Raw genomic sequence first — 144,179 nt, forward strand, 5'->3', positions numbered from 1 at the left:
GAGAAAGATATGTTTCTAGAGTTGTATGTTCCTAAAAATTTAGCCTCAGAATATATAAAGCAAATATTTCTAGTTCTATACATAAAAAAAGACAAATAGAAGTGCTTTACACTTGAGAAAATTTTTGAAATTGAGATATGGTTCATATACTAGAATATCTACCCTTTTAAAATTTACAGCTCAGTAGTTTTTAGTGTAGTATGTAGTAAGTTCATAGTGTAGTGTGTTGTGAAACCATCATCTAAATCCAGAATATTTCATCATTCTGAACATGTACCCATTGTTACTCCCCTGCCCTCATCCCCAGCTCCTAGCAACACTAATCTACTTTCTATCTCTATGTGCTCACCTATTCTGAACATTTCACGTACATGGAATCATATAATATGTGGCCCTCTGTGACTGGCTTCTTTCATTTGGCATAAGGCTTATAAAAATCATTCATGTCATAGCATGTGTCAGTACTTCATTCCTTAGGGATTAATTAAATTTTTGTTATATGGATACCACATTTGTTTATCCATTCATCAGTGGGTGAATATTTGAGTTATTTCCACTTATTTGGCTATTGTAATACTGCTATGAACATGCACACACAAATTTGTGTGTGAACATATCTTTTCAGTTCTCTTGGGTATACCCTTAGGGGTGGAATTGCTGGAACACATGGTAACTCTATGTTTAATTTTTTAAGGGAACACCAAACTGTTTTCCTAAGTGGCTACACCACTTTACATTCCCACCAACAATGTATGAGGGTTCTAATTTGTCCACATCCTCACTAACACTTGTTTTAATCTCTTTTTTTTCTCTTATTACTATAGCCATACTAGTAGGTGCAAAATGGGATCTCATTAAGGCTTTGATTTTCAGCTCCTTAAAAATGTATCCTCTTAAATGCTGAATGTAACAATGTAGCAAAGGAGTAATGCAATTGTACTTTAGGAAAACAAAAAGAATCTGAAATTTCTTGGGCATCTCATCTTTCGTTCCCACAGGACACCAGTATTCTTCAGCAAGTGTCATGGTAGGGTAACTCTGTCATAAGGTAATCAACATGTTACTTCTTCAGCAGGTTCATGCAATAAAAAAATCATTCACTGTTTGTATGCCCTCCTATGTTGCTATTATTGTCTATAAAGTATGGTAATAAGGCTTTCTTTTGCTAAAGCTTAAAAAATATTTAAAAAACATGTATTAGCTGCTATTCAAGCTTTCTGAACATCTTGCATAAAGAGACAAGAGTTTCAAAATATCTTGTATGTCATGGAATTTGTTTCTGGTTGAAAAATGCTCACTTTAGAACATCTGAGAGAGGAATTAAGATGGTGGAGCAGCATGGAGACTCTGAGCTTGCCTTGTCCCTGAAATGCAGCTAGATCAGCACCAAATCATTTTGAACATGTAGGAAATTGATCTGAGGATTAACACAACAATCTGCATAACCTGAACCACAGAGCTCGACAGGTACATGGTGTGGAGAGATGAACTGGGGGAGATAAAAAACATGCAGGATAGGCAGCTGTTTTTGCAGAGAGACAAGAGAGAAAGAGAAAGGAGGAGAGTGCACCACATAGGGATCATTCAAGAAAAGCACTCCCCCGAAAGTAGCTAGAGAAAAAGAGAGGAAGTGAAAACACTGGCAGGGGGCTGAACAACAAATCTGTTCCCCAAAACCACTGACAGGAAGAAAAGAGGGGGCTTCAATACAACCAAGATCCTATAAACAGTAGAGTGCAGAGTCTGAAGTTTCTGAGCTCAGTGCCTAGTGGTGCTCTGGTAAGGAAGCAGCATGAATCCCCAGAAACAGACAGGTCTGAGGGGTACATGTGTCACATGGGGAGAAGTTCCCCTGCTTGGAGTGCATTTGGTAGAGGCAATATGGCCTCCCCACAGGCAAAAAGTCCCAGGGGACCTCAGAGAGCAGCCATGTTTGCTGGTATCCCAATACCAGCAAAGATGCCAGAGTGTGGTGAAAGCTGGAACCAGCTGTGTTTTGTGAACACAGCAGTTTCTCTGAAACTGCTGCTGTGGGATCACACAAACATTTTCTGTGGCAAGTTGGCACCTGGCCATTGCTCAGCAGGACCCTCCCCCAGAGAGCTAGTGTGGGTCCAAGCTGCAAGAGTCTCTGAAGCATGGGGTTTTAAAACACAGCCCCATCTGAGATAAAACTCTGGAGGGAGGTGCCGGCTGGCAGTCAGCTTGGACACCAATAGGGTAGAAGTGAGGAGTGGATGGAGGTCTGAGACAAAGGAGGGGTGCTTGATCATGGGTCAGGGAGAGCATGAAGTTCCTGTGCCAGAGACTAGGGAGCTGGGTGAAGCCATTTCCACTTCTACTGCACATGTGCATGTGTGCACATGCACACCACACTGAACCACCCTAGTAAGCTAAGCAGTGCCACATACTGGAGAATGGAGCCATTACACGAAGCCCTGCCCAACCCCACCCTCCAAGCGCGTCCCACAGAAGACCAGCACAAGTTACTCCAGCTGCTTAGTGTACATATTATCCAGGGCTTCATAATACCAGTTCTAGGGGAACCTGGATGTAACATTATTTGGGGTTCATTTGGGATTCATTTGGGCTTCATTCTGTTAGCTTCTGTTAGATTCATTCTGTTAGGTTCATTTATTTGTTTGTTTTGCTTCTGTTTTTCACGTAAATTGTGTACTTCTTCCTTCCTTTCTTTTCTTCCTCTTTGGATACAGAAAGAGGAAAATTTATTTTTATTTTACATTTTTTACTTTATTTTTGTTAAAAAAAATTAATTCTATTTTATTATTTTATTTTATTGTATAAATTTTTATAATTTAATTTTTCCTTATCTTTTTTCTTTTCTTTCTCTTTTTTTTTCTCTATTCTAGCAAGCTTCTTTCTTTTAAAAATTATTTTTAATGGTTATTTATTTTTGATAGAGAGTGCAAGCAGGAGAGGGGGCGACAGAGAGGGAGAGAGAGAATCCCAAGCAAGCTCTGCACTGTCAGTGCAGGGCCTGATGCAAGGCTCAAACTCATGAACTGTGAGATCATGACATGAGCTGAAATCAAGAGTCAGACACTTAGACTGGCACCCCTTGCAAGCGTCTTTCAACAAACAGATCAAAGCACACCTAAGATATAGGTTCCTTTATTTCATTTTTTGTTTTGTTTTTAATTTTTAATTTTTAATTTTTTATTTAATTAAGTTTTTTCTTCCTCCACAATGACTAAACAATGGAATTCACCCCAAAAAAGAAAGAACAGGAAGAAATTACAGCCAGGGACTTAATCAACACAGACATAAGCAAGATATTTGAACTAGAATTTAGAACCATGATAATAAGAATACTAGCTGGGGTTGAAAAAAAGCATAGAATCCCTTTCTGTGGAGATAAAAGAAACAAAATCTACTCAGAAAGAAATTAAAAATGCTATAACCAAGATACAATATTGAATGGATACCTCTACAGCAAAAATGGAAGAAGCAGAATCAGCGATATAAAAGATAAAATTATGGAGAATAATGAAGCAGAAAAAAGGATTGAGACAAAGGCAAAGGCATGAGACAAGAATTAGAGAATTCCATGACTTATTAAAATGGAATAACATCCAAATCATAGGAGTCCCAGAAGATGAAGGGAGAGAAAAAGGGCAGAAGGTTTGTGTGAGTGAATTATAGTGGAAAATTTTCCTAATCTGCAGAAGGACACGGACATCAAAATGTAAGAAATACAAAACAACTCCCATTAGATTCAACAAAAACCAACCATAACCAAAGCATATCATAGTCAGATTCACAATATGCACAAACAAGGAAACAATTATGAAAGCAGCAAGGAGAAAAAAGTCCTTAGCCTATATGGGAAGATAGATCAGGTTTGCAGCAGAACTATCTACAGAAACTTGGCAGGACAAAAAAAGGAGTGGCAGGATATATTAATCGTGCTGAATTATAAAAATATGCAGCCAAGAATTCTTTATCCAGCAAGGCTCATTCAAAATAGAAGGACAAAGAGTTTGCCAGACAGGGGCACCTGGATGGCTCAGTTGGTTAAACATCTAAGCATTGGACCTCGGCTCAGCCATGATCTCATGGTTTGTGGGTTTGAGCCTCACATTAGGTTCTGTGCTGACAGGTCAGAGCCTGGAGCCTGTATGAGATTCTCTGCCTCCCTCTCTCTCTCTCTCTGCCTCTCTCCTGCTCATAGTCTGTCTATCTTTCTCAAAAATAAATAATAAACATAAAAAAAGGTTCCCATACAAATAAAACTTAAAGGAGTTCATGACCCCTAAACCAACTCTGCAAGAAATTTTAAGGGGGACTCTTTGAGTGGAGAAATGACAAAACAAAGCAAAAAAAAAAAAAAAAAAAAAAAAAAACCAAAAGCAACAAAGACTAGAAAAGACCAGACAACATCACCAGACACACCAACTCTACAGGCAACACAATGGCACTAAATTCATATCTTTCAGTACTCATTCTAAATGTTTATGGACTAAATGCACCCAAAAGACATAGGATATCAGAATGGATAAGAAAACAAGACCCATCTATATGCTGCTTACAAGAAACTCATTTTAGACCTAAAGATATCTGAAGATTGAAAGTAACAAGATGGAGAACCATCTATCATGCTAATGGTCATCAGAAGAAAGCTGGACTAGCCATACTTATATCAGACAAACTAGAGTTTAAAATAAAGACTGTAACAAGAGATGAAGAAGGGCATTATATTATAATTAAGAGGTCTATCCACCAAGAAGATCTAACAATTGTAAATATTTATGCCCCCAATGTGGAACACACAAATACAAAAATCAATTAATCAGAAACATAAAGAAACTCACTGATAACAATACCATAATAGTAAGAGACTTCAACACCCTACTTACAGTGATGGACAGATCATCTAAGCAGAAAATCAGCAAAGAAACAATGAATGACACACTGGAACAGACAGATATATTCAGAATATTTTATCCTAAAGCATAAGAATACATATTCTTCTCGAGTGCACAGGAGCATTCTCCAGAATAGATCACATACTGGGTCACAAGTCAGACTTCAACAAGTACAAAAAGATTGAGAGTATACCTTGCATATTTTCAGAGCACAATGCAATGACACTCAAAATCAACCACAAGAAAAAATTTGGAAAGACCATGAATACTTGGAGATTAAAGATAATTCTACTAAAGAATAAATGGGTTAACCAAGAAATTGAAGAAGAAATGAAAAAGTACACGGAGGCCAATGAAAATTAAAACATGACAGCCCCAAACCTCTGGGATGCAGCAAAGGTGGTCATAAGAGGGACATATATAGCAATCCAGGCCTTCCTAAAGAAGGAAGAAAGTTCTCAAATATACAATCTAAACTTACACCCAAAAGAGCTGGAAAAAGAATAGCAAATAAAGCCCAAAGCCAGCAGAAGAAGGGAAATAATAAAGATTAGAACAGAAATCAATAATAATAATAATAAAAAGCAGTAGAACAGATCTATGAAACCAGGAGCTGGTTCTTTTAAAGAATTAACAAAATTGATAACCCCCTAGCCATATTGATCAAAAAGCAAAAGGAAAGGACATAAATAAATAAAACCATGAATGAAAGAGGAGAGACCAAAATCAACACCACAGAAATACAAACAATAATAAGAGGATATTATGAGCAATTATATGCCAAAAAATGGGCAATCTGGAAGACATGGACAAATTCCTAACAACATATAAACAAAACTGAAACAGGAAGAAATAGAAAATTTGAACATACCTTAACCAATAAAGAATTGAATCAGTAATCAAAAATCTCTCAAAAAACAAGAGCCCAGGGCTGGATGGCTTTCCAGGGGAATTCTACCAAACATTTAAAGAAGAGTTAACATCTATTCTTTTGAAGCTGTTCCAAAAAAATAGAAATGGAAAGAAAACTTCCAAACTCATTCTACAAGGCCAGCATTACCTTGATTCCAAAACCAGACAAAGACCTCCCTAAAAAGGAGAACTACCGACCAATTTCCCTGATGAACATGGATGAAAAAATTCTCAATAAATACTAGCCAACCATATCCAGCAAAACATTAAAAGAATTATTCACCACGATCCAGTGGGATTTATTCCTGTGATGCAGGGCTGGTTCAATATCCACAAACCAATCAATGTGATACATCACATTAATAAAAGAAAGGATAAGAACCACATGAACTTCTCAATAGATGCAGAAAAAGCATTTGACAAAATACCACATCCTTTCTTGATAAAAACCCTCAAGAAAATAAGAAGAGGAGGATCATACCTCAAGGTCATAAAGGCCATATGTGAAAGACCCAAAGTTAATATCATCCTGAAAACTGAGAAAGCTTTCCCCCTAAGATCAGGAACATGACAAGGATGTACACTCTCACCACTGTTGTTCAACAGAGTGTTGGAAGTCCTAGCTTCAGCAATCAGACAATAAAAAGAAATAAAATGTATTCAAATTGGCAAGGAGAAAGTCAAACTTTCACTCTTCATAGACGACATGATTATATGGAAAACCCAAAAGACTCCACCAAAAAAAAAAAAACCTGCTAGAACCGACAAATTAATTCAGTAAAGTCACAGGTATAAAATCAATGTAAAGAAATTGGTTGTATTTCTATATACCAATAATGAAGCAGCAGAAAGAGAAATCAAGAAATCAATCCCATTTATAATAGAACCAAACCCCATAAAATATCTTACCAAAGAGGTGAAAAATATATACCCTGAAAACTCTAGAAAGATTATGAAAGAAATTGAAGAAGACACCAAACACACACACACAACAACAACAACAACAACACAACAACAACAACAACACAACAACAACAACAACAACAACAACAACAAAAACATTCCATGTTCATGGATTGGAAGAACAAATGTTGTTAAAATGTCAATCCTACCCAAAGCAATCTACAAATTCAATGCAATCACTATCAAAATGACATCAGCATTCTTCACAGAGCTAGAAAAAACAGTCCTAAAACTTGTATGGAACCAGAAAAGACCCTGAAAAGCCAAAACAATCCTGAAAAAGAAAACCAAAGCTGGAGGCACCATGCTTTGAGACTTCAAGCTATATTACAAAGCTTTAATCGTCGACAGTATGATACTGACACATAGGTCAATGGAACAGAATAGAAAACCCAGAAATGGGCCCACAAACATATGGCTAATGAATCTTTGACAAAGCAGGAAAGAATGTCTAATGGAAAAAAGTCTGTTCAGCAGTGTTGGGAAAACTGGATAGTGACATGCAGAAGAATGAATCTGGACCACTTTATTAAACCACACACAAAAACAAACTCAAAATGGATGAAAGACATAAATGTGAGACCATCAAAATCCTAGAAGAGAAAACAGGCAACAACCTCTTTGACCTGGGCTGCAGCAACTTCTTACTTGACATGGGAAACAAAAGCAAAAATGAACTACTGGGACCTCATCAAGATAAAAACTCTCTGCACAGTGAGGGAAACAATCAGAAAAACTAAAATGCAACTGACAGAATGGGAGAAGATATTTACAAGTGACATATAAAATAAAGGGTTAGTATCCAAAATCGATAAAGAACTTATCAAACTCAACACCCAAAAAACAAATAATCCAGTGAAGAAACAGGCAGAAGACATGAATAGACACTTTTCCAAAGAAGACATCCAGATGGCTAACAGACACATGAAAAGATGCTCAACATCACTTATTATCTGGTAAATACAAATTAAAACCACGATGAGATACCACCTCACACCTGTCAGAGTGGCTAAAATGAACAACTCGGGAAACAACAGATGTTGACGAGGATGTGGAGTAGAACCCTTTTGCACTGCTGGTGGGAATGAAAACTGGTGCAGCAACTCTGGAAAACAGTATGGAGGTACCTCAAAAATTTTAAAATAGGACTACCCTACAACCCAGCAATTGTACTACTAGATATTTATCTAAAGAATGCAGGAATGCTGATTCAAAGGGGCACATGCACCCCAATGTTTAAAGCTGCATTATCGACAATAGCCAAAGTATGGGAAGAGCGCAAATGTTCATCAACTAATTAATGGATAACGACGATGTGGTATACACACACACACACACACACACACACACACACACACACACACAAAATGGAATATCTTGGCAATCAGAAAGAATGAAATCTTGCCATCTGCAACAAATGTGGATGGAAGTAGAGGTAATTATTATGCTAAGCAAAATACGTCAGTCAGAGAAAGACAAGTATATGATTTCATTCATTTGTGGCATTTAAGAAACAAAACAGATGAACATAAGGAAAGAGAAGGTAAAATAAGATAAAAAAAATAAAAGAGGGAAGCAAACCATAAGAGACTCTTAAATACTGAGAACAAACTGAGGGGTTGCTGGAGAGGTGTTGGGTGAGGGGAAGGACTGAAAAGGCAAGGGGCATTAAGGAGGACACTTGCTGGGATGAGCCCTGGTGTTATATGTAAGTGAAGAGTCACTAAATTCTATTCCTGAAATCATTGTTACAGTATATGTTAACTAACTTTGATTTAAATTTTTAAAAATAGTAGCTAAAAAAAATCTGAAAAAAGTGCTCACTTTGTAATATGCCAAAATTGCTTTCTAAATATGGATCTGAAGTTCATGAATGAAACCATATGTTTGTAATTTTTAAATCATTTATGGCCTTACCCATGTTTGTCCTTTGCCAATGACAAATACATGACACTCTTATTTCCTAATTTTTCATTTTATAAATATTTCTTAGTTTGCAGTGCTACACTAAGAAATCATGGTAACAAAATAAAGGAGAAGCATAGCTAACTTCATGGTTAGTTTATTATGCTGTCAAGTTTTAACAAAATTTCTATTTGTTTCTATATGTCCAGATATCTGATATACAAAATGTGGGTATTTCATATCACTAACTGGTGCATAGCAAAATATAATTTGTGGAAAATGTTTTCAGTAACATATTTTGTAGAAGGAACTTTGCACCTGGGAATCATAAGTTGGACAGATTTTTAAAAATCTTTTGGCAGCCTACCAGATACAAAAGTGCTGATTCAAAGGGGCACGTGCACCCTAGTGTTTATAGCAGTGCTATCAACGATAGCCAAACTATGGAAAGAGCCCAAATGTCTATCAACTGATGAATGGATTAAGAATATGTGTTATACATAAACAATGGAATACTTCCTGGTGATGAAAAGAATGAAATCTTACCATTTGCAACAATTTGGATGGAACTAGAGAGTATTATGCTAAGCGAAATAAGTAAGAGAAAAACATATCACATGATTTCACTCATATGTGGAATTTGAGAAACTTAAAAGATGATCATAGGGGAAGGGAAGGAAAAAAATGATAAAAACAGAGAGGGAGGCAAACCATAAGAGACTCTTAAATACAGAGAACAAACTGAGGGTTGATGTGGGTGGGGTAAATGGGTGATGAGCATTAAGGAGGGCACTTGTTAGGATAAACACTGGGTGTTATGTGTAAGCGATGAATCACTGGGTTCTACTCTGGAAGCCAAGACTACACTGTATGTATGTTACTTGAGAAAAAAAAAACAAAAACAAAAACAACTAGCACACAAACACACATACAGAGACACATACACAATCCTTTGTCAGTTGAAAACAACTGAAAGTGGCAAGATAGAGCAATTATTTTGAGGAACTTTTTTTTTAACCCCCATTGACTCAAATCCATAAGAAATTGTCTTTTTAAATTATTATTATAAGTCTGTCCTTTTGAAGTTTGGTAGTGAGAACAAAGTGTGCCTCATTTTTATTTAATGCTTTTATCTTTTCTTCACGTGTTGTTCATTCTTTATTCCATCTGGATCAAACATGATTTATCATAGATGTAGCTGCACATCATGTTGTAGCGTTTCCTCCTTATGAAATTTCAAGGTGGCAAGAATTCCCAAAGACAACTTTTTTTCCAAGACTCATGGCTGCAATGAAATTGTTATACAATTAAATTCAGTTTGTAAAAAGTATGTTGTTTAATGCTATGAATGGTAGACATGAAATAATTCTAAAATGATAAAAGTTGTGATATAATAATATTGATATCTCTTAATTATTATTTATATTTCTAAATTTTTATACTGTATAAATATACAATGTCTATCTTTTTTTTTATTTTTAAAGGTCATCTATTTACATACATTTGTTGGCTCAAAAAAGATATCATATTCTTCCTTAGAACTTATAAAACTAATGTACTCTCTTAATATTCTTACTGGCTATCAATGTATTTCTCTATGTTCTTAAGGATTTGTAAGTTCTTAATAACTACTTCTGTACATAAGGGTAATAATTTCCACAATAATCATTAATCACTGTTTTATTTTGCTTTAACTTATCAATAAAATTTTAAGGTTTCACTTCATGTCACATCTCAAATGTATCCCTGCATCTGAAAGTGAATATTCAAATATTAACAACAAATTCAAATGACAAGCCCAGTTCTTATTTCTGACAGTGTTGCACTGTCGGTATTTGAAATTAACCTAGGTGATCATTTTATTGCAGAGAATGCAGTGATGCCTTAAATGATCTTATATGTTCACACCTAAATGATCCTACATGGGGTCACCAGCCCCCATCCGTTTCACCTACTCAAGGGTATTGCTCCAGAGATTTCTCCTAGGCTCTCCTACTTCATGATTTTCACTCCCTTTTGATCATGATCACTATTCACATACAAGCATATGGTAGTTTCTAACTAAAATAGAAATGAAAATAGAACACTAGCTCTGACTCAGAGTCAAGAACCACTGGCTCCATTTATTGATTCCCCTTTAATTCTTAGATTCCTCTTCACCCTTTCTAAACCTATCCAGTCAGCTTCCCCAATCCTACCCCCAACCCACCTAAACTGCTTGTATCCTAGTCACCAAAACCCTCCATGTACTGAATACATTGATTTGATTCATTTTCAGTCTTTCCTTAACTTGACTTATAACATGTAACACAGGTCATCACTGCTTCCTCTTTGGTAATGTCTCTCTGTTGGAGTTCAGGATTCCATCTTTTCTGAGTTTTCTTTCCACCTCACTGACTGCTCCTTCTACTTCAACTTTGCTGTTCCTCCTCTTTTCTCAGGGTCAAGTGTCCCAAGGCTCATCCTTGGTCCTCTTTCTCTGCACTTACTTCTTTGATGATCTCACCCAGGTTCATGCCTTTAAATACCAACTCTCTGCCAATGCCTACATTTATAACCCCATCCTAGACCTCTCGGCTGAACCTCAGCCTATACATTCAACAGCTTACATGATATCTCCACTAGCACATCTCATAGATATCTCAAACTCAGCCAGCCCAAGCTGTGCTTCTGATATTCCCACAGCCCTCTCCATCACGGGTAAGAGCAACTCAAGTTCTTCCAGTTTCTTAGGCCCAACATGTTGAAGTCATTCTTCAATCCCCTTTACTTCTCGCACCCCACAAATGACCCTGGAATCACAACAATTCTCCTGTCTCTGCTTTCATACTATTTCCAGAAATCCAACACTTCCCACCACCTCCATTCGTATCATCCTGAGCCAGCATCATCTCTCACTGGGACTGCTGCCTCCTGGCTGGTCTCCTTTCTTCTGCTCTTGCCCATTGCTGGTGAGTCTCAGCACAGCAGCCAGAGGAGTCTTTTAAAGCATAATTGATGTCATGTCCAAAGCCTGCAATGACTCCCATTTCATTCAGTCAGAACTCTGCTCTGAAAGGCCTTCTGTTGTTAGGCCCCTGTGCTTCTCTGGCCTCACTGCCTGCAGTTCTCCACCCCACCCCCACCCCCCAGCCCCCTCCCCCCACAACTTCACTTCCCACAGGGACCTTGCAGTTCCCAGAACACCCTGTCATGCGCCTGCCTGAAAGCCTTTGCACTGTGGGTTCTTTCTGCTTGCATAGCCCTTCCTCCAGATATCTGCATGCATGGTTAACTATCACCTCTTTCAAGATCATTGTCTCAGTAAGGCCTCTGTGCATGCCCTACCCCACCACGCTCACAATCTCCTTCCTTTATCTACTTTCTTTCTGCTATGAAATGTACTACCTTTGAACAGAATCTATGATTTATTTATTCATTTGTTAATTTTTGGTGTCTTTTGTCCTCAGCTAGAATATAAATTTCAAATGGAAGAATCCTCATCTGTATTGTCCACTGATGTACTGCAAGCATCTAAGTGTTCAGCACATAGTAGTCATTAAACATGTTGTTTACTTCTTAATGGATGAAATGTGGAATTAGGTCTTTGGCTTTTCTGCCTTCCAAAAGGCTGAGGCTGAAAAGTGATATTTTTAGACTACAAAGGCCAAGGATGAAGTTCAGTGCATCCCTTCCCAATGTATACAGGTCTCTTCCAGTCCCACTGACACATCTCTTGAGGTAAGAAGCCTTGACAACTCATCTTAACTTGGATCTGTTTTCTTTTTCTTTTTCCAAGGCCAAAATCACCTTCCTGAGACTTTCTATTTTCTTTTTGTCTATGGTTGAAATTGCCCTCCTCTAGTCCCAGAAATTCCCAGATGTTCTTAATTTCTTTGCTCAAGACTCTTGGTCAATTTGACAGCATAGCTTGTCTTGTCATGTAACCTGAAGCAAAAGAACTGGAGAGGGTGGGTGTCAAGGACTGGTCTGGGGTGTCTGTCTTTAAGGAGGAAAGTGAATTGAGGTTGTTATATCATGTTCCAGGGGCCCAAGTAGCTGCACTATCACAGAAGCCACATTTTGCATCTTGTTCTCATGACCTTAAGAAAGATTTTGTGAAATGTTTTTCTAAAATTCAGATACTCTATATCTAAGGCATTAGCACAAGGTACTCAAAAATAAGATGTGAGTAAATGAATAATTGATCTATATACCTGTTTGTTATGCCTATTATAAATAAAAATAAAACTGCCAAAGAGGTTAGTTTGATACGATTATTTTTCTTGAGAGCCTACACTGTACTGATTCTGATTGTAGCTTTTACTCCCATCATGCTTCTTGGTGTACATTTCTTTCCCACTGACTATGTGGGATAGGTGAATTATCAAGGAAGGAACCATGGTCTCTGAGTCTGTCAGAGCTCTAATAGCTGAGCTGTGGGCTGAGGATATCAACAGGACTTCACTAATTTTTTTTTTTTGTATATTTTCTAAAGCAAAACCCTTGACCCCAGAAAGGTGACCTGTGAAGATTATGATTCCTGAGCGTCAGGGATTTGTTTCCACCTCATGCACCTTGCCAGAACACTTTGTTTTCATCTCTATCAGGCCAGTTCATTTAACTGTAGCTTACATTCCCAGGGATTTGAGTATTTCATTGTCTTCCTTGGGTTAAATTCATTAAACATTTTGAAAAGAGTATTTTGAAGGAGTATCTTGCTAATATTTTAAAACCCAAAAGTCTTGGCTCCTCAGCAAAACACCTCTCAGATTAGTGCTATCTTTGTAACACTCTCCGTGGTATCATTAAATCAAGATAAAGTAAAATTGCTCTTAAAGTGTGAGTAGTTGTGTCTATAGTTCTGTGCTTCCCAGAGGGTTAAGGGGTAATGATTATTTTTAAAGCACTGAGTTATTTATGTTTTCTTCCATAAATAAAAACAAGGGTAATAGAGTTGGGCTAAGAATTTCAGGGGTTTTATAGCTCATTAGTTTTTGCTAATATCTGAAAAAGTATGGAGCTGCTGGTATTGTTTAAGTAACTTTAGAATACCCTTATGTGTAATAGATTGTACTCCTCCCCAGCGATATCACAAGGAGTGAGGGGTGAGTGTTGGGTATGTGCCAGGGATGGGCCTCCAAAGGTAAAAAGGGGGCTAGACTTTAACACTTTCTCCATGTTTCATGGGCTATCTTTTATCACAATTATACCAAAATATTTTCATCATACTCCTAGTATGTATCAAACAATTACATGCCTTTAAAAATGGAGAAAAGGTACTGATTTTGTACAGTGTGCTAAGGGGTAGCTACTTCTCTCTCTAAATGTCTCCAGGAATGCTTCTGGCCCTGCTATCCTCCCCTCTTGTTTGTTTTTGCTTCTTGGTTTTTTGCTACCTGACTAAATATTTTCCCAATGCTACAAAAAGGACTCTTCACACCAAACTCTGCATGTCTTTGTTCTGAAAAGTAAAATCTCATTTTGTTCCTATCAACTTTACAATTTCAAAACTATGTACAAGTGACAGAAGTAGTTTTGAAACATGAAACGGGGTATTTTCTAGAAACTCGGGTGCTCTGAAAAAACATTAGCCTTCCTAGAAAATGTTTCAGATTTTCTTTCAATAAAATCTGAATTCTGTTCTTGGCATGAGTTAGGTGTGTGATTGTTAGAAAGCATAAGTTTGCCCAAATCTTACACAATGTCCTTTGTGATATAATTCTGTACCAGAATAAGAATTTTATTCGTCCTTTTCATGTGAGTATTTTATCTGGACTTTTTAAAGATAAAAAATTGAATGTTCTGGGAGTCAGGACCGGAACAAGACTTGTGGAGACTAAAGGCAAAAGATATTTTGGTGTTCCTTTCTCGGCACCCCACCATCCCCATGCGATGCAAACGTCAACCACACTAAGCCATAAATTATGTCTAAAGAAAATTCTACAACGTTTTGACTTTTCACATATGTCACTACAAATTTTTCTTTCTTCAAAATCTGAATTGCTTTAAGATAGTGCGTTGGCTTTGCAGGTGCCTTTAATCGCTGCTTGCTAATGTAGCGTGGGGGTGGGGGGTGGGGTGTGCTCTACGAGTGTGCAAGGACTGGGCTACACGCGCCGGGTATTTTGCACCGTTTGCATATCACGTGCAGGTAAATATCCGCAGAAACAGCCAATGCCTCTTTGAGACTTGGGGCGTGGCAGACCTCGAGAACCGCCGGGTAGCGCGGGGCTGCAGCCAGTTCTAGGCCCCGTTCCCGCCCACGCTAGCCCGACGGCGCGAGGGGCGGGGCCGAGGGCTTCAGCGAATGAGCGCCTGCGGGCCGGGCGGGCCGCTGTCAGGTAGCCCAGGCGACCGGGGTGCGGCCCCGCCCCCCGCGTCTAGCCTCCCGCGCGCGCGGCTGAGTGCTGGCTGGAATGCTAGCTGCGGTCCCTCCAAGCCGCGCGATGAGCAAGTGGAGCGTCGGGCGAAAGCCCAGCCGCACACTCGGACTCCTGCTGCTGGTGATCTTGAGTTACCTGGTGCTCCGCAGGTGAGAGAGCCCCGCCCGGCACCTGCCTGACTCCAGACATCTCAGCCTTACACACCCGTAGTTCTCGCCTCCCCTCTCACCTGAGGGAGGCGGCACCAAGAGTCTGCATCCCGCGAATTCCGAGCCCCCACGGGGAAGGGCTCTTCAGTCTCTTCTTCTTTGGGTCTGGCGTCCCCCTGCATCACTAGGCACTCTGCTCCTTGCCTCGAGATCCAGGCCCCTGGGTCACACTAGGCGCTACCCGCTCAGTCTCCAGGCGTCTGTGTCCTAGAGCTTCCCCACTCTTTCTCTGTGCTTCTGATGCCCGGGCTCTGCTTTCCTCGTGGATACTCCCAGCTCTCTGGGAAGGACAACAGAACTAGCTTTCAGGTCTCTTTCAAATGTCCCCCATCACTGCTCCGCCCCTAGTCCTCCTTGGGGAACCTGCTTCTGTTTTTCTCCCGGGTCCGTACTTTCCTACCAATCCTGCTAGAAGGCTTGTCTATTCCGCAGAGGCCGGAGCTCCGGGGCTCCCAGCTATGGTAGATCTTGACTTCCCAGAGCAGTCAGCAGAACGCTGTCCCATGGGTCCTCCAAGATCCTCAGCCCTGGATTTATTTGCCCCACTCTAGGATTGATACAGCTTCTCTCTCCATTTGTCAGTCACCAGCTCACTCCTTCCCAGTCCCCTTTTGCAAAGTGTTGTCTGTGGCAAATGGTTGTGTTTAATGATAGAATAACTTACCCACAGCCTGCATGGGTGCCCTAGCCCAGATTTTTTGTTAACTGTATCTATTTATAGTATTCTATAACCCTGACCATGTCTTTCAGGTAGATTGCTGGCACTTTCCATATTCAAAACCTCCAGTGTTGCTGGGAACACAGACCAGCAGTATCAAATGCTTTGGCACTGAAAGTTAATGTTGAAGCTGAGTCCGGGCAGACAACACCACTTAGCTTTTGCTTCTTCTCTATCCCCTTTGTTAGTTTCTCTGAGTTTCCTCCAGGAGATAGGGAAGTTTTTGATGGAAGTGAATATCTGAATGTATTTTGCTGCCACAAGAACACCTTCAGAAACTCTTTCTATTTCCACCTTTTCAAGACTTACATGTCTTCTTTGTTTTACCTGTTCTTGACTTTGGTGTTGGGAAGGATGTCATGATATTGTTTGAGAGAAAGACACGGCACTCTTCTTACTCTGGGGCTCAGAAAATTAAAGAGGCATTTTGTTTCCCCAGTTGTTCCTAAGACTTTTTTTCCATCTTGTCAGTGATCTCTAACCCATTCCTCTTTGAAGACTGGCTCTGGCTCTTGTAGGATGCTCAGCCTTCCTCCTGATGCAAGGCTGATGCAAACCCCAGAAGGATTACTCAAAGCAGAGGCAACAGGAGCCTCTGACATGCAGCAGGGTATCAGGAGCCCACACCACAGAGAGAAAGGCCAGAGGTGTGCAAGTAGCATGTTGTTTGTCTATTGATGCAGGTCAAGGATATGGCAGTCCATGCATGGGACCCAGCCAGGTCATTATGAGGAGCAGCTCTGAGGGGCTTGAGTTGGGCCAGATAGTGCACCCTAATAGTCCACAGGAAAAGGTGTGGGAGGGAGGCTGGGTATTTGTTGATGTCTGGCATGAAAGAAGATGAGGTGTCAGGTAGTTGACTGGCTGTGAAGAAGCCTGAGCTTCTCACAGGTGAGTTAACCATGTCCATACCTGGGTTGGGGTGGCTGCAGCAGGAATCAGTCAGGGGCTTATGGAGGTTCCTGGGAATAGCTGTGACTCAAGCCTGAGGAAATAGTTTGAAATGCTTAGTAAAGTCATTGTTATCCTTGTTATTACTTCTTTTATACTAGGTAAGACAGAGAAGCTCTGACCCAAATTCAGGGCCGTCTCTTAGGGTCCTTCACAATATATGTCTTTTGGGCATCTTTTTGATTGTATCACCATCATGGTAATAGGCTTTCTGATCAATTCGTCCTGTCTTGCATGGGCTGGGCACCAAGGATTATCTCTGGAGGCCAGAGGAAAACACACTTTTTGTTGCTTCCTCTTCTTGCCTTGCTCTAGCTTTGACTGGATCATTAACTGAGTTGGAGGTGGGGACCTTTCCCAGCAGTAGCCGGGAATGTGGATGTGGCCAGTGGAATATAGGTCACAAGGGAATTGGCTACTTAGCTGGCAGCTTTGTGGAGCTGAGCTGTTAGGATCAGCCCTTTTCTTGTACCTCAGAAGGCAGGTAGTGGGTGGGGGAAGGGAAGGGGCTGCTGGGATCCAGCTTTTGTTTTTTCCCATGAACTTTACCTTATGCTGGTTCATAATCAATCATAACTGTTTGATTATATCACATCCAAGAAATAGGAGGACAAAGATGACTTTTGAGGATGACCTCTTTTTTTTTTCCTTAGATTGAACAGTGGTCTCAAATTACCTTTACTGCAGTATAATTGTTAGCAATAAGCTTGCATGTTTAGCTTGCACAGTTTGAAAATTTTATAGATATATATATATATAAAATATATATATATAATTTTATATATCTATATAGTTATATATAAATATATATATAATTTTATATATCTATATAGTTATATATATATAAATATATATATAATTTATGTATATATAGATCAACATATATATATATAAAATTTTCAAAATATGAAAATTCAGAATTTCAAACATGAAAATACCACCACAATTAAGACAGTGAAAATATCCATCAGCCCCAGAGATTTCCTTATGCCCCTTTGCATCTCTCTCTCCTGCCCCTCTCTGCTTCCGCAGCCCCAGGCACACTGATCTGTTGTTTTCTGGCACCATATATTTGTTTGCATTTTCTAGAGTTTTCTAGAAATGCAGTCCTAAAGTATGTACTCTGTTTTTATCTGGTTTCTTTTACTCAGCATATCATTTGGAGATCTTTGGTGCTTATCAATGTGAACCATGTCTGAACCAGCTCCCTCTCCTTCTCTTTCCTACTCCCACTCCATGAATGCAAGAATTCCTGCTTGATATGATCAAGGCATAGTTCTTACTCATGACTTTTTTCCTTAATATAAATGCATCAGTGAGCAATAATCCAATTAACTCTGTATCTCGTATACCTGATATTTTAGCTGGCAAAAGTTAGGAGAGAGGAAAGTGGCCAGGTAGGCACCCTGCATCATGCCTCTGTAAAGGTAAGTTCATCTCTTTGCCCAGCTCTGCCTCATTTAGTGCTCCTTCACTGACATTACCTGGATTCCAGATCCAAAGTTCTTGAAGGAAAGAAGAGGAGAACCTTATCAGTCTTCTCCTTAGAGGAGGTGGATAACTTAGCAACATGACCTGGTCACCTTCTTTCATCCATATTACAGAAAGTGCTGTCTTCCAAGGGTGTGTGGGCAAATTGTGCCTCTCTTCCTGGCCTTCTGTGAGGTCACCGATTTTATGAGCTTTGCCTGTTTTAGGACTTTATCCTGCTTGAGGCCTGAGTCATATTCCCTGGAATGTTTGAACTCTTTGAACACTGTTCCTTTCATCTTCTAGTAGTGAAGTTTTCAGCATGTGGGAAGTGTCTCTTTCAGCAGGTAGTCATTTCTCTGACACAAGTGGGGACACATGGCTACCTGGGCAGTGGCTCAGTCAGAGAGAGGTAGGATGTCTGAGCCGTCCTGTGCTGGGAAGATAGAGTTGGCACTGGGATTCTTACAGTGCTGTACTAGCCAACTGAAGGGACCAGAGTGTCTTGAAGCAAGAACATGGAGATTAAATTTGGGGCAAAAGCTGCACAGCCTGAGCAGCAGAAGTATTGGAAGGTTAGCCAAAGAGTTTTCTGTGCATTCAAGGAATGCACAGGTCAAGGAAGTAGCAAGTGAAATAAAAGTGCTTAATCTTTGATGCGATGACTCAGAGTTCCATTATACTGACTTGAATGCTCTTCTAATGAAGATTCAGGATATGCTGGAGTTTAGGTCAGTATTTTCAGAATATTTAGCACCTGAGAAGGATTCTGGAGGCCAGCCCCCTTTCTCTGGTTCCTCCCCTATAATCTAGCAGAATTCTTTTCATATAGGGATATTTTCTGCTTCTTCCCCATTCAGGTTTATTTCTTGCTTAAATCTATTGCTCTGGATATTAAAGGCCACACATGTTGTGTGAGATTCTCCTGCAATAGAAGGGCAGGGGTATTTTTAGAGGCTAATGGTAATGAAGCAAATAACTCTTGACTGGGTCTACTGGGTAGACCCTCTTAGGTGATGATCCTCACTGATTTCATGCATCCGTGCACAGCAAGACAGTGGCATTGTTCCTTTCAAGAGCATGCTGCTTTTCCTGCAAAGTTTACTTTGTGAGTAGGTAATCTGTAAGGATAAAATATTCAAATAATATAAAGAGGAAAATAAAGCCTCCACTTCTGGTCCTAAGGTACCCCTCTCACCTCTAGCAGAGGTGATTACTAATAATGATTTCTTCAGGGGAATTACATATACGACAAGACAGCTCTATGTATTATTACCCCATTTGTCCATTAGGGACATAATTTATTCAAACAATCTCCTATTGATGAACATCGATTGTCTCCAATATTTTAGCTACTGCAAGCAAAGTTGCAACGTAGGTTAACTACACTGGAATTAAAATAAAATAATATAAAGTAAAAACAAATAAGAAAACCCACAAAGTTACAATGAATATCTGTTGGTATATTTCTGTCTCTAGGATTGCTGACCATATAAGATATTCATTTTAAATATTGATAGACATTTAAAATAAGTAAGTAAAAATAAGTTAAAATAAGTAAGTAAAATAGCACATTCTGTTTCTGTTGGATCATTGTGAGGGAGATTCTGAGCTCTAAAGTCCGAGGGGAAAATTCTGTTTACTTTGTATGTGCACAGGTTCTTTGTGTCTTTAAGAGCTAGTACATTTCTTGTATATCTATGTAGATAAGTCTCATGCAGTGGCGACTGATTAAAAAAAATGTTGAGCATATTTGTATTGCTGCTGTGTCATTAAATCATTTTATTCTGATTCCACAAGTACTCTAAGAGGGGAGTCTTGCTATCAGTAGAGTCCTCTGGGTCATCTAACAGAATTTTCACCCCTCTCTAAGTTGAGATATAATCTTTTTTTCTATTTATGATGCTATCAGTGGGAAATTTTCCCATAATGAAAAATTTCTGTTACATAACATCAGGACACTTTTTATTGTTAATATGTGGTTGATTACTCCTGAACTGTTTTGTTGCTTCACCTTTGGGTCTCAAGGTTTTGGTCTAGTAGGTGCTTATTCAATACAAACTTCCTACAGCATTTGGAAGATGTTGCCCTCCAAACCAACAGCATGTCCCTGGATCATGTAGGTAGACACTTGGCCTGACTTGCTGGAGTCTGCATGCTAGGCCAGTTCCTGGCTCACCAAGAAGCCTTTTCAGAGGGAAAGACAGAGGTACTAAGATTGTAGCAGTGCCATCGACCTGCAGAATGCTGCAAAATGACCTGCAAAATGAGGTTATGCTAGCTTTTGAAATGGAAGGTTCAACCCCTTTGGAAATATTTAATGCTGTTCTAGCAGAGCAGGAGCCTAAAGCTTTGGGCACAGGCCAAGGATCACATCCAGGAAGTTGGATCAGCTACAAGGATAGAGTTCCATTTCCCTGGGATTGAAGTTCTTGGGGTTCCAGGATTGATCCGAGAGCCATTATTCTGGATTAGAGGCATTAAAGGCACTGGCCTGGGTCAAAGAATGGGCAGCTCCTTCCTTAGGCCTTCACGATTCCCCACTGAGGGAGGAGTGTATAGCCTTAAGGCTGGTAAGGCCAAAATATCCCCAAGTGCACAGTTGAGGGGAACAGAATGCCCAAGGAAATAGGGCCTCATGGGAGCCTGTAACCACATTAGGATCTTGAGAGTGACGACTAGAAATTTGTATTTTAAATCCAAGTGAGGAGATTTCTATGCATGATGATGTCTTTTGGGCAGTTTAACATAACTGCCATCTAAATAATGGTTTCTAGCATGAATACTTGGATTAATGAAGATGTGAGTGTTTCCTTGGTCATCATCTTTAATGTGATGCTTTGGACCCAGATTGAACCTCTTCTCAAGGTGGCCCTGATGGGTTCACAGTGCACCTGGAAATTGGATTTGTAAGTTGTCATATCTCAAGTATACATTACATATAGTGCCAAAATAACCAGTCCTTAGGACCAGCGAAGACTTATGTTCTGTGACTTGAAGGACTATTTCTGCAGATTCCTACTTCATCTCCTGAGCTTGTCCATACCCTTGGAGAGCCTAAAATTGTATGGGCATTGCCTGGTCTATGCTGGAGGCCACCATGCTCCAGAAGTTGATGATGCTGTCTCTGTCACATCTGGTCGATGGATACTGGTCTGAATCTGGTCAGACTGTGTGGTATGACAGAAAGCTGAAGGAGATGGCTGTGACCCCAGGTGAAGCTTCCCAGTTCTACAATGGCCCCAGTTACTGACCAATATATTTTCAGGATTTACAGGTGATATAGGGATGCCTTCTGGCATGGAAAGAACCATTTCAGACCTGCTTCAATGAGCATACTTCATTCAAGATCATTCAAGTAAGCGACCGGATCTGGCTCTTCTCCTACCCCACCCTGAAGACTCTTTCTGAGATCTGAGAATCAATTCAGGGACCCATTTCACATGAAAGAAATTGTAAGTTTGCCACCTGCTCATCTGCCTTTTCTAATTCAAGCACATTAACTCAGCACTTTTGACCATGTCTGGTGAAGCCTGGCCTGTGTAGAGCCTGTGCTGTGTCCCTTGTCCTTATGATCCACTACTGTGATAAAATATAAGAAGGATTCATCTCTCTACCCCTCCACACTCCCAGTCTCTGCCTGATGGCAACTCCTCACCTGGGAAACTCAGGCCCCAAGTCCTCTGCCTAATGTTTCTGCTATAACCTGTTGCATCTATGGCTCACACAGCATATATCACCTGCCAAAAGGGATGGAAGTAACCAGAATGTAGAGGTATTGTTACATTGTGTGGGGCCCCGTCAGAAATCTGACATGTGTGCCACTTTCCAGGAACCTCACTGTAGACTGTGAACAGAGTAGGACTCTGATCAGGGCAAACCTGAGGACAGGTCAGGTCAGTGACCAAGGCCTGCTCTTCAGTTTATTCAAGGACTGAAAATTTACTTATCCTACTATGAAGCTAAGATACAAAGGCAAACAAAAATTCCAGGAGAAAGTAAAATACGCTCCAGCTAAAAAGAAGGCAGATGCCCTGTATCAAAAAAAAAAAAAAAAAAAAAAAAAAAGTTTCAACAAGGGACACCTGGTTGGCTCAGTTGGTAGTGCATGGAACTCCTGATCTTGGGGTTTTGAGTTTGAGCCCCGTGTTGGGTGCAGGGATTTCTTTAAAAAAAAAAAAAGAAGCTTTCCACAATCTAAAAAACAAACAGACACACAGAAAAGCTTTCCACAATCTGAAACAAAAACTTTCAACATGAATGAGTTGCTCACTGGGAAAAACAACACAAACAAGGGAACAGGGTTTCCTAAAGGTTTGGTTTGCTCTGTGGTAACAGGCCTAATTTAGAAGGAAAGTGTCTCCCAACCTCATGTAACCAATATAGTTTCCATTGTCCTTATTTTGTTATTACTGAGTTAATTATTCAGGAAGCACTGAGGTTATTATTAACTTATGGTAACAAGTACTAATGATCATTATCAGTATTAATAACCATTTTCACGGTGTTTTCTCGTTTATGAAGCTCTAATATATATCATCTCATTTTTCACAGTGGATTCCTTGGAGAAATACCAAATTTATCATCCTCATTTTCTCAGTGAATTCATCCCTTTTATTAATGTATTAAAAATTCACCTAGTAACCTGCCAGAAAGATTTCAGAAAGGAAACAGTTGAATTCTCTAGAATTTGGAGTTACAAGCTAGCTTTTTTTATTTGCAGTGTTAGTTTCATGCCTCTAAACAAGCACTGAGAGGTAATATTTATTTTAAAAAATCTTGAAAGTGATAGCACATAAAGACACTAGCAAATACAAGCTCTGTCCAGGAAGAGATGGCATATACGTATATCAAAGGACAAAATATAGATTAGTGCTTCTCAAACTTTACTGTGGGGTCTGGTCAAAATGCAGATTCTGATTCAGGTCTCAGGTAAAGCCTGAGTTTCTGCATTTTTATCAAACTCCAGATGAAGTTACCCTGCAGGTGCAGTGCACACCTGGAGATGTAAATCCAGAAGGAGGGGACAGATTAGGGAGACTCTCTTACTAGCAGGAAGTATTTTGGAATGAGGGTCACAGAGAGTGCTTCCAGCACCATCAGCACCTCTGCACCGAGTGGGTGGAGAGAGGGAGGCTCTCGCATCATTTGGGAGACACAGTCCTAAATAAAAGTTGGGGTCAGTGATGTGAGCTTGGTGAGCTGGAGATTGTTCTTTTGAAGTTCTTGCCAGTGGATAAGGATTGCTGCCTGGTGGCATGACTGCTGAATTGTATTTTCACTGTCTTTAAAAGTAATGAGATTTTGTGCGTGCATGTGTGTATTTTTACCACCGGCAAAAATACGTATTATTACCACTGGTCAATGTATCTCTGTGTTTAAGAAGAGAATCTGTCCATCAGTTCTTCCTCACTCTAGCCTGGGGTGAGCCTGAAGGGTGGAGGACCTAAGGGATGCCTAGAAGTGTCCAGTGGGGAGAGTACATAAAGCCTAGTGAGTAGATGAGGCATGAGGGCAGAGTGTGTTCTTTGGAGCAGATATGAGGAAAACAACCTGTCCTGTGCATGCGGTATGAGAAACTTCAGATGCAGTCAGAACACTCAGGAGCTTATAGTCAAAGGGAAGAGCTAAGGGGAAGAGCCAAAGCAAGGAGATGGCTAGGAGGCCCAGACAGTGGCCACAGAGGGCCTGAGGCCTCCTTTTAGTATATAAGGCCTCATCCTTCAGGGCAGGATTCCTGTAAAGGGAAGTTTACTGTAAAGGGCCAGGTAGCAAATGTGTTCAGCTTTGCAGACTACATGGTATCTTTCACGTCAACATCACTATGCCCCAAAGCAGCCACAGACAGTATGTCAACGAATGGGCATGGCAGGGTGCCAATAAAACTATTTATTAACATTGAAATGTGAAGTTAATATAATTTTTTTGTGTTCCCACATCTTGCTCTTTTGATTTTATTTTTCTAACCACTTAAAAATGTGAAAGACATTCATAGCTTGCTGACTACACAAAGACAGAAGTGGCTTTGGCCCACACCTGGGGTTTGCTGACTGCTGGTCAAGGGGCTGGGTTGGTTTGACAGGATCCCACTGGACAGACCTTTTGTTGTAAAATTTTATAAACTGTAATAAGATGACTTGACACAAAATCTTGTGCATAAAACATGGTTAGACAGAAAATTAAATGCTTAAGAATGGAAAGATTGGGATTATTTCCTATTAAGGACATAAAAAAAAACCCACACTGAGGCTATTCTAATATACAAAGCATACAAAAATAAGCATTTCAAATATCCACAAAACTCCTTTATAGCATGTTTCAGAGTATTTAATTTATATCTGACCTTCAAAGGGTCTTTGTGAACAGTTAGGCATTCACCCATTTTACAGAGGAAGAAACTCATGGCCACAGAGCTAGTGTCACTGACCCAAAGTGATGGTCCTACAAGGGTAGGGCCAGGATCATGTCCAGATCCTCCTTGTGCAAATATTGTTCTTGTTTTCACTTTCCCATACAGGTGGTCCTCTGGAAGAACTATATTCTGAAATATCACTTACAAGTCACTTGGAACATGGAACTTTTCTGTTTAGAGAAAGGAAAAAGTGATTAGGTTCCCAGGTTATTCACAAATGACTGTTTCAACTATAATATAGCATAACTTCAGTCCTGCAGTGGCATCATGAATTCTGGGTCCTGGTGGCTGTGAGAAGTAGGAAGGAGGAGATCAACATAATTTTCTTTGCCCATAGTGGCCATTTACAATATTCCCAAGTGGTCAGTGATGTCTGTGTCACCTCTGCCTTCTTGGCCTCCTGTTCTCCCTACTCTGGCCATCAGGGTCCCTGATTTGCCCCATACCCTCCTGTAAAACTTGCCCTAGACCAGTGGCTCAGCCTTGCTCCGATCTGTGGAGGAGCTTTTAAAAACTACCAATACCTGTGCCCCACCTCCAAGGTCATTAACTGGTCAGGAGTGGGGCCTGGGCATTCATTGTTTTAAGTTTCCCAGGTGATTCAGATATGGGACCAGCTTTGAGAGCCACTGTGTCTAAACCCAAACCTCTCTTTTTGTGCTGTAGCTGACTTCAGCAAAGTGCTAGGAAGGCTTCTGCTGAAGTGGTTTCACACTGTTTTGGTCTCATACGTCCTACATCCATTTGGTTGCTAAGCCTGGTAAACTGAACTGGTCAATATATTTGTCCTCCCAGCTCTGATCACAACTGCCCAAGGACAGACTGTTGTTTCTGGTCTAGAGCAATACTTCTCAATCTGTCTGTGGTGAAGAATCATTTTTCCTTCTTTAAAATTTTTTTTCTAGTCTGTTACTTGATAAAACACATTCAAAAATTATTACTAGAAAAAGGAAATGAAAAGATATACAAAGTCCCTGCCCCAGCTTTTATGATGAGCTTCAACAGACATAAAATTACCTTCATTACGGTAAAGGTACCTCAATTTCTGTACCAATTCCAGACTGTAGCAAGCAGTTGTGAGCGGTGAGTGCCAGTGCCAGGCATACACTGTTGAGGGGCTCCAGGCTGGGATACTGCTCATACAGTCTTCTCACCAGTCTGCTTGCTATTCTTGGAGTACATCTGCATTCACTTTTTAATACTTTTGCCCCTAGTTTCCTCTGTTTTCTTATATTCTCTGCCTTCAAGACCTGTGAAATAGTTATCGTCTAAACAAAGCCTTCTGACTCCTCCTGGATGATTTAGATAATTTCTTCATTCAACAATTAGCTATATATATATTTCAGCTACTGCCCTCTGCCACTGCTAGGCCAGGTTACCCTAACGGGTGGGGCCCAGTGCGTAATGAAAATATGGGGCCCTTGTTTAAAAAATATTAAGAATTTCAGGATGAAGGTAGTGTGTCTGAAACTATGTGTACAGTGTGTTGCTTTGATACATTTATATGTTGTAATATGATTGCCACTGTAGCAGTATTTATCACATGACATAATTATAGTACAATATTATCTATATTCATTGCACTGTGGATTAGATCTCTGTGGCTTATTTAACTACTTGTTGCAAGGGAGCCTTCTCAGCTTGGGACCCTGTGTGGACTGCAGGCCTTACATGCCCTGGAGGGCCAGCCCTGGCCTTATCTTTGCGCTTGGCTTACAGCAGCCGATAATTTGTAATTATCTGAGTGTACAGTGATGTGGAGAACACTGTACATGTCAGAAGCATCTGGTTTGGAGGAACTTTGGTAGGACGGGAGCTAACTTCCTGAGGAGTGTGTGCAATTGAATTTTTCCCATTAATAGCAGGTCTCCAGCTGCTTTACAGTGTAGGGTATGTAACTTTATATGCAGAGCTGAAGCACTTGGCATTGTAGGTGGAGGAGAAGCTGGCTGGCATGTAGGAAAAGGACCCAGCAGGAATACAGGGCTGTGGAAGAAATGGAGAGAGAGCAGGAGGGATGGCTCATCCAATAAGCACATTGGGAGAGTCAATGATGGGGTGTGCGACATGCATGTGTTCTCTGCCCCCATGACCTGCACCATTGGTCCCTGTGGCTGGCCAGAGCTCTGTGAAAGAGTTCCTATTTGAAGTGCACAGAGAATGGCTGAACCCAGAATCAAGACTGAAGATCTCAGCCCATTTTGGTTCATGCATCTCTGTTTCTTCTAAGCAATGACAGTCCCCAGTGTGTATCAGTATCAATTGAATGAAGCAATTTGGGCCTTAAGCAGTGGCACAGTTTTAGCCAGTGTTACAAAAGGAATGGAAAGACCAGCAGCACTTTAGGGAGCTCTTTTATGCAGAAGAGCCCTGCAAGGCAATATGACTTCTAGTGGCAGGAACTGTAATGAAAAGTGGGCATAGAAGAGGCACCAATGGAAATTTGCTTTTGCCCCCGACTCACTCACTCACTCACTCACTCACGCTGTTGTTTTCTGTCTCCAACTCTCATATATATATATATATATATATATATATATATATATATATATATGTATACACACACATATATACACATATATACACATGTATATGTATATATGTGTATATATGTGTATATATATATAAATTTGTGTATATATATATGTATATGTATATATATGTATATATATATATAAATTTGTGTGTGTATATATATATATATATATATATATATATATATATCTCCAATTTCCCCTCTCCTCCCCCCCCCCCCCACCATCGACCATCAGTTTGTTCTCATTATTCAAGAGTCTCTTATGGTTTGCCTCCTTCCCTCTCTGTAATGTATTTTTTACCCCTTCCCCTCCCCCATACTCCTCTATTAAGTTTCTCAGGATCCACATAAGAGTGAAAACATATGGTATCTTTCTCTGTATGACTTATTTCACTTAGCATAATACTCTCCAGTTCCATCCATGTTGCTACAAATGGCCAGATTTCATTCTTTCTCATTGCCAAGTAGTATTCCATTGTGTATATAAATCACAATTTCTTTATCCATTTGTCAGTTGATGGACATTTAGGCTCTTTCCATAATTTGGCTATTGTTGAAAGTGCTGCTATAAACATTTCGGTGCAAATGCCCCTATGCATCAGCACTCCTGTATCTCTTGGGAAAATTCCTAGCAGTGCTATTGCTGGGTCATAGGGTAGATCTAGTTTTAATTTTTTGAGGAACCTCCACACTGTTTTCCAGAGCGGCTGCACCAGTTTGCATTCCCACCAACAGTGCAAGAGGGTTCCCATTTCTCCACATCCTCTCCAGCATCTATAGTCTCCTGATTTGTTCATTTTAGCCACTCTGACTGGCATGAGGTGGTATCTGAGTGTGGTTTTGATTTGTCTTTCCCTGATGAGGAGTGACGTTGAACATCTCTTCATGTGCCTGTTGGCCATCTGGATGTCTTCTTTAGAGAAGTGTCTATTCATGTCTTCTGCCCATTTCTTCACTGGATTCTTTGTTTTTCGGGTGTGGAGTTTGGTGAGTTCTTTATAGATTTTGGATACTAGCCTTTTATCTGATATGTCATTTGCAAATATCTTTTCCCATTCCGTTGGTTGCCTTTTAGTTTTGTTGATTGTTTCCTTTGCAGTGCAGAAGCTTTTTATCTTCATGAGGTCCCAAAAGTTCATTGTTGCTTTTAATTCCCTTGCCTTTGGAGATGTGTCAAGTAAGAAATTCCTGCAGCTGAGGTCAGAGAGGTTTTTTCCTGCTTTCTCTTCTATGTTTTTGATTTTTTCCTATTTCACATTCAGGTCCTTCATCCATTTTGAGTTTGCATTTGTGAATGTGTAAGAAAGTGGTCTAGTTTCATTCTTCTGCATGTTGCTGTCCAGTTCTCCCAGCACCATTTGTTAAAGAGACTGTCTTTTTTCCATTGGATATTCTTTCCTGCTTTGTCAAAGATTAGTTGTCCATACATTTGTGGGTCCAATTGTGGAGTCTCTATTCAATTCTGTTGGTCTATGTGTCTGTTTGTGTGCCAATACCATGCTGTCTTGATGATTACAGCTTTGTAGTAGAGGCTAAAGTCTGGGATTGGGATGCCTCCCGCTTTGGTTTTCTTCTTCAATATTACTTTGGCTATTCGGGGTCTTTTGTGGTCCCATACAATTTTAGGATTGCTTTTTCTAGCTTCGAAAAGAATGCTGGTGCAATTTTGATTGGGATTGCATTGAATGTGTAGATAGCTTTGGGTAGTATTGACATTTTAACAATATTTATTCTTCCAGTCCATGAGCATGGAATGCTTTTCCATTTCTTTGTATCTTCTTCAATTTCCTTCATAAGCTTTCTATAGTTTTCAGCATGCAGATCCTTTACATCTTTGGTTAGGTTTATTCCTAGGTATTTTATGACTCTTGGTGCAGTTGTGAATGGGATCAGTTTCTTTATTTGTCTTTCTGTTGCTTCATTATTGGTGTATAAGAATGCAACTGATTTCTGTACATTGATTTTGTATCCTGCAACTTTGCTGAAGTCATGTATCAGTTCTAGCAGACTTTTGGTGGAGTCTGTCAGGTTTTCCATGTAGGGTATCATGTCATCTGAAAAAAGTGAAAGCTTGACTTCATCTTTGCCAATTTTGATGCCTTTGATTTCCTTTTGTTGTCTGATTGCTAATGCTAGAACTTCCAACACTATGTTAAATAACAGCGGTGAGAGTGGACATCCCTGTCGTGTTCTTGATCTCAGGGGGAAAGCTCTCAGTGTATCCCCGTTGAGGATGATACTAGCTGTGGGCTTTTCATAAATGGCTTTTATGATGTTTAAGTATGTTCCTTCCATCCCGACTCTCTCGAGGGTCTTTATTAAGAAAGGATGATGAATTTTGTCAAATGCTTTTTCTCCATAGATTGACAGGATGATATGGTTCTTATCTCTTCTTTTATTAATGTGATATATCACATTGATTGATTTGCAAATATTGAACCAGCCCTGCATCCCAGGAATGAATCCCACTTGATCATGCTGAATCATTCTTTTTATATGCCATTGAATTTGATTTGCTAGTATCTTATTGAGAAATTTTGCATCCATATTCATCAGGTATATTGGCATGTAGTTGTCTTTTTTTGTCTGGTTTGGGAATCAGAGTAATGCTGGCTTCAGAGAATGAGTCTGGAAGTTTTCCTTCCCTTTCTATTTTTTGGAACAGCTTGAGAAGGATAGTTATTATCTCTGCTTTAAATGTCTGGTAGAATTCCCCACGATGCCATCTGGTCCTGGACTCTTATTTGTTGGGAGATTTTGGATAACTGATTCAATTTCTTCGCTGGTTATGGGTCTGTTCAAGTTTTCCATTTCTTCCTGTTTGAGTTTTGGAAGTGTGTGGGTGCTTAGGAATTTTTCCATTTCTTCCATGTTGTCCATTTTGTTGGCATATAATTTTTCTTAGTATCCCCTGATAATTGCTTGTATTTCTGAGGGATTGGTTGTAATAATTCCATTTTCATTCATGATTTTATCTGTTTGGGTCATCTCCCTTTTCTTTTTGAGAAGCCTAGCTAGAGGTGTATCAATTTTGTTTATTTTCTCAAAAAACCAATTCTTGGTTTCATTGATCTGCCTACTGTTTTTTTTAGGTTCTATATTATTTATTTATGCTATGATATTTATTATTTCTCTTCTTCTCCTGGGTTTGGGGTGTATTTGCTGTTCTGTTTCTAGTTACTTTAGGTGTGCTGTTAGATTTTGTATTGGGGATTTTTTTATTTTTTGAGATAGGCCTGGATTACAATGTATTTTCCTCTCAGGACTGCCTTCGCTGCATCCCAAAGTATTTGGATTGTTGTATTTTCATTTTCATTTTCATTTGTTTCCATATATTTTCTAATTTCTCTAATTACCTGGTTGACACATTCATTCTTCAGTAGGATGTTTTTTAACCTCCATGCATTTGGAGGTTTTCCAGACTTTTTCCTGTGGTTGATTTCAAGTTTCATAGGATTGTGGTCTCAAAGTGTGCATGGTATGGTCTCGATTCGTTTATACTTATTAAGGGCTGTTTTGTGACCCAGTATGTGATCTATCTTTGATATGTTCCATGTGCACTCGAGAAGAAAGCATATTCTATTGCTTTGGGATGCAGAGTTCTAAATATATCTGTCAAGTCCATCTGATCCAATGTATCATTCAGGGCCCTTGTTTCTTTATTGACTGTGTGTCTAGATGATCTATCCATTTCTGTAAGTGGAGTGTTAAAGTCCCCTGCAATTACCACATTCTTATCAATAAGGTTGCTTATGTTTGTGATTAATTGTTTTATATATTTGGGGGCTCCCGTATTCTGTGCATAGACATTTATAATAGTTAGCTCTTCCTGATGGATAGACCCTGTAATTATTATATAATGCCCTTCTTCAAATGTTGTTACAGCCTTTAATTTAAAGTCTAATTTGTCTGATACAAGTATGTTTACTCCAGCTTTATTTTGACTTCCAGTAGCATGATAGATGGGTCTCTGTCCCCTCACTTTCAATCTGAAGGTGTCCTCAGGTCTAAAATGAGTCTCCTGTAGACAGCAAATAGAGGGGTCTTGTTTTTTTTTTTTGTTTTTGTTTTTGTTTTTGTTTTTGTTTTTTTATCCGTTCTCATACCCTATGTCTTTTGGTTGGAGCATTTAGTCCATTTATATTCAGTTTTATTACTGAAAGATACGGGTTTAGAGTCATTGTGATGTCTGTAGGTCATGCTTGTAGTGGTGTCTCTGGTACTTTGTGGTCCTTGCAACATTTCACTCAGAGTCCCCCTTAGGATCTCTTGTAGGGCTGGTTTAGTGGTGATGAATTCCTTCAGTTTTTGTTTGTTTGCAAAAACCTTTATCTCTCCTTGTATTCTGAATCACAGACTTTCTGGGTAAAGGATTATTGGCTGCATATTTTTTCCGTTCATCACATTGAAGTTTTCCTGCCATTCCTTTCTGGCCTGCCAAGTTTCAGTAAATTGGTCTGCTACTACCGTTATGTGTCTACCTTTGTATGTTATGGCCCATTTATCCATACCTGCTTTCAGAATTCTCTCTTTATCCTTGTATTTTGCCTGTTTCACTATGATATATCATGCAGAAGATCGATTCAAGTTACGTCTAAGGGAGTTCTCTGTGCCTCTTGGATTTCAATGCCTGTTTCCTTCCCCAGATTGGGGAAGTTCTCAGGTATGATTTGTTCAAGTACACCTTCAGCCCATTTTTCTCTCTTCTTCTTGTTCTGGAATTCCTATGATATGGATATTGTTCCATTTGATTGCATCACTTAGTTCTCTAATTCTCCCCTCATACTCCTGGATTTTTTTGTCTCTCTTTTTCTCAGGTTGCTGTTTTTCCAAAATTTCATCTTCTAATTCACCTATTCTCCCCTCTGCCTCTTCAATCCTCACTGTGGCTGGCTCCATTTTATTTTGCTCCTCATTTATAGCATTTTTTAATTCATCATCACTGTTTTTTAGTCCCTTGATCTCTGTAGCAATAGATTCTCTGCTGTCCTCTGTTTTTTTCAAGACCAGGAATTAATTTTATGACTATTATTCTAAATTCTTGTTCAGTTATACTGCTTAAATTGGTTTTGATCAATTTGTTAGCTGTTGTTACTTCTTGGAATTTCATTTGAGGAGAATTATTCTGTTTTGTCATTTTGGCTAGTTTTTTGTCCCTTATGCATTTTAAATGCTTGTTGTGTGCTCTGCACCTGCAAGCACCGCTATATGAAAGGAGGGTTATACAGTGTCCAGGGCCTGGCCCTTCAGGAGGTGTTTTTTCAGAGATGGTTACTTGCTCTCTGTTGTGTTTGGTTTTTTTATTACCCTACTCTTAGTGATATTTTGGACCCTCCTCCAGGTGTGCTTTGATTTGTTCCTTGGAGTAGCCCTGTAAAGGAAAACAAATAGACAAACAGGAGACAAGAACACACAAACACACAAACAACACAAACAAACAAAAACAAAAACCCAAAGACTAAAAACAAAAAAACCCAAAACACTGACTAAAGTAAAGAAGAGGGTGGAGGCAGTGCTAATGGAAGAGAACATACAAGGAGAGAAATGACAGGAGGAGTGGTGGTGGGGAGCGTGGGGGCGGGGGTGGGGGGAGAAAAGACAAACATTGATTAGACAGAGAGGTAAAAGCCTTAATCCAGATGGAGAGAAAGGAAAATAAAGAAGGAGGCAGGGAAAAGGAAACAGATAAAGTTACCCAGACAGAGAAACTATATTGCTTGATTATTCCAGAGAGAGAGAAAGGAGTGTAAATAAGGAGGTGTAGAACATGTATCAAGACAATGGATTAAATATGTCTGTTTAGACAGACAATAACCAGAGTAACCAGCCTAGGGCATGGAAGAGATAAGGAGGAGAAATGGGGGGGGGGGGAATGGAGAATATATCTATATATCCAGAATTGACCTAGAGTTAATCCAGGCAATGCTGTGTCCCTTGTCGGGAGTAGCTGTCTGCAGGGTCTGTGCTGCTGTGGTGGATACGCAGTTACCCAGCACAAAGGGGCATGGTTTGGCATAATCTGGACCCACCTCCACTCTAGGCCCCAGTACTGATCCCTGAGGCCCCACCTTGGTGGTGGGGGTGTGTGGAATGGTGATCCCCCAGTCTCTTCTCCACGGAGCTGGACCCGATGGACTCTGTTTGAGTCGTCCTTATTGTGCCGAGGGCACAGGTGGGGAGGTCCTTCTCGCTCCACCAACTCCCGTGACCCTGTGCTTGACTAGGATTCAAAGTCCCACTCTGTGCACTCTGGCACTGGGGAAGCGCCTCTCAGTGTGGTGGATATGTGGTCCTGGCTAGCTTTGTCTGTGCCCCTACACTTCAGGGAGGACAGCCTTCTCCTACTGGGGACCAAGAGCCACCACCTTCGCCACGAGCCCCCGGGGTGGCAGACACAGGCAGGCTTTGTCTTTTCCCACAGCACTCCAGAGAGATGGCAGCCTTTTCCTCCTGCAGACTGCACCCTTGGCCCAGCCACTGTGCCCAGGAGTGGCGGACACAGGCAGATTCTGTAATATCACATAGCCCTCCAGGGAGGGAACCACTTCCTCCAACTGAGGACTGAGCCCCTGACCTACCACCACACCCAGGCTCCTCTCCTCTCCAGGTGCACCAACAGAGAGCCAGCTCCAGTCCAAAGAAAGCCCTGCAGTTAGAGATCGGATCCCTCTCAGTCTCAGTCCCCGGTCTTTCTCCTGTCCAGATACTGTCCTGCACTTCCCTAGCCGCTCTTTCTTTTCCCTTTGTCTCTCCGTTGAAGGGAGGGCCTCCACTCCGTGCCCATGTGGCTGTTTTTTATCTCCCCCAGTTTGCAGTTACCCACCTATCTTCTTTCCAGCTTCCCCATTTTCTTCCTAGTAGATTCAGTCTCTTTTCCTCCCAGGCTCTGGTGTTCAAAGTCCTTTGGCTTCTGCACTTCTTTGTTTGAGAGTGGCAGGAAGTATGGGTCCCCCTACTTCTCCGCCATGTTGGCCTAGCTGAGGTTCTTTCTCTCCAACTCTCTTGAATGTCTTGGCTCCTCCAGCATCTCTTGCTGGGTTTCTCTCATGGCCTTTGGAGACTGGGGAGAAAAGAGAGGGAGGGAATTCTAGTCATGGGGATCAATTTGAGTGGGCTCCGCTTGGTCAAGAGTTGCTTTTCCAGGGACTAACACTTTCCAACAGCCCTCCCAGGTGGGGCTCTCTGTTGTGCTAGATCATCACTTCAACTTGATCTTTAGATAATAATTAAGACTTGGAAATTTGGTCAATGAATAAATGCTGTTTCTAACCCAGATACCTCCTTCCAGGTATTTGCACCTCAAGCCGGGCAGCTGTGACCACAATGTGGCTCAGAGGTACTATTTGAAGTAGCTGCTTCTTTGATGTTTAGTCAAATGGCCTAGAAGAGCTGGCCATTGTAGGAACCTGCGTGCCACACCTGCCCTGGGCACCCTGCACCCCCTGAGAATATCCATTCCGTGCTGTGTGCCCCCACCTCGCCCTCTGTCCCCATAGTACAGTCTCCATGTTGACCATTGTGTTTGTCTTGTTCCTGACTATAGTCTCAGCTTGCTCTTCTCCTACAGTGGGGTGCATATGAGTGTGCTGAAGAAAGATGCCTTTCAAGGTTTGGCTAAGTCAGAGGGTGGGGAGCCTTTTCTGAAGGCCTCAGAAGCAGGCCTGTGGAGAAGAACCCTGTCTCCTAACACTCTGTGCTGCTCATTGCTGAAGATAAGCCAGCCTTGCCAGCTGCCTTTTCTCTTTGCAGGTTGGACTGGTATAATCTGGTCCCTGCATGGCTGAGACACCGGCAATCAGGGCTGCAGGCCAACGGCCAACACTTCATGCTGGAGGACTCCACCTTCTGGATCTTTGGGGGCTCTGTGCACTATTTCCGGGTGCCCAAGGAATACTGGAGGGACCGCTTGCTGAAGATGAAAGCCTGTGGCTTGAATACCCTCACCACGTGAGTGCTGCCACCGCCCCCCCCCCCCCCCCCCGGAGCTTTGGCATCTGTGGCATCTGTGTCCTGGGCTTCTTCTAGGCAGCCTAGCCTGTAGGACTCCATCGTGTCAGGATGGGGGAGCGCTGCCAGATCCTGGACCTGAGCAGTCCCTGAAGAGAATCTTTGTGCTAAGCTTTGTGAGGAAAAATATAGGAGGATCAGGTCACCCACACTCCTGCTTAGGTTTGCCAGCTATGACACCTTCCTTTTCCTCATCTGCACAGCACTCCCCACTAGTGCAGATGAGGAGACAGGATGGACGTAAGGTTTAGAGGCATAGAAAGAACAATGGTGTATACATGAAGGAATATAGTGAAGGAGGGGAGTGTAGGGGTGGAAGTGATTAAATTATATATATATATATATATATATATATATATATATATATATATATATGTATGTATATATGTATATTTTAAACAAGCACTCCACCCCCCAATTTATTTAGCACATGAGTGTGATCTTTTTCAAAATAGCTTCCTAAGGAAGTTCTCATCACCTTTCAGCATTCCTGTTTAGAATTATCTTCAGAGCACTATGGCTTTCAGTCTAGCACTGACCACAGTGACAGGCACATGATAGGCACTCAGTAAAATGCTGAATATGTGAATCAGTTAAAAATATGCTCAGTTGTGAAGAATCTTATCGTTATGTGGATTTATTTCTCAAAACTGCCAAAAGATAGTTGGATCCAAGTCTATGAAATAAAGTGGGTTATATCAGGCTGGGCTATTCTATTTTCAGGAAAAAATATGTGATTACAGATCAAGGATGTGGATTTTCTTGGGTGGTTTGTTGAAGCAGCTCTGAAGATAATTTCTAAGAAGAATTACAGGAATGTTCTGGGCTATAACAGCACAGTTGAAACACATGTATATAATTTTCCAGAAGGATTACTTAAAAGGATCCATTTATTTGTGTATGTAAGTTCTGATCCTGAGGGTACATTCACACATCACAGGACTCCTGAAGCTGGTGAGAATATTGTAGGCTAAGCATCTTGCATTATAAAATCTGAGTAATGTGTATTTCCTTAAATGTGGAGCTCCTGAGTCTCAATTGGAAGGGGCTCCACTGGAAGTCAGGGGTGGGTGGGAGTCCAGGAGAGGAGCAGCTGTGTTACTATCATACATCCCTTGAGTTGGGCCCCTTGAAGAACTTACTTTATTTCCTTATCTTCTCTTTAGAAGATAAGGAAAGAGTTATTTGAAATTCTGGTTGCTTCAGTAAAAACAGGACTGATCAGAGGTTTCCTCTTACCTTACTTTTAACTTACTCTCTTAGAAAGTTACCTTTTCTCCACCAGCTGATAAAGAGAGAACAGGAGACATGGGGAGGGAAGGAGGAACGTGGGGGAGTGCATGCTCAAGCTGACCTGTGATCACATCTTATGCTTCACCCAAATCTTATTGGCCTTCTCTCCCTTCTCCTAAGGAGATGAGTTGTGAGCCACCCAGGGACTGGCCCTGGATACTCTAAGGTCCCTAGATCTCCTCAGTTAGTTCTTGGTTCCAGTCCTGATACCATTAAAACAATGTGCCTAAGAAATACATCTTCAACCATCATAATGGGTTTTAGGGATAAAGAAGGTAATCTGGAAGATGAAGTGGAATAAATGAAAAGCTCATTCCTGTAATTATCTTCTATTATAGCTATGTTCCATGGAATCTCCACGAGCCAGAAAGAGGCAAATTTGACTTCTCTGGGAACCTGGACCTGGAGTAAGTGCTGTCACTGCTTCTGTGGCATGGCCTAAGGCTGGGAGGCAAAGAGGTGGCCCCTTGGGTTGGTCAGGAATCAAAGGGCCATCTCCATTCTGCATTGAGAACCAGAGACAGCCTGGGGTCTGGAGCCTTGTTCTCAGGACCCAAATGCTCTCCAGACATGAACCTGTTACTCTCAGGGTCTGAGTTTGCCTCCTCTGAGCTCAGACCTTTTCATTGCAGCTCAGAGGTATCAATCTTCAGTGTCTGCCCTGTTCTGTAGTGTGGTCCAGCACCTGGGCTGGGACAGGGCTTACCCATGTAGGGTAGCAAGACTGTTGGGGTCAGGTTCACTGTTAGGAACACCCCCCACCCCCCACCCCCCCACACACACCGTATCTTGTCTGATGTCCTTGGTCCTCATGCCCCCAGTAGAACTATGCAGAAGGTACTGGGCTGGGGGCAGGGGAGAACCCAGCTCGCAGGGTGTCTGAAAGCAGGGAGGGGAGGAGCCAGGTAGATCCACCACCTTGTGATGTGTGCCAGGCTCATCCCCACCCTCCCCCCCTGATGTCTTGAGAGCTGCTGACACTGACCTCCCTAGGGCCTTTGTGCTGTTGGCTGCAGAGATCGGGTTGTGGGTGATTCTGCGTCCAGGCCCCTACATCTGCAGTGAGATCGACCTCGGGGGCTTGCCCAGGTAAGCGGGGCTGTGAGGGGCTGTGGCTTGAGCTGTCCTGTGTGCTTGTGCAAAATGCTAATCACAAAGGTAGGTTTAATTTTGCTATTGAAGTATATTTTTCATTGTGTACTGAAACACCATTCAAGAATAAGTGGGACCTAAAGGGAGCCATTTTAAATGATGTTACTTTATCTTAATAAAGTATTAGAGAAACAAATTATTGTTTTTGTTTTATGTTTTATATTAAAATTTAAGGCTTTAATGAGTTATGTTAGAATGTGTAGTCTCCACTGAGGTCAGTAGAGTGCTCTGTGGCTGGAGTAGAAATCTGGGCAGTAATCACCTGGTACCACATTCATTCCTTGTCCTCATCATTGTGATTAATTTTCAGCAAAAAGACTTTCTTGTTAATAGGGGTAATCTCTCCCATCCTCACAGTGTTCCAGGTGGTTAGATCAACTCTCTCCTATACCATGCCACCTCAAGAGGGAAGAAGGCTGGTCCTGTTTGCCTTGTGGTCTCCTTTGGGAATGGCCTCTCCCTGTAACACAGCTACTAGCCCAGGCTTTGTTTTCTCTCTTTTCTCCAGTTCCACCCAGCCCTTCCCTAGGGATCCCAGGCAGGCTCTGTCTCCATCTCCTTTGCTCTCCAGGATCACTTCTCTGTCTCTGTGCTGTTCAGCTTGGCAAGAGTGCCCTTGACAAGGCCATGCACACAGCCAGAGTGCCCTCCCCCTGCACCTAGGGATTAGAAATCTGTGTGTCAGTGATGTCTTCAGGCCCAGCCAGAGCTTCCAGGAGGACAGGATTTAAGTGTTAGAACAGCAGGAGCTCCAGCACTCAGCCCTTCTCCTGGGCAGCATTGTCCACTCAGGTCCTGGCATCAAGGATGGGCATGTGGGCACACCCCAGGGAGGCCCAAACAGGCAAAGACCCAGTGGTGATGAGAAGCTAGACCTGGTTTAGGTGAGATGGAGGGTGGAGGTGTCAGTCTAAAGGAAGCTGCTCTCTCCTCCTCCATTTTTACCTAACATAAATTGATAATTTTCTGACCTTGTTCAGGACTTCCAACTTAGGATGTGAAGCATTAGACCCTTTTTAAGAAAACATAAGTGTTTTACTTAGAATTTCAAGTGAGAAGGAAGAGTTCCTAACTCTGGAACAAATGATCTGGGTTCATCTGGGAAATGTGATCACAAGGGACAGGCTATGGGAAGAACTAATCTTGCTCTGCAGCTCCTCCTCTGAACTAAGCTCTGAAGAGCTATGGAGGCTGATGCTATTGAGTCACAGGGTCAGCATGGAGAGCAGCAGATGGACGGATGGACAGGAATGAGAAGTGGATTAGCCTCTCATGACCTTCATGTCAGGCTTAGTTTTCTGGGAGACACCAGAAAGTTGCATCTGGTCCCAGTGATTCTTTAACCCTTTTGGCTTTACCCCTTTGTAATGAGATTTTAGAGTAAATGCTTCCATGCTGGGCCTTGAGTTCAGTGAGAAGCTTTTCTCACTCTGACTGGCAGCCAGACCGTAGCCATAAAGCTGGAAATAAAATCCCTAGCAGCGCTGGTGTCTTTTGGTAGGGAAACAAGTGCAGAGTGCAGGTCTTGAGTTCTGGCAGTGTTTGCCCCTGAATCTGTTTGCACAATCTCCTGCCTTCCTGGCTGAGTGGAGGTGGTGGGGTGGGAATTGTCTTGCTTACCCCCAGCACTCTGAAGCCACTGCTTTTCTCCCCACCATCTCCTGCCAAGAGAAACCCACAAACAGTGCAACTAATTCGCACCCCCCTTTTATTCAAGCTGGTTACTCCAAGACTCTGGCATGAGGCTGAGAACAACTTACAAGGGCTTCACCGAAGCAGTGGACCTTTATTTTGATCACCTGATGTCCAGGGTGGTGCCACTCCAGGTAAAAGCAAGGAGACTCTTCTTGGAAGTTCAGCTATTTTCCTACTGGAAGTAAACAGTCCTAGGTTAGCTCTCAGACAAAGGGCTCCCAGTTCCTTTCAATACAGAACACATTCTTCCCCACTGCCTGAGATCTATAATTGGAGGGGTTTGCAATAATTGTCTTTTAAAAGATGTATTTCAATATTGTTTTAGGTGGTTCAGTGCTGAAGAGATAGGCACAAGGGCTTACATTATTCCACACAATGTCAGATGTGATGTCTTATTCTGAAAAACCCACTGATTGGCATCCCAATAGTGGCTCAGTTCTTTGTGAAAAAGAGCATAAATGGATAGGCCCTTACCTGTAATACATGGGACTTTTTGTAGTTATAAAATTACAATTGATGACTTTTCAAGGTACATCTTTCTACTATCAAAAAGGTGCTGTATGGTGCATATTTCATTCAATAAGTGATAAAAATCAATTTTGGGAAGAAATTATCTTATTACTGCATGTAATATTTGGAAGCAATAAAAAAGCAGGAATGGGAATAATTAATAGTTTATGTAAAAATAAGAGTCATGCTGAGAAATTAGCACATTAATAAAAAATTAGTACATCAATAAAAATTGCTCTTTAGTCAATGGTTTGTAATGTTCACAGCACACATAGATCAAAGGAACTACTTGATCATCTGTAGGGCAGACAAATAAAACACTGGGTACTAAGTTAAATTTGAATTTCAGATAAACAAGGAATATGTTTTAGTATAAATATATCCTAAATGTTACATGGGACATACTTACATTAAAAATATTCATAATTTATATAAAAACTTATTCATTATAAATTCACGTATAACTGGCTATCTTGTATTTTTATTTCTTAAATCTGGAAGCCCTAATAATGAAAGAAGCAACAAGCCAGGAAGTTTTTGGCCTACATTTTTATAAGGAAGATGGAATTACTGAGATGATTCAGCAGGTTGTAGTAGATTGGTGGAGGTAGAGGTTTTAGGGAAGGTGGTTTTAGGGAAGGTCATGCCAGGAGTATGGCTTAGAAGCATTCTTAAATATGGAAATGATGTACTAGACCTTTCTTTAAAAAAGCATTTTCTGAGTATAACTCAGAAATATTCATAACTCGGGGCGCCTGGGTGGCGCAGTCGGTTAAGCGTCCGACTTCAGCCAGGTCACGATCTCGCGGTCCGTGAGTTCGAGCCCCGCGTCGGGCTCTGGGCTGATGGCTCGGAGCCTGGGGCCTGTTTCCGATTCTGTGTCTCCCTCTCTCTCTGCCCCTCCCCGTTCATGCTCTGTCTCTCTCTGTCCCAAAAATAAATAAAAAACGTTGAAAAAAAAATTAAAAAGAAATATTCATAACTCATAATTCGTAACTCATAATTATTTTATTTTTATTATGGTAATTTTGCCATAATATAAATTTTACCTAACATAAAAATTACCATTCTAACCATTTTTAAGTGGTTTTAAGTTCACTGGTATTAAGTAATTAACATTGTTGTGCAAACATTACCACCATCCATTTCCTGAACTTTTTCAGCTTTCCAAACTGAAACTCTGCATCCATTAAATATTAACTTCCTATCTCCCCTCTCCATAACCCCTGCCAACCACCATTCTACTTTCTGTTTCTATGAAATTGACCACTCTGGGTACCTCATATAAGTAGAATCTTGTAATACTTGTCCTGTTATGTCTGGCTTCTTTCATTTGTCATAATGTCTTCAATGTTCATTTGTGTTGTAGTGGGTGTCAGAATTTCCTTACTTTTTAAGACCTGATAATAATCTATTGTATCTCTGGACCACATTTTGCTCATCCATTCATTCATCAGTGGACACCTAGGTTACTTTTGTCTATTGTGAATAATGTGGCTATGCTAGTTAATCTCACTAAAGCTTTGTCAATTTTGTTAATCTTTTCAAAGAACGAACTCTTGGGCTTTTTTATTTTTCTCTATTTTTAAATCTCTTTTTATCTCTGTTCTAACCTTTGTTATTTCCTTCCTCCTTAAACCTTTAAGTTTAGCTTATTTTTCTCTTTCCTAGTTCATTAAGGTGAAAAGTTAGGTGTTGACTGAACACCTTTCTTCCTTTTTAATGTGTTTATAGATATAAATTTCCCTCTTAGCACTGCTTTTGCTTCATCCCATAACTTTATGTTGAATTTTTATTTTCATTTGACTCAAGATATATCCTGATTTTCCCATTATTTCTTCTTTGGGTTACTGGTTGTTTTTTAAGAGTGTGTTGTTTAATTTCCACATATTCGTGGAATTTGAAATTTGAATTTTTCAGTGTTCTTTCTGCTGTTGGTTTCTAGTTTCATTCTACTGTGATTGGAAAATATGCTTTGAATGGTTTCAATCTTTTAAAAGTATTAAAGCTTCTGTTGTGGCCTAAAATATTATCTCTCCTGGAGAAGAATGTTCCATGTGTACTTGAGAAAAATGTGTATTGTGTCATTGGATGCAGTGTTTATATATGTGGATATGGTACATTTGGTCTATAGTGTTGTTCAAGTCCAAATCTATGTCTTTTTATTGGGGAGTTTAAACATTTACATTTAAGGAAGTTACTATTAGGGAAGCATTTATTTTGGCCATTTTGTTATTTGTTTTCTGTATGTTTTGTAGCTTTTTTTCTCCCTTATTTCCTCTATTACTACCTTCCTTTGTATTTACTTGATTTTTCATAGTGACAAGTTTTGATTCCTTTTTCATTCATTTTTGTGTATATTCTATAGATATTTTCATTGTGGTTACCATGAAGATTACAAATACTGTCCTAAAGATATGATGTTCTATTTTATATTGATGTCAACTAAACTTTAATCACACATACAATCACAACTACTCCTTTACAGCTCAACCTTGCTGTATGTTATTGATGTCACAAGTCACATATTTATATATTGTGTACTCATTAATATAGATTAATAATTATTTTCATGCATTTGTCTTTTAAATCCTGTTAAAAAATAAGAAGTAGATTTATAAACTAAAATTAGAATAATACTGGTTTTTACATTTTTAAAATATATTTACCTTTACAGGAGAACCTTGTATTTTCAAGGGACTTCAAGTCACTGTGTGGCATCTTTTCATTTCAATTTGAGGGACTCTGTGTAGCATTTCTCATAACTCAAGTCTAGTGGTATCAGATTCCCTCAACTTTTATTTGTCTGAGTATGTCTTAACTTCTTCCTCATTGTTTAAGGACAGTTTTGCTGGATACAGAATTCTCAGTTGATAGTTTTTTTCCCCCTTTCAGCACTTTGAATATGTCATCCTTCTGTCACTGCCCTGCCAGATTTCTGGTGATATATCCACTGATAGTCTTATTGGGGATCCTTTGTATGTGTCAAGTTGCTTTTCTCTTGCTCCTTTCAAGAATCTCTTTTTGTCTTTGGCTTTGACGGTTTGATTGTAATGTGCCTTAGTGTCGTCTTTTGGTTAATGCTACTTGGAGTTCACCGAAGCTTCTTGGATTTGTATACCCATGTCCTCTCAAATTTGAGAGGTTTCCAGCCATTGATTTTTCAAATAATCTCTCTGCCCCTTTTCTTTCTTCTTTTTGGAATTTCCACAATGAGTATTTTTGTCTGCTTTCTGATGTTGCATAAGTCCCTCAGGTTTTGTTCCCTTTTCTTCATTCTCTCTTTTTGTTCTGTAGACTGAATAATTTCAAATGACTTGTTTTCAAGTTAGCCCATTCTTTCTTCTTCCTGTTTGAATCTGCTGTTGAACTTCTATGGTGAATTTTTTCTAGTCAGATATATTTTTCAGCTCCAGAAATCTTATTTATTATATTTTATAGTTTCTCTATCTGTATTGATATTCTCACTTTGCTGATATAGCATTTTCCTGATTTCTTTGTCCATGTTTTTCTTTAGCTCATTGAGCATATTTATGGCGATTGTTTTAAAATCTTTGTCTATTAAGTGTGTGCATTTCTTTAGAGATTTACTTTATTCCTTTGAATGAGCTGTATTATCCTGTTTCTTTGCCTTGTGTTTTTGTTGTTGTTGAAAATTGGACATTTGAAACAACAGTCACCTCTCATAGTCTTTGCAGACTTGTGGGGAACATCTTCACTATTTGGTGGGCTCCTACACATTAAGATAAGCATGGGGTTATGGCTCCAGATCTTCTCAGATGTTTCCTGGGTATGTGTCTAGTCTGGCCTGTGTGTGTGTGCCTTTCACCAACTCCCCTGCCTCCAATTTTCCCTGGCTGCTTTTACATGTCTTAATTTTCCAAAGAGTCTCACCCCACCTTCCTTTGTGGCCTTAGATGTTCTATCATATTCCTCTGCCTATAATCCCTTGCACAGGCATACATGAGTCTGTAGAACCTCTGAAATTTTCACATGCTGTGACCTCCACTGCCTTGTGTTGCTTTTAGCCTGAGGTCCAAACTATGCCAACATTTGCTGTCTGAGCTCCAAATCAGATGAGACAGAAACTAGTCTACTGGGCAGCCCACAGACAAGTGGGCTACAAACAAGTTCCATTTTGCTCCTTTTGTCCTGAGGGAAGGAACTGGGAATTAGATTGATCTTTTGGGATTATGCCACACTGTGCCAGGGAGGAGGTTGGGCAAGGATGAGCAAAAACACCAAAATATTTCCTATCAAACATGTGTTTTTATTCATTTGCTTAAACATTTAACTAGTTTCCAGACCAGTTAATAAAATAAAGTTATTTTATTTAGTCTGTAATTGTTTGATGTTTCCATAGGGAACCAGGGCCTGGAACTCCCTACTTTCTCTGTGTCTTACTGACATCACTCTCAATTATATAATCAAATCTTTTGAGACTTTCGCTTCCAAATGGAATATTTTGCTGCTAATGGGTGAGAAGTATGATGAAATTAGATAGTACAGCTTCCACTACAAATTCAGCTTCTGATTGTTTATCTCTTTCTCCAGTACAAGCATGGAGGCCCCATCATTGCTGTGCAGGTGGAGAATGAATATGGTTCCTATAACAGAGACCCCGCCTATATGCCTTACATCAAGAAGGTAAATATCAGCTCTTTATTTCTTCATATTCCTTCCTCTGGAATGTAGTATGGGCTGTGATGTGACATGTTGGTCTAGTACTTTTCTCATATTAATACCACATTTATTAGTGAATCCTTTCACCATACTTTTATTTCAGTGAGGTCATCACTTATTTACTTTTTATTGAGTCTAATTGGGGGTTGCAGTACACACATGGGGTTGCAGTGGCTGAGAATAAAGGGATGGACTTAATTGAGTGTGAGGATTAGTGAAGTCTCCCTGTAAAGGCTGCCCTCATTCCAGCATCTAAAGCAAGGGTTCCCAGCTTCGTCTGTACATTCAATTTAAAAATCCCTATGCCCAAACCATATAGCATATCAATTAAATAAGAATCTCTGGGGTGGTCCTTAGACATCTGATTCCAACGTGTGTGTGAGTTTGAGAACCATTGATTTAATGTATGGGAGATCAGAGAAGGGCTGGGCTAGATGATACTTTAAAGAACAGGCCTATCTGGTTTCTGTTACTTAGTAGCTGAGACCTTGAGAAAAGGCCTTTATTTTTCTAAACCTCCATTTTCTCTTCTTTTAAGTGGGGATAATGAGAGAATTTGCCTTTCTGAATTGTGCATGTGTGTGAGATCACTTGGCTCAGGACTGTTCTAGGACTGTTCTCAGTAAGTAGTCAATAAATAAGACTTTGATAGATCATTGGCAGTGGTTTTAGAGGAAACATTGAGGAAATGTTAAGTGGCCTCAGGGAATCCACCTAATTAAAGCTGCTTTAGCTTTGGCCCATGACGTCAGCATCTCTTCTACTGTCATAGGCAGATTCATTTTCTGTCTGGAAATTACTTCAGTCCCTGCATGTAGGCAGAATGAGCTCAAGCACTCCTGCTTATAGGATTTCATCTACTCTTGCTCCCTTTTTGTCTCTTGCAGAAAGCCCCATGTAGGGAGCAAGGCTGTCTCCAGAAAGAGGCATTCCCAAAATCAGGAAGGGGAGAGTTCCACCCTGATAGTCAAACCCAACTGCAGACTTGATTAGACCACACCTCCAGCTTCCTCTTTGCCTTTGAATTAGCTAGAAAGATCCCAACAAGGGTGCAGGACAGGAGAGCTTCTTGCATTATAACTCTTTCCCTTGGACTATCTCTTGAATGCTGGAGCTTTTCCAGCAGGTGTTTACTGAGTCCTGAGCTGCAGAGAAGAGCTCTGCTAATGGTGTGGAGAGGAGAATGCAGTTGTTAAGGGGCTTCTCCTGCTCAGTCAACACCTCCCTGGTGTCTGGGGAAGGTACCATATGTGAGACAGATGGACAAAAAGAAGCTGCAGCACACACCCCTGTCATCCTGAGCTCTTGCTCTCAAGCAAGAGCTCCCAGCTCCCCTCCTGAGCTGCCATGCAGCTTCTTCTGGGTGTAATGGACATGTGGACACCATCAGCATAGGATGACCTTGGGTAAGTCACCTCACCTTTCTGAGCCTTAGCCTCATCATGTGTTCAATGGAGACAAGAATGCTTTCTCTAAGGCTGTTCTGGGAATGAAGTGAGATTATAGACACAAGACCCCGAACTCTGCTTGGCAGATCACTGGTCATCAGGAAACAGTAATAGTAATTACCCCTTACAGTGTGCAGTCAATAGATTAATGGCCATGAAAAGTCAAGTGCAACTAGTACAGCTGTAAAAGATGGTTACACCCTCTCAACCCACATGATGCTATATGTATAAGGTACGAACAAAGGCAAAGCCTGTTACATATCAGCAAATGACTGGCTAGACAGTTGTGAGGTGGTAGGTCCAGGGCTTTTAATAAACATCTTATCTTACCTAATGGATTGAACTTCTGTGGCTTCTGTTGTCCCTGAGAATTAGGGCCCACTCTGCTCTTTCCTTACTTGCATCAGGTTTAGATATGAACATTATGCACCCCATGGATTATCTCTCTGCCTCACCTGCTTCCCAAAAGAATTTGGTTGAAATAAGCAATCTGATAAAAATATCTGCATGTTAAATTATAGGAAAGTCCCCCTTGCTGGGGTTTCTAATCCAAAAGAGCCCATAGGCCCAAAGCAGAGCCTTTCAAGGTGGGCAGACTCTAGATTCAAGTCCATACTGGCTCACTTGCTCTGTATCCCTTAACACTTTATCCAACCTCTCTGAGAGTCTTCATCTGTACAGTTATTAAATGTGAGGATTGAATAGGCTAGTCTATGTAAAGTAGTTAGCAGAAGGCCTGGCGTGAATGTAAGCGTTAGCAGTTATTTGGAGTGGTAAAATGGTTATTGCATCTCAACACAGTGTGTGTTCCTTCCAGTTCTTCATTTGATTTACAACCTGCAAGGAGTGCCTCCTGTTCTACTGGGCATGTGCAGCATGTCATAGGCATGTGGCTGGGGCATGGCGGTTGAACAGAGCCCACCCTGGCCCAGTGTGAGGAAGTGATGGGCTGCTTGCTTCTGGTATCAGGAAGGCCTGACCCACTTGTAGAGCCCTGTAGTCAGCTGCTAGGTGACAGCATAGCATCTGGCCCTGCCGAGCTGCCCTCTGTTCCTAGATGGGAACAGGACACCAGCCAGACCTGACACCTTGCCAGATCTGGGGTAGCCAAGAGATGTCAGAGTCTGACAGCCCTGCCCCTGCCTCAGCTGGACTTCAGCTGATAGGAGGTTTGTTGAACATGGTGGGCACAGACAGGAGGGTTTCTGTCCATTTTCTGTGGAGAGGTAAATGCTTTATTTTGAATCTTTCCCTCTTTCTTTTCTGGCTGCCACCTTCCCAGCTGTGTGACATGGCAGGAGCTCTGAGGAGTGAATATTGACTTGTCTTCTTCCCCCCCATAGGCCTTGGAAGACCGGGGTATTGTGGAATTGCTCTTGACTTCAGACAACAAGGACGGCCTGCAAAAGGGAGTCATGGATGGAGGTGCCTACCTGGAGGCTGTGCAGGGATAGGGTGGGGGATCAGCACCCTGGCCTCACTGTGCACGCCCCCCTCCCCAAATGGCCTGAGCCACAAGTGGAGTTTCTCTGCTATCTGTGCTTCTCCTGTTTGCATGGCACTGGGCCCGAAGCTCTGGGCCTCAGAGGGTTGGAGGATCCATATCACATGGATCTCTCTGGTCTCCCACTTCTGCTGAGCACTTACTCAGGACACTAACAGTGTTCTGCAGACTACAAGCTGGAAATGGTGAGTTGGTCATACTGGAAAGTCTCTGCATGTCTGCAGAGAGGGTGTCCTGCGAGGATGGCTTACTCAAACCCTGCCAAAATCGTGGAGATGGCTGACCACTGCCCAGGGGGTATGTAGCCCCTGCTGTGACAGCAACTGGCTGAGCAGCAAGTGTAGATGACCATGGTGGCTCTCCATCCAGCAGCATCCATCTCCCTGACTCTAACCTCTCTTCCTGTTACTGTAGATGTGCTGGCCCAGCTCCACCCTTGTGCACCAAGCCCTTTCTCCCTCAGCTACTCAAGGGCATTGCTCCAGCAGCTCTCTGCTTCTGCCCTCAGTCATCAGATTTTCTCTTTCTGTTTGATTATTCCCATCTGCATATCAACATGTTCTTTCTCTCTTCTTTATTTTTTAAAATTTATGTATTTATTTTGAAGAGAGAGAGAGCGAGAAAGAGAGAGAGAGAGAGAGCACCTTTGGCCATGGGATGGGCAGAAAGGAGAGGGAGAATCCCAAGCAGGCTCCATGCTCTCAGCAGGGAGCCTGATGCGGGGCTCATACTCATGAACCCCAGATCATGACCTGAGCCAAAAGCAAGAGTCAGATGCTTAACCAACAGAGTCACCTAGGCACCCCTATTTCTCTCTTCTAAAAGAAATCTCTTGACTCATTTTCCCATCCAAAGCCTGTTGTGTTTCTCTGCTCCCCTTTCAAGAGCTCTCCCCATGTCCATGCTCACTGGCCCCCCAGGCCCTTTCCCCTCCTCTCTCTTAAACCATGGGAACCACATTACTACCCTCACCATTCCACTGCCGCTGCTCTTTTTGAGATCGCCAGTGACCTCATGTTATAAATTTAAGCGTTCATCCTCATTGCCTCTGACTTCTCTGATTTTACTTATCAGCAGCCATCAATCTCTTCCCCTTGAAATGTTTTCCACCCTTGGTGTCTGAGACCCAATTTCCTACTTTTTTCTCTGAACTCACAGGCTGCTCCTTCTTGGTATCTCCTGCTGGTCACATGTCTGTCTCCAAATTCTGATGTTTAAATTCTTTGCTTCTCACCCTTTGGAATGAATTCTCTTCTCCATACACTCAGTGTCCTGGTGGTGTCATCCAGGTGACTTTAAATCTGATCTGTGTGTTGATAACTGTGAGATGCTCGTCTCTGTCAGCAACCTTCCCTGAACTCCTGCCTCACGTGTGCATCTGCATACTGGGCACAGCGCCCAGGAAGGCTGCAGGTCTCAGTGGAACCAGCAGAGAACTGAACTTGTCTGTTTCCCTCCCAGAGTCGGCCCCACTTTTTAGTCTTCTTATTCTCAGTAAATTGCATCTCCATTTCCCCTAGTTGCCCTGGCCCTAAACTTTGTAGGCACTCTCAGACCTCTTCTTCTGTGTGCCTGACATACAGCCATCAGCAAATTCTTTTTATCTTTATCTTCAAATTTATCCAGATTCAAGTTTTAGCATCTGAACTGTTACCATTGTTCTCATATGCATTATTGCCACAGCACTGAACTGATGTTCCTTTTTATTGTTGACTCCTGCACAACTTTTTCTGAACATAGTATTTGAAAATGTCATTTGGATCACCTCATGCCTCACCTGAACTTCAGGTACATTCTGCCTTGCTGACAGTGAAGCACAAGCTATGAGAAAAACCTTCAGGGGCATCCTTTGACCTGTGACCTCTGTGACCTGGCCAGGTGTCTCCTGCTCCACCCTCCTGGCCTCCTACCTGTTCTTGGAACATACTGGACACCTCCAGCCTTCATGCAGATACCTGCATAGCTATTCCATTTCCTCCCGTTTTTCTCGGAGATCACCTCCAAGTGAGGTTTCCTCCAAACACCCAAGCTCCTCCTGGAGCTCCCCCGGCTCTTTGGGCCTGCTTTATTTGGCCTTCTAACATTCTGGGTAGTTTGTTTTATTTACGTGTCTCACTGCAGTGCTAAGTTCAGTCTTGTTAGGCTGTACTCCTGTGCCTGGACAGGGTTCGGTTCATGCTCTGCATAGATGATGGTGGTTGAAGGGCCTCTTATGAGCTGCCTGGTGCTTCCTGCGGGCTCCCACAATCGGCTTGCTCCTGCTGCAGTGCATGTCCCTTTCCAGTTCCTTCTTCGTCGCCCTCCCCTCCACTAGACTGAACAGATAGGGCCTTTCATCTTCGCAGCCCTAGGCCAGCGCCGGCCAGCAGGGGGCCCCCAGGGCGTGACTGCTGGATGAATGAACAGAAGGCCCTTTCCCTAGACTATTGAGTTCCTCAAGGACCAGCAGCGATTCCCGCCATTTCCACGCGGTGGCACTGTCTCCTGTGACTACTTCCAAGGCCTCCGCTGGCCCGTGCCATTCGGTGGGGCCTAGGAGGAGCTGTGGCCAGTGCTGGGAAGGCAAGGCCCTTTGAAGGCTGGTGTATATTTTTAGCGTGTCGGCAGTGTGCTGAGCAAGGCCTCTGGTGCATTAGGGAGTCTCCGAGGCAGGTTGCTGGACACCATACCCTCTCTACGGCGCGCTCCTCCCCTCGCCCGCCCGCCAGGCCCCTTCTCCAGGCTATGCCCCCTCCATGCTCCTCCCCACGCCCCGCTTCGGCCCCTCCTTGCCTCTCCCTGCCAACTCGGGTGCCGCCCCCGCGGTGCCCTTCTCTGCCTCACCCCGGCTCCGCCCCCGCCGTGCCCCTCCCGGCCCCACCCCCTTGGCCCCGCCCCCGCCGTGCTGCTCTGTGCCCCGGCCCCGCCCTCGGCGTGCCTTTCCTGCCCCAACCCCGGCTCCGCCCCCGCCAAGCCCCTCCTGGTGCCTTCTAACTCCCTGACCTCCAGAGCCGTGCTTGCTGCCCAGAAAGACTTTTTTCAGTTAGTTAAAAATGTAATTAAAGTAAGACATTCACAAGGTGTAAAAATAAAGCCACAGAAGTGCGGCTTCCTCCTCCACTCCCCATACGAGACCTGGGCCCGCAGCGTTCCTGGCGGTGTGGCTACGTCATAATTCTGGTTGGTTTCTTGGTGCCTGCATTACCACGTGGAAATGCCCTTCCCACCCGCTAGGGTGCGAGCCATATTCTGGGCAGTATTTGTGAACTGGCTGACTTTCGGTTGCTTGGTTTTCACTTTCGGTGTAATTATCCTGTTTATTCTCTTTTCCTTTCAATTTTTTAAATCTCCCCCCTTTCACTTTTATTTATTGTTTTTTGTTTTTTTTTTAATTTAAGTTGACGCACACATAGTTGACACACAATATTACATTAGTTTTAGGTGTTCCCCCCCCCCCCCTTTCTCTTTTAAACAAACCTTTACCAAAGATCTTCCAAATTTCTGTCACACTGTGTTTCAAACATCTGTATATATCAGATTCTGTGTCAAGTCCGATGGGTCTGAGACCCCACTGCCCCTGACCTGATGGAGCTCTACCTGAGGCCGACCTCTGGTTCTCTCTGGAACTGTGAAGGCACTGTTCCCTGATTTTCTAGCGCCCGCTGTCACTGCTGAGGTACAGGCACATTCTGTTTCCTGATCCTTTTATATATTCTCTGTGTGTATTTTTTCCTTCCCATTTCTACAAAACTACAGGATTTTCCTTTATCCTTGGTATTCTGGTATTTCACAATGATGTTCTTTGGTGTGAGATTCTTTTCCTTTTGTGGCACTTTTGTGAGTCATTTGAATTGAAACAGCTGTGGTTGTTGTCAGTGGGACATCTAGTCAGTGCTTGCTTTCTTTCTTTTTTTTTTTTTGATATGTTTTCCCTCTTTTTTCTGATCTTTTGGTCACTCCTGTTATTTGTAGATTGGGCTTTTATATCGATGATCTAAGTTGCTTGTCTTTTTGATTGATCTCTGCCCTTTAGTTCCATGTTCTGGATGACTTCCTCAATTTCTGTCCTGTAATCTTTCTCTTATTTCCTGGATTTTATTTTCTTGAATATATTTCTTTTCTCAGGGCATACTTTTTTTTTTTTTTTTTAACATTTATTTATTATCGAGAGACAGAGAGACACAAGCATGAGCAGGGGAGGGGTAGAGAGAGGCGGAGACACAGAATCTGAAGTAGGCTCCAGGCTCTGAGCTGTCAGCACAGAGCCCGACGCGGGGCTCGAACTCACAAACTGTGAGATCATGACTTGAGCCAAAGTGGGTTGCTCAACCGAGCCACCCAGATGCCCCCAAGGACATACTTTTTAAATGGACAGTATCTTTCTTACCTTGCTTTGAGGATGTGCTACTTTTTTTTTTTTTTTTTTAATACTTAACAGTTCTGCTCAATCTTCCACGAGGGGATTTTTCTCAATTGTTTGGCTCTTGTCTGAGCAGTTGAAGGAGGAGGCACTGAACAGCCACATGGCAATGAGTGCCAGGAGAGGCTGGGGCAGGGGTTGGGTTGGGGTGTGCTATTTAAAGGATGGAAGCCTTTAAATGTCAGTGTTTGGAGATAATCTCTTTAGTGCTTTTAAGTGTTTCCAGAGAAGAATCCTTTGATCTGTTGCTGGAGTCAGGCAGGAGGAATGGGCAGGAATCCCCTGACTGAGATGGCCCTTATGCCCCACTGCAAACCTCTCCACACTCTGCTGCACAGATCCCTCCAAGCCTGGAGACACTCGGGCTCAGCTTTTCCAGAGAGTGTGGTCCCCTGGGGTTGGGCACCAGTGGGGAAGAGGCTGGGGAAGAGGCTTGAGGGGTGTGTAAGGCAGGGGACAGAGATGTCCTCCGGCTGCATGGTGTCTGGGACGTCAGGTAAGTCCTTAGGCTGGAAGTGGGAGTGGTCGAAACTTCTTCCACTCTCCTAGGCCATTTACTGACCCGCTGCCCTTTGCAGTCTTCTGAGATTTTCTTGAAACTTCCTCTCGGCTTTGTCTTCTCTTCAGGTCTTGTTTTTTACAAACTTCCACTTTTGCATTCCTTCATTTTTATTTTAGTGGAGTGTGAGGAAGGCTAGCAATAGTTGTTGTGTTCAATTAGCCATGCTAATCCTGTTCACTTCTGAGGTTTTTGCCTGCTCAGTTTCAGATGGGCTTCTTGTCTTCAAGGTTTCTCCTTTACGTGAGGAGGGGTCTCGATATAGAGTCTTTTATCCAGTAGATTGCTGGAGGATGGTGACATCCAAGGACAATGGGTCAGTGTCAGATGGGCCTGGGATTGTAGCCCTAGTCTGCTGCTCACCAATTGTGTGACCTTGAAGCAAATGTTTTAATCTCTTAGAGCCTCAGCGATTGTTTATTTTTAATCGCTGGTAATCAGTGGCTTATGTCCAACAGGACAGTGTCAGGGTGGCCAGCTTGGCAGGCTGGCCCAGTCTCTGTCATGGATTCCCAGACCCACTGGAGCTAAGACCAAGCCCAGTGCCTCTGAGTCCTACTGTCTAGGTGGACAACAGGCAGGCAAGGAGCCTCAGAGCCAAGTTCTGCAGCTGGCGTAGGCCAAAGGGTCCATGGCCACAAGCCAAATGTAGCACGTCTTTCTCCAGCATACCTTTCACTGGTGCCATTTATTATTATTTTTAAATGTTTATTTGTTTGTAGAGAGAATGCCAAGCAGGCTCTGAGCTGTCAGTGCAGAGCCCGATGCAGGGCTCGAACACGTGAACCATGAGATCATGACCTGAGCCAAAATCAAGAGTTGGACGCTTAACCAACGAAGTCACCCAAGCATCCCTCGCTGGTGCCATTTAAAATATAATTTTAAATTATAGAATGGACACATTATGGAATGGAATACAAAATTAGTCCTCATCTAAGGAATAAAAGAGGAGTTTTCATTTAGGTCATCACCTTGCACTAGATACTTGAGGTGCAAAATAAACATGAGACTCTCGGCTCCTCCAAAAGAATAACTAACAGAAATGCACACTCTCATTGTAAAAATTACATTAATCAAGAACAGATGCCTCGTGAGTGACTGCCCTGTAAGCTCTGTGCTGAGCGGTAGAGTTTCCAAGATGAATAAGATAAATCTCCTGACATCACAGGAACTTAACTCTAATTGGAGGTGGGAAACAATGTCAAGATTAGTTAATTTATTTTGCTGATGAATTGGGAAAGGTCTTGGTTAATTCAGAATGTCTCCCTGGCTTTAAGACAATCCTTTCTCTTTTCTGCTTGCCGTTCACAGTGCTGGCCACCATCAACTTGCAGTCACAGCATGAGTTGCAGTTATTAACCAACTTTCTCTTAAGTGTCCAGGTAAGTCTGGCCCAGGAGCAGCTGCCTGCTCTGCTTGGCATGAGTGTAGGAAGTCTTAGAGTCAAGTAGAACCTCTGTCAGGAAGTGTGCGGTGTTTTGGGGTACCTGCAGCTATGCCCAGGGCTCTGGGACAGGGGAAGAAGGACTCAGGACTCTCTCAGCCTTTCATCTCACAGACATTCTGTTGCACTGTGGCTCCTAACCCCTGTTGTCCCCATGTTGCCACACCACCAGTCAGAATAGCAGTGTAGAAGTGGAGAAGTTTCTCTGAATTGTTGCTGTATAGACTGATGCATGAATGTGGTTTCCTGCCTCTTGAGAAAGGGGCCCTTTTTGGAGCTCTAGGCTCAGTTTGCTCATAGAAGCTCTGGACTAGAATTTTGTGGACTCCACAAAAATGCTTTCCTGTCCTGTACTGTGTGTCTGACCTTAACCTGTAGGTTTCTAGGCCTAGAAAGATTATTTCATCAGCAGGATGGGAGGCCTGAGCCATTCCAGGTCAGAGAAGAAAAGAGTTTCTAACTATAAGTCCACATCTCTTAAGTTGATGGGAATTTACAGTTAAATCCTATTCTGATTGATTTCTCTTCTCTAGAATTCATGTGCCTGTCTTTCCTAAGGAGGCAGATGGAATCTGGCCATGGCCCATTCATAGAGCTGAGGCCCCATCTCTCACCATGTCTTAATGAAGGGTGTGAATGCTCCAAATTGTCACCACCTATTAGATGTAGGCATTGATCCCAGGCCTAGTGTGGAGCTGTTGGAGTGTTCATATCACTCGTGAATAGGTGCCCACAGAGATGGTAGGGCTGTTCTCCATCTCACCTGTTTGTTTGGTAGAGCAGAAGTAGCATTCGAAGGCACATCCATCTGAAGTCACCATGGAAGTGTGAAGCCGTGGAAGATGAGGGCTGCCCATGTGTATGATGTGGCTACTACTTGAGTTTAGAGGGACAAAAGGAATGAGAAGAGATGGGGCAGGATGGGAACTGACCCCAGGGAGATTTTGTTAGGCTGATCAGGGGAGAGACAGTAGGTCTGGGTGGGCCTGGGTCCAGACCCTTTCTCCTTTCCTTCCTTCCTCCAGTGTTCACTGAGTGTCTGCTCTGCATGTAGAGTGTGGCTAGGCCCTCTTGCCCTGAAGTAACTAAGATAGTAGGGTCTGTGTCCTCATGGGGTTTGTGACCTACCTGTGGAAATATGTGTCCAATAAACAGTTCCCCAGAAACTGAGTAGGATTGTGCTTGAGTGCTGTCCAAGGCAGGTATAGCATTTTGTGAGCTTCCCCTCTGCCCACTCTGTAGTGTGATCCCTCTGTGCTTCTCTTTCCTCTTCTGTGAAGTGTGAATGATGGTAGTATCTTCTCATAGGGTTGAGGAGCAAATGAGGTAATATTTGGAAAGCACCTGGGATAGCAAGGCTTCATGTTGGCTCCTTTATAGTCATCCTTAGAGAGGGGCCCCACACCTGTGCACCCAGGCCAAGTCATCCTGCTGACGGACTGGTACTGCCAATGGCCTTTCTGTCTGCAGTTCAGGGATGCCTGTTTTACTCAAGGAAGAGGACTTAGATCAAAGTCTGCTTTGAATACTCAAAGAGGATAGTTCCAGCTCTGCTTACTTTGGGATGTCAAAACCTTGCTGGGTCCTCATGTCCATGTCCAGTGATGGTTTCTTGAGCTCTTCCCAAGTGCTAGGCATCATGTGCTGAAGGCTGTACATGTAATATCTCATTTAATTCTCCCAGTAACCAGGTGAGCTGTCTCCTCATTTTACAGTTAAGGGCACAGATTTATAGAACAAATAGAGCACCCAGTAAGTGACTGGTGAGGGAGTATAGCACAGTTGACTGAGGCAGAGTTCTAGCTCTTCACCACATGTGTGGGGCAGTGACCTGGGCCACTGGTAGATACCCCCATATCTTGGCCCTGGCACCCTCAAGTTGGGAAATCCCTTCCTGGTACTGGAGACTATTGACATATGACACTTGGAATCTACTTCTCCCTTAGTGACTTAAACATGGTATAGTGTATCCCCTTCTTGGGAGGGAGACAGCTGTAAAGACAACCAAACCACCAGTCTTGCTAAAAAAAATTGTTGTGACTACTTTGACCTTTACTCTGGTGGGGTTGATATCTTCTACTCATAAGATAATAAATCTACCCCATCACTCTGGACCAGATTTTGTTGCTCTGTATGTGTTGTCCTCTAAATGTAAGGCCATCACTAACAGAGAAAGTACTTGATAAATGAGGATGAATGAGAAAGGATCTCTAGTAGGAAACCTGAAACAGCAGCAAATTAGTCCTTACACCTCCCTCAGATGCTCTGGTTCTTCTGAAAACATGGCAGAATAAAGCATGGCTCTGGGAATGATTTCTGCTTCCTGGGGACAATCCCATGCGAAAGTCGTACTCTGAGGTAATATTAAAGACTTAATTGTTATTGAACATCCTAGCCAAGGTGTGAAGCCAATTATTGTGGCTGCAGCGCCTGAACTGTGAATAAGTGTGCTATATAGTGCTCTGATTTTCTTGTCCAGTTTTGCACTTTTGTTTAAGCTAGATCTCAAGAAAGGACCCACTCTATAGCCCTCTGACTCTTCCAGCACCTGAGGGGTCTGCATCCTCGGCGTGCCCTTCAGAAATGGAATTATCCTGATATAACATTCTCCTTCCCCAAGAGAGGATAGGCAAAGGTTGGCTTGGCCCGGAAAGCAAACCAATGTAGGAAAAGACTCTCGGAGCACATGCTGAATTCTAATGCAGACTAACATTGAACACACATTTCTGTGTTTTCTCACTAGCACCATATGCAACATTAAAACCACATTAAGGCAGCAGGGTCTCCTGCATCAACTGTGTTAGTTCGTTCCACTTTCCACCTGAAGTGTGGAGGCCCCATGTGGAGATTCAGCTGGTGCTCGTGCATTTGGTCCTCACCTGTGCTCTGCTTTTGATAGACCTTAAGTCAAGGAGTGTGTGGCCAGGGATGAGTTGGGAGGGTCGAGGGGCTGGGATTTCCCTGAAGGAAGAGCTCTCCTCTGCCTCTTTTGGCCAGCTAACTTCTCATTTTGTGGTGTCCAGAGGGTTCAGCCCAAGATGGTGATGGAGTACTGGACAGGGTGGTTTGACTCGTGGGGAGGCCCACACAACATCCTGGATTCTTCTGGTGAGTGCTTTACGGTACCTATATCCACCATGTGTATTGACCTACAAAGTAAAAATCAGTTCCAAATAACCTGCTAATTGATGTAAATAAGCTGTAGGGTGCAAGGCTCCTGGGATTATCTGCATGTAATAGTCAGATCTTGATAGTCCAGAGTCATTTGTCTTGACATTTAAAGAGAATGGTAGGACTTTTAACAGTACTTTATCATGTTTATGTATTAGATAAATAACGTGTGCCTATTGCAAGCATCCTGCAAATACAGAAAATGTAGAAAGAAGAAATAAAAATCCCAGAGCCCAGAGAAAACACATGCAGTTGACTGTTGAACAATGTGCAGGTTAAGGGTGCTGACCCCCTGCACAGTTGAAATCTGGGTATAACTTTTGACTCACCCCAAATATAACTAATAGCCTGCTATTGACCAAAAACCTACTGATACCATGAACAATTGATTAACACATATTTTGTACATGGTATGTATCATATACTGTATTATTACAACAAAGCAAGCTAGAGGGAACACAATGCTATTAAGAAAATCATATGGAAGAGAGAATACAGCACTGCACTATAAAAAAAGTGTACATAAGTGGAGCTGCACAGCTCAAACCCATGTTGTTCAAGGGTCAGCTGTAGAGTGTGCTAGCAGTTTGCTATCTCTGTCTGCAGCCGTGTACACACACACAGATAGAGATATGGACACATACAGTCACATCCGCTCTGTGTTACCTGCTTGTGCCAGTGACTGACACAAATGGAGAGCCTTCCACACTATTAGAGAGTCCATCACTGTTTTAAAGGATGAAAAGAACCCTGTGGTGTTGGTGATTAAAACACGATTTATTTAGCTATTCTCTTATTGATGAACACTTAGGTTGCTTCCAGTGGTTTTCGTTTTTTTAAATTTATTTTTAATTAATTTATTTTTTTTTAGAGATCAGGGAGAGAGAGAGAGAGGGAGAGTGAGAGAATCTTAAGCAGGTTCCAATGCTCTGCTCAGGGCCCCTGATGAAGGACTTGATCTCATGACCCCAGGAGCATGACCTCAGCCAAATTCAAGAGTTGGATGCTCAACTCCTGAGCTCAACGCCTAAGTCACCCAGGCACCCCCCAGTGGTTTTTGTTAATTGAACACCATTGCAGCGAACATTCTTGAACATCCAGTTTTGCATACCTGGCATATTATTTTTCCTAGCTTAAGTTCCTAGCAATAGAATTGCTACATGAATGAAGTTTCAGTATACATTTCGGTATACATGTACTCTGGCAAGATGTTAGCAATTCTTACTATTATTAAGCAAGAATACTTATTTCCCACAGATTCATCAATACTGAGTTTTAAAAAAAATTAATATTTTCCAATATGATTGCCAATACGTGTGTGTGTGTGTGTGTGTGTGTATAAAAGTACTTGATATTTCTCCTTTGATGTTGTTTTCACACTTATTTTCTCATAGAGGTGGGATTGGGGAGGTGATCAGAATTAAACATCTCCAATTATGAGTCCAGTCTTTTGCATCTTTCCAAGTGTGAGTAATGGTTGAGAAGGGTGGAGGTAGCCCAAGCAGCACACTGTTCTGATCGTAGTCATCAGGGACATGGTGGAACCGACAGCTGGAAGGCTGCAGCTCGGGGGCTGTGGTGCTGGCCCATTTCTCTTCATGCCCTTCATGTTCTGTGATTGCAGTTCTAGTGGAAGCTGAAGGGCAGAGCTATGGAGTTGAATTTGATGGGGTTGGGGGATCAGAAAAGCTGAGAGGCTTGTCCCAATCTCTGACTTGCTCTGCACATCCCTTCTCTCCCCTCCTGCTGCAGAGGTTTTAAAAACAGTGTCTGCCATTCTCGATGCTGGCTCCTCCATCAACCTCTACATGTTCCATGGAGGCACCAACTTTGGCTTCATAAATGGAGCCATGCATTTTCATGACTATAAGTCTGATGTCACCAGCTATGGTAAGTAATCCCCAACACTGGCCTTCCCTGGAACATGCCACATTTGCATGTCTGGGGCTTTTTATGGAGAATCATTTAGGGGCAGCATCTGGCACCTTTAATGCATTCGGCTCTAGAGTGCCTGGGGAAGGGATAGTTTTGTCTGGATTGTCACTTTTAAATTTCTAGAGCAGTAGGAGATGGAAGCCCATGGACATGCCTGTGAGCCTTTGGAAATGAGAGGCACAGGCAGGGTGAAGGCAGATTCTTCAATGAGGGCAGCCTCTTTAGGCCCTTGAGATGTGTGACCTCTGATTCCCTTTAGGTTGAGAGTCCACAGAAGGTAGGCAAGATGCAGGAAATTGAGGGTCATGCTATGGCCATGGCACTTTTGGTGTCACTTTATAGTATTTAGTATTTATTGTATTCTGACTGATGGCTCACACCAAAAGTGTTTTGCCTCCCAGATTACTGAGAAAAAGACCCTGCCTCTATACTCCAGCTTCTCCTTTCTCTTTTTTTCTGCTGTGGACGCTGTCCTGTGATACAGGTGACAAGTGACAGTGTCCTGGTGTCTTGCAGACTACGATGCTGTGCTGACAGAGGCGGGGGATTACACAGCTAAATACTTCAAGCTCCGAAGTTTCTTTGGCTCCATCTCAGGTACCTGGCAGTCAGCAGACTTGAGCACCAATTTGGGCCCTTACTTGTGCTCTGAGACCCCTAAAGAGTTACTTCTTCACTATCCCACCTAAACCCCAGTTGACCTATGTGCAAGAATGTCCCTAGACAAGGACAGGCAAGTTTGAGAAACTGTTTTCATCATAGTTTGTGTGCTTGCAGCTTCATCTTTTCTCTGGGCGGTAAGACTCCTGAGGGTATGAGAAAGTCCCCTGCACCCCCGCCCCCACATTACCTTCCCAGTGGGAATCAGGCAGTCTAAGACTGTTTACATCTTGGCTCCAGAATAAAGGATCACACTGGGCTGTGGACAAGAGCCAGTGGCTAGGGAGGCTGGAGGAGGCAATGACTTTTTGGGATGGCCCTCTTGTCTGTGTTGCAGGTGTTCCTCTCCCTCCCCAGCCTGACCTTCTTCCCAAGATTGCCTATGAGCCCTTGAGCCTGAATTTTTACCTGTCACTGTGGGACGCCCTGCAGTACATGGAGGAGGTGAGTGCGGCAGGGTAGAGAAGCCAGGGCAGTTGCTAAGTGGGCAAGCAGGGCTGTGGAGGGGTAAAAAATGCTTGATAGCTTTGAGGTCTGTTTTATGACGTTAGAGCTCAGAGTTAAGAGAACAGACTTTTGCTAGGGTATGAAGTGGGAAGGAACAAAAAGAACTTGAAGAAAAACTGGGTTACACAGTAGGAAGTCTTTTTCTCCAGCCTGGGTGGACAGAGAGGAGGTGAGGAGGCCTGTGAGTGGGCTCTATCCCTCTCTGAGAATAGGGTGCACCCTGGAGCTGACTCAGGGGGGTGCTGTGATGCAGAAATGGTGGCGGTTTGAAAGGCCACAGGTCTGATACATTGCTGGGCTTCATTCCATTGCCTTCACACACACACCCATGACCCTGGATAGCCATGGGTTAATGTGATAAGTCAAAATCAGAACTTTGGAGGTTGGAGAACCAGTTGGCAGGACTGGCTCCCCATGTTTGTGTAATGAGAAGTCAAACTAGTAGAAAAGGCTAGAGGGCCCCTTGCCCCACCGCCAGCCCCAGGTAGGATCTGTCTGCTACTCCACACTCCCCGAGAAGACTCAGGATGAAATTTGTGCCTCTTTTCTCCTCTGCCTAGTCTGCATTTTTCCCGACTCTTCTCTCTACAGCCAGTCAATTCTGAAAAACCAGTCAATATGGAGAACCTGCCAATAAACAATGGAAATGGACAGTCATTTGGGTACACTCTGTATGAGACTACCATTGCTTCATCAGGTGTCCTTAGTGGTCTTGTGCGTGACCGGGGACAGGTAGGAATGTCTTCTCTTAATTCCTGTGACCTTGTAGTCATCCAGCCCTACCATATACATCTGACTCTCTCTCCTGAGTCCTCATGTATCTGCCTGGTACCAGTGTGTAGAAATGGCCCATCATTGTCTTTTTCAACTACAATCATGGGCTAATGCCCATTTTTCCTCCTATGCCTGGCTAACACCCATATTCACCACACACACATAATATTACCCCTTTCTTTGCTTAGCAGAAATTCCTCTTATGCCACTCTCCTGTGGACCCATGGATGCTTTCTGTCTGTTCCTTTGGCAGGTATTTGTGAACACAGTGTCTATAGGATTCTTGGACTATGAAAAGAAGAAGATCGTTATTCCCTTGATCCAGGTTTGTTATTCTGGGGAGCTGGGTAATGGCTAGCACCAGCTGCTTCCTGAATAGGTTTGGTGGGAGTCAAAGAGGAAGACCTAGAAGATGGGAGCCTTCTTAATCACAGAGCTGCTGATGGAAGAAGGGAAGAGCATTGGTATCTGATCAGTGGGTACTTTTTCACCCCCATCCTCAGAGTTCAGGGAATAATTGGGGTTCCACAAAGAAATCTTATGGCTGGGTAATCAGGCAGTCATCATCAACCACTATGTTCCTGGCAGGGTTACACCAGGCTGAGGATCTTGGTGGAGAATCGTGGGCGAGTCAACTACGGGGATAATATTGATGACCAGCGCAAAGGTGGGTCATAGCATGTGCTAAGAGAAGAGCTTCTAGTGCTTAGCAGTGCCTGGCTATATTTTCTTCATACCAGCATGCCAGCAGTTCATGGAGGCTGACTCTCATGAGGTAGGGTCATTGTAGCCCATTGTAGCCCATTGGAGGGAGCCCATTGTGGAAACCCATTGAAGGCAGGTGGGTCATGGAGGCCCATTGGAAGGAAGAGGTTTGTAGAGGCCTATTGGAGACAGGTGGGTTGCAGAGGGCCATTGGAGGGAGCTGAGTCATGGAGGCCCACTGGAGGGAGGTGGATGTGGGCCTGAAAGTCCCACCTGGGTTCTGACCTCTTTCCTATGCATGTTGTCCACATGTCCATGGTGAACACACAGGAAACACTGAGCCAGCCTTTCCACATCTCTCTGGGCTGCAGTCTGCTTTATCAGGGGATAATCTGCTTGGGGTGGGGTGGGGGTGGTGAGACTTAAGGAAGGGGATCCCCAGAAATCGAAAAATGGCACAGGACCCTTGCCTTCTTGGATCTTCACACTCAATTTCTTTTCTTGATCCACCTTGGAAATCCATTGATGATCTCATTTGTGGTGGGGAGGAGGAGTTAGTACATACAGTAAACAAATGCTCTTGATGGTATGCTCCCCTAGGAATATTTTACCAATTCATGTTATTTTTCCTGGGTTATTTGTTTGTTTGTTTGTTTTTTGAAAGAGGCCGAGAGAGGTGGGGGAGGGGCAGAGGGAGAGAGAGAATCCCAAGCAGGCTCCATGCCTGGCATGGAACCTGACGTGGGCTTGATCTCATGACTGTCAGATCATGACCTGAGCCGAAATCAAGAGTCAGATTCTCAGCAAACTGAGCCACCCAGATGCCTCTATTCTTCCTGGTATTCTAAACCTTCTATGCTTAAATGTGCCTCTTCCTTTTCATCTGTCAAAATGTGGGTGGTTTCATGTAAGTTGTGACATAAGAATTCAGACAAATAAATCCTACTACTGTAAGGGACACTGGTGACCTCCCAACTCTCATGGGTGTTTGCCTTTGTAATGAGGAAGTTTGTGCATCCCTTCCCTGCCTGCCAGGGAAGCACTGTGGCCCAGCCATTGGGGGCTTCTTGGGTCCTGGGGATTGGCCCTCTCTGGATAGGCCTCTGGATAGGACAATGCTTCTAGCATTGTCCAGGCTTACCTTCCTTTTCCCCTAAGCAATCCCCCCGGTGTTACTCTCTGGATCTCAGCTTCTTCCTCCAAGGAGCTCCATCTCCAGGCCCATCTTCACTTCCTTTGCTCTCCTGGGGGCAGGAAGGGATTGCCAGCATGACCCTGTTCCCAGTCTTTGCCTCCCAGGTCCCTGATTAAGATGTGCCTTGGACTCTCACTGTGGAGTTCTTACCCCTGGAGCAGTTCAGTGTTTTTAAGTCATAGACCTACCCCCACATACACCTGTACCTGCAATTTAAGAGTCCACAGGCTCCATGGAACCTGTTTACAGTCCCTAGCCTATTCACAATCCCTCTTCAGAAACTCAGCAGCTCCATGATTATGAGGACCTTGGAAGCTGCTCCAGGACCAACATCAATGGCGTCTCCCCCCAGGCACTAGTTAATCACTATGCAAAAGTGTGCATGGGCCCTCAGACTCAGATGCCCAAATCATATTGCCATCTGTTCACAATTCAAATACTTAAACAATATATCCTTAATCCTAGGCCATATAGAAGATTTCTGGCTGAGTTATTAGGTCTGTTTAGTTTGGGACACCACTGAATCTGACCTTGAAGCTAAGTTAGAACTGTTGTGACCTCTTGATCATTTGCCCACTGGGCTTCATTTTATTGTGTTGGAATTCTCATACCCAAAAGAGAGTTTCCCCTTCAGAGAGAGACCAGAGACTGTTCTCACCCTATGACATTCTCAGCTCTGTCATTGCCCTTAGATGTACTCTTCCATGCAAGTCCCAGAGAAGGCCTGGCAAATATTGCTATTACTCACTCTTCTCTCCTTTGGGATTTCTAGAGGAGGTTTTATACCACACGAAGAGCTCTGTAGTATATACTGTAGGGAGTATATACTTCTGGAGGAATTTTCACTTGAACTTTCCAGAAACTCTCCATGTATGTGCTGGGCCTTAGCTGGGTCAGCTGTGCCCCTTCCTTTGGCCTTATTCATGTTTCCTTGTCTTCTTCCAACAGGCTTAATTGGAAATATCTATCTGAATGATTCTCCCTTGAAAAAATTCAGAATCTACAGCTTGGATATGAAAAAGAGCTTCTTTCAGAGGTGAGTCCTGACCCCATGAAGTGTGTGTACCCATGGATAACATGTAATAAGAGCCAGGAAGGTCCTGCTCTGGCCTAGCTCCTCCCAATCATGTGTAAACAGACCCAGAGCCCAGAGCAGCTTGCTCAGGGTAGGGGCAGTACCAACGCTAAAGACTGGGGGAATTTCCATGATACGCTGGTTAACACGTGGTGAAAATTTGGGATGCCTTTGTGATTGAGTGTGGGATAGGGTCCAGATCTGAGAATGTGCCCTTCTTCTTTCTTGTCTTCTGTTCATAGGTTCAGCGTCGACAAATGGAGCCCTATCCCTGCAGTACCTACGTTCCCTGCTTTCTTTTTGGGTGTCTTGTCAATTTCCCTTTCCCCTTTTGACACCTTCATGAAGCTGGAGGTTTGTAGTCCCCTTACTGCCTGGGTTCTCCAGTCTTCCCTCCAAGGGCTCTGAGCCCAAGCCCCTGTACTTGTCCTTGCTGGAGCCTTCTATATCACCTGCACCCAGAGAGTCTCTGTCTTTGTGTTGCCCTCTCTGAAGGGTCTCTGGGGCCTCCCTGGAGAGGGGGAGTGGACTCAAAGCAGAAGAACCACCTGGTGATACTTCTTAGGGTCCAGGTCTGAGCTTGGGTGCCTTGCTGGGGAGGCTTAGAGCTAGTGGACACAGGAAATAGAATACCCCATGTGTCAACCTCATGACTGTTAAAATATCCATTCATACTGATATCTTGGAAGCTGAGAGAAGAATGCAAGGCATGTGTCCGTCTCTGTCTTCTCATGTGACTTTATATTCAGTGCCTTTCATGGTAAACTAACCCCTTTCCCACTCTGCTTAAAGGGCTGGGAGAAGGGGGTTGTATTCATCAATGGCCAAAACCTTGGACGCTACTGGAACATCGGACCCCAGGAGACCCTCTACCTCCCAGGTGCCTGGTTGGATCAAGGCATCAACCAGGTGGGAACACTTGCAAGTCCTTCCCTTGTCCCAGCCCTCCCCAGTATCACAGTGTTTCCCTGGGGGCTGCGGGTGACAGTCTATTAAGGTTGGTTAGGGCAGGAGAGGGGGTGCAGAAGGTTTAGCCAGCTCCTTCTGTATTCCTCCTTGGTGCTGATGAGTTGTGGGTCCCCATTCCTTCCAGCCTGCTTCTCAATCCCTTCCCCTAAGGCACCCTCATCTGGCTCCAAGACAAACCTCGGCTACTGTCATACACCAGCCCTTCTCTCTCCCAGGTCATTGTTTTCGAGGAGAAGATGGCAGGCCCTGTGATACAGTTCACTGAAACACCCCACCTAGGCAGGAACCAGTACCTTGATTGAACAGCACCGCTCCTGCGCCCCCTGGAAGCAGGAGAGCACCACTGTCCTCCCAGCTGAGCAAGGCCTGGTGCTCTGCTCCCTGACACTCTCCCATGTGGGAGAGTTTCCTTAAGTAACATTCTCAGGCAGCCATGGGGGCTACAGCTCTGCCCCCTACTTTAATTCAAAGCCCTAAACTTGGAAGAACTGAAGAAGAGAAGTGGAATAGGAGGGAGGGACCCTCTTCTTACCTAAGTGGCTTCTTGACTGGGCTTTGTTGATGGCACCTTTCTACTTTCCTGCTCTTTGGGAGAGGACAGAGGGATGTCTCTCTGGGGGGTGGGAATGTCTCATCATATCTCCACGTGATGAGGTTTGCTTCTATGATGTTCTCACCTGCACTCAGCATGGCCCTCATGGCCCCTTTTCATTTCTGAAATAGAAGGTTTGTCACCATTTGTAGAGGATGGGGAAGGGGGTGGATGTCTCACCTCTCTCTGGGATTCTGGAAGAAGCTCCATTTGAGAGACACACACATCTTCTTCTTTTCCTTTCCACTTTAACTGCATCTGACAGGATGACAAGCCAAGCTTAGGAGAAACAGAAATACTCAGCCTGAATTAGACAATATTTCTGGTTTTACTTGATGAGAAGGAACATCAGCTGAGGAGGGAATGCAGGCCCTAGAAGAAACCACACCCCAATATGAGGGCCCAGCTCCAGTGGCTTGGGCAGGGAGCCTCCCTGCTATGTTGGTGTAACCACGGGGCCTGCAAGCCTAGACCAGACCTTGCTTCCGGCTCAGTCTCTCCTTCAATCCTTGTAACTAAGCAGGAGGGAGGAGAGCCAGTCTTCCTTTGCAACTGTCTGTCCAAATTTGAGGTGCTTGTTCTAGGGATCAAGTCCACTGGTTTGGCTTAGGTTCACTGTCCTGAATTGCAATAAAGCAAGAGTTGAATCAAACCCTTTTTAGTGATATTTCTGATCCCATCTGTGCCCCTGTTTACCACAGGCAAAAGCATTGTGGTGTCAGGCACCCATTTAGTCTATCTGGCACTGAGAATCTAGACCCTGACTTTACCTAGTTAGTGGATGATCTATCCCCTGGCTCCTTACCACCTCCCTCCTGACCTTCATTCTGCCTGACATGTCATTGTGGATTGGTAGTGCCATTGGAGAGGAGAAGTCAAGTACAGATTCACTCTGGTGCTGGTGGGCAGTTGCAAGAATCTGCTAGATAGCCAAGAACTCGACATGTGAGTTAGCTACAGAGGGTGAGTTTTCCTCACGAATAACATCTGGATTGTACTGCCAGAAACTAATTATTGCCAGTAATAATCAAACGTAAATAGCCAATACCTCTCCAAGACGATGCCTATGACAGGAATCCATAAAGGCCTGTGGGGAATAGCAGGCCATGGGGCTCCCAGCCACCCCATTGCTTACATCTTGGGCTTGGCTAAGGAAAGGACTCTGCAGTAGGGCATTTGTGGTGTGTAGCCACTGGGCCCAAGAGCTGAGCCTGGGTCAAGGACATACAGTAACAAGGGGATGGGCCCAAGGGTCCTACTATCTGGGGATGGCCAACACTGGGAGCAGTGTCACTGTACCTTACTTTATACCTGACCGTGTTCTTACAAAGGTGTGTGTAAAAGTTGGCTTTGTTGGAAGATGTGATAGGGAACTGGTATTTAAATGAATCTTACAGCAAATCCTTTTATAAAGTGAAGAATCCCCTTGAATTGGTTTTATCAAAATCTGCTCAGGGATGCATTGGTCCTCTTGCCCCAACTTACTGTTCTTGACCTTCTTATCTGCCAGCTAACCCTGCAGCTTCTCTCTGTCAAAGCCCTTTGGCAGAGCTCATCCTACAGAGTTTATTCATGTTTGTCCAGACCTTCCCTACTGGATGGCTTCATCACAGAATCTTTAGAAGACTCTTCATCACCCCCACATCTCTAGACCTGCTCCTTGGGCCTCTTCTTCCCTCTGTCCACACTCACTGTGGGTGCATCACTAACCAGGGTTTGTAAACAGCCTGGAAATTCATGCTCTCCAATGTTTATCTCCATCTGAGCTCCAGATCTACTGGCTGTACACTCACCTTTGCTCCTGCATGTGATGACAAAGTCCGATTACTCCCCCATGATCCCTGCTGCACTCTGTCCCATAGCAGGAAATGGTTATTCTGTGTCTCAGATTGGTTTTAGCTTCTCCATTTTATGGAGAAGTGCACAACCACTCCACCACTTCATTCTCCTGGCTGTATCTCAGGCATATCCAGAACCTGATCACTTCTCTCTGTCCCAAGGCTTGCTCTTCTGACTCACCATCATCTCCTGCCTGGATCATGGCAGGAGCCACCTCCGCTAGCCTGCCCTGCCCTCTGTTTATGGTCAGCACAGAAAGGGGAGTGATTTCTTTATAGGCCAGTTTGGCCCTTTGCTCCAAACCCTCCAACGGCTCCACTTCCCTTTTTACTCGCAGAAGCCAAAAGCTTTGCCCGGTTCCCAGGGCCAGTATATTCTGTGCACCCCACCAACTGCATCCATTTTACTTCCCACCCAACCCCTCCTGTCTTGCCAGTCAGTTGTAGGCACACTGGCCTTTTTGCTGATCTTTAAACATGCTAAGTACTCTCTGCCTGGAAGTGAGTTCCCGTTTCTGGAATGGTCTGATCCAGGTAACTGTGTATCTGTACTCTACTGCTCTGCTGGGTCCTCTCATCAGGGAGGCCTTCCTGACCACCCTAGAGAGGGGATCAACTCCTCCTCAGCTACACTCTGACACCCCTATCTGGCCTCATACTTCTCGTTAGACCAGATCACATCTAAAATACCGTATATGCCTGGTGTTCATCTGTCTTGTCCCTAAGGAGGGAAGCTCCATGAAGACAAGTGCTCTGTGCTAGTTCCTAGAATAATGCCTGCTCATAGTAGGCACCTGCCAAGTAAATACTTGTTGGATGGTTAAAGCAGTAAATGAGAATAAAGTAAGGCAGGGCTGCAGAGGATTAGGGCTATTAAAAACCATGTTTGACTTTTAATTTTGGAAACAAATTAAATACAGTTAAATTAAAACAGACCAGATGGTGCAGCTGCACAGGCTCCACCCTCACCCCAGGCTCTGTTCTGGTGGCTCCTAGACCCCGGCCTCACTCTTGTGGTGGGGAGCAGGAACACACTGGGTTTGAGAAACAAATTGTAGTCATGGACCCAACTCTGATAACAAACTCATTCCCAACAAAGATGAAAGCTGCAGTCCACCAGGGTTATAATTATAAATAAATACACATGCGGCTAAGAGAGGCTATTAGGTGAAATCAACAGAAATAGCATCTGCCCAAAAAAAAAAAAACAAAAATAAAAACAGAATATCCCATTTTGTTGTTCATTATCAATTTCCTGAAAAATAAGCCCTGGGTTTTTGGCTAAGAAGGTGGCCTAAGACCAGCCAGGCTGACCTGAGCATTCAGGGCTGGTTTCAGTGAGTGAGGCAGTGCTGTGCCTGGGCATGAATTCACTCATTTGGTGGGTGCCCTGTGCACACCTCCTCCCTCCCCTCCCATGACACCCCACTTGATTCTGAGGGGTTGATTTCCAGAGCCACCATAGAAAGTGTAAGAGGCTGGGAATATCCTGCAAGGTGGCTCAGGGTTCTCAGGGATATGATCCCATCGGATGGTTTCACGAATGCTGTGGGAAGTTAAATCCATTTCAAAATAGGCAGCCAATGCTATTTTTTGAATGTTAGGTTGCTGGACTGAATCCTACCCACCCACCCAGGAGTGGGTTCTTAGCGGTCCTCAGACCGGTCCTGTGAGTTTAAATGGAGTGGGGGCTGTTAGCGTTAAAAAATAAACACCACTTCAGTAGGCTCAGGCCTTTCCTTTTCCTCCAGTTGGGAGGAAAATTGTGCTTCCAACTTTCAGGAGCATGAGTGATAGCCAGCAGAGGGCTGTCCCTGTCAGTAGCCTCCAGGTACAGGGAAGTAACACATGCACACTGTTCTTCCTCAGGGGTGGGGGTGGGGGGAGAGGGAACAAGCAGCAGGCTTGTTCTCATGCTCCCAACTCAGGGAGAAGGGAGAGTTTTGTTCCCATTTTGTGTTTACAATAGAATGATTTCCAAAGTAATGTGTGCTCAGGTCTCCTTTCCCCTCAGGATCCAAATGATCTCTGCCCCTTTTCCACAAGTCCCTCTGCTAACCCAAAGCCCCTTCCTCCCTTAAACAGGGGCAGGAAAGAGTACTGGATGGCCCCTGCCTCCCGCCTCTTTCTGCCTTGCCCACCCCTGGCTCACTTCAGCCCCTGAGGTCTGTGGTTCTCAAGAGCTCCAGAAAGAGGGCTCCTGCCCTCCCCAGTCCCAGCCCAAGCAAGAGGCCGTGGAGCCCAGTGGGCAGTGGGGAGACAGTGTCTAGACAGGGGCCCGCATGATCTTAGTCCAGGTCAGTCCATGACCTGTGCTGGCTCGAGGGCCCACCTCCTTCCCTGTGCTGGAAGGAGCAGGCTTGAGGGATGTGGGCCCGGAGTAAGGGACTCCACTCCCACCACAAGCCTGAGGTATGGGGGAGCCTGATGGCAGGCCCAGGCTCCCCTCATGCAGGGTGGTTGCCTGTTGGGATCAAAGACAGCCTTATGCTCTGGAAATAGGAACCAGAGGAAAGCCACAGAGGTATGTCTACTTGAGAGCAGCTCTCCAAGGACAGGGCGGGGCAGTGTTCCTGATGCCTGGGCAGGGGGCTGTTCTCTGGTCTTCAGAATTCCCTGGCCAGGTGGCCTGTGCAGTCATGCTGGGCCCCAGGAGCAGGGAGCCGGGCAAGGCCACACTGCACTTGACAGCTGGGGTCTTTTCACCTCTCTCCCAGCCTGGCATCACTCCAGGGCTTAGGTGCCCACTGCATCTGCTCCGTCAGGCCCTGTCAGTGCAGGAAGCTCTGGGGAGGCGTGCTGGGGCACCGGTTCGCTGGTTGGCGTGACTTGGCTAGCAGCTGGGCCCCTGGTCATACTGGATGGAAGATAACAACAGGTCTGGGATTTCTGTGCTTTGATTCTCCGTCCTTTGTCCCGGCATCAGGCTGGGCTCTCTCTGAAGCCCCCAGTATAGAAAGGAGAGTGATGGTGATTCCTTAGGAGTTTGCCTCGGAGGGACCATCAGCCATGGGGAGAGGATGGAAGGCCAGGAACAGGGTTTGAGAAGGAGGCTCCTGTGAAGGGGAGAAGAATATGGGTGAGGCGTTTAAGCAGGGAGGCAGGTGAGGGGCAGCCAGTCTGGCCAAACTGCTCAATCATGAGCCCCCATCAGGGTTCACCCAGGAGCTCCACAGAGCCCAACCCCTAGGGTCCTCTGTGAATCCCTTATTGAGAGGCAGGTGGGGGCAGGTCCTTCCATTGACCAGGTGAGGAGGTAGGTGATGGGGCTCTGTACAGATGCATTTTCAGTGGCACTGTTCAAGCTGATATTTTGGTTCAAGGCACAAAACAGGCAGACTGACACCCCATGGTCTCCTGTGGGCAGGGTAGCTGCCAACATGATATAGAAGTTGAAGCTTAACTCTGAGGCCAGAGGACAGATGTGTATCCCACCGTCTGAGCTCCCACCTCTGGGATGATATTATAGAAAAGCCCATAAATTTCCTGACTTGGACAAACAGCTGGCACAATTCACTTCATTTAGCTTTTCTGAACACCCTTTCTTTACCTCTAAAATGTAGATAGATCCTGTGGCCTACTTCAATAGAAAGTTTTAAAGAATTAAATAAAAGTAGCAACACTTACATAACACTCATTATGTACCAAAGATTGTTCTTGGTGCCCCTAACAACCCATTTTACAGGTCAATAAACTGGGGCCTAGAGAAAGAAAGTAAGGTCAAAGGATGAAAAGTGGTAGGCCTGGAGCCTGAACTAGGCTCTGGGGTCCATGCTTTCATCAATGTGCTACACTGTTGCTATTAAGAGACACCCGGAGGTGCTTGATGAGGTGGAAGCAGGAGAGTGAGGGGTCCCTGCCACAGCAGCATGGCTGAAGAGAAACCCACAGGGGAAGACAAAGCCTGGAGAAAGAGTCCACATAGTAATGCCTTGCAATGGGACTGGTGTCATGGCCACAATAACAGCAGTAATGACAGGAAGTTGTCATGAGGCTGTGTCTAGAAGGTGAGACCTTCAAAGGAGTTGGTGGCAGAAGGACCCAGCTGTGCAGGGGAAATTGGCTCCCGTGAACTTCTAGGCAGCACAATGAGAAGGGGACTTCAGCTATGTCTCTTCCACTCTTGAAGTATTTGCCCTGCCCTCCCACAATTAAAAACCAAGAGGAAAAGCCTTGGCAGATTTGTTCCACATCCACACTTGGGGTGCCCCTGCCCAGTGTGTTGTCTACCCTTGTCACTGCCATACCTGTAGCCTGGGGCTCAGATCTCCACAGTGGGGTCAGTGAAGCCTTTTTTCCCCTCGTTCACCAGCACCGGCTTCTCTGTCCGTGTGTGCCAGACCAGGATCTGTGTGTCCAGAGACACAAAACAACATGGAGCAGGTCCCCCCCTAACCTCATCTTACCCCCTCCCAGGTCCCTCCCACACTCTACAAGTACTTCTGCTGCCCCTCCGTTCTGTCCTTGTTCTTTATTTCTACCTGCTTCCTGATTCTTGCTGTTTGTACATATAATGCATTCAAAATATCTGTTGGAAATACAAAGTGTGCAGCTACAGAAAATAGACAAATAAGTCCCAAGATTTCCTCTTACTTCTCATCTTCCCCTGTGTTTTTTGATGGGTCTCTCTAGAGAGGGAGACATTTCTTCAAGAGACTTCGGCTCAGCCAAGTGTATAGTCCTGGCCCTCGCTGGAGCAGTCCAAACTAGAAGCAATGTGTATGTGTGTGCGTGTGCACACACGTGCATGCAGTCATGTGTGTGCATGCACCTTGGCATGAACACGTTCATGCATATGTGTTCACACATGTCTGGAGCCTAGCTGTTTTGAGGTTTGGGATGGGATGCAACCCTTGGTCTTCCTTACTGACTGCCACCCTCTCCATTTCTGTGCTTGATATTAGCATGATGGCCTGACTGGGTATAAGCTACCTTCTTGGGAGGGTGTTCTAGGAAGGCATGGCTCTAGGCTGGTCCTTTGCCGTGCAGTTTTGAGGTCTTTATTTCCTTCCCTCTGACCTGTCGGGAGTGTTTGGATGGGCTGGGAAAAGCTTGCGTTATACCTGCCAGTTCTGCTGAGGGTTTACCTTGGTGCAGTTGGCTGCCTTGGGCTCCAGGTCATTGAGGGTAACAAGTTCTCGGAGGAGGCTGCTTTCCTGGTAGCCTCCCTTCACACCACGCAGCTTGAAGTAGGCCTGGCTACGCTGTAGAATGAGCCTCAGGTTGACTGCAAATCCAGCCATGTCTATTGCAAATGGTCGGTGCGGGTCAAACACTGTCTTCCAGCCGACCACCTTCCCAGCCCCGTTGACCCGTGGGGCCTCGTACCGAAGGCCACCAACGAAGGCAACGGGCCACACAGACACCCTCCTGGTGCTGCGCATCTACAAGAGGGAATCCAGAGTCAGGACACATGGGACTGCTGATAGGGAGTGGTGCCTGTCCCCAGAGAAGGGGAAATCAATTAACTCTACACACACAGGCCATCTGAAGCCATACCAGGGGATCCGGCCCAGCCCCATCTCCAGATGCATCCTCCATGGTAGGCATCTACAGAGGAACCTGCCTTGCCAAAAGCAAGGCCTGACGCTCACCCCAGCTAAAATGCTTCTTCTCCACAAGACTTGGAGTCTAGCTTTCTCTCCTCCTGCAAAAACCTCTGTCTTCCCAATGTAGAGTCTGAAATGACTCCTTCCCCTGCCCAGACTCCAATGACTCCCAAGTCCCAAAGATAAATTATTGCACATAAAATTATACCACTTGAGGGCATGCCTCTAAGGCCAAGACTTTGTTCTATGAGCTACATCCTCTGCTTTCTTCCCTTGAGGCAGGGGTGACTGCAGAAGTCTGCAATGAGTTTTTTCCATCCCTTCTCGGGTTGCCTGCAGTCTACACTGACACCCCAGCAGGCATTGCTCACCCCACCCCACTGTTTCCCTCTGTGCCCATACCAAAGGGCCCCCACACCAGAGGCCCCTCACCAGCATCCTCCCACCCCTTCCCAGCCTTCTACCCCGTCCCACACCTCCTCAAAGAGCTCCAGACTGTAGGTGTTGTCGTCGTCAGCGAAGTACACCACACCCGGTTGGCTGGTGTTGCGCGGGAAGGTCTCCCGCAGCCAGCGCAGGGCCAGGTTGCGCTGCATTGTGCCCCGCGGGATGCGCGGGTCACGGGCGTCGCCGCGCAGCTTGTAGTTACGGGGCGTCTCCACGTGCAGATGGGTGTAGTTGAGGCCGGTGTCGCGTAGCAGGCGCGCGGTCAGCGGCGTCCGGCGCGGCGCATCCTCCACCACCAGCCAGTGCAGGTTGGGCACGTGCAGCAGCGTGTTGGCCAAGCGTGTCAGCTCGGCCTTCTGCACCGGGCGGCTGTAGGTGGGCGTCACCACGTGGATGGTGGGCAGCGTGTCGGACCACGGCGGGGGCCGCGTGTACACATACTCGGTGCGCACCACCTCCACGATGTCGCGGTCGGACATGCAGTATTCCCTGGGGTCGGCGCCCTGAGGCACGTCGCGCCGGGGGTCACTACCGTCATCTGTAGGGTTGGAAGACACACGGTGTGTGGCTGGGCCGTGCAGGCCTGGCTCTGGCCTCAGGTAAGGGGCAGGATGTCACCCACCCTGCTAAGACACACCTCCCCACTGCTCCTTCTGCAGGAATGCCATCAGAAACCTGCCTGGGCTCTAGCTTTTACAGGTAACCGAGAAAGCTGCATCCCTGGAATTCTCTCAGGCATTTTCCCAGTTCTGACTCCCGAAATGACACAGAAATAACCTCTTCCTCCTTCTCATATTTGACAGCTCTGTGGCTATTTGAGTGTGGCTGGCCAAATTCCAAGACTGCTTTCTCACTTCCTAAATGTGTTGGGTTTTATATGACAAAGTGTCCTGACGCTTCCCACCCTAGTGCTCTCCCCATCTGGCCAGAGCTGACTGCACTTGCCGCCCCCGCTCCCCCCCACCCCCACCTCCTTGGGATTGCATAGCAGGGCAGCACTGCCACCCGCAGTGGTGTAAATGCCACAATGCCCCAGTGTTAGTGCTTTCCTAGCTGCAGCGCACTGTGGATCTCACAAAGTGTGAGGTTAGCTCAGCCCAATTTTTCATAAACCCTCTACTCAAGTGGGGCCTCTCTCTCCCTTCCTGTTTATGAATCTTGGTGCAGAATTTCATGCTTAACTACCAGGGTTTTGCCCTGGTAGTTTTCTTCCAGGGTTATGCCTATAGTTGCCAAGATAATTTTGAATCCTGAACCTGTTGTTTGTGGTTTTAGATGTTCTTAAATTTTGACCTACACAAAAAGACAGAGTGGACACTTGCTTTAGCTTTTCTTATGCTTGATGTCAAACTCCTGATCTGCACTTTCTAGACACTCATTCAAACATCTGGGAGACTAACTGTACCACTGACCCCAACTGTGCTAGCATCCAGCTAGTGTTTATACATATCTCCCCAAGGACACCATCAGGGGCAGTGGAATTTTGAAGAGGTCTGGCCTCTGGTAAAACACTCACAGGCATGGGGAACCCATTCCTTCCTGAAGGCAACCTGTTTCAGTTGGGGCAGCTCTTATTACCAAGCTTTTTCTTACATCCTGGACATTTTTCTCATTAGTAAGGCTAGCAGTCCTGTCAAGAGGACAAATCAGGGTCATTGGTATTGATTTTACTGAGCCCCTGCTCTCCAAGTCTTTCTGTGTGAAAAACTGTGTGGCCCTCACTGCTCTTACACGATCTCAGCAGGAGGTGGCAATGGTCAGAGGACATACCTAGGAGATGGGAATGGTCAGAGGACATACCTAGGAATCCAAACACTGGGCTCATACCCTGTCCAGTTCTGGCACTAACTATGCCTTTGAGCAGGTTACTTCTCGTGCCTCAATTTTAGCAACTGCAATATGGAGGTAATAATAGCATCTATTTTATTGAGTTACTATGTGGATTAATGAGTCAATATATGTAAAGGACTCAGAACACTGCCAGGCAGTTGTTATCATTTCCTCGTGTTTAAAAGGAGGACAGTTGCCAGCCCTACTTCTGCATAGCTTCCTGTACCTAGAGAAAGGATGCAATAAGCATTTTCGTGATTGGGTTGAAGTATGGTTCCAGGGAGGATGCTGGGAATCAGCCATTCTGTCACCTCCCCTACTTCCCATCACTGACATTAGCACATGGAGTGTGTGCAGTTCATGTATTAGATCTGACACTGGGCTCCGGGAGGAGGTACAGATGCACCCAGAAGATGACCAGCTCCAGGCTCTTAGGGTGTTCACACAGGCCAAGGGCACAAGACATGCAGTGGGGAATACCATGCCTCCTGGTGTGTGAATGCAGGTGTAGAAGACTAGCTCAGCCTCTGTTGATCAAAGGTGACTTTTTGGAGGGGTTTTAGGTAAAACTTGGAAAACAGACCAAGGTGGAGGAAAGAGAGATAGGTGATGGGGATTCTGACCAAAATTGATATAAGGGTTAATTCATCCTGCAGTCAGTGAAGTTTTGGAAACTGAATACTGGGAAGGAAGATTTAGAGCCATTTTCCCCATCTTTCTTCCATTCAAATCACACCAAACAGACTGGTCTGGGCCCTGGGAAAGTTCTCCATGCATTCTGACTGGGCCACAGTGCTGGCTTCAGGGCTTCTGCAACCTTTGAGTCACAAAGGCCTCCTGGTGCCCCTGACATTATTTCATTGCAGCTTTCTTTAAGCCCATCTTGACATACTCTGAGGACACAGAAAGCCAGCTCCCTATCCTCAGGCAGCAGCATCAGTGCTTAGCAAAACATTCTGACACCTCTGACTCTAGAGCTTTGCCAAGAATGGAATTTACATGATATTATGTCACTTGGTGTATTGTAGCTTTAAACCTTCTGGAATGATGTAGTTGTAGGATAACAATTCCAAATGATGAGCATTAAAGAGAGATGTTGGAGGATAAATGTCAGGAGAGGCTCTAAGTGCCCAGCATGGGGCAGTGGGAATTCTGCAATCTCCAGCCTGGAAAATATTCCTCATGGAAGCTTCAGGAACTGCTGGGGCTGAGCAGGCCCCACTGTGTAACTGTGAAACAGCCTGGCTTCAGACTATGATTCTTGGCTACTGCTTGCATCCAAATCACCCAGGGTTATGAGCCATACATGGATTTATAGGCCCTAACACAGAGCCATACTCTCTTTCTCTGGGATGGGCCTGGGTACTTGTGTATGTTATCATGTCCCCCATGTAATATGATGTGCATTTCAATAGGAGAATTGCTGCCCTACAGTATTGAGTCTGTACATGCATGGGTTGGGTGGGAAAGAAGAGCATGAGATGAAAGACTGAGGAATGAGGAGGCAGGCCAGATATGGGGCAGATAGAAGCGAGAAGAGTAAAGGGAGCCCAGTGTGAGAAGGAAAGGCAACGTGGTGGGAGGGAAAGCCTTGGACTCAGAGCCAGGAGAAACTGGTTCTAGTCTGTTCATCCACGAGTGCTTTGTGGGACTTTTTCTCTTTCCAGGTCTATTTTCACTAGGTAGGATCAGGGTTGCCCAAGCAGGAAAAGAGAAGCAAATAATATGCTCTCCCTGAATGGTTTTAAAACACAGGCCAAAAACCCTGTCCATCCATCCCTCCCCATTCACAGCTGAAAGCAACCAGTCCTTACATGTCCTGAGACTGGATGCAGAGTTGTGCATATGTGCCTTTGTGTGTTTCTCTGCACGTGTGTCTCTGTGCACGTGTATGTGTATCTGTGCATGCATGCGTGTGTTGGCACTCATCAGATTCTGAAAGGGACCAAGACCCCCCAAAAGGTAAGGTCATTGGCCTTGATCATCCTATGGCTCTTCCCAACTGCCTAGTAAATGAAAATACGAACTCCATCAGCGTCAGCTGTGGTCATTCTTATTCCAGAAGCCTGGCTGGGGCCAGGGCAAGAGGTTGAGGGGCTCACCCTTGTGTGCGGTGAGCAGAGGCGCGATGGTGCTCTGGTGCCACACGGTGACAAGCAGTGTCCAGGGCAGTACGATGAGGACGATCGCAAGGATGTCCCGTCTTTTCGGCATCTCCAAGGCTGGCTGGGCCCACAGCTCCTCGTTACCTGAGTGGCGGCAAGGTCAGGAGAAGGGTGGCCCCAGGGGTGACGGCAGCAGACAGTGGCAAGCACAGGGGAGAAAAGAACAGGAATGGGCTGCTCAGGCCAGGCACAGGGAGAGCAGAGAAGCCGAATGTTGGCTAGCAGGTCTTACCAGTGCTCACAACCCACCCATTGCGGAAGCAGGTTTGCAGAGTCCAGCCAGACCGGAGACTGCAAAGGGGTGGCTGTCCAGGGGCACAATCAGGAACCCTGTGAAGTGGACACCTGCAAGAGAGAGCAGAACAGGATGGCCAGAGACCTGGGGGTGGGGGGAGAGATGCCCAGAAGGGCAGGGCCTGGCTGCAGGGCTCACAGCATTGGCGTTTTCATAGTGGAGCCTGCACTGCCTTCTCCCTGAGGGCTGCTTCGGCCAGCCTCTGTCCCCCACAGGCATGGGGACAAGGTGCTGCCCAGTTACATGAGTCAGCAGGGCACAGAGGTTAAGGGCACGGCTTTCAGACACACAAGTCTTGGTTTAAACCCCAACTCTGCCACCAACAAGCCATATGCCCTTTACCAAGTTATGGCAACTGTTTCTGCCTCTATTTTCTCATCTATGAAATAGGGTACTATCACTACCTATGTCACAAGGCTCAGAATCAAATGTTAACCTCACAAAAGCCACAGAATGGTGCCTGGTGTGTGTGTATATATATATATATATATATATATATATATATGTATATATATATATATATATATATATATATATATATATATACTGAGTGCTCAAGATGCATTGGCTACTCTGGTGTCCACGTTTGTGTCCAGATGGTTTCTTCATAGCCTAGATAAAGGGGTAGGCGTTGGGGTGAGGGCCAACAGGAGATGTTTTGGGGACAGGCCCTGGGAGTACATGCAGCAAGTGCCTTCTCTTTGTCCATGTCAATAGGAAATTCTCATGAATTCTGCATAGCTTGGGTATCAGCAAGGTGAAGAGATGGTCCCTGTGGGGGCTGCCATACCCTGAGGAGACGGAACTCAAAATAGCAGCAACAGGAGCCCTGGGAGAGACACCCCTTCGGTGAATAGGGTAAGCCTGCTTGAATTTCTTCTCAGTTCTGCAGAGGGTCCGTCAGCAGCATCCTTCTCTGGGGCTTGTTGTCTTGTGTGACAAAGAGAGCACACACAGAGCCCTCACAACCACCATGGAAACTGTCAGATCCTATTCTCTGCCTTCCTTGTCCCTTCTCTGCTGAACCCTGTGTAAGATGCAGATGGGATCTGCAAAGGGGGTGGGGAAATGTCAGTCCTGGGAAGTCCATGGCTGGTCCTGGCATGCTCACCACTTCTAGTGTCCAGCACTGTGCAGTGACATCCCTTAGAGAGGCCAGCTGCCCAATCCAGCCCCAGGTAGCACATGCTTTCCATCTCTGGCAGCATCAGGAGCCATGGCTAAGGAGAATTTGCCCCCCACCTCCCAATCCCAGATTTGGAAACAGTGTGTTTCTCTGTCCTTGTCTAGTCCTCTCTCCAAATAGTTTTGTCACCTTGTGGAGGAACCAGTTATGTCTTCCAGTAAAGAGCACTGTGGTTTCCAGGGTCAGTCAGCATGTTGCAGCCAACCACTTACCACCAGGGGCCTGCTCTGCCTCCACTGTCTCCTCGTAGGCAGGAGGTAAACAGGCTACCCCAACTTCTCAGGGAAATGGAAGATCCACTGAGGTTAAATGTTACTGGCAGGGACAAATGATGTGGACACAGACCAGGGAGAATAATTCTGGGGTACGTGCTGTGTCTCCTACAAACTCCTCTTCCATGGCCCCTCCAGGTGACAGAGCCCAGTGTCCACCCCAGGAGGCCTGTCTGGATCTCATGTACTAAGTATGATGAAATGGAGTGACCTCATGTCACCCTCAGCCCCAACCCAATTTCCCCACTCCAAGGTCACTGACTAGGCTGCAAAGGGCTGAGTCAGGGGCTTGGTTTGGCTGGGCCATCTTAGGCCACATTTGATGGAAGACAAGGGAGCTTCTAAGAGGTCTAGCTGGGAGATTTCCTTTGGGTTCTTAGTGACTCAAAAAGGAGCTTTTCCAAATGTCCTTCATCTTGGGGAGGGTCCTAATTCCAGGATGGAGAAAGTAACAGAGAGGCAAGCTCCATGCCAATTTGTTGCGTGCATATCCAGCCTGCTCATGGTGCAGGTGCCTGCATCTATACCTTTTTTTTTAATGGGCAGCCTCTTTATCCCAAGTCTCTTTCCTCTTGCACCTGCTCAACCTCCTACTTGTCTGCTTGGGCTGTCATTAGTAATAACAAGCTGTTATGTAGCACTTGGTGGTGTCCAGAAATGACACTCAATACTTCATATTCGATCCTCATGGACCACTGGCCATAGGTGCTGTTGTAACCCCATTTCACAAGGAAATCATTGATGCCCAGTGAGGATCAGTGACTTGTCTGAAGTTGCAATCAATAAGGTCATGGTTGACCCAGACATAAGTCCAGGCCCTTTGGCTCTATGCTGTTGGCAGGAGTGTGGGAAGAGAGGTTCCAGGCTCAAGAGCCTAGAATCCAGCTCAGGTGCAGGGTAACCACAGGTCCACACACAGGCCCTGGCCAAGAACTGCTTCACAGCCACACTCCTCCATGAAAGTTGTCTGCTCTGTGGGGTCCCAGCAGCTCCCTGGAGGTGGGAGCAGGAAGCAGGTTTGGGGTGAGGAAGGATGCAGTCAAGTGTACATGAGGGCTCTGGAGAGACCGTTCTGATCCCATCCAGTCTTTTTGGTCAAAACATCTATGAAAGGAAAGGGAGGATGGGATGAGGGAGAAAAGCTCTAAAAATAAACTTAGCAATAAACCCCAGTTGTGCATTAATTACTCTGGAAGCCATTATGGCTTGAAAACCCCATAACTTTAATGGAGGCTATTATAAGCATAGTAGCAAAATCGTGGAGCTAATTACCAGGCAGTTGTTAAGCAGCACAGAGAGAGCCCCCAGCCTTAGAGAAAGCCAGCTAGCCAGCAGGGGGCAGGTTTATGGGAAATGGGGCTGGGGGCAGGGGAGGCAGCTGGGGGCTGCACTTACCCCTATTGCAGATCTGTAGACGGGACTGCAAGGGTGGCCTCCTCACCACAGCCTGCTGCTTCTGCCTGTGCCTTGGTGGAAAGGCAGTAGCTAGACTGTGGTCACAGGTTCAGACCCCAGAATTGCTCTGGGCCCTTGCTGGCTAGGGCAGAAGAATCAACATGAAGATGGAGCAGGGGCTTGGCCACACCCCAGAGGCCAGCAGAGAGGAGGTGGCAAGAGCAGGGAGAATGGGATATTTGAGGAAGTGTTGGGCGGAGGCTGCGAGGGGTGACTGACAGGAAACTGCAGGGACCTGGTGGGGCTATGATTCCCCACCTGATACTTGTCACTCATATCTGTGAGCAACCTCAATTGTCATTTGTCCCCCAGTAAGTGCAGATATGTAGAGGCCCTTCCACCCTCCTGGTGCCCTCAGAAGCCTTCACTGGACACAAAGGCTGTGATGTGGGTGGAGGATATAAGGTCGAGTGGGGGATGGTCATTTGGCGACAAAAGCAGAGCACTTGGAGGCAGTGGTAGGGAGATGGGGCAGCAATGGCCTGGACAGTGCTCTGGGTAGTGGACAGTGTCCCCCTTCACTGGGGGACTGGGTTCCATTGCTTGCCCTCCTTGGCCTCCACCTTCATCTTAAAATACGGAGGCTGGATTGGGACAGTTCTAATGAATTTTTAGTTTTGCCATTTTAGCAATGTGAGGTTGAAACGGGCCTCCATGAAGATGAAGAAGTGTTCTATATGAGAATAGTGGGGGTCATGTAGGCATTCAAGGCTGGAAGTCAACCTAGCAACTTTTCATGGAACGTAGTCATGATTTAAGGACCAATTAGCTATGATGATTGGCCATGTCTGGAAAGACATAGGAATTTGTCTATGGGTTTTAGGGTGTCATAGGTTGTGTGTGAGAACTAGGTTCCCTGGGTATGGGAACTCAGATGGAACTGCCCAAGACTGGGGACAGAGCCAGTCAGGCTGGACAGGAGATGCTGGGTCTGGGGTGGCAGAGCTAGATCCATGTTGGCTTCAAGGCTGGATGATTCTAAATGCAAGGAAAGTTTCCTTCTGAGCCTACAGGTGTTCAGATGAAAACCTCATCAATGCCCCTAGTTGCTGAAGAGGAGGCTTATTTAATCAGATTCAACAAATATTAACTTGGCATCTGTAGTAGGCAAGTACTGTGTTAGGTTCTATGGGCAATGCAGCAGCATGGGGGAGGGAGGCAAGGGTTTCCTTCCAGCATCTCGCAGCCCAGAAGGGAGGAGGAACTTTACACAGGTGTCTGTGAGGCTCCCACAACATCACTCAGGGTGATGTGTGATGAGTTCTAATGTTGCAGAGTGTGTGTGTGTGTGTGTGATGGAGACTAGTCACAAACAAACTCAGAAACCATCCAAGACTGACATCATTTGTCAGTTGGTCAAAGGAATCCATTAAAGTGAAGAGTCCTTCAAAATGCACACATAGAATACACATTTCAACTTAAGCAACTTTTAAATAGCTAAGAGCTCAATAAATGATGTTTTCCCACTACTACACAATAATGTGGTCATTTTTCACAAACCCAAACCACCCACCACTGGGTAGCTTGCAGCACTTCTGCTTTTTTGACACAGGGCCGAGGCTCTTTCTTGGGCCAAGGGACAGTTGAGGTGAGTCCCATGTTGCCTTTCTGACGTCATCCACACCATAGTGCCCTACCTGTGACCTCCAGTGTGTGTTTCTTTGAAGTAGTCTGAGACCTGAAGGACACTTGGTGAACAATTCAAGTGCAGTATGCTTTAAAGTTTTTATGACTTTTCCAACCAATCCTCACCTAATTTTGAGAATTTTTCCCTAGATGCATCTTATGGAGTCCTTTGAGAGCATTCAACTTAAGTTTTCATAGAAACAGCATATTTATTTCTTTCCAGTTCATGTTTCATGGTTTGTATAATATCCCACGATGGTGACAACAAGCATGCCCATTGTAAACTGTTTGGGAACACTATGGACTCTCAGCAAGTATGCAGCTTGGCTAGTATAAGCACAGGGAGGGGGGACACCAGAGGGGAGGTCCAGCATTATGCTTGCACACGCATCTGTTAGTGTGCTTTACAAATGGATGTTAGCATCAGTAGTATGCTAAGCCAATTGAGGAAAGGCTTGGTTAGGAGAGCTTCTGCTGTATGTGTGAAGCCATCCTCTGTCATCTGGAAGCCTGAGTCCCCCTGGGGCTGATGAGGCAGATGCTGAAGCCTCCCCATGCAGAAGCATAACCAGCTCCACTGGTTGGGGGCCCAGAAGGAGGTTGGGGTAGTCAGAGGGGGATGGGGAAGCTAGGATGGCTAGGGAAGGCACCAGACCTTTGAGCATGGGAGCAGGGATGTGGTAATAGGAGGCAGAAAGTGGGGAAGTTTTACAAGAAGATAGTGGGAAGGATGCTGGTCAAGGCTCCAGCTTTACCCTCTAGCCCCAGACAGTGCCTCTCTTAGAGGGGCACAGACTTTGTCCCAGAGACCTGCAAGAGCCCCTAATGGGATCAAGGGATTAGTATTGATTCTGCTGCCGTTGCTCAGGAAAAGCCCAATGCCAGAGCTAATCATTGCCTGGGTCAGTCAATCCATACTTCATTAACCCAGCCTCAGTCTTCTGCCACCCCTGGCCACCCCCATGTTCCATCCCCAAACCTGGCCCTGGCTTCCAGCCACCAGCTCCTGCTGGGGAACAGGACACAGGCACTGGCCTCTCTCCACCCACCGTCCCCCAGAACACTCATGGTGGAGGTATCCAAGTAGCATCTTTGTCCAGGCCTCCTGATCCTTTTCCTCCTCCCTTTCCCCCATGACTTGGAGGGAGGGATGGGAGTTCCACCACTCATTCCACTCAGAAGAAGTGAAGGTACTGTGGGACACCTGGTTGGAACTGCAAGCCTTCCCAGTAACAGCCCTATGCTGGGCCAACAGGATTCATTTTCCTTTGATCTTCACAATAGCTCTATGAAGCAGGCAGGAAAACTCACTTTACATATGAGGAAACCAAGGCTGTGTGATTGGCCAAAGGTCGCCGCCAGAGTCAGCCTCTGGCAGAGTTCATGCTCAAGCCTTTGGACTCTCAATCAGTGTGCCCCGCATGCCCACGCTGCCTCCCTTCCTGCAGGCCTGGTGCTGCCTCCTGGCTTACCCATCTGGCACTTCTGCCCCAGGGACAGAGCTTCCTGAGCTTGTGGGGGCCCAGTCCTGGCCTGCCCTCCTCGTGGTCAGGTTGAGTGTCCCAGGAAGGTGCTCCCTCACCCTGCTTTCATGGTGTGGTGCTGAGGAGAGGAAGACCCAGGCTCTGGGGAGGTGTGTCCTGCCTCAGGGCCTGGCCACTGCTGGCTCTCACTCCTGGATACTTCCAATAGGAAGAGTGGCATAGATTCCAGATCTTGCACCATCTTGTTCCTTTCTAGCTAGGAAAACCAAGCCAAGGGCTTGGGCAGAGGAAGTATTAGTTCAGTTCAGGCTTGGCGTAAAGCACACTTTTATGCTTTGGTTTTCTTCCAGCCCAACAGTGTCAGAAAATGCAACTCATGGTTTGTTTGTTTTAGGTAGCTCCTTTGTTTCTTTTTTTGTTTTTTCTGAAACAGCCTTTCAACTCAATTTGGATTATGAATCCGTAAGAAATGAAAATTGGAGTTTGGTTTTGTGTGTGGTATTCTGCAAGGTAAAGTCCATTCTGGTTCACTGCAGGAAGTTAAACAGAACAAGAGATTGGCCCCAGCTGGTTTCATTGAAGTTCCCTGAATCATGTAGCTTGTGGGCTTCAGGCAGAGAGGCATCCACTCATCCCAGAGCCTCCAGGCAGGAGGCTCTTAGAGAAAAAAATCAAATGCTTCATTTTGTGGGGACATTAGTTGCTACTATCAGTTGGTGCTGGCCTAGGCTGGGGCCCAAACACACAGATGACCCCAGCTTGGTCCTTCAAGAGTGGGGACAGCAGGGAGGGTGCAGTGGCCAGGGAGACAGCTAGTTGGAGGACATATGCCTGACGGAGGGTTGTGGAGAGTTGGGTAGTGGCCGGCCAGGCCCATGGGCACCCCCCTGAAGAGCTAGCATGTGGCAAGTTGTGAGTGCTGACTGTAGGGGGCTGGTGGGCAAGGCATTCCGCAGGTGTGTGCTAATCACTGGCAGGGCAATGGAGAGTACAAGTCAGGCAAACTGCTGCACATGGCCACAGAGCCCTGCAGTAAGGGTCACACTTTGGAGTGTGGGACTTTGGGGAGCAGTCCGAAGAGCCCTGTGGCCCAGCTTCCAGCACAGCATTCTGCATTTGGCTGGGGCCTTGGGGCCCAGGGAGGGCTCTGGGTCTGCAAAGTGCCACCACCCTCACCTCCTTTACCTTCCCTTCCATATCATCTTTCCATCCTCGCCCCAGGCCTGTTCTGGCAGGCATGCCAGCATTTTGAAGGGAAGGTCAACTGCTGCCTAGCAAGTCTTCATACACTTAGCTGCTTAAAATGACACACGTCTACTCTCTTCAGTTTCTGTGGCTCAGGAGCACAGACATGGCTCAGGGGCTCACAAGGTTGCAGTGTACTGTCTGGGCTGTACTCTCCTTGGGGGGCTCACTGGGGAGGAACCTGCTTCTAGGCTCAAGCTATTGGCAGAATCCTCTGCCTTTCGGGCATAGGACTCAGGGCCACTCTCCCTGCTGGCTGTTGTCTGGGACTGCCCTCAATGCCTAGAGGCTGCCCAAAGTTCCTTGCCATATAGGTTTCTCCAATATAAATACTTACTCCATCAGGCCAGCAAGGGAGGGGGGTGGGATCTAGAGCAAGTCTGCCAATGGGACAGAGTCCTACATAACAAAATATGGGAGTGACATCCCATCACTTCTGCCACATACTACTGGTTAGAGGGTGGTCACAGGTGCCATCCACACCAAAGGGGAAGAAGTTACACAAAGGACAAACAGTAGCAGTCAGGAGATGTAGTGGAGGGAGGACACCTTAGAGTCTGTCCACCAAAACAAGGAGGCCTGGTCTCCACTCTGGACCCTCAGCTCCTGTTTGGCCCCTGTAGCTCCCGAGGGTAACAGCAGGTTCTAACCATAGTCACAGCCTTCTGTTGCCTCCCTCCCATCTTTCTTTGCTCTTTTCTGCCCAGAAGAGTGGCACACAATTGGACAAATAGTTAAGAGCCTGTGCCCTGGAGCCAACAGCCCTGGGCACAATACTAGAGGCTTTCATCCTCTGCTGTGTGACTTGGGCAAGGTAATCTCTCTGGGCCTTGGTTTTCCATCTGTAAAATGGGAATAAAAATAGTGCATCCCTCACTAGGGTTGTTAGGGTAATTAGGCAAAATAAGTTTAAACTATCTGACCCATGATTGGTGCCAATAAAAGCAGCTATTTGCAACTGCCAAACTTACTTACAGCCCAGAAGGGGGCATGAGATGGATCTGCTTGGCCTTGCTTCTCTCCAACTCCCTCCAGCTGAACTGGCTGCTGGAAGGCAGGGTGGGAGCCACAGATCCTGAAAGCCCCATATCACCCCTGAAGGAGGAGGCAGTGAGGAAGGGTGGCTGGGATAGTCAGAACGGACACCTCCCTTCCTCAAGTGCTAACATTGGCCTTACACAGTGTGAGGACATTGATAACTACCTTTGATTTCTCTTAGCCTCAGTTTCCCCATCTCCAGTGTGGAGTTGTTATGCCTCTTTTATTGTCCGGCATATTCCACTGTGACCTTAAATACAACATGACTAAGATTCAAGTATCATCTTTCTTCCTAGAGCAGCTCCCCATCCCTTCCTTCTTTCTGTCATCCATCTTCAGCCAATATAAAAATCCTAGAAATGCCCTGGATCCCTCCCCCTCTTCACGTAAGGTGGGCCTCAGCTCCTTTGGCCTGGCCTGCCCCTAGGCCTTGAGCTGCATCCCTCCAATACAGGTCTGGGTCATATCTTTGCTCCCACAGCCACCCATTGTGATCTTTCTTCAGATTCCAGCCCACTGCCTGACCCTCACCCCCATACTGACTTGCTCACACTCAAAACCTTTTGTATCTCCTGCTGACTGTAACTTACTTAGCTTGGCATTCAAGGCTCTTTGCCATGTGGCCCAGCCCACTGCTCAAGCTGCACCCTCTTCTGTTTCCTATCCACTTTCTGTCCACAGCAGTCTCTGACCTCTACCATCCAGAGCCTTCTCCTCTCCCTGCACTACTTGGGGAAGTTCTGGTAGCTAGAAGACCTACTTGGTTCATTCAGATGGTAATTGCCCATTCCCATCTAGGGCCAGTGTCTGAGCCAGCCCCAAGAGAAGAGGTCTCAATTTAGAGTCAAGATGCCCAAAGAGCAAGCAAGGCCTGGCTCTCACAAGCTAGCATCTCCCTTATTTTTCCTTCCACCTGCAGCCTTGCTTCTTCACCTTGGCCTCTGACCCCTGCTGTCCCTCTTTGCCAGACCTCTGCCATCACCCAGCATGGTACGTGTGTACCTGACCCTGCTGGCTGTCACAGCTCCTTATCCTGTGATAGTCTGAGTATCAATTTGGTGTTTGTGGCCTCTCACCTCTTACCACCCTCTGTAAACTGACTGGGGAAGATGTCAGCCTGGTAAAGGTGACTGAGATACCCTGCTCCCCATCCTCCTGAATTTGTAATTTCACTCAGGAGAATGGCCGGACTGAGTCTTCCATTCTGACAAGTCACCAAGGCTGTGTCAGCTAACTATACAGCACCCCTTCAGAGTGATTTAACAGGGCAGCAAGTTATTTCACACACACACACCTGAATGCAGATCTGTGCTCATGGCCAGCACACCATCTGAATGAATGCACATGTGTTCATGGGCACATGTACACACACCCTTGGCTGGGTTTGGTTATTGCTTCTGAGTCCTTCTGGAGAATCCCATGATTGGGTCTCTGTTCAAAGGAAGGATTACCTTGTGTGCCCTTGGCATCCAATGGCCCCAGATCCTAGAACATAGAGGTGGACAGGCCAATTTACCTTCTCTGTGGTGCTGTGGGTAGGGGGCAGCCTCCCCTAAAAACTACTGATAAAATGACTCATCCCGATAGGGATCTGTAACTTCCCAAATGATTTCATACTGGTGATCTCATTTAATCAATAAACCCTTGTAATTCCAAAGTTTTATTGATGTTTTACAGATGAAGAAAACTGAGGCACAGGGCATTGAGTGTCCAGGCATCCTGGGTCCAGTGAGACAGCGGCTCAGCCTCATGTCTGTCTGAGACCTGCTCCCTAGGTGGAAATGACCCTCACAGGGGCCAGGCAGCGCAGCTGTGACACCTCTCCTGGTCCAAGCTCACTGCTGGCTGCCTTCCAGGGACATGCTCCCACCTCTTCACTGGGCTCAGTGGAAACTAGGGCTCCTCCTCCTGGCCTGCATGCCTATACTGGGCATCTGTGCTTAAGTCACCTCCCTTGACCCTGTCCATCAGAGTAGGTGTGACCATGTATTTTATTACCAAAAACAGGGCCCTCCAGACCATGCTGAAGTGATAAAACAACAGGAGTCAATGCATCAGGAATAGACATGCTCAGGGACTGTTCTGGGCACAGTGGGCAGTGGTCCCCTTAACTGGAGCCTGCTGACACTCAGTATGTGGTGCCCAGCTATGCATATGAGTGCCAAGTTTGGACCCAGTGCTTCTCCCTATTCTGCCAACTCCCAGAATTGGATCTTTGCTCCTGCATGAAGCACAAATCAACATACTTGGTTTGTGCTGTGAGCAAATCCAGAACAGCTCCTCTGTCCTCTGCATCATGAGCTGTGGGAGCACTGGAGTTCTCACTCACGGTTGCTAGGACACCTCCCCATATCCTCTGCCTGCCCTGGCCTCACCTCACCCTCTTGGAGACAGGGATGCAGAACTGGCAATGCATATCACTCTGGTACAGGTCGAGGTTGCACCAGGATACTGTCCGGCCTTGGATTCCACGTATGGTTACAGAAAAATGCTGGTGAGCCTTTCCTGCCCAGCTTGCCGCAATACTTAGTGAGCTCTGTGAGAGGTGCAGAGAAGCTCAGGACGTGTGGTGGGGCCTTGCCTCCAAGTGGCACACACTCATAGGGTCAGGCCACCACAGGTACCTGCCTGAGTGGGGATGAGGGGAATAGGAGTGGAGGGCTCAGCAGATTCCAATACAAGATGAACAGTAGGGGCTAGTGGGACAAGACAAGCAAATCATCAGTTGCTAGTGGAACAGCGGTCAAGAACCACACAGGTATGACCCTCCTTTTCTGCCAGCCTAGCAGCAGCAGTGGGGATGGTCTGCTCCCTGCTGAGGCTGAGGTTAGAGAACAGTCTGGAACCCAGAAAGACCATGGTACCCTAGCATCCTGGGCTTTGGGAGCTGGGAGGGCACAGCTCTCATCTCATTGGCCCTCAATTACAGAGGTGGCCCAGGGAGGATGAAACAAGCCCAATGCTGGCCTCAGTGGATGCCAAGCACTTGTTGCAATGAGGGTCCACATTATGGAGCCTGGCACAGGACATGGTGACTGACTTGGCATCCATTAGATCCCTGCAGACCAGCAGGCAGGGCATGTGACCAGGGCCTGGGGACTGGAACCAAGCAGGCCAGGTAACCTGAGGGTTGATGGTGAGGGTGGACTGGGATAGCCATGCAGAGCCTCTCAGACTGTGGGTGATGCTGGCATTCAGACACCTTCCAGGGAGGGTGTAAGCAGCCAATGCTAGTCTGTCCCCATAGCACCATCTTTCCCACCCTCATGTCGTTCAGGCTGCTGTCTGTCTCAGTTTCTCTTGGAGCTGATGTCTACGTAGTTCTGGGTGAGGGTGCTGACTAGGTGAGACCATCCTGAGCTCTATGCCCTCAGGCTGCCCTTCCTTCTTTGAAGCCTTCCCCAGCCATGCTCTTCTCCAGGCCTGAGCACTCAGTGTCCATGCAGTGAAGGTTCAGCCTTGTAACCTTCTGTGCACTTGTTGTTTTTCATGTTTGTCTCCAGCTTCTAGGCCATGGGTTCCCCTGGGGCACCAGGTCTTACTTAAGTACCTCTGGATCCCACCACAGAATCCAGGCCCTGACACAAAGCAGAAGCTGCACCAATACCCCTGTGACTCAGTTTTCTTATCTGTAACTCTTACTGGGCTATTTTTGGGATCAGATGAAGGAATCCATGGAAAAATCTAGCATGGGGCCTACATACAATTAACACTAAAAATGTCAGATAATGTAAAGTAAAATAGTAATTATAACCACCACCACCACCTTGTTTTAAGATTCAGCTGAATTCAAGAGCCTGAAAAAGAAGGGGAAGAGAGAGGTGAGCACTGACCAGCCTCTGGGGCAGCTTTTCTAGCAGATTCCTCCCTCCATGGACAAGGCTGTGCTGAGACTGGACTCCACAATAAGCAGGCACATTGGCATGCAGCAGTGTGATAAACAAAGGTGCAAGTGTGCAGTGGCCTGGAGAAGGCAGACTTGCCACACACACAGGGAGGCCATATCCTGGAAACCTGGTGCCCTGGCCCTGGCCCCTCTAGCCCTGTGCTGACCTCCAGGTCACCTCCAGCCCACTACAGAGTTTATAAGCTCTTTCACATACAGTTGCCCATGGCTGCCTTTCTGCACAGCTCCCTTGGGAAGGCACTTCTTTCCTTGCTCCTCTTTCACAGATTTGGAAGCTAAGCTCAGAACTGAGAGGCTGTGCTATGGGTAGATGGCCAGGGCCTGTCCTGGTGTTGGGACACCTCCTGGTGCTGCCTCCCAACATCAGTTCCATGTTTCTGCCCAATCCCCTGAGACACACACTTAGGCAAGGACTGGGGATGTTGGAAGGTCAGGTGCCCCCTCTTCTCTTTTCCTGCTTCCAGAGCTCTCAGAGCATGGAGACTCTCACAGCATTGGGGCTGACAGTTGGCCATCAGCAGGGGTCTAGGGCCATGCACCTATGGGCCCCCTCATTCCCTGGCTTTTCTCCCCTGGAAGCAGGCCGGGTGCCTGGAAAGCTTCATCTTCCACCTCGGAGGCTGCCCAACTTTCTCTCTTACTTGTACCTTATCCTTTAGATCCCTCCTGGTATCAGCTAACCCTGTTGACTGGATGAGGAATAGTTAAGGAAAGGTGTTGAAGGTGGTTGGGTACGGGGAGCCCAGCCTCAGAAGGCCTGGGAGTCCAGAGTGGACAGTGTGTGCTCCCCCCGTGAGCACGCAGGCGTGAATGTGATGAATGGAGGATCCCTAAATCTCAGTCCCCCAGATGGTAGATTATGCTGACAGTATCTATATGTTTTACCGACTGTGTATTATATAGCTAGCAGCAGGGTGGCTATGGATCATAAAGATGGAGCCTTAACAGCGCAAAGCCATGTGCTAAGGTAGGCTTGCCACATACACAGGAGCTCTCTGAGGTCACCAAGGGCTCCTGCCCCCAGGGAAGAGCTCTGGGAGTACAGGGAAGATTTCTCTCTCAGGGTCCTGAGAAGGTGGCATGTAGGGAGGGGTTTGGGACAGGATTTTGGCATCCCTTCACTGGCAGGTACCTCTGCCTAGAATGTTTTTCTCCTCATTATTCCTCAGTGCACTGAGCTCCTGTTTAACCTTCAAGGACTGGGCCAGGTGCACTTCTCCTGGGGAATGCCACACAGGGGTAGGCATCAAGGATGCTCAGTTGTCACTGGGCAGTGAAGGGAGCAACCAGAGATCCCAAAAAGATACCATTCTCTTCAAATAAAATGAGGCTTCTTTTCTGTGCTCCTATGCTACCTGGCATGTAGGTTAACTCAGAGCATAGAGGTCTCTGCTGGACCCTTATACTGAGACACCCCCTAAATGAGAAGGTCAAGTGGGGAGAACCACCATTACTGAGAACTTTTTGCTCCATGGCCTGGCATCAAAGAACCTGTCAACTGGATGACTGAATAAAATGCAGTTGACATATAAAATGGAATATTATTCATCCTAAGAAAGGAAGGAAATCCTGACCCATGCTGCAATATGGATGAACCTTGAGGACATCATGCTAAGTGAAAGATGCCAGGCACAGAAGGACAAATACTGGATGACACCACTTACATTAGGTATCTAGAGTAGTCGGACTCAGAAACAGAAGGCAGAGCAGTGGTTACCTGGGCCAAGGGAAGGAGAAGTGGAAAGATATTGTTTAATGAATATAGTTTCCAATTTTCAAGATGAAAAAGTTCTGGAGATAGATGGTTGCATGACAATGTGAATGTACTTAATACCACTGAACTCTGAGAAATGGTTAAGATGGTAGATGGTGTGTGTGTGTGTGTGTGTGTGTGTGTGTGTGTGTGTGTAGTACACACACAAAAAAGAACTGGTTATCCAGAGGTCTGGTTAGATCTGTCAACAATGACACGTCCCTTAGGGCCTGCACACTAGGCAGGGTGAGGGAATGACGGGGCTGGGGGCTTTCATGGCATCAGGGCTGGAGTGGGCACCTGTGTGTAGTACCAAGTGGGGCTTCTGGGTACACCTTCCTGCTGGCTGTCACTGGGGAGCACTGCTGTGTGTACACATACACAGGGCACCCCCCAGAGTTCCAGATGTGCTGCTAGGAGTGAGAAAGATGTGGTGGAAGAGTGTGTGCACACATACACGGACACACACGAATGCACACACATGCTCATACATGCATGCACACACACATCCTCATACATGCACACTCATGGCAGCTTGCTGTGTCACCCAGTCATGGGGCTTGGGAAGGGACAGAGATGGAGCAGTTGGGGCATTTGTTTCCAGAGAGAGATTTATGAGTGGGAGAAGAAGTTAGTATCAACAAGTGATGAGTTAGGCTAGTAATACTTCAGCTTAAGTTCAGAAACTCTGGTGGAAAAAGAAAATAACATGTCCAGAGGCTGTACGTCAACCTAAACAGGCTGGTGCCATGGACAACCTGCTGCCCAGAAATGAGGCTCCTGGATCCTGGTGTGAGTTCTGGCCAGTCACTCTTTTGGAACAAGGGGTTGTCCTTGGTCTGTGCTCCATGCACTAAGAGGGTAGAGAAGAGAGTACAGGGTACTGAGTGGGGGAAAGAAACATATGCCCAGGATGGCCAAAGGGAAGAGGCACCTCCTTGAAGTCCATCATGAAGCCTATTTGGCCTGGATGCATTATTCCATTAACTTTGCCTCCCAGGGGACAGGTCACCAACATCTCTGGGAGTCTGCACGTACCTATTTCCAAGGGCATCAGGATGCTGGTGATGGGGGAGGTGGGCTGAGGAGCATGCCCAGATCTCCTCAGGCTTCAGAAGACATCCCTGAGGAAATCCTCAATCAACCACTGGGGACACTGAGTGCTTTAGGTCTGGGCTGAGACAACCTCAGTCTCAAGATATCAAGGGCCCCTGGTGGCTCACTCAGCCTGATGATTTCCAGGCTGACCTTATTCCTTTGGTTAGAGTGTGCATGGACACAATACCAGGATAATGGTTCAGTGATTTAATTAAAGTTTTGTATGTATTTTTAATGTGTTGCCTGTGGTCTGAAAGATCTGACCTTCCCTGGGGTCTGTCAGAGATAGTTTGGTTAGTCTTCCCGGGCCATGTGTCAGAGGAGGAGAGAGAAGACTCATCCCAGCCTGTGTGAAAGGGGCCTTGGTGTCTCAAGTGCTGGCCTTTTAGCCCCAGCCTGAGTGAGGCTGTTCCTGCTGCCCTGATGTGCATCTCTGTCTTGATAAGAGGGCAGGCGGCTGACAGAGAGGGAGAAGCAGGGAGCTGGGAGACTTAGGTCATGGTCTAGGATAAGGCTGACAGAGAGGGAGAAGCAGGGAGCTGGGAGACTTAGGTCATGGTCTAGGATAAGGCACTACCATGCTGTGTGACCTGAGATAAGCCAGGAACCTCTCTGGGCATTAGTTTCCTTATCTATAAAAAGAAGGAAGCAACCAAGAATCACAGAATCCAAATTCTGGGCTTTGCCCTGCAGGCTAGATAGTTTTCAGTGTTTATCTGATACTTTGTGGCTATGGATGGCAAATTCTTGATTCTCAGACCCATTTCCTCTACCAAGGTAAATGGTATGATTCAGGTAGGGCAATGTTCATATGGCTCCCACTCCTCATATTTTAGATGAGGAAGATGAGGTTCCATGAGATTCTATTACATAGTGAGCTGCTGACATAGCTGTGTCCCTGGGTTAGCCAGCTGATCACCTCATCCTGTCAGGCCAAGGGCCCTTCTCCCTCCTTGCTGCTTCCCTCTGTTGAGCTCAGGACAGTGGCCTCCTAGCTTTCTTTCCCTCAGGATGAGGGTGGGGTTGAGCCCAGGCAAGAGCCCCTTAAGTCTCCTGCTCCATCCTCACTCAGCATGATGCTGGAGGCAGCTGGGGCCTCATTTGCTCATTTTGAACCTCTGGGGGCTTAGGAAATGCTTTTTGGTGAGAGTGGTTCCAATAAAAAGAGAATTTCAGGTGCATCCACTTCCAAAAATGTTAGCTCCTGTTTATCTGGAAGTGTCACGGACAAAGGAAGACATATTCCTCATCTCATTGTATCTCATCAGGGGCGTGGTGCAGGGGCTATTATTGGGCTACATTCCCATCACAGGTGAGGAGACTGAGGCTTAGGAAGCAAGGTCACATGCTGACGACTGACAGACCCAGCACCTGGCATCATGCCAGGCATAAAGTAAGCTGTTCAGTGTTTATTAAGTGAATTGTTAAATAAATGAATAATAGAAATTGCTAGGCAAAGCACTTACTATTGCATGTTCTGGGTGATCACCATGATTAACTGTAATGACTTGCTCTGTCCTCATAAATCTCCTAGTATTATTTCCATTTTTGAGATGATAAATCTGAGGCACAGAGAGGTTAAGTAACATCCCAAGGAAACACAGTTATTAAGTAGCAGAGCAATATTTGAATTTAGCCAGTCAGGCTCCAGAGTCCATGCTCTTAGCCATCACACTAAACCATCTATGTCAAGTCTAGAATGGCACTTTCAGTAGAACTTTCTGTGATGCTGGGAATGTTCTGTATCTGTGCTGTCCAGTATGGTAGCCACTAGCCACATGTGGCTACTGAACTCTTGAAATGTGGCTGCTATGAATGAGGAACTGCCCACTATGGGAGGGAAAGCAGCCCATCCTACATCTAGTGTTGGGCTATGCAGGTTTCTGAATAACGGTCAAATGAATAGTACAGAGTCTTGAGCCTAAAGAGACGTGTGGCCTCAGAGGCCAGATTGGCCACCTGCCTCATAAGGAAGGAAGCAAGACAGAAGTGAAGGAGAGAGGAGAAGGCATGAGCCCAGCCAGAGAGGACTGGCAGAACCAGGTACCCAACCTCAGGTCTGGTACTATAGTTCCACTCCTAATACACAATATTGCTTTCTTGTCTCTGCTCCCTCCATGCTTCTTCCCTTCATAAAGAGATAATAAGAGCTCACACTTCCCACATACAAGAAGAAAGAAGCCCTGCCCATGGCTCTAATACTTAGCTGTGAGACCCGCAGCCCTGTGGGCAAGGCTTATCCCTAAATCCAGTCAACTCTTGGTGATCCAGACTGAGACTCTCCACTTTTGGGCTTATCGGTGGCAAAGCCCTAATCCCTGTCAGGCACTTTGCTGGGAGGCTGCCTGCCCTGCTGTCAGCTGGTACGCACAGGGAGCACAGACTCATTTTAATATTGGCTGGGGCTGAACCTCATTAGAAAAGTAAATTTGCTGTAGCTGCAAAAAAAAAAAAAAAAAAAGCAACCCACATAACCCTTCCAAAAGCTAAATAAAAACCCCTGATTTTGGATTATTTGATGCCTTATGTTCTCAGCACTGGCCCAGAGCCTGGAACACAGTAGGTGCTCAGTCAATGTGTGTGGAAGTGAATGGAATTTTGAGTGATCTCTGTCCACCTTGTCATCTTTCATCATGGATAATAGGAGGTCACAGAGCCAGAGTTCTTCTAAGTTACACAAATTGTTTTAGGGGAGCATTGGCTGATAAATTGGAACAATTACACTGACTACTAATGAGACATTGAAACATTGTTGATGCTGTTTCAAGGAGACACCTAGAGTGTCCTTGCAACACAGGCATGCCCCAGGTGGGCCAGGGGAAGGCCCAGAGTCTGGAGGTGTGGCAAAGCAGATGGGGTGGAACAGCATGGGGGGTGGAGAGACTACAACCATCCCAATGTGACTGGTTTCAGAACTGGCCAGAGAATTGCTACTCCAAATCCTAGAGCCATCCAGATCCTGGAAGAATAGTGGGGGGAGGTTATATAAAATAAGTACATAAATTAATATCCATCTAGCACTTCACTTAAAGACAGCCTGGTGAGATGAGGCTTCCTCAATTTACAGATTTTTAGGAAACCAGGGCTTAGAGGGCTCAGTTTTTCCCAAAGTCCACTCAACTAGTCATAGAGGGAACAGAGCTGGGCCCCCCAGGCCTGGCTGAGAGCCTGTGCTCTGCATTGTACTAATTCCTTTCCCCATAATGCTCTTCAGCAGGGTCTCCAAAGTTCTTGTCTGGCAGCCTGGGGGGTCATGAAAGAGGTTTTTCTTTTTCCTTCTCCCCAGAGCCAGTCTCCCCAGAGTCGACACCCTTCCCTACCCCACTTCATCCCAGGACCAGGAGGGGCGGAGGGGCAGGGTCCAGAAGATGGGAGAAACCCTCAGCACTGGGGGATGGGCCTGAGCAAGAAGGTCTTCCAGAAGACTCTTGATCCAATAGCCAGTCCCCTTTCTGCCTTTGGGTCTCCCTCTGAACCACCCCTGCATTCATCAGAGCCATGGAAAGAGCATTCCTCAGGAGACTGTCCTCCTGATTCCCTAAGGAGTCCCCTGCCCAGGCAAATGAGTGCTGATACATTGGAGCTTGGAAGAGCACTGGACAAACCCCAACTGCACTGCCAGGCAAGCCAGACCTCTGCCTCTGGGCCCCCTGCCCTGTTGTTCTGTGAGCGTGCTTCTGTGTCTTTGTCTGTTGTCTCAGGCTAACTCCTCTGCCTGCCTCAGACTCTCAGATTCCTTCTCTTCCTGAGCCCTGCCTTTGCTTCTCCTTCAGTGTCAGCAGATGGGAGCTCTCAGGCATTTCTATTCCTCTTTTCTAGCCAGACTTAACCAGCATGTTCCCCTACCCTTAAGCCTGACTCCCAGGCAGCTCACCCTACTGCATTTCTCACACTTGCAAAGCTCCTGCCTTGTCTCCTCACCCTATGCTTCACAACAAGAAGTAAAGCCGACTTGCTTCCCTCACCGCTCAAAAACTACTATGGGAAAATCCAGGTCTATCCAGAGGCCTGAGGCAGGGGACTGGGCTAGCCCCACTGGCATCTTCCTCTACAACCCCTGGTCTCTACTGCAGGCTCCAATCCTGTCACTGGAGCTGTCCCACCTCAGTGATTTACCTGCCCCATCCTTCAGGTGGACCAGTTAGTGTCTGCTCATCCAGAAACCTATATGCACATATTCAATCCAGCACATGTAAGCTTCCAACATGCCTAAAAATAGAGTAATTTCCAAGTATGTAGGAACAGGTAGAGAAATGGGCACAGCAAACCACTTGGCTCCTGTGCTGAATGGGGCACACATTCATTAACCCTCCTTCTTCCATTAATGCTGGCAAGCCATCTTGCTTGCACCAAAAGGGGAAGCGGTAAATGGCGCGCAACTCTAGAACCTTTGGGGGTGCTGGGGATGGACTTGGCAGAGTAGACAGTCTCTTTGAGGGTCTCACGGGAAGGGTCTTCATTCCATATGAAAGAAGGGGGGTCTTGTCATTTGGTCCAGTAAGGGCAATAATGGTCACCAGTTAAGCAGGTTCTGGGAGCAAATGTCTCAATCTCTGTGGTGGCTATTGGCAGAGGTAGGGAGACATGAGGCACAGAAAGACAAATCTTAGAAAACCCTACAGCATCAGTCTTGTGAAGCCACCTGCCCCCATAACCCCAGTAACTTAAGAAGCTATGTGCCTCCTGTTTCTACACAAACATAATAACTTCACAGTGCTATGCACAGGACACTCACACCTGATCCTTTTACAGAGCATGCCACAGAACCCAACCAGGTCCCAACGGGTCCTCCATCCAGACTGGTAACCATGCAGGCAGAGCTGCCCCACCAGCATAGGGCTAGCAACTGTCAGCAGAGGTCCCCTTTGGAGTCCTGTGAATTGGAAATCCCTGGAATCCCTTAGCTCCAGCTTCTACTAGAATTCATCTAAATAGTACATGGCTGGGGAGTCTGGGTGGCTCAGCTGGTTGAGCTTCCGACTTCAACTCAGATCATGATCTTGAGGTTGATGAGTTAGAGCCCAGCATCAGGCTCTGTGCTGACAGCTCAGAGCCTGGAGCCTGCTTGGGATTCTGTGTTTCCCTCTCTCTCTGCCCCTCCCCCACTGATGCTCTGTCTGTCTGTTTCAAAAATAAATATAAACATTAAAAAAAACTTTTTAAAAATAGTGCATGGGTGACACTAGGCCTGGCTGGGTGGAGGCAGGGGAAGGGGAGGTAGTCAGGACTGTTTGTTGATTGATGTATTATATGTGTGGGGGGGAGGGGGTGTCTCTTGACCTTAGTTGCTTGGTACCAGGCTGTCACCTCCTTTCCCTGGCACTGTTAGATCCTGTGGCTTCCTCTATTCTTTCCTGCCTCACCTCTCAGCCTCCTTTTCAGAAGTTGTATCCCTCCCTTTGGAGGGATCAGGACCTCAGGCCTAAGCCCAGATGCAGGAGGCTGGGTGGTGAAGCTGGTCATGCCTCCTTCCTCCTGGCTACGCTGAGGGTCCCAAGGACCCTTTGTCATCCTTGCCACCTCACAACCTTTCAGTCTCCCCAGCAGAGTTGCAGAGCCTGGGTCCCCTGAAGAGAGTTAACTTGCCAGCGCCTGCAGCCTCAGAGCGACTGGGGATGGCTTTGGGGAGCAGGGGTGCGGCAGGTGTGCGGGCCCCTGACTCCTCCGGGCCACCAGGAACCACCTGCTGAGGTGGAAAGGGACCCAAGAGCTAAAAGCCTGCGCCAGTTGTGAGAAGCTGACGAGAACCAACTCTCCCCTTAAGGCCGACCGGAGGAGTGCAGGCATCGCCCGGGTTTTGTTTCGCAGCCCCCTCGGTAGCAGTGCCTCCCAGCCCCGGCCCGTTCCCGGCCGCTTTCCAGCTGCCCCCGCTGCGCGCGCTCGCGCACGCACACACACGCACACACACACACACACACACACACACACACACACACACCCCACACAGACACACTCGCACCCAAGGAGGACATGGCATGGGTACTGATGGGGACGCATTAAAGGGCTCTGTGCGCGGTGGTGGCTCTCGCGGGCGCGGGGGCACTGACCTGCGGCGGCGAGTCCGGATCGTCCCCGGCGCGGTCCATGGCGGGCGGCGGCCCCTACGCGCCGACTCCGGCGCCCCTTGGCTGCTGCCCTGGGCCGCGCGCACCTCCCTCCCCGGGGGCTCTCGGGCTCCGGGCCCCCGGGGGCCACTTCATAGCCGCGGGGTCCGCGCACCCACCCGCCGCCCCGGCCCGGCTCCTTCTGGGCTCAACGAGGCGGCGGCCGGAGCCTGGGAGCGCGCGGGAGGGCGCAGGCAGGGAGACAGGGGCGGGGGAGCCGGGGAGGGGGAGGCACGGGGTACCGGAGAGGGGGTGAGGCGAGGGAGCCAGGCCCTGGGGACAGCGAGGGGGAGGCGCGGAGCGGCCGGAGCCGAGCCGACAGGGCCAGCGCGGAGTCCCCTCGGCGGCAGCGGATGCGCCGGTGCAGCCGCGGCTCTGACAGCGCCTGCCGCCCCGCCCCCACCCCTTCGTTCCCCACCCCCACTCCCCCCGCCCCCGCCCCCGCCCCCGCCCCCGAGAGCGCGCAAGCTGCTGGCGGGACCCGCGCCGCTAATGGGCGGTACCAACCTCGCCAGCTGAGGCGGGGGGCGCGAGGAGGAGGAGGCGACCCCCCCTCCCGGGATTGGTATCACCCCTCGCCCCCCTACACACTCGCCCTTCCCAGCCCCAACAGCACCAGCTTGAGGAGCTGGAGCAGGGGCTGCGGGCGGGGGCCGAGACAAGCCCGACCTCGGCTCTCTAGAGTTAAAGCTCGCCAGACCCGCTGCCTGCACCCCCATCCCACCCCGCCTCCATCCTGGCTGTTCCTGGCGCCCAGCTTGGCAGCCTTTCTCAAAGGGTGATTGTTTCCGGGCTGGGCAGTTGGGGGGCGGTTCTCTGGGACTGGGAGGCAGAGCTGGGGAGCGGGGAGGGTGCGGCTCCCTCCTCGGTTTCAGGCACCCCGGAGTGGGAGATAGCTGGTGGGGGCAGGGGTACCTGCTGGGATACGGAGCTACCTATGTAGGGTGAAGACGGGGGTCCCTGGGCGCCGGCCAACAGAGCGGCCCCACCTGTGGGTACTGCTGCCTTGTCGAAGGGCATGTCCAGCTGCCGAGTGTCATCTTCAACTCCCTCTCCCACAGTGCCCTGGACATTCCAAAGAGAAAGCAGGGGGGCAATGCGTGGGGTAGAGATGGACTGGGAAGGAACAAGGAGGAGCAGAGATGGAGAGAAGGGGGCCAGCAGGCTATCTAGTAATTTCCCAGGGTTCCTTGGGCAAAGAAGCCCCAGTATATTTCCTGCCTGTGTGTGCCAGGAGGGCCAGGGGAGTGTATGACCAGGGAGTCCTTGTGTATGCATATGTGTGTACATGTATATATGGGGTGTAGATATAGCCATGGCATGTAGCTATCTATGGAGATACTTCCAAATGCTCTTGTGTCAGGTTGCCAGAGACTTAGAAGCTATCCTTATACCTGTTTTAAGGGTTTGCACCCACAGGCTGGTCTTCCTCCCGGACACCTGTAGTCAAGGCCACCGTGTGTCCTCTTCACAGCCCCGGGAGAGGCCAGCTCCTATCGCTGGGGTTCTGGCCATAGCAGGGCCAGAGAATGTCAGTGTTTTTTAGAAGCTCAAATTCTTGCTCAAGGTCTGATGTCTTCTTACCTCCACCAACTCTAGACCCACTGTCAGGCATTGCTGAATTAAAGTTGTACCACCAGTCAATGTGTTTCTATGTACCATGGACTGATGGTGAGAAGCAAGGGACCTCTTTCCCCACCACCTTCCCTCTCCTGGTCAGTACCCAGCCAGGCTCTGCCCTGCTCCTTCCCTGAATATGTGTGGTAGGTGGAGGATGGGGTAGGGGCAGGGTCAGGGGCTTCAGAATCAGCTACTTTGATCAAGATCTTGAGATGTGGAAGGGGCCTCATCGTCCATACCATCTCACAGATATTTGAATATATAATTAATTACTGCTTCTGGTGACAGCTGTCCCTCCCTCTCATTCCCTCTTCCTTTCCTGTATTTAACAGCCCTCTTCACCAGCAAGGAAGTTCTTCCAAATCTAACCTGAGTACCTTCTGCTGCAGAACAGGATCATTTCCTCATTCTCTTAATGAAGCATGAATTACAGCAATCCCTATACTCTGCTTTTTCCTTCCCTATTGAATAACCCTTGTTCCTTTTACTCTGCTAAGAGAATCTTTCCGGAGACTATGTTTTCCTTGTCTCTACAATCTGCTCCCTGCTCCACACCAACTGGAGCAGGGGAAGGGCAGATGCTGGAACAAGAGAGGGCAGATCAGGAGAGCAGAGTGGAGGGGCCAGGCCATGGGTTTGCATGGAATACAAACTGCCTCTCTCCCCAACTAAACCAGCTGGTCCTGTTCACACACTCACCAAATGGTAGAATAGAAATGGCTTACAAGAGTTGTTAGTTCTAACCCCTGATTTTATGAACAAGGGAACTGGAGCCACAAAGGATGTCATCATCAGCAATGTGTGAACTATGTGCGTGAGGGTGTGCCAGAGATTACACTCATTTTCCATCCATTCTCCCAGGACAGGACATAACCTTCATATGGTAAGCTCAGGCAATGGAGAGCTTCAGGCTGATTCTGAAGATACTACCTGAGTGACTAGGTAGTTAGTCTTTTCACAGACAGTGTTTTCAGTAAGAAAACCAGGGGTCTGACTAAACAGTCACCAGTCCTCTCTGGTCCTGACAGGCTGTGGCCAGTTGGATACCTTCTGCAGGTGTTCTCTGGTACTGTGCCTTGCACTAATGGGAGGCTAGCCAGATGGAACAGGAAGGGTGACAAGCTTTACCCTCAACATTCTTATGAGAACAATAGTGATAATAAAACTCCTTTCTAGGGACCTTTCTTGCAGTTTAGCCCCAGGCTCTGTTTATAGAATTTTTTAATATTAATTTTTAGAGCCAACTTAAAACAATAATGTGGGATTAAAATTAGCATGATAAGCCTCAGTGAAGAGAGAACAGCCTGCCATTAGTTTCGGTGGGAAGTTTTGGCAACACCCCAAGTGCGTGAACACATATAAATACACAAACAGCTATATAGACACAAAATGTGCACACAGAGGCAGATACACATACAAACACACACAACTCTTGTATTCCTCCAGTGCGCTCATGCATGCATGCATACACCTATGCATACCTGAACCCGCCCACACATGTAGATGTATATGTGCACACACATATACACACCAGTCCCCATAAGGTGGTTGGGCCATAATGATTGCCTTCTACTCCTTTTTCTGTTTTCCTGCTTGCCTCTTCAGGTCTCTGGAAACCCTTCTCTTCCACATCTGGATTTAGTGCTTCCCCTATAATTTAGCCCTTGCTCCAAACACCTGGAGCAGTTCCTGAATCTCCTTGAATGATTGATCTTCCCATTCCCCCTCTTCCCTGCCAAGAGTGAGCCCCTCTTCTCAGAGGCCCCCAAAGCCTGCCACCAAAATGTTTAGTATGCAAAGCCTGGGTCTGTCCTCTGGGACAAGCTATTATGTGTTTATTGTGTAGTTAAATAGGAAGGGAGTCCTGTCCCTGCTCGGGTCCTGGCACAGTTCCTACAATCTGACTCCCAGAAGGGTTCCATAAAACCATCATCTGCAGTGCAAAACCCCAAAAACCATCTGGGAGGTCTGTAGGTTTTCTCCAAATCACCTGTCCCCTAATTTAATATGAATAACAGTTTACTCTTATCAGTTAATTGTTCCCCTTGTAAGTTCCCTCTGACTCTGCTGGCCTCTCTTTCAGCAGGAGCTTTGGCCTTCTCCTGATTTGTAATGAAACTTCCTTTTCTGACCACCCTTCCTCCTCAGCTAACCAAAAAGTCCAGAGAGATAACAGAAAACAGCTGAGCTGCTCTCTGCCTATCTGGGATCCAGTGCTAGTCTTTGCTCTCTGTTGGGGCCCCCATTTCTAGGGAGCCACCCCCCACCCTGGAATCTACAGCAGTGATTTTGCTGATGTGAATGTACTGGTCCACGAAGACTCCCCCGGGCCCCCACATGCTGCATGTGCTCACCCATTATTGTAGCCCCTACCTCACCAGAGTGGTGGGAGTTGAGAGGAAGGACAGCTGCACTCAGGCTGGGCAGGGCAGTCAGGGTGAGTTCCCCAGGGCCCTGGCACACCTCACAGCATCTGGCAGGCATGCATGACCTGCTCCTCAGTGGCTCTCGCTGGATGTGTATGTATGTGTTGTTTTGGGTGGTTGAGCTCATGGCCCAGAGAGAGAATGGAGAGGAAACCTTTTAGCTGTTCTCTTTCATCAGCAGTTCTCTGGTCAGAGCTTTGGATTTTGAACATTATTGCTTCCCCATAACAAATTAGAAATGGTCCTTGGGTTCTCAGGACTCTCAGACCTCCCACTGTCTCCCTCTTTCTCTCTTTAGCAGGTCCAGGATCCTTCCTGAACTACAGCAAGGAGGCTGAACTTGCCCTTCTCAAATCCCTGCATCCATGGGGAGGGTGCAGTTGCATGGCTTTAGACCCCCCAAATTATCTCAGTTTCTAAAATTCCAGTATAGTTAACATACAGTGTTATATTAGTTTCAGGTGTACAATACAGTGATTCAACAATTCTATACATTACTCAGTGTTTATCGTGATAAATGTACTCTTAATCCCCTTCACCTATTTCAGCCACCTGCCCACTCACCTCCCCTCTGGTAAGCATCAGTTTGTTCTCTGTACTTAAGAGTCTGTTACTTGGTTTGTCTCTTTTTTTCTTTGTTTGTTTTCTTAATTTTCACACATGAATTAAATCATGGAATTCATCTCTCTCTGATTGACTTATTTCACTTACCATTAGAGACTGTAGATCCATCCATGTTGCTGCAAATGGCAAGATTTCATTCTTTTTATTGGCAAGTAATATTCCGCTATATGTATACCACATCTTCTTTATCCATTCCTCAATAGATGAACACTTGGGCTGCTCAGTGTGCCAAACTATGGAGTTTGACTATTGTAAATAATGTTGCAATAAACACAGAGGTGCATATGTCTTTTTGAATTGGTGTTTTCGTGTTCTTTGGGTAAATACCAAGTAGTACAGTTACTGGATTGTAGGGTACTTCAAATTTTAACTTTTTGAGGAACCTCCATACTGTTTTCCAGAGTGGCTGCACCAGCTTGCATTCCCACAACAGTGCACAAGGGTTCCTTTTTCTCTACATCCTCGCCAACATAAAATGATCTCATTTTTGTTTTGCTTTCTTTTTCTTGTGGCTGAGGGAGGCGTGAGAGGCTATGGGAGGAGAGCCCTGTGAGTTGGAGGTGCATCCCTCTGAGGCAAACTTGGGACCAGTCTCTGTCCTCTTGGGGCGGTGAAAACAACCCGAGGTTGCCCCTTGACCTCTTCAACTACTCCCTAACTATTCCCCAGAACCCATTCCTCCCAAGTCCCTCTGGAACTCCTTATGGCCCAGGTCTGGGTCAGTCACAGTGTGAGCCCTAGGGACTCCCTCAGTTCCTTCAAGAGCCTTCTCTGGCCCTGCTGCTCTCCCCCTGCAACCTCTCCTGACTGAGGCACCTCAGGAAGTAAACTGCCTTCCTCTCAGTGCCATCACATCTTCTCTGGGCTTTTCTGAAGGCTCTTATTGATGCATGCATGCTTTCATTTGTTTAGCTGATATTCTGTGCCTATTATAAGATACTCTTATGCCAGACTCTGTGCTAAGCATCAGGATAGAGCAGTAATAACAGATGTAGCAGTAAATAACAACAATGAGCAAAGTTAATTTTCATGAGTCCCTTTATATGTACCAGGTAATGTTCTAAGTCTTCACATGCATTAACAAATTTCATGATGTTTGTTTATGAGGCACTGTTTATGACAAGGTTCTATTATAAATTCCATTTTATAGGTCAGGAATCCAGGGCATAGTATTTAGGTAATATAATCAAGGTCACACGTTTAGTAAGTGAGAAAGTTGGCATTTCATGCAGGCAGTCTAATTCTAGAACTCATGCTGTTCATCATCCCAGTATACCTCAGGAGCTTATATGCTAGGGGTATAATAGACAAGCAAACACGCTGAATAAATACAAATATTGAATGAGATATAAGAAGGAAATCACAGGATCAAGAACTAGGGAAAATCCTGAGAGGGGCTTTTTACATGAGAAGATCAGGGAAAGTCTCCATCAAGAGTTCACAGTTGAGCTGCATCCTGCAGAATGGTAGGGCCAGTTGCATGAAGAGCTGGGGAAAAGAGTCCCAGCCCTAGAGAACAGCAATAGACAAAGTTGGGAGGCAAGAAAAGGCTCAGTGTGTTTGAGAAACAAAAACAAGACAAGTGAGGCTGGAGTGTGGAGAGCAAGGACAAAGTGCTGTGAAGTGAGAAGAACATTCTCTTTCAGAGTTTGAGAATTCATGTGCATGACAGACCTCCTGCACAAGTGTCTTCTAGAGAAGAGCTGTTCAATAAATATGATGGATGTAGTTGCTTAATTTCCTGCCTAGACTCCAGGGTGATGGGCAGACATCTTAGACCTCCAGTGTGAGCAGAGCTTCTGCAGAAGTGACTCCTTTCTCCTGAGCCTCTCTCACCTTCCTTTTTGAATTTGGAAGACATAAAGAAGGACTAAGAGTCTTTCCTTATGGGTGCTTTGATTTCTCTCATTCATTCATTCATTAATTCATTTATTTATTCCACCCAATTTCTGGGAGCCTGCTCTGTGCCAGGACTTATACTAGGTGCTGAAAATAGAGAAATGAAAGATATGGCTCCTGCTTTCAGTCTGGCAGTCCTCTCAAGCTTGAGGTTTCTGTGTTTCCATTTGCCATCTGCTTTTCCCCATGTGCCCTACCACTGGATTCTTCTGAAGGCAAGAAGAGGGATGAGTCATCTGGGAGGCAGGTAGAGACTGGGGTGAGGCTTCTGTAGAGGGCAAAATGTAGGAGGGGAAGAGAGAGGAAGCATTGGGCAATGACCTCCAACTTTTTCCTTATTGCCCAAGATGCTGGGTGTCATGACTTCTTTTGGATAGGAAAGGAAGAAAAGGAGTCTATAACAGTTGCAGGCAAATTTTAGACTTAAATTAGTGATTTTTAAAAATTTTATTTATTTAAAAATTTTTAATGTTTATTCATTTTTTGAGAGAGAGAGAGAGAGAGAGAGAGAGAGAAAGAGAGAGAGAGACAGAATCTGAATCAGGCTCCAAACTATCAGCACAGAGTCAGATGCAGGGCTTGAACTCATGAACTGCAAGATCATGACCTGAGCCCAAGTTGGATGCTTAACTGACTGAGCCACCTAGATGCCCCTTAAAGTATTAATTTTTGATCAAGCATATTCTGGAAGAAAATTTGATATTAAAAAATTTGAGAATTTTTTTTTTTTTGTGCTCAGTGTATCGGAAGCAGACCTCTCTCCTCCCTCTCAAGATTCCTTAGACCTGTGAATTTCCATTCTTCCTTCCTTCCTTCCTTCCTTCCTTCCTTCCTTCCTTCCTTCCATTTTTCTCTTCTTTTTTTTTCTCCTGGAGACATGAGAATGGCAGAAGTGAGGAGGGGATACTCAGAATCAGTGAGCATTGATGCTCTTTGCCAAACTTGCATGTGGCCTGATCTATGTGTTATGGAAGACAGAAAAAGAGAGAACTCACACTAAATGCTCTCTGACAGCCTCATTGATAATGGGAAGCTTAGGGGACTGAGGAACATGTTCTTTCTGGCTTTGTGAAACAAGCAAGAGTCTGTCAGGATTTCTGGGCAGCGAGGACATATGAATGGAAAGGGTGCTGAATATCGAGAATCAAACTTTTCCTCAGACTGGGAAGAAATGATGGAGGCAAGGCCAGTTGAAAGCCTGGAAACTATTCAGCAGTCGACTGTTCAGTGAGATCCCAAAGATTGAAGTCTTGAACTTCCAGCTCAGACAATTAGCCCTCAGGCCACTGTGGCTGCTCACCAGGTAGCCCACACACAAATGACTGCAGCCAGGCCTATAACTGGGAAAACTCCCCTTCACCTGATTGCTACTTCCTCACTGCATGCATTCAGGGTCTGTGTAGGGGAGCTGGTGATCTGTCCTCAGATAGACTACTGATGGATAAAGGGGCTAAGGAGTTAGGGAGAGCTCTAATAGCCCTCTGGGTTAGAGCACACATCTGATAGTTCTAATTCTCCAGCTCAATTTTCTGCAAATAGATGGTCATCTTGGGCTTTCTGGTCTCTAATCCCTCATTCAGCAAAGCAAACACCCTAAATCCTCAATAATGTAGGTTTTACTGTCTCATATATATATATCTGTTTCAGCACCGAGGCCAGCACCACTCATGAGCAGCATATGTTCTTGCATCTGGACATAAGCAATATTAGGACTCTGGAAGCCCAACTTGGGCTTGGCAGGAGGGCATCACATTGTGGAAGCCAGGCTGACATCCACATAGAACCCTGTTTCTAGGCCCTGTAGCTGTGTTTCTTTGAAAAGACAGAATCTTTAAAAAAATTTTTTTTAATGTTTATTTATTTTTGAGAGAGAGAGACAGAGTGTGAGTGGGGAGGGTCAGAGAGAGAGAGAGAGGGAGACGCAGAATCCAAAGCAGGCTCCAGGATCTGAGCCGTCAGCACAGAGCCTAACGTGGGGCTTGAAATCATGAACTGTGAGATCATGACCTGAGCTGAAGTTGGCCGTTTGACCTACTGAGCCACCCGGGCACCCCAAGATAGAGTCTTCTTTAAAATGACAACTAGATAAGACATAGAATAGAAACAACGTATTCAGGAAAGGATTGGAAAGGTCAAGAGGGCCCATTTTCCAAATGAGGGGGCTGACCTAGATCATGATGGCAAATCAATTTTATTTTGCATGCCAATTTCAGTGAATTCATTGTAGATGTGTGAAGTGTTGTGTGAAGTGTTGTCTGAAGCTACATCTGTGGTAAGCAGGACAGAGTGCCATGACCTATTAGTAATTTTGCATTGAGTGGGTGGTAGGATAAGGATGGCCATTTCTGCTAATTAGGTGATGTCTAAAATCCTTTTAACTTATAGTATTATATGTTTTAAAAAATCAGTTTCTATATGTTCTCTTCTTTTAGTTCTCCCTTAAAAAAATCCCACCCATTTATTCACCCATTTAACTTTGGTTGAGGGCCTGCTAGGTGCTTGTAACATTTTACTTACCCTCAGTAAGCTTGTAGTCTAACAGAGAAAAAACAACCAAGGAGATGCAGCACAGTGGGAAAAGACAGTGTTCTATGGAATTGATGACATGATTTTGGTGTAGTGAAGGTAGGATGAAGTCCCAGCACAATGGGTCCCCAAATTCAAATTACAACTCTCAGCACATTGGTGGCCCAACTGGCAGAACTTGAAAGCAGGCTTCCTGTTACTTAGCTCTGAGGTTGAGAAAAGAGGTCCCAAACTCTGGGTCATCAGTTTGTCGGTAGACCCACCCTTGTTAAGTGACATTTGCCTATTGATGTAGCTAGGGCAATCAGAGAGTCCTCTCATAGGCCTAACCTAGCTATGTTCAGCCACAGACTACCTAGTAGAACTCCACAGTTGCTATACAAGAAGGCTCAGCATATCCCCAATTTGAAACCACATTTAAAGCTCCTAAATTTTAGAGGGGAGGGAGATACTGGAATGTATTTATTAAGGATTAAGGGGAAGGATAGTAGTGTCTTGTCATTGAAAGGAATTGGGAAGACTACCAGAGATGCTAAGACAGGCCATTTATAATGAACTTTCTCTTTGTCCTCTGGTAAACTATTATCGTCTTTGTGAGTTTCAGCAGATTTATTTGTGATCAATCAGGGTTAAGAAAACATAAGCAAAGGGAAAGTGGACATTGTGGCTTTACAACTGGGCACACTGAGGCCTAGGAATGAAAGAAAGCTGCCCAGGCCACATTGCATGGCCACCAATCCTTCTGTGCTCTCAGAGTCCCAGCAGGCCTGCAGAACTAAGAAATTACAATGGACAGGGGCCCTCCTAAGACTGAAAGCTAAAACCCAATCCATTCATCTCAGTGGTGAATGGTGAATCTTTCTGCCTCTCTTGAAGATCCCACAATTAAACAGGCGAGAAATGTATTTCATAAAATATGCATATTGTTTGCTTTGTATAAAAGCATTTTAATCTCTCTTAGCTCATAGCCAAGATGAGCAATGGAAGGAACAATCTTTCACTGTGTATTAAAATCAGGCACTGGTTAGCAGTATCTTCTGGAGTGAATTCCTAATCATCATTGTCATCATCATCATCATCATCATCACCACCATCATCACCACCACCATTATCATCACCACCATCCCTACTATTTATTAGGTAAGTGTATAATTTCACATGAGTTCCACAGAAGTTGGAACTGTGACTTATTCATTAAATCATCTCTTTTACCTAAAAGTTTTTGGTACCTGCTAGAGGCCTAAGAAATATCAGATGTTATAAATGTTTATTAAAAATAAATGAATGAATAAATGAGGTTTCATATAAATTATGTTGTTTGTTCCTAAATATAATACCATGAGGTAGATAGGGTAAGTCTCATTACCCTCAAATTAGATATAAGGAAACTGAGGCACAGATGGGTGCCTTGCCTTGACCTGGCCCTATCTTGAGATCTGACCTCTTAGAGGTAATTGTCCTGCTTTGCTCAAGTTTTCTTCCTTGGGTAGAATATGATCACTAGCCTCCCTATGCCAGCTTCCCTTCTGGCCCTGGCTGAGAGCCTATGTTGGGGAAAGAAGGCAGCCCTTAACCCATTTGTCTCCTGTGTTCTATCAGACTGACTAACTTCACTTCTATGGATAATGGCTCACTATCAGCCTTAGAGCCTGAGAAGCAAATTCTTCATTATTGGATGAAGCTGACATACAAGAACAATTGGACTAAATTGATTGTATTTTCCAAATCATCACCCAGCTTCTAATTCTATCTATGAGATGGACTAATTTGAACAAGAATTAGCTTCTAAATTGGGAATCTAAGCCCTTGACCAGGAAGGGAGAAAAGGGTCTTACACAGTTCAGGCACTAATAATGTTTTTAGGCCTGCAATAGACCCAGCAGCATCCCAAGAAAGGGTTTCTTGGAGGGAAGGAAATGATGTACAATCAGGATGGGCCCTTGTCACTTTCCTATGCCACATTCTGCTGTCTTCTACCATTACATCTGTATTTAGTAATTGTATTTCAAAACCAGTTAAGTAGAATAGTGAGCTTGAATTCAGGCTCAACTGGCCTTCTGGATAGAATCAAGGCAGTGGGCAAAGGTCGAATTTAAAAACCTTATACCTCAGAAGAAATCACAGGCCATCCATCCAAACCTCTATAGGATACTCCATTCCCCTGTACAACACTCCAGATAGGTGCCTTTCTTATTTCTGCTTTAACCCAATGCCAGAGGCCCCACTGCCTTTTAAGGCATCTCAGTCCATCTTTAGTCTGCTTCCTAAATTAGAAAATTATTCCTACTCAAACTGAAATCTCCCTTTTTTTTACTCTTTGGGCCATGTCCTTAGGGCACTGTCTCTCAGACTTTAAAATACATAGGAATCTCCTGATTCGGATTGGAATCTGATTGGAATATGGATTCTGATTCAGATACTGATACTGTTACCATGGTTCCACTAAGCTCACTTTGAGTATTGAAGGCTCATGGATACAAGACAGGATAAAAGTGTGAAGGCAGTGATAATGTTCATATTTTGATTTCTTTTCACCAAGATAAAAGTCCTACATTCCATTAAAATCACAGTAAACAAGTTTTATAAACTCATAGAATGCCAAGTCTAGAAGAGGCCTTGTCCTCCATAAAATATCTTATCTAATTTTTGCATTTTATAAATGAGGAAACTGAGGCCCATAAGGTTCAGCGATTTGCCTAAAATCATAAGGCTTGGCAGAGCCAAGAGTACTAGAGTTAAATTTTTCTGAGCCAACATATTTTTCTCTTAATTTGCACTGCCTTCAGATAGTACAAGTAAGAATAACAGATAAAAGAGGTTGATAAACTTTGTTCCCTGAGCTGATGTGGGAGGCAAAAGCACAGAAGAGGTGGTCTTCTCAGTGACGTTCTATTGGGGTAAGAATAGTTGGACTTAGGTGCTCCTTCCAGGGGAAAGAGGATGTAGCAGGAGAGATATGTGGGAGGAAGAAGGCAATGGTCAAGAGAGGGGGGGGAAAACACCATGGAGAGTAGAAACAGAAAGAATGCATGGCTCTTAGGGACTCCTATTAAATAGGAAGAAATATTGAAGGCAAAGGAAGAATTAAAGGCTTGGATTCCTTAACATATATCAAAAAATGGGTACTCATCCTTCTCATTCCTATAGTACTTCTCCCTTACCCCTATATGGAACTTAGCCCTTTGTGCAGTATTTCCTGTTCACAGATACATTTCCCTACCTATATACAATAAGCATCTTGGAGGTGAGAACCATGATTGGTTCACCATTACTTTTCAGCACCTAACCTAGGGCCTGGCATACAGTATGTATTAAATATGTATATATTTTTTAAAAGTTTATTTATTTATTTTGAGAGATAGCAAGATAGCACATGTGAGCCTAATATATTTTTGTTTTGAATGCATAGTGCTAGAATAACAAACTGGAAGCAGGAGGTCAAAATCTAGGACTGTATGTCCTAATAAGAAAATCTGATTACTGTAGACACATGAAAAATATCTTGATAGGTCAGTTTGGTAATTAGACCTAGGATAACCAATAAGACTTGATAGGTTTTGGAAATGCACGATGAAGGAAATGGAGAAATTAAAGATAACTCCTAGGTTTGTGAATCAAAAAGCAGGAATCAGATTTCTTAGGAAAAACCAAGAACTCTGTTTTGGCCATTAAGTTTGAGATGAATATTAGATACTTTAAGATTTTTTTTTTTTAATGTTTAATTGTTTTTGAGACAGAGAGGGAAAGAGCATGGGCAGGGAAGGGGCAGAGAGAGAGGGAGACACCAAATCTGAAGCAGGCTCCAGGCTCTGAGCTGTCAGCACAAAGCCCGACCCGGGGCTTGAACTTGTGAACTGCGAAATCATGACCTGAGCCGAAATCAGATGCTCAACCAACTGAGCCACGCAGGTGCCCCATGAGATGAATATTAGATACTTTAAGGAGGATTCTGAATAGTCCTTTAGATACCGCTAGTATCCCTGGATTCAGAGAAACTGCCGAAGGTCTAGGGGTGGTCTGAGTCCCTCCCCAGCCATGAAGGTGTGAGAGTGCTACTCCAGCTGCCATGGGGGTAGAAGCAGAGAGCTTTCCTTCTGGATCATCGATGGAAGACTGACAGCTTGCCATGGGGACTCACAGGAATCCTGGTTTGCAGCAGCTCAGGGAAGCTCAGCTGGCTGGGAAGGGCCCACAAAGTAAATATGGGGTAGCAATGGAAAATTGAAGCACACTGAGTGGGACCCTTCAGCTTGGGACAGAACAATCAGAAATGTCCAGAGTAGGTGGCTCTACTAGAGAACACAGAGGAAATCTAGCAACACTATAAAACCAGAGTAATGAGTGATATTAAATCGTAGCATAATGGACACTTTCCAAAACTAAAACTCAGGTTTTCCAAGTTGAAAATTCAGTAGCTAAATTAAAGAAGAAGATGGAAACTCCTAAGAGGTAAATTAGTGGTTTAGAAGATCAAGTGGAAGAAATATTTCACATATGAAGCAAAAAATAAAGAGTTGGAAAATATGAGGAGACAATAAAGAAGATATTTGGAGGACAGATTCTGGAGACTTCACATGTAAATAGCAGGAGTTCCATAAGGAGAAAAAGGAACAGATGGAGAAGCAATAAATAAAGAAATAATACAAAAAATTTTTCTTGGTTTGTCAAAACACTTGAGCCTGGAGATTGAAAACTTACTGAGTTCTAGGTGTGACTGACAAAAATCTCCCACCCGGGTACCTACTGGGAAAAGTGTAAAATGCGTGTCTTCATCTTCACTATATCTCCCTCAGTTCTAGGGAGATGAGTATCTCTAAGGATGTTGATGCCCTTAACGATTACCCTGAGAGGAGCTTTGGGAGAGATTCAACAGGTCCCACATTACAACATTCCATTGAAGGGATGAGGGGAAAGGGAGTGGCTTTCGGCCACATTCCTGCTGTGATAGTCATGAACCCATGGAAAAACATATAAGGAGCCAAATCCTAGATGCACAATGAAGAAGGTGGGCTAGGAACTAGTGTCTGGGTTCAAGCCTATGGTTTGTGGCCTGAGTCTCCCAAACAATGATTTCTTGTTGTGTTCCTTACTATGCAGAGAGCATGACAGCAGGCATGGGGGAATAGATGAATGAGCACAGGTAGTGCTGTACAACCAGTCTCATGGCATATAGATTTGGAGAATCTGGAGGACATGGAGGTTGTCTCGTGTGCCACTCTCCTCCCCCTTCCTGGACTCATGGTTAGCCATAACAGTCATGTTAGCTAATGTACATATCATCTCACGCAGTACAAATCATTGTCAGACATGTTACCTCCTTAGCATGATTATGTTATATCCTTGTGATGCTTCCATGGGATAGGGTAGGAGCAGGGATTATCATGTACACATTTTACAGACAGGATAATTGAGAATTAAAGTTCTTTTGTAGATGAAGAAAATAAGAAACTGTGAGAATCAGTTGGCCCCAATTCTTCACCCATCCCTGAATCTATACCATTGTTATAGACTTATTGTTGGCAGCGTGTAGTTTCCTATTTGACTCTGGGTCTGTCCATATAACTAAATCCAAACATTGGAACAGGGTGGAAGTGGCAGCAAGCCATTCTGAGACCAGGCCTCAAGAGGTCTTGCAGATCTTTGCCTTTTTTCCACCTTTGCCATAGCTATGAGAGGAGTTGCTTCCCCCTCAGCCTCACTCCAGAATGACTGTATGTCTAGACCCCAGCACTTGCAAACCTATAGCTTGAAGCTAAATTGCCTCTGTTGGCCTGCTAATCTGTAAGGACAAATAACTCTTGTTTTAAGCCACTGAGGTTTTGTGGTTTTGTTTAGACTAGGCAGAATTATTATTATTATTATTATTTATTGTTTATTCATTTTTGAGAGAGAGAGGGAGACAGGCTTTGAGGCGGGGGGAGGGACAGAGTGAGAGAGACACAGAATCTGAAGTAGGCTCCAGGCTCTGAGCTGTCAGCACAGGGCCTGATGCAGTGCTTGAATCCACAAACCATGAGATCACGACCTGAGCTGAAGTCAGAGGCTTAACTGACTGAGCCACCCAGGTGCCCCTGTTTTCACTATGCAGAATTATTATAGCAATAGCTAACTGATACTCGTAGAGACAATATGTCACTTAGTACAGCTTCAACTTTTGTGCACAAAAGAATCACTGAGGTTCCTGTGCCCCCACTGAGGTTCTCCTAGGGGATTCTGATTTACTAGGAAATTCTGATTTACTAATTTAGGAGGGGGCCCAGGAATCTGCCTTTTAAGTTGGGTTCTTGTGGTTCTGTGACAGGCTGTTTGTCTCATACACACTGGGTAAAGTGATGCTATTTGTCTGAGTTCACCAGTGGCTGGGGATAGGAGTGTTGGAATGCATTTTCAGGACCAGGACTACCAGTTCTCAGACTCCAGATATTGCCCCTTTTAGCCCAACTATAGCAGGGGATTATGTGTGTGCATGTGTGGTGGGGGCACATATGTGAGTGTACCCCACTAGTACTGCCATCTGGGACCCTACTCTGTGTGCTGTGAATGCTGTAGTTCTAATCTAGCAAATTGTTCCAGGAACTTGGTTAATGCTGTGCTCTGAACTGCTCACAGCTGCAGCTTCTTGAAGAGAGCTGCCCCTCCCTACACACACAAGCACACACAGGCACGCACACGCAAGATGGCACTTTTCTTTCTGCAAAGATCAAATTGGCCTCCTTGTAGCAGGCTCAAAGCAGCTGTTTATTTGTTGTTTTCATGTTTTCAACTGTTGTGATGAGGTTTGCTTCCTTCTCCTTTAACTGAATTACGTGTCATTTAGCTCTTGAGTGCAAGCTGCAAAGTGAGCTGGATCCTTCTGCGTGTGGGGCTTCAAATTCCTAGTCTGTCTTACAACCCAATTAGACTAACACAGCCATCAGGGACTCAGGCTCTGAGGCCCCTCACACACACACACACACACACACACACACACACACACGCACACACACATGCACACACACACACACACACACACACACAGAAGAACAAGCAGTTCCTTTGGTCAAGCCAGATGTTCTCCCTCATCTTACCTCCTTGGGAGTGCAGCTGTAGATGAAAGGACCAGGTAGAAAGCTGAGGTCACCCAGAGGAGTATATTCTCTCTCCCACATTTGTCCTGCCCACATTCTGTGACTATTCAGGAATGCAGGAACCCAGAGCTGATTTACCTTTGTTTATGGGTCCATTGGGTACAATTAGTTGGCCCATGTTAGCGGAGTTGAGTGCAAGGGAAAGAGAATGGAAACAAATTTGCTTGCAAGAGAGCCTGTGAGTACACAGAGATGGCTGGAGGCAGTGTCATTGGACCAAATGTTTTTCAAAACCTTCCTTTTATCACTTGGGACCCATGTTCTATCAACACTGACCTTGAAGGGGTGGGAGAAGCTTACCATTAGGCAAATGTCACTTCTGTTTTCCTGCTGTTGAGCCCTGGCTTCCACCCCTGCCATTTAGTCTTGCTCCTGTCTCCAAGCAGGAGACACCCAACCTGTCTCCATCAGGCTGCTGTGTCCAGAGGAATTACCTTTATAAGTGATTGGCTTGCTGTGTGACTTCTGCAGTCACTTCCCCTTTTGGAGCTTGAGTCTTTTTAACCCTGAAATGAGGTGATTGGGCCAGATGAGCTGGGTCTAAGATTCTTGTTAATTCTAAATGTCTTTGATTTGCATGTATGGCTATATCTAAACTTAGTTACTTCTTAGTAATGCTGGAGCAAATTAGTCTAGCATAGTCAGTTTAGCATCACAATAACAAAAAACTTGATTCTCAGGTAAATTAGGCATGGTGATAGGCTTGGCAATGTTCAAAAGGAATGGGACAGATTCTGGAACTGAGGTGTCCTGGACCTGAGGCTTTTACTTGGCAGCAAGTACATCTGGGGATGGTGAGGTCAAGAGACGGTGCAGCACAAGGCAGTCTAGGGCAGCCCATATAACAGGTTTTAGCAGCAGGGAAGCCAGCCAGATGGATCACAGAGGTCATGCAAAGTTGAGGTAGGCTAAAAGTCTGGCAGGTAGGGGAGCTTGGCAAGGAGGAGCCCAGGAGAAGGTCAGACTAATAAGTGCTGATGCAGAAAAGTCTAGTGGCTATAGAAGGGGGCTTTCTGGATATACTGAAGTTTCTAGTTGGTGCAAGGGTTGGGGTATCAGCTCTAGAGAAAAGCAAGTGCTGATCAGGGAACAGACAGGGACACAGGAGACTGAGGCTTGAACTGAGCATACAAGGCACAGGGCCCACAGGTACTAACATACCCCCACCTAAGCTGGCTCATGGGGTATAAGTGTCTTTAGCTGCAGGACCTCACACACTCCAAGTGAGGGTCAGACCAAGCTCACCTTCCCTTCCCTGGATGTCTGTCAGTCCTGCTGGGTGAAGCAGGATGGGGTCATATTACTCCCTGCCCTCCCCTATACCTCACATATCAGTAGGGACAGTGGAGTGTCCAGCAAGAAGCCAGTTGCCTGGAGGGCTTGTAAACCAGTGATGGCTCTGTTCCGGAGGACTCACTGTTCCTCAGCCACTCCCAAGTAAATTGCGGCTCTTCACAGCAGGATTAACTGATGCTTTTAATAATAATGTGAGAAGATTATATATTTTTTCTTCCCAATTAAGCCTCTATAAAGAAAGACACCAAAAACAATTCTGAAAAAAGGAATGCTATTTTTTAGAAGCAGCAATTCAGTGTTCTTTCCTTCTAGCAGGAAAGGAAAGAGATCTGCACCCAGAAAGGCTCTCTCCTGTGTTTCCATGTGTCAGGTTGACTGTTCAGGGAGACATTTTCTTATTATTTAACAGATGAAGAAACCAAATATCAGAGAAGCTAAAGCATTTGCTCTAGGGCACACAGATATATTAGGAGGGTGATGGGGTCCATGTCTTTCTGGCCCAAGCTATCTGGCTTGATGGGGAAAACATTACCTCACATCCTGGTCCTTTCGTTCCACCTCCTGCTACAAAGATGTCCCCTCATGGGGCTGCCCAGGATATTGACTTTAGTCAGGCTTTGCTCTGTTCTGCAGTTCCACTGAGAAGACCATACCTGGAACAAGAGCCAGAAAGATTGTTAGAGATCATCCAGTCCAGTGGTTTGCATACTTGATTTTTCCAAACAAAACTGTATAATATGCTCCAGTATTTAAAACAGGTAAAAGAGTTGCTGTTTCTGTTCTTGGGAGTGCTGCCATGGGAGCTGGGGCAGTGAGGTGGGGTGGGGTGGGTGCAGGGCTTGGACAACCTCCACATGGTGATCCAAGTACCTCAGGGGAGCTCGAGAAGATGTTGGAAAGCATCGATTGGCCCAATGCACCCTTTTGCAGATTTGGAAACTGAGGCTCCAGGTGATTTGCTCAAGATCACAGAATATCTTGAGAGCTCTGAATAAAACCCAGGTTTATCTGTCCTTCAGTGGGGTCAAACTAATATGTCTGGCCAACTGAGATGGGATCTGAAGAAATTTCTTCTTTCTTCAGGGAAATTGCTTCTTGGGTGTTTGGAAGGTGAGTCTGTAACTCTCCATGAGTTACATGTGGCAGGGTTGCCTGGGAGCCAGAACCAGCTGTCAGTGCATTAACCTGCCAAGTACTTTATCAGCTTTACTTAGGATTGGTTCTTCACAATACAACCTAAAGTATAATGAAGTTAATTCACCCCTCCCCTAGGAAGTTTTCCACTGGTAGTTCTGGGTACTGGGCTTTATAACTGTTGACTTCTAATGATTGTATTCATTTCATTAAATGGACAACTTAAGTGGGTCACCATATAATATTTAATTTTTATCTTAATTTTCTAGATTTTGGTTTAGAAAATACGGTCACTATGGGTAGAACTCAAAATTTAGGAGTCTCCTGGAAAAAGCAGGCCCTCTGCTTCCACTGCAGGATGGTATTCCCAGGTCAGGGGGATGTCTCACTTCCAAAGCACCCACTTTCCTGCCTGTCCATCTCCTTCTTAGCATCCATGAGCTCCACTCCTGCCCACAGCTCCCCATACCCCTGAAGTTAACCCTTGGGCAGCTCTAGGTCCTCAGTACATGGGTCTTTGGTGCAGTTCAAGACTATTTAAATTTGTCTTTTGTTGAGTGCCTATTATGAGCCAGGCACTGGAGACACAAACATGAATAAGATACAGTCTGCCCTGGAGAAGCTTACACTCTTGGGAATGAGAACAGGTAAACAGTATGGTGTGGGAGGTTCACACTGAGCCTTGAAGGGGGACAAGGGGCCATATGGGAGAGGGACCAGGAGTAGGTATCTCACACATGGAGAGCTGCTGTTGCCCAGAGACCTGAGGGACATGTCATCTACATTAATTTTTCTCAGAAAGTCAGGGAGTGTACCTGAATACTCTTATCCTAAAGCAGGATAAGAGAGAATGGGTCCTTCCCTTAGAAGCCACTAGAAGTCACTTGAAAAATAACATTGCAGTGAAGGAAAACCACTGTAGGAGAGTCCTGTGGTTCCAGCCCAGAGGCAGCTGTCCAGCTGTGAGAGCAAAGCCAAGCCAGAAAATAGCTCATCTTCTGGCTGCCCAGCAATGGAGAACACCCCCGGGGAAGGTTAACACGGCAACATCATCATTAGCTTCAGCAGTTAGAAGGCTCCTTTCTGAGATGCCGGCTGCCTGCTGGATCTAATGATGGGAATTGGGCACTAATTACCATGAAGCCACCCTGCATGCAGTCACACAGTGACTGCACACTCCATGGGGTCGTCAGAGAGGTGCCCTTCTCCATTCTTTAAAAACCAGAGTCTTACCTTACCTTTTCGTGGCACTTATTGGTGGATAACGAACTTTCACACCTGTCTACTGATTTCCTGTCTGCTGTGTGCACCGTCATTATCATGTAACTGGTGAGGAAGGAAAGGTTGAAGGGAGGGTCCAATTTACATTGTTAATAAGCGGGAGATGTGAATTGACATAGTTTTCACCATATTTCTTTCTAATTAATCTGTGCTTCTGGGTTGGGATGAGGAAAGGAAGAGAGTAACATTTATTGATTACCTTTCATGTGTGAGGCACTTTACCAATGCTAACTCATTTATGAACAATACCCATTTTATAGGTGAAGAGACAGAGGCTCAAAGAAACTAAACAATGTACCCAGTGCTGCACTGTTGCTAAGAGGTTAGCTGGGAATTGGCTTCAGATCCAACTTCACTGTGTCTTTCCTCTTCCTATGATGTTCCCAGATTCTTCTGGCCCTTCCTTATTCATTGCACCTGTGTGTGATTTGGGCACTATGAATACTGTGGGTTCAGGCATTGTTAGCTCACTTAGATCTGTACAATAGAGCCTTGCAGGGGAGTCAGGTCTTTTTTATTTATTTTAGTCAGGGCTTGCAAAGCCTTGTCTGTTTGGATTAAAGGGTGTTTCAGAATTAGAACTCACTTCTGCAGCAGTGAAGACCTGGAGAATGGGTCCTTCCCTTAGAAGCCACTAGAAGTCACTGGAGATCTGACTGTAGCCTTTGTTGGGGTATGGAGGCTTACCCTGAGGACCTCAAGCCCATTGATAGTGTCCACAGCACTCAGGAGTGTCTGCCTATTGCTGTTTTACAGCAGTAAGCTGTCCCATGTGACAAAACCTCCCAAACCCTGACACTTTGGTTGTGGCCTCCATGCTGGTCCTATTACATCGGTCATGGAAGAAAGGAAACTGACAGATAAGATCATTGTTTTCCAGTCTTGATTCTAAACAGCAGTGAGTAATGGAAGGGTCCTTTGACTCCTGTCCCCATGTCCTGCATACCCTAGGAATCTAGTCCAATGTCTTGTAGGTGTCTTAGGTTTGACTGTAAAGGTCATGGATAATAATGCCGAGGTTAAACTGTGTTTTGTATAATTGGAGTTAGGGATCAATGAATGGGATCTTCTAAATTTTGCTAATCAATCAATGAGCAAATGTAGCCACAATAGTTTGCAAGTGGGCTGGTAGAAACTCAGAGAAGAAAAAAATTTGACACTATCTAATCCAACCTATTCACTTCACAGATGCAAAAACCAAGGCCCAGAGAGGGGAAATGATGTGTCTGGTTATGCAGCTGGTAAGCAGCAGAGCTAAGAATAGGATTCATGTTTATGAGTGCTTTTTAAAAAAAATTTTTGTAAATATGCCATGATGTTGCTACTTTCTGCAGTCTATTTTTCATCCTCATTTTGGCCCAAATTACCAAATTATTTCAGATAAAAATGTTCATTTGGGCTGTAAATTAGCTGAATAATCGCTGTATGGATCTCATACCAACAGCTCTTCCAGATAGCCTTCCATGCCAGCTCTGTCCTGTGCCCTCTACCTCCAGGGGAGAGAACCCTGTCAGAAAGGTCGAGTGCTCCCCAGAGTCCTGGTACACCCCACTGCTTGCCCTCATGCCCTATCCAAACAGAGTGTAGCACATGCAGGAGGAGCCTCAATAAGAAAGGAAAATGGGAAGCCTGAATATCATAAATATATCGATTCTTCCCATGTTAACTCATAATTTAATTTTTTCTCAAGCTCTGATTTTTTTCATGAGGAGGGGAAGACTTGACAAAATAATTTTTAAATTCATTAAAAAATATACAGGTGAAAATAGCTAAGAATTATGACAGAGAAGTTGAATGAGAGGGTTTGTTTTATCATATATTTGAACATACCATAAATCATCACTAAATAAGACTGTTTAGTAGTAGTTAAGGAAGAGGAGAGAGATTTACAGCACAGGATAACCTACATAAGGGCCCTTCATATGATATAGGAGGCATGGCATCTCAGTGTGAAAAAGAGTGAGTGGTCAAATTTTTAGCAAAAATGTCTTGCTCTTTGGGGAAAATAGGTAGTTAAGGATCTCACCTTGTACTGTATATAAAAAGAGATCTATGTTAATAGGGAAAAATCAAACCATATTGAAATTAGAAGAAAATTTAAGTCTGTACTTGCCTCTAAATGAAAAAGGGTATTTTAGGCATAAAAGTGAAGAAACAGATAACAATAAATTTGATTACATTTAAAAAACTCTATGCATCAAAAGTATTTGGCAATGAAAAGGCAAATGTGATGGGAAAAGTTAAAGCTATCAAAAACAAAGAATAACTGATCTGAAGAGTTCATGCTTACATTGGTAAGACAAATACTAAGACCCCTGTAGGAAGATAGATGAAAATCATACATGGGCAGGTCAAGATAGCAATGCCTAATAAACATTTTAAAAATGTTAATTCTTAGGAATCAAATAAATGCAAACTGACATACAAGAGATAACGTTTTCACCTACTACATTTACAGAGATTTAAAAGGTTGACTTTTTGAAAAAAAATTTTAATGTTTTTTATTTATTTTTGAGACAGAGAGAGACAGAGCATGGGCAGGGGAGGGGCAGAGAGAGAGGGAGACACAGAATCTGAAGCAGGCTCCAGGCTCTGAGCTGTCAGCACAGATCCTGACACAGGGCTCAAATTCACGGACTGGGAGATCATGGCCTGAGCTGAAGTTGGATGCTTAACTGACTGAGCCACCCAGGCACCCCTAAAAGGTTAACTTTTAAACTCATTGCTTCAATGAGTTGAGGACATGCTAACATCATTATTTTACGCTGACTTCTGATAGGAGCATAGAGGTACTGCCTTACCTACCATAGTGTGGACACATGCATTAGAAGTCTATATATATATCCAAACAATCTGAGTAAATAATTCTCCTTTGTGTTTGAGATTCTTGTACAAGGATATTTATCTAAGTATTGTTTATTACAATTGCAATCCAACTGTCTATTTCTTCTTTAGGTCATTTATTCAATAAATTTCAAGATCGATAATGTTCTAAGTACTGTATTTGATGTTGGGGACATGTTGGTGAATAGAAAGGGCATGGTTTCTGCACTTCATGGAACTTACCATTTAGTGGGGGAGGCAGGAAAGAAATGAGATAATTAAGAATGTTCATCATCACAAGAAAAAAATTGTAACATGTGAGGATGTGAGGTGATGGATGTTGGCTAAACTTACTGTGGGGCGATCATATCTTAATATACCCATGCACTGAATTGCTAGGTGGTACACTTAAAACTGGTACAATTTATATGTCAATTATATCTCAATAAAACTGCAAAAAAGGAAAAAATGCTTAGCAATTAATGTATAATTATGGAATATCCTTGAAGAAAATATTATGTGACCATTAAAGATGAAGAATGACATACATCCATCCAGCAAATAAATATTGAATTCCTAATATGCATCAGGAACTATGCTAGGCATGGAGGATATAATTATCAAAACAAACACAGTTTCTGCCCTCATGACCCTCACATAACAAGGAAATTCTAATACTGTTGATAAGGAGTCTGGTAGAAGTCAGGACTAAGGTAGCCCACAAGAGAGACCATTACCTGAGGTGAGAATGGTCAGAGAAGTCTTCCTGGAAGAAATGCCATCTAAGCTGGGATTCCAAGAATGAGTGAGGTCAAACTATCTGAAGACAATGGTGTTACAAAAAGATGTTGGGAAGTGCTTAACAAAATGGATACACAACTGGACATATAACATGACATCAGCAGTATAAAATGTGTAAAAATATTCTAGGAGAAAATTTACTAAACTGTTAGAAGTAGCTGGTGAGATTATAGATGGTCTTTATTTCCTGCCTTATTCCTTTCTGTGGAAGTCAGGCTTCAGAGTTTTTCTCCTCCAAGTTTCCCCCAGTTACTGCTGGTGAGTCCTCAGGTTTGACCACTGGGCAGTTGGCTGCTGTAGCACAAAGGACAAGAGGTGGCCATCTGGGCTCCCAAGGCTTTAAGAGAAATGGTGTATCTTGTGAACAAAGTGTCCAGAGCAATAAGGGAAGAAGAAGAGAGCCCTTGCCACCCACAGAGACAAAGTGGAAAATTGTATTTTCAATATAAGCTGTGTTTAGGATACCTTGATGTTTCATTTTGCTTTTGATAGAAAAAGCTCTTTCTTGATAAAGAGCAACAAACACTACCCACATGGTGTGAGTGATGTTGGAGGAAGGGTGCTTGCTTTCTGAGCAGCTGAGGGACAAGGGGCACACCTCCACAGGTGGTTCTAAGAGGCCTTGGAGACGGTGGTTGGCCTGCCTTCCTTGTGCGTGTCCAAGCTTGCCAGACATCAGCACCATGGCTATACCATCTTCTGCTTCTGAATGGGGAAAACCCTCCTTTCTTCAAGCCACTCCATTGGATTTCACATTTCACTCCTGCTACTTCCATGAACAAACTCCTGACTTGGTGGCCATGGGTTCCAGATGTCCTGAAATCTGGCCCTAGTTGACTTTGTCCTCTATCAGGAATGTGCTCTTCTCTCTCTAGCTGCTTAAGTAAAGGCTGCTCCTTTTGTAAGATCCTGTTAAAAACTTCACGCTCTGTGTAGTCTTTCCTGACCAGCCCAATTCAAATGGGTATTTTTCTTTAACTTGTCTAGCATTTACTGTCAGAAACACTCATTTGACATTTATCACAGTCTGCCCTTTATTGCCAGTTATTTGTTACTGTGTTTGCAACTCCCCTCTCCAATGTGTAATGCTATTCTCAACTTAGAAGGTGACCATTCTCTTTCCCATCTGCTGAACTCCTACTTAACAGCTCCCAGGCCCAGCTCAAAAATCACCCCCACCCTGGGCTTCTGCACTTTTTTATTTGAACCAGAATTCATTTTTATCCACAAGAGTGTATTCCTTGTAAGGCTACGAAGTGTATATGACAGGGGTGCCTGGATAGCTCATTTGGTTAAGCCATTAAGCATCCAACTTCGGCTCAGGTCATGATCTCAAGGTTTGTGGGTTTGAGCCCTGCATTGGGCTCTGTGCTGACAGCTCAGAGCCTGGAGCCTGCTTCAGATTCTATGTCTCCCTCTCTCTCTGCCTCTCCCCTGCTTGCTCTCTATCTCTCTCTCAAAAATAAATAAACATAAAAAAAGAAAGTGTATCTTACTTATCCTAGCATTCCCTGAGGTGTCACGCTGAGTGCTGGGGCCTAACGGGTGATAAAATTAAATACTGAGTCAGTGAGTGAATGAATGGAAAATGAATGAGGGCTTTTTGAGGACTGTTTCAGTGTGTTAAAGGTTATGGGTTGGCTGTGGTATGCTTTTGTTTATACTGCATAGAAAGTGCTATGTACATAACAGGTATTTAATGAATATGAAATTTTTATTAACTGTGATAGGTATATGTATAGGTAGCTTCAGTATTAACATCAATCCTGCCATCCCTGAGACAAGTCTGTCAGAATGAGGTAGGTGCTTGGTCCCTTTCCCTCTCATTCTTGAGTAGGAAGACTTACTTCTGGAGATTTCCTGTTCCTAGAGGAAGATCCTTCCTGTCCACAAATAAGGCAGCCAGATTTAAATCCAACACTTGTTTGCATCTGGAGGAGGGTCCTCTGATGAGGGTGCAGCTTCTGTCCCCAGGCAAGGTGTTTTTACAAAGCTCCCCCCCAGGAAATAAGACTTCTACGCAGGTCCATCACACCCTGGGAGGGCCTCAGGTGGCAGGAGCAGATGTAAGGGTCTGCTTCCTGTCTGCTTGTTTGCCTATATGACAATTCAACTGGGTGGTAGGGACAGGGGTTGGACAGTGATCAAAATGCCTGAACAATCTTAGGGGCCATAGAACTGCTCACCAGCTGGAAATCCCTATTTACTGCTCTGACTTGCCCATGAAGACAGAGATCTGAGCTCTGGGCATGCTATCAACCCGGTGGTTTATTTAGATACTTTTCAGAGCCATCAGCTCTTCCCTCTCTTCTCCTGCAGAGCATCTTAGTGAGATGTGCCTCATAGCAGTTCCATGAAGAATCTTAACAAAGAGAAAATAAAAATAAAAATAAAACAAAACCCCCAAAACTCCAGCTCAGCAGAGTCATGCTGTCCGGCTGGCTGTATTTATCCTGACAGTTTCTGTCCCTTGTTTTTCCCCCCCTGAGTAGAGCTGTTCTTTTGGTCCCAGCAGCTCTCAGAAAAAGTGTGGCACAGAGATAATTATTTTTTAAAGTTGCTGAGGCATCATAGCCATGAAGAGCCCTGCCTCTCTGAAAAATCAGATCTTGCTGGGAGAGAGTCTCCCAGGCTTTCCCCTCCATCCTTGGTGGGAGGGGCCTTGGCTGGTACCAGGTCATGGGTACAGGTGCTCCTGGAGTGGTCCCAGCAACCAGGCCACTGTTCAGACCCCAGCCAGCCCTGGCTCTTGGGAAAGCCCTCATGCCATGGGTTTGGGTCATGCTGTTCTGGCAGAAATCTTTGTTAGGTGACTGAGTTGTAGAAGGACCCAGGGGTAGATTCAGGGCCACTCAGAGAAAGAGATAGGATGGAGGGATAAGGAGAGAGCAGGCAACAGCAGTCACCCATTGATGAGAACACATGGAAGAGAGATAGTAAATGCTTCAGACTCCTTGAGGAAGCAAAGCCGGGTGGGGTGGGAATAGAAATTCAGTTTCTCAACCCACACAATTCCAAATATACCACTGTGGAGAAATAAGTGGATGTGGAGAAAGAAATGTCCATTTGGGGTCAGCTAAAATTCTGGGAAGTCCACGGATCTCCCCATTCCTTTTTGAGTGTCTTGGCTGATTCATGAGCCAGGTTTATGATAAGGGGATTGATGCTCCATCACTCTTTCTAGGGAAATGGCTAGAAAGGCCACCCCAGGGGGTTAGAATTTTTAGGCTTTATCATGTTTCTGAGGCAGTGCTAACTCTTTTAGATCCCTTTGTCTGGGGCCCCCCTCTCTTTATTCCTAAGCCCCTCCCCTGCCCACAGACTTTCAGAGTCATACAGATCTGAGTGAGAACATGGGCTTACCCCTTATTCCTGGGCCACTCATTTAAACCTCACTGAGCTTCTGTTTCCTTACCCACGAAATGAGAGTGGTTTGAGAGTTTAGTCAGATAACTTGGGTGAATCCCCTTGCAGTCTCTGTGCCTGATGGTCATCCTGCCCAGAGAGGTGCAGAGTGTCCTCCCAGAGCACTGAGGTCACTGGATGGGTGCCCTTTCCCCTGCGGCTCAGCTAGTGGGACGTGGCACCCACTGGTTCTAGGGAAGCCGGTGTGGCATTTGGAGTGGCATGATATGTCCATCTCATACATTCTGAACAATCTCTGTGATTCTAGGAGAGCACAGAACACAGAACCCTACCTTTGGTGATTTAGACCAGGTAGGTTCTGGGCTGTGAGCCTGGATAAGGAGCAGTATCTCCACAGTCATAACCCAGCCAGGGTCAGGGGACTTGCTGGTTGTATTTGAGTTGGGAGGTCCATACTCTGCAGTCCCAGGAATTTAAAGTTTTGACCATGTGAGAGTCAGCCCTGTGGGTAACAGTGACTTCTTAAATCACCCAGAGATAAGAAAGCTTCCATCTAATCTCTGCATCTTCCCTGAGGCTTTTGCTGCTCTTTGCTGAAGCACCAAAGCTGCATTAGTGAGCATCAAAGCTCCTTTACAATGGTTAGCTGCTTCAGAGTCTGCTCTCTGCTGGAGCCATCTATTTGGGGGATTGTGAGTGGAAGGGGCATAGTGGAAGTTTTAGGAAAAATTCCTAATGTGACTGTATATGCTTCCAGTCTCTATACTCCAATTGTCAGATTAGACAGCTCATATTCATGACCTGAGAACTGAATGATACAGGTTTGTGGATGGGTCCTAACAGTGATGGCCTTTCTATCCCCAAAGTCTTCATAAACCTGGGAGGACTTTGGATCCAACTTGTTGGCCACAGTTAGGAAATATTTGGCCTTCATGATCCAGAAATGAGTGGCTACCCACCAGCTTCAACTCTGGCCAGTTTCAGGTAGAGTGCCCCCTTCCCCCCACCCTAATGCCTGCCAGCATCCCTCCTAGCTCTGTCGTTCGCCACAGGATTACTCTTGTTTCTCTTTCTTCGTTCACCACAAGGATTACTCTTGTTTCTCTTTCTAAGTGGTAAGTAGAGGGGGTGATGGTGGATTCATCTGTCCTAAAGATGAATTTAAGGGAAGAATAAGAAAGAAACAGAAATAAATAGACTGCAGGCCGACTCTGTCATAATCTACAAAAGAAAAAAGACCCAGGGTCTGAGGGCAGGTGATAAAGTTGCCCAGAGGGAGGATGGGTACCTGGCTTCCTCTAGTTTCTGGGCAGCCTATGGGCCCATTGCTGATCTTCCTGCTGCCGTACAGAGAATGAATCAATCCTTAAAATGATCATTTCTGTGTGAGTGAATCACCTGGATGGATCACAAGTGCAGAGTTGATGGGTGGGCAATCCCCCAGCAGTGGTGGAGTGGCTGGTTTTGTCCTTTGTAGGGAGCCTGTGTCAGCTGGAAAGTGTAGCAGACACTTTATTCAAAAATAAAGCCCATTTTTGGTTCACTTGTTACTCCCCCAACTGATCTCCCTTTGACTCCCTTTTTCTTCCTATCTTCTGAGGTGGAGAGCCTGGAGGACTTCTCCTCCCTGCCCTTGTCTTTTCCATGCATATTCCCACAGAGAGCTCATCTCCTTCCCAGAAATTTCAAAGACTCCTTTCCTAGCAGGAAGCCTTGGGAATTGAGAATGCCAAGGTGAACAAGGTGTGAACTGTCCCCTTAAACTGAGGACAGACATAGGCTCTTCCTTCTCTCCCAAGTTCCAGGCTCCAACTCATCATATTAAAAATAAAGCCCATTATCTTCTATTATTCCTATTGGTTTTTGGCATCTCCATTCTCCTGGTCAAACCCTAGAGTCACGAGTGCCCCCCAGTGCCCTTCACCCATGTCCATCCAGTCTCTGTGTCCTGTTGACTCTTCCTTCTTGCTTCCTGCCTGCATCCCTTCTGCCAGATCCACAGCCCTGACTCAAGCCCTCTGGCCACACCTCCAGGCCTTGGGCAATAGTCCCTGTCTGGGCTCCCTGCAGACTGCAGGCAGATTAATCGTCCCAAGGCTCTGCTTTGATGATATCACTTTTATAGACACATAAAAAGAAGCATTTAGGCAGTCAGTCATGTTAAATCTTAACCATCTTTACAGAGTTTTTTAGTGCAACCCATCAAAATTGTCACCAGTCCTGAAGGTCCCACATTTACAGTGTCCATGATAGTACCTCCTATGGCAGGAGATAGCAGGCACCTGGAGATGTAGGGCGCTGAGCTGGCACTGTGGAAGATGTTCTCTCTTGGGTCTGATCTCACATGGCTGCTGCTGGCTTTAATTTACATCTAGACTCATTTTCTCCTGGGTACCACCTGGAGCCAGAGGTTGCCTCCTGCTTATTTTACTCAAGAGGGATAAGTAATCACTCCCTTTGGACACCATCAGCACTTGTCTGCAAGAGACAATATATCACAGCAGTTAAAAATGTGTCAGGTATTAATCTTTCATTTGCTGGATGGGGGAGGCCTGGGGGTCCTAGGGACATGTTAGCATGGGCAGAGTGGAAAGTCTTCAGCAGCTGCTATGAACCAAATGGTGTGGGAGCAAATCAGCCACTCGGTGACAGGGAATAGAATAAAACAGGAAACAAAACCCATAGTTTTAACCTGTGGGGTTGGGCTATGGGTGATTGTTTTCCATTAAAGTTGATATTGCTACCATATACATTAATAATAAATAAAGACACCACTTCTGAAGAAATAAAGGCACTGGGAATAAAAACAACTTTATGGGTTCTGGAGCCAGACTCCCTGAGTTCAAAATCTAGCTCCCACACTGACTGTGTGAGTTTGGCCCAGCAACTTACCCTCTCTGGGCCTCAGTTTTCTCATTTGTTAATGGATATAAAATGGTATCTAGTACATATGGTTGATTTGAATAAGTGACTTAGGACCTGAAAACTGCTTAGATAGTGTTTGGATACAGTGAATGTTCCAGAGTGGTTAGTGTTTAGAGGTGTGGTGTTGTTGTGTGCACACTGATGGTGGAATGGGTGGTTTGGGTTGGAATAATGACCAAGTGACCCTCTGGTTTGCCTTGTAAACTTGCCTCCTGCACTTTGCTGGCATGGGTCTGTGTCCTAGGCAGAGGGATCTGTGGGTGTCTTCCTGACATGTCCATACCACATCTGTGCCTTGCTTGTGCTCATGGCATACCTCTCCTTCCACACACTGGAGTGCCTTTATGAGTCCTGATTATCCAGCAAGTCCAACTTCATCTTCATTCCCTTCCAGAAGCCTTTCTCTGTCTGCTTCAGCTCACTGTGGCCTCTGCGTCTTCTGGTCCCCAAGGACCTACTCTTGGAACTGTCTACTTGGCACTTTGTATGTGGCTCCCAGAGTTGGATATGTATCCATGTGAGTGAAACTTGTTTTCCCAACTACTTGTCTGTGTACTCATGAGTATTGCAGTGTGAGTGATGCTAAGTACTCCAGGAATTCTGTCTAACTAGGACTGATTCACTCCCACGGCCTTGTGCTTGCTGCCTGGTGGTCAGTGGGGATTATGGACTAGGAATGCACTGGTCTATGTGGGACACTGACCACAAGCTTGATATTGGCTCTGCCTTTTTCTCTCACTAGCCCCCCAAAAGCAATCTATTTATGGTAGGATCAGAACGAGCAGAGTCCAGCAGGCTTGTCTGATCCTCACCTTCCTGAATCAAGGAAGAAGAAAGCTCCATGACTAGTCCATGTTATGAGGGAAATATGAACAGTTAATTCAGGCAGGGCTGACAGCCATCCTTGGCTGTACAGGGGTGAGGCACTGCAGAAGCATATGTGTAACCCAGTTTGGATTTAGTCCCTGGGCTTCCAAAGACAATGACAGCCTGATCTGAAGTGTGGGTTATTGAGAGGTGGCCAGTTCTGCTGTGTGCTCTCAGCCCATGCAAGCATGCAGCTTGCTTTCTATGCCATTACGTAATTAAGTTGGTACTACAGAAAAACTTTCGTATTAGTAAAAGGCCTCAATTAATTGTTTTCATTTTAGCTGTGTACTACATATCCAAGAGGAAATAAGAAAGAGGTAATGTGGGTTTTGAAGCCAAGAGGAGAGATGCCCTCATAAAAAGTGACAAATGCCATTCTCATCCAGTTGGGTCTACTCAATTACACAAGTACAGGGGGTGGCAGCCACCACTAGTCCCAGACTCTGGCTGTCTACCATGGCTCCTGGTGAGCTAGGGCAGCAGATGTGGGGATCCAGCTTCTTGCTGATGGGTGGCATGTGACTGATGGCCTCTGATGGTCTGACCCAGTTCTGTGACAAGGTGTAGCAATATTGGATTGCCTTATTTTTTTAATTTTACAGATAGAGAACATGCAATGGGGGAGAGGGGCAGAGGGATTGAGAGACAAAGATAAAGAGAGAGGGAGAATCTTAAGCAGGCTCCACACTCAGAGTGGAGCCCCACACAGGGCTTGATGCCACGACCCTGGGATCATGACCTGAACCAAAGTCAAGAATCAGATCCTCAACAAAGTAAGCCATCCAGGCACCCTAAATGGGTTGATTTATGGTACTTCTATTGGAAAAAAATTCTGAGTCATCACACACCTGCCTCCTGGGCCTTGTGGATGAGGCCTGCTATTTACTGCAGGTGGCTGCCAAGGCCAAGGACATGCATGGTGTCTTGTGATGTCACCACATGTATGAGATGATAAGGTGAGGAATGATCTAATGATATTTCATACTTGCCTGAATTAGTGCCTGTCTCACCATGTTTTATTATTTGGTTTTGTATCAACTTCTCCCACTAGATGTCTGTTCTATAAGGGCAGAGACCTTCCTTCATCTCTGTTTCCTGCCTGGAGCACAGAGCCCAGGGCCCCTTCCACCAGATGGGTTGGTCAGTAGATTATGATGTGGACAATACCTATTGGAGCTGTGTGATGTAGTGGCACTGATAGTAGGTGCTTAACAGATTATTTTGAATGAATAATGGAATTCCACAGATGTTTACTGAGTGTCCATTGAATTTGGGGGAAAATCGAATGCACTGGGATTATGGTTAGACCAAAAAAGACAAAACCTCCCTCATGGAGTTTATTAATGAGGGCAGGTGGACTATACACAAGTAAAAAAAGGGAAAAATATCCTGGAAGATGATAAGGGTAAAGAAGAGCAATAAACAGGAAGATAGCAAATGCCAGAGCATTAGTAGGGAGGGGGAGGGAGTGGCAATGTTAGAGTGGTCAGGAAAATTTTCACTGAGAAGGTGATATTGAGGCGAAGACTTGAAAGAGAAGGAACTATGGTATGCATGTGTGAGAGAAGGGTGTTTCAGGCAGAAGCCCTGAGATGAACATAGACCTGGCATGCTTGAGGAATCCCAAGGAGGCTCATGTGGCTGGAACCAAGTGTTCAAAGGAGAGTAATAAATGTTGACATCAAAGAGGTAACTGGGGTGGGGGGGGGGGCAGCACCTGGTGGTTCAATCGGTTAAGGTCTCACTCTTGATTATGGCTCAGGTCATGATCTTGTGGTTGTCAGCACAGAGCTTGCTTGGGATTCCCTCTCTGTCTCAAAATAAATAACTAAACATTAAAAAAAAAGAGAGAGGTAACTGGGGACCTGAGTGTGCAGTCCTTGTCAGGGCATTAGCTTTTCTTTTTTTTTTTTCTTTTTTTAAAAACTTTTCTCTTGTTTTAATTTTATTTTAGAGAGAGAGAGCATGGGAGAGGGAGAGGGGAGAGAGACAGAGGAAGAGAGAGAGAAAGAGAGAGAGAATCTTAAGCAAACTCCATGTTCAGTGTGGAGCCAGATATGGAGCTTGGTCCGACCACCCGAGGATAATGACTTGAGCTGAAATCAGGAGTAGGATGCTCAACCTATTGAGCCAACCGGGTGCCACAGTTTTTCTTTAATAGGAGGGCACTGGATAGTTTTGAGCTTCCTGAGCCATGTAATGGGAGGCAATAATGACCCCCAAAGTTGCCCACATTTTTTTTTGTTTATTTATTTGAAAGAGAGAGAGAGAGAGAAAGAGAGAGAGAGAGAAAGCATGCATGGGGGGGGGGGCAGAAAGAGAGAGAGAGAGAGAGGGAGAGAGAGAATCCTAAGCAGGCTCGTCAGCTCAGAGCCTGATGCAGGGCTTGAACTCACGAATTGTGAGATCATTACCTGAACCGAAATCAAGAGTCGGCTGCTTAACTGACTGAGCCACCCACATGTCCCAAAGATGTCCATATTCTGGTTCCTGGGCTCTGAGAATGTGTGCAGATGACCAAACTAAGGATCCTGAGATAGGGAGATAATCTCAGATTACCTGAATGTGCTAGTATAATCATAGGGATTCTTGTAAGCAAGTCAGAGAGAGAGGAAAGATGATGACCAAAGCAGGGTCAGAGAGTCACAGAGAGATTTGAAGATGCTATACTGCTGGCTTTGAAGATGGAGAATGGGGCCACACATCAAGAAATGAAGGTGACTCCAGAAGCTGGAAAAGGCAAGGAAACATATTCTCTGATAGTACCTCCGGAAGGGAACACAGCTCCACTGACCTCCTGAATGTTTATTATAAGGTAATAAATGTGTGTGGCTTTAAGCCACTAAATTTGGGATGATTTGGTATGGCAGCAGCAGGAAGCAAATACAGAGGTCAGGAATGGTGTTCCATAACTTGTGGGCAATCCTTTGAATGATTTATGTGTGTGATACCATTGGAAATAACAGAGCTAGAGGTTGGGAAGTCTGGCCTCCTCACCACTTAGAGGTGAATGATGGAGAGAGTGAGGTCACCAGGTGAACTGCAAATGATAAAAGACATCGAGTTCAGGTGAGCAAACCAGGGCCAGGAGTCTCCTGGGAGAGGACAGGTAAACAAAGTAGACCTGACTGGAATATCTGGTGGGAATCACCTCTCACCTCTGTGAAAGCAGAAGTATCTGTGGAATAGTGGATAATCCCACACCAGGAACAGCACCTTCATAAGGATTTTGCCCAGACCAATCATTTGAGGTCTTTGCACTTCCTGGACCAGCCCTGGTCACAATACAGAAGGCAATCTAAGAGCTGGGCAGGTATTAACTGCTGGAGGCAAGACACAGGATGGACAAACCTCTAATGGGGCATTCATTCTGTGCTGACTTTAGAGGATGGAGGGCTTTTCCCCTGGGGAAAGTGGAAGGAGGGAGGCAGTTCCTCAGGCTTTCTCTAGCCTTTGGGCATTACCATTCTTATCAGGGCTCAGAGGAGGGCCAACAGCTGGAAAATAGTGGCCACTGCTCAAATTCAAAGACTGGACTGATCAACTTGAAGAACTGGTTCTCCTCATCACCTCCTCCACCCATGCACAAGACCTGGACTTCAACTCTATCTCCAATGACTTCTTTAATGCAGGCGGTATGTTCTTTCCCACCTTCCAGCAGAGTTTCATCCTCCTAAAAGGGTTTTAAATCTTCCCTCCTTATAGAAACTTTCCAAAAATGGTAAAGTGAGCATCAATAGCTTCCCTGGCCCCATGGTCTGGGAATTCTGATGGGTATGTATTCATAGCTCTCCCCTTTCAGTACATTTTTCTAATGTGGTTGTAATATGAAATGTGCCACTATAAAGTTACTTTGGTTCATGGTGGGCTGACTCCCTATGCCCTACTAAATTTTTTTCAAATAAGTTAAATTTATAGGTGTCTTAAACAGAGAGTGTGGCATGAACATATTCTTAGAAAGCATACCCATCCATCCATCTATCTATCCATCCAGCCATCCAGCCATCCAGTCATCCAGCCAGCCAGCCAGCCAATACTTACTGAGTCCCTACATATGCCTAGATCTGTTCTCAGCACCAGGAATACATCCATGAACAATGCAAGTATAGCTCCTGTCAGAGGGGTTGCATCCCAGTGATTCCGACCTAGTGTTATGAATCAACATTTAATTAAATCTTTCGGATATAGATTACTTCAGAAATGGAAAATGTCAAGGCTGGAAGGGACCTTAAAGATCATCTAGTTGGGATGCCTGGATGGCTCAGTTGAGTGTTCCAACTCTTGATTTCCGCTCAGGTCATGATCCCAGGGTTGTGGGATCGAGCCCTGAATTGGGCTTCATGCTGAGTATGGAGCCTGATTAAAATTCTCTCTTTCTCTCTCTGCTCTCTCTACTTGCTCTCTCTTTTTAAAATATAAAAATAAATAAATAAATAAATAAATAGCATCTAGTAAAACCCTATCATTTTACAAATGAGGAATCTGAGGCCAGAAAGAGAATGTAGGTGGCCAGAGGTCCCTAAGCTGGTCAGTGGCCCAAACATACCTGAACCCAAGTCTCTGGCCAGTATTTCCCACTACATGGTGCAGTAAAACCCACCCTACGATTTTCCAGGCTTAGACTTGTTGTCTGTGAGTGGATGATTTATAAGGCCAACGTGGCACATTGTAGTCACAGTTGGAATAGGGAATACAGTGACATTTCAGGTGATTGAAATAAGAAGGAGCACTTTAAAAATGGAAAGGCTTCACGTCTGTGTGATGCATGGTAATGTCTCAGGGAGGGATGCTTCTAGGACATCCCTAGAAAGATTTGGCCCTGCAGATGCTCACCTGGATTGGATTTGGACCCCAAATTTAGGCTCCCAGGTTGGGTGAACAACCCCCTACTCCCTGCATTTCACCCTGCCAGGGGGGACTCATACTTCCTGGAATTGCACCTTGTCCCTTACAGCCTCCTTCTGGGTCCTCCGTGCTGTTCCCTCCTGGGGTCTCTTCCTCAGACACGACCTTTGCTCATGCTGGCCTGGACCACTGCATATAGATATATACATATCTATATATCTATATATCTATATATCTATATATCTATATATCTATATATCTATCTATATATCTACATAATCTATATCTATATCATCTATATCTATATGCCATCTTCTATTCTGTTCTTCTTGATTTGTTTCCACAATGCTTCCTGACCTTTCTTCTTTTTCATGTCATGGTATACACAGGAAATAATATTTGAATGGTGCACTGGAGCAACCTGGAGGGCATTTGGTGGTGTCTATATGGCACATGGTGAAAATATCCATTACATTCTTTTTTTATGTTAAAGCTGATGAGAAATGATAAAATATACAATTCTAAGGAAGATATTTAATAATTTTTATAAGAGTTCTAGAAATTCATAACAAAATTTAAATGAAAACTTGAACTGGTTTCCATGAACATAACTTTTTTTATATATCAGTTTTGATGCTTAAAATAGCTACAAGGCAATTTATGTCTCAGACTTAGTGATAATTTGTTCAGATTCTTGATAGGCACCATTGACTGGAAACTTTGTTCACACAAGTAGGCAATAAAAGTTTTAAAACCATTTTTTTACAACCACTCAAAAATTTACAACATCTAAAATTATATTTAAAGGCTCAAACAGTTCTTCCTTTTCTTTCACTGACAAAAGTAATGTTGGAATTTATTATAATAATTTAAATGGATTTCTTATTGGCCTTTTTCATATCAAGTATTTCAAAATAATGAATGTGCATACACTTTTAGAGCAGCCAGTTTGGACACCACTGAAGGACATATCGGCCACAAATGTTATGTGGACATATACATATGGGCCCTTTGCCTACAGATGCACTGGCCAGAAACCATCACCACAATTGGCTACACCTTGGCTGCAGATGGTGTCCTTGGGTGACAGGAGCACAGATTCTCCTGTGGGCCCTTTTGTCAACCAGAAGCAGGGGCTGCTGGAGTAGATGTGCTTGTGACCTAGAACCTCTTCAGCCACACTCAGAGCATCACACTGAATGGCATGTGCCCCATGTCCTATGAGTTCTGGAACCACGCTTTTGAGAATCTCCTCTGGGCTTCCTGGGACTGCAAGGGCCAACCTGGCACTCTGCCCTCATGGCTGGTGCTCACAGACTCATGGCACATAGATCTGCCTTGGTCCCCCTGGTTGGGAAGCTCTGTTCAGCATATTACTTAACCTTCTAGTGCTTTCTCCATCTGTCTCATTTTTTTAAAATTTTTTTAATGTTTATTTATTTCTGAGACAGAGAGAGACAGAGCATGAGTGAGGGAGGGGCAGAGAGAGAGGGAGACACAGAGCCAGAAGCAGGCTCCAGGCTCTGAGCTGTCAGCACAGACCCCGACGCAGGGCTCGAACTCACAAACCATGAGATCATGACCTGAGCTGAAGTCGGTCTCTCAACCAACTGAGCCACCCAGGCGCCCCTCCATCTGTCTCATTTTGAGCAGATGACATTTTCCTTTTCTACTGAGAAAGTTGAGATTACTCCATGGAAACTCCCATTTCCCTTCTTTTGTATTTCAAATTCTCCATTCCTCATTTCCCTTTCTTGCCTCCTATTTTAATTTGCAAATATTTGCACACTACCCACTTTATGCTGGACACACTGTTAGGTGATGGGGATGCATAGTGTGGATGAAGAAGAACAAGACACATCTCTTCCACTTGGAGACTGCTGGGTCTGGCAGGAGGTGAGCAAGGACTTGGCTGACCCTCCCCAGATAGACCCTCTCTCTCCTGCATCTTCCACATCTTTCTCCTCCTTGCTGAATGGCTTTTTAAAAATTTCTTCTTCTTCTTCTTCTTCTTCTTCTTCTTCTTCTTCTTCTTCTTCTTCTTCTTCTTCTTCTTCTTCTTCTTCTTCCTCTTCTTCTTCTTCTTCTTCTTCTTCTTCTTCTTCTTCTTTCTTCTTCTCTTCTTCTTCTTCTTCTTTTTCTTCTTCTTCCTTCTTCTTCTTCTTCTTCTTCTTCTTCTTCTTCTCTTCTTTTTCTTCTTCTTCTTCTTCTTCTTCTTCTTCTTCTCTTCTTCTTCTTCTTCTCCTTCTCCTTCTTTTCTTCTTCTTCTTCTTCTTCTTCTTCTTCTTCTTCTTCTTCTTCTTCTTTTCTTCTTCTCTTCTTCTTCTTCTTCTTCTTCTTCTTCTTCTTCTCTCCTTCTCCTTCTTCTTTTCTCCTTCTCCTTCTTCTTCTTTTCTTCTTCTTCTTCTTCTTCTTCTTCTTCTTCTTCTTCTCATCATCATTGTTATCATTTTTTTTAAATTTACATCCAAGGTAGTTAGCATATAGTGCAACAATGATTTCAGGAGTAGATTCCTTAATGCCCCTTACCTGTTTAGCCCATCCCCCATCACATAACCCCTCCAGTAACCCTCTTTTTGTTCTCCATATGTAAGAGTCTCTTATGTTTTGTCCCCCTCCCTATTTTTATATTATTTTTGCCTCCCTTCCCTTGGGTTTATCTGTTCGGTGTCATAAAGTCCTCATATGAGTGAAATCATATGATATTTCTCTTTCTCTGACTAATTTCGCTTAGCATAATACCCTCTAGTTCCATCCACATAGTTGCAAATGGCAAGATTTCATTCTTTTTGATTGCTGAGTAATACTCCATTGTGTGTGTGTGTGTGTGTGTGTGTGTGTGTGTGTATATATATATATATATATATATATATATATATATATATATATATATATACCACATCTTCTTTATCCATCCATCGATAGACATTTGGACTCTTTCCATACTTTGGTTATTGTGATAGTGCTGCTATAAACATTGGGGTGCATGTGCCCCTTTGAAACAGCATACCTGTGTCCCTTGGATAAATACCTAATAGTTCAATTGCTGGGTCATAGGGTAGTTCTATTTTTAATTTTTGGGGGAACCTCGATGCTGTTTTCCAGAGTGGCTGCACCGGTTTGCATTCCCACCAACAGTGCAAAAGAGATCCTGTTTCTCCACATCCCCACCAACAACTGTTGTTGCCTGAGTTGTTAATGTTAGCCATTCTGACCGGTGTAAGGTGGTATCTCATTGTGGTTTTGATTTGTATTTCCCTGATGATGAGTGATACTGAGCATTTTTTCATGTATCGGGTGGCCATCTGGATGTCTTCTTTGGAGAAGTGTCTGTTTGTGTCTTTTGCCCATTTCTTCAGTGGATTATTTGTTTTTTTGGGTGTTGAGTTTGGTAAGTTCTTTATAGATTTTGGATACTCACCATTTGATATGCAGTTTGCAAATATCTTCTCCCATCCCATCAGTGCCTTTTGGTTTTGCTGATTGATTCCTTCACTGTGCAGAAGCTTTTTATTTTGATAAGGTCCCAATGGTTCATTTTTTGCTTTTGTTTCCCTTGCCTCTGGAGACATGCTGAGTAAGAAGTTTCTGTGGCCAAGGTCAAAGAGGTTTTTGCCTGCTTTCTCCTCGAGGATTTTGATGACTTCCTGTATTACATTTAGGTCTTTCATCCATTTTGAGTTTATTCTTGTGTATGGTGTAGGAAAGTGATCTGGGTTCATTTTATACATGTCACTGTCCAGTCTTCTCAGCATCGCTTGCTGAAGAGATTGTCTTTATTCCATTGGATATTCTTTCTTGCTCTGTCAAAGATTAGTTGGCCATATGTTTGTGGGTCCATTTCTGGGTTCTCTATTCTGTTCCATTGATCTGAGTGTATGTTCTTGTGCCAGTACCATACTGTCTTGATGATTACAGCTTTGGAATACAGCTTGAAGTCTGGGATTGTGATGCCTCCTGCTTTGGTTTTCTTTTTCAATATTGCTTTGGCTATTTGGGGGTCTTTTATAGTTCCATACAAATTTTAGGATTGTTTGTTCTAGCTCTGTGAAGAATGCTGGTGTTATTTTGATAGGGATTGCATTGAATATGTAGATTGCTTTGGGTAGCATTGACATTTTAACAATAATTGTTCTTCCTATGCAGGAGCATGGAATATGTTTCCTTTTTTGTGTGTCTTCTTCAATTTCTTTCATAAGCTTTCTATAATTTTCAGTGTATAGATTTTTCACCTCTTTGGTTAGATTTATCCCTAGGTATTTTATGTTTTTTGGTGAAATTGAAAATGGGATCGATTCCTTGATTTCTCTTTCTGTCGCTTCATTGTTGGTGTATAGGAATGCAACCAATTTCTGTGCATTGATTTTATATCCTGCAACTTTGCTGAATTCATGGATGAGTTCTAGAAGTTTTTTGGTGGAATCGTTTGTGTTTCCCATATAGAGTATCATGTCACCTGCAAAGAGTGAAAGTTTGACCTCCTCTTGGCTGATTTGGATGCCTTTTATTTCTTTGTGTTGTCTGATTGCTGAGGCTAAGACTTCCAATACTATGTTGAATAACGATGGCTAGAGTGGACATCCTTGTCTCGTTCTGCACCTTGGAGGGGAAGCTCTCTGTTTTTCCTGTTGAGGATGAGATTAGCATTGGGTCTTTCACACATGGATTTTATGATTTCAAGGTAAGATCCTTCTATCTATACTTTCTTGAGGGTTTTTATCAAGAAAGGATGATGTATTTTGTGAAATGCTTTCTCTGCATCTATTGAGAGGATCATGTGGTTATTTTCCTTTCTTTTATTGAAGTGATGAATCACATTGATTGTTTTGTGGGTATTGAACAAGTCCTGCATCCCAGGTATAAATCCCACTTCATTGTGGTGAGTAATTTTTTTCATGTATTGTTGGATCCAGTTGGCTAATATCTTGTTGAGGATTTTTGCATCCATGTTCATCAGGGATATTGTTCTATAGTCCTCCTTTTTAGTGGGATTTCTGTCTGGTTTTGGAATCAAGGTAATGCTGGCTTCATAGAAGCAGTGTGGAAGTTTTTCCTTCCATTTCTATTTTTTTTTGGAAAATAAAGAAGCTGTTTTTTTGGAACAGCTTCTGCTGAAGCTTCAGCAGAATAGGTGTTAACTCTTCCTTAAATGCTTGGTTGAATTCCCCTGGAATGCCATCTGGCCCTGGACTCTTGTTTTTTTGGCAGATATTTGATTACTAATTCAATTTCTTTACTGGTTATGATCTGTTCACATTTGCTATTTCTTCCTGTTTCAGTTTTGGTAGTTTATGTTTCTAAGAATTTGTCCATTTCTTCCAGATTGCCCATTTTATTGGTGTATTGGCTCGTGATATTCTCTTATTATTGTTTTTATTTCTTCTGTGTTGGTTGTGATCTCTCCTCTTTCATTCTTGATTTTATTTATTTGGGTCCTTTCTTTTTTCTTTTTGATCAAACTGGCTAGTGGTTTATCAATTTTGTTAATTATTTCAAAGAACCAGCTTCTGGTTTCATTGATCATTCTACTTTTTTTTTTTTTTTTTTTTTTTTTTTTTTTTTTTTTTTTGCTTTTGATAGCATTGATTTCTGCTCTAATCTTTTTTTCTAAGAATAAGAAAAATATATAACTATATTTAAAACACTTAAATTAACAAGAAAGTACTTTTCTGTCCTAACAAAATATGATATATTCAGTTTAAACAAGAGTTAGTATCCACACTCCCAGGCCCCTCTTCTCTACAAAATCTCTGCTACACACCCTTACACCTGGTTGCTATTCCCTCTCACTCACTTCCCAGTTTATCTGATTTTGGTGCTCTCTCTGGCCCTCCCATCTCTCCAGTCTTCAACTTTGCACCCTCTGGTGTCTGTTTTTTTAAAGGTCACCAAAGACTGAAATGCTGGATCAGTGGCATTTCCTCTACCTTCTCCTCCTTCAGCCTCTCTGCATGGTCAGACAATGATGGTTTCCTTTTATTCTGGCAGCCCTTCTCCCTGTCTCTGTGATATCACATCTTTCTGTCACCTTCCACTTCCCAGGGGTTCCTTTTCACCACTACCGGAGAGACCTGTCTGGAGAATGAAAAGTGGTAGGAGTATGGGATTGAGGCATGAGTAGAAACGCCAGAGAACCAAGTCTTCTATGTATTTAGATTCAAAGACTTCTATTTCATTACTGTTAAATCTTTGGATTTTCCCTTTTGGTTATTATCTCTTGATATTATGGGTAAGGAACATCCTTAGTAGAAGAAAGTGCTTTGTATTTTTTAAAGAAACACTAGGGAACTAGTTAGTGACCAGACCTTGTTTTCCAGATCAGTTATTTGAATGAAATGCAAAATTCCAGAGGAGCCAGACTGCCTGGGCTGTCCCTCCAGCCTCCTAGACAGAGAAGCCACACCAATCTGTCAGGCACCCAAAAGCCCCAGCATCTCTCTTGTAAGGTCTATTTACTACATTGTCAGGACCAGCACAATCCTTTCCTCTCCTGCCCTATATATGAAGATTTCCCCCAAAAGTCTATTCAGAGTCTGTCTCCTGATCTCTCTTTTGTATCTGACGACTCACCTATTCTAATGGCTTGAGCCTTCTCTTTTCTGCAGCTGGAGTCCAAATTCATAACACTCTAGTCATTGTCTTGTCTAAGTTTTCCCCCAAATCAAGGCCTGAGAAAAGGGTCTAAATGCAGACCGTTTGTTGAGACAGCAATAGTAAGATACCAGAGTTAGAGGCTGCGGTAGGTGAAACAGGCTAGGAGGAGAGCTTTTCCAAAGACTCATTGCTGAGCTGGCCATCACTTCTGTGTCAGCAGCTGGACCAGCATCATTGTCACGCTGAGTTGTTCTAGATCTCTTGATGGAAAGTGGAGACTGGAGTTCTGTTATTCTGAGGTTCAGATTTTTCCAGCACACCTGAATTATATGAGATTAATCTCATCAGAAAGAGTAGCTCCTGTACAACCACAGGACCAAATACTAATCTCCTCAAGGATAGAAGTTCTTCACTTGATCTCTGCCTAGCTTTGTCCAAAATACCTGGGAACTTAATACATGCTGTTGAATGAGGCTGACAATGATAGTAAAATTTCCCAAGCCCTGATCCATAGGTCAAGGTCCTCGAAGGCCTTATCTCAGTCATCAGATATGACTTCCACAGGAAAAAAATTATGGTAATTCACATCTTTCAATGACAATACCCATGGTGATGGCAATTAATGTCTTTACAATAGTTGTTAATATAGACAATGTTCTTTAGTTCTCCAAATCATCATGGGGATAAGGCAGAGGGTACATGTAATTATCCTGATTTTAAAGATGAGGAAGTTGAAGCTCTGAGAAACTAATGCGACCTGCCCCAGGTCTTATTTCCAGTAGTAAATCCATATCTAGATTTGACTTCTTCTCTCTCTTACTCTGGATCATCTAGGAGTAAGCAGGAGGAGGAAAGGTGGGAGGGGGAGGTCGCTCTCGCTAAGGGCCAGTAGGAAACCCAAGTGGGATGAGACCACGGGCACAAATTTAGGGTGTTCATTATGGAAAGACAGAAGCTGTGACATTTACAGAGAAGACGCCTTTGATAACCAGCTGGTCAAACTGTGGCACTAACAGGTAAGCTTTGGGTATGTGCATTGGTAGAAACAGAGGAAAGGAGAGGCTGTGCCAGCACAGTGCAGACTGTGCAGAGTATCCTGCCCAACACAGGGCCATATGGGAGCTTCTGATAAATATAATAAGTATTTTACTTAGAGGGAAGGCTGATGGCCAACACCAAACCCACAGTGTGTCTTGCTAGCTGCTGCATGTGACCTTGTAGAATCAACTCATGTATTTCTTATTATGGGGTGATGGGCTTGAGCATTCTCAACAGATGTTTTTGCTGTCTTCCTTAGGTCCTGAGTAAATAAGCCCTCTAGAAATTATTTTTACATAGATAGACTTTATCGGATAATGTGTTATGGCCGGGGGAAAAACATAATCAGGATTAAAGTAAGGCTTTGTCTTTGTCAGAACTGCATTTGAAGACGGGGAAAGGAGTATGCTCAGCAACCTGATGCTGGGGACCATCACACACACATGGCCATTACAGGCTTTTGTTCATATAAAAGTTTAATCTGAAACCTCTCTAAGAATTCCCCTGGGGTCATTCAGATTGGAGAGCGATGACCTTGTGATATCCAGCAGGTGAGAGGAAGATAAACTGTATCATCAGTGAACAAAGTTCTAAGAGGCCATTTTTTGAAAGGTACATTTGTCCAGTAACATATTTAAGATCAATAAGGATTTCATACTGTTTATCCAGGGGAATAAAACATTAATGATCCTTTTGTTCTTTGAACATTGATTTCCTTTCTCTACTACTGACCTGAAGTACTCTCTTATTGGAGGTGGGGGCTGATCTCCTCATCAAAAACTCCTAGCTCAGAGAGGGAAAATCAGAGAAGCAGTCCCCAGAGCTTTATGAATGTGATATTAACTTCGCTTGTTTTCAGGCCAGGTGTGGCAGATGGTATTCTTTCCCATGTGCCTCATTTCACCCTGTAATAACTCTGGGGGAGCAATAATGTGCAAGCCTGGCCCAAATCACACAAGTGGAAATACCAGTGTAGTGTTGGGGGTGTTTGTATCCTCAGATTCGGCCCTTCCCTTGTAAGATCCCACTCTTCTTGAGTTCTGTTTCCTCCATCAATTCAGTGGGATCATCAGAAGTCTCTACAAGGAGGGCCCTCAAAGTGCTGGCAGAACACTACCATCTCTTCCAAGAGGCTTTGTGAGAGCAAGTGCTGTTCCTTTTGTTAGACAGACCTGAGCTATTGCTTGCTTTCTTCACCAATGCACTGTAAACTGGGGCAAATTGCTTAATTTCCCTGATCCTTGGTTATGTCATAAGACAGGGATGGTGGCAATGCCAACTTGATACAGTTGTTGTGCGGACTAGATACAGCAAGGTGTGGGCTTATGGGCCAGTGACTCTGCCACACTGCAAGAGCACTGTAATTACTTGATGCGAATGTGTTCATTGATTTTAAAGGCACATTTGCCCCCAGTTTTCAACACCTCTGCCATAGGAATACATCACAACTTCTCATGGTGGCTTCAGCTAGGTGAATTATGACACCGTGTTTGTTGCCTGCATATGTACAAAGGTCTGAAGCTCCAGCCTCCAAACCTGCAGACTGCTGTCACTGGCCTAGAAAACCACCCAGGGGACAATATAGGTGGACTTTTCTAATGCACAGGGACAAAATTGTTGTGGGGCATAGTGAATCAGGAATGTTTAGCAATCTTCCTAAAATAAGAGTCAAAGTTGGTTAGTCTACATAATTTCAAAACCTGCTTAAGAGCTCCCAAAGCTTTTTTAGTTCTTATATAGTTTCCTTTAAAAATGTTGCATCAGCTAAGCTTGTGATGGCACAGATGGTATCATGTGGAAAAACCTGAACATTACCAGCTTTGAATCAAAACTGATTCAGAAGAGTTAGATTCTGAATGGGAAACAGTTTTAAGAATATTTTACTCAATATATTTGCTGTTTTTCTTTCTACAAATGTAAAAGAGCAATACATAATAAAAGACACAGCCAAAATAAGCCCAAACAACTCTTTGAACAAATATAAAGTAAAAATTATGTTGTAAGAATGCATTGTGTCCAGATTTAATTGGTAGTCCCTTCTTTCTTAATAAATAGTACATAAAGCACACCTACATGGCTCAGTCAGTT

General features: G+C 44.9%; 2 protein-coding genes across 3 annotated transcripts; one reads left to right on the top strand and one right to left on the bottom strand.

The window, feature by feature from the left end:
* The first annotated feature begins 15,064 nt into the window (after nt 1-15,064).
* LOC122200713 (beta-galactosidase-1-like protein 2) lies at nt 15,065-78,496 on the top strand. 2 transcript variants are annotated; one of them, XM_042906442.1, is made up of 19 exons: nt 15,065-15,180; nt 35,077-35,274; nt 36,966-37,034; nt 37,621-37,716; nt 39,497-39,605; nt 44,539-44,631; nt 47,459-47,540; nt 53,889-53,959; nt 57,045-57,129; nt 58,945-59,082; nt 59,644-59,724; nt 60,125-60,231; nt 60,886-61,026; nt 61,322-61,393; nt 61,657-61,735; nt 63,917-64,004; nt 64,286-64,397; nt 64,836-64,952; nt 78,446-78,496. In XM_042906442.1, exons 1-19 carry the CDS (start codon nt 15,065-15,067, stop codon nt 78,467-78,469), a joined length of 1,878 nt encoding a protein of 625 aa, XP_042762376.1. In that variant the 3' UTR covers nt 78,470-78,496. The 2 variants fall into 2 exon arrangements, with proteins under 2 accessions (XP_042762376.1, XP_042762375.1); XM_042906441.1 differs by lacking the exon at nt 78,446-78,496 and adding an exon at nt 65,228-66,232.
* On the bottom strand, nt 70,183-77,765 carry B3GAT1 (beta-1,3-glucuronyltransferase 1). The gene is made up of 6 exons (XM_042906443.1): nt 77,683-77,765; nt 77,371-77,517; nt 73,468-73,976; nt 72,530-72,826; nt 71,690-71,790; nt 70,183-70,498 (listed from the first exon to the last, which is right to left on the bottom strand). The coding sequence occupies exons 1-5, from the start codon at nt 77,684-77,686 to the stop codon at nt 71,704-71,706; spliced, it is 1,044 nt and encodes a 347-aa protein (XP_042762377.1). The 5' UTR covers nt 77,687-77,765; the 3' UTR covers nt 70,183-70,498; nt 71,690-71,703.
* Nucleotides 78,497-144,179: the final 65,683 nt, after the last annotated feature.

Source organism: Panthera leo, chromosome D1 (genome assembly GCF_018350215.1).
Source record: "Panthera leo isolate Ple1 chromosome D1, P.leo_Ple1_pat1.1, whole genome shotgun sequence".
Classification (NCBI taxonomy): domain Eukaryota; kingdom Metazoa; phylum Chordata; class Mammalia; order Carnivora; family Felidae; genus Panthera; species Panthera leo.

Bases quoted from the DNA above. Each gene is read 5' to 3' on its own strand.
- LOC122200713 (XM_042906441.1), top strand. From the start codon at position 15,065: ATGCTAGCTGCGGTCCCTCCAAGCCGCGCGATGAGCAAGTGGAGCGTC. The intron at 53,960-57,044 runs GTAAGTCTGGCC...TGTGGTGTCCAG, and splicing joins ACTTTCTCTTAAGTGTCCAG to AGGGTTCAGCCCAAGATGGT. The intron at 59,725-60,124 runs GTACCTGGCAGT...TCTGTGTTGCAG, and splicing joins TTTCTTTGGCTCCATCTCAG to GTGTTCCTCTCCCTCCCCAG.
- B3GAT1 (XM_042906443.1), bottom strand. The intron at 73,977-77,370 runs GTGAGCCCCTCA...CCAACCCTACAG, and splicing joins TCTGCTCACCGCACACAAGG to ATGACGGTAGTGACCCCCGG. The intron at 72,827-73,467 runs GTGTGGGACGGG...TCCCTCTTGTAG, and splicing joins GTCTGGAGCTCTTTGAGGAG to ATGCGCAGCACCAGGAGGGT.